General features: G+C 42.1%; 5 protein-coding genes across 6 annotated transcripts; 2 read left to right on the top strand and 3 right to left on the bottom strand.

Annotated features, from left to right (window-relative positions):
• Positions 1–8,171: 8,171 nt before the first annotated feature.
• prc1b (protein regulator of cytokinesis 1b) lies at positions 8,172–29,304 on the bottom strand. Of its 2 annotated transcripts, XM_060911649.1 has the most exons (15): positions 28,739–29,304; positions 28,270–28,402; positions 25,405–25,527; positions 23,564–23,797; positions 23,304–23,474; positions 22,047–22,196; positions 21,774–21,921; positions 21,548–21,684; positions 21,311–21,406; positions 21,061–21,207; positions 17,550–17,660; positions 17,289–17,402; positions 15,258–15,434; positions 11,234–11,265; positions 8,172–8,744 (listed from the first exon to the last, which is right to left on the bottom strand). In XM_060911649.1, exons 1-15 carry the CDS (start codon positions 28,747–28,749, stop codon positions 8,696–8,698), a joined length of 1,833 nt encoding a protein of 610 aa, XP_060767632.1. In that variant the 5' UTR covers positions 28,750–29,304; the 3' UTR covers positions 8,172–8,695. The 2 variants fall into 2 exon arrangements, with proteins under 2 accessions (XP_060767632.1, XP_060767633.1); XM_060911650.1 differs by lacking the exon at positions 11,234–11,265 and having other exon boundaries at positions 28,739–29,303.
• A 1,825-nt stretch (positions 29,305–31,129) lies between these two features.
• vps33b (VPS33B late endosome and lysosome associated) lies at positions 31,130–55,059 on the bottom strand. The gene is made up of 24 exons (XM_060911648.1): positions 54,797–55,059; positions 54,338–54,460; positions 54,162–54,242; positions 52,488–52,549; positions 52,346–52,395; positions 49,379–49,446; positions 48,630–48,675; positions 48,450–48,544; positions 42,375–42,479; positions 42,194–42,284; positions 41,989–42,066; positions 38,900–38,973; positions 38,731–38,817; positions 36,923–37,013; positions 36,771–36,845; positions 36,597–36,661; positions 36,439–36,493; positions 35,364–35,410; positions 35,094–35,226; positions 34,089–34,162; positions 33,898–33,999; positions 33,709–33,784; positions 31,560–31,682; positions 31,130–31,471 (listed from the first exon to the last, which is right to left on the bottom strand). Exons 2-24 carry the CDS (start codon positions 54,431–54,433, stop codon positions 31,392–31,394), a joined length of 1,854 nt encoding a protein of 617 aa, XP_060767631.1. The 5' UTR covers positions 54,434–54,460; positions 54,797–55,059; the 3' UTR covers positions 31,130–31,391.
• A 68-nt stretch (positions 55,060–55,127) lies between these two features.
• On the top strand, positions 55,128–63,084 carry hddc3 (HD domain containing 3). Its single transcript, XM_060911652.1, has 5 exons — positions 55,128–55,248; positions 55,338–55,456; positions 55,560–55,615; positions 61,339–61,579; positions 61,695–63,084. The coding sequence occupies exons 2-5, from the start codon at positions 55,345–55,347 to the stop codon at positions 61,829–61,831; spliced, it is 546 nt and encodes a 181-aa protein (XP_060767635.1). The 5' UTR covers positions 55,128–55,248; positions 55,338–55,344; the 3' UTR covers positions 61,832–63,084.
• Positions 63,085–63,267: 183 nt separating this feature from the next.
• On the top strand, positions 63,268–85,593 carry mfap1 (microfibril associated protein 1). Its single transcript, XM_060911651.1, has 8 exons — positions 63,268–63,471; positions 67,556–67,772; positions 67,871–68,006; positions 70,146–70,333; positions 73,309–73,578; positions 73,669–73,828; positions 73,912–74,001; positions 84,653–85,593. Exons 1-8 carry the CDS (start codon positions 63,390–63,392, stop codon positions 84,830–84,832), a joined length of 1,323 nt encoding a protein of 440 aa, XP_060767634.1. The 5' UTR covers positions 63,268–63,389; the 3' UTR covers positions 84,833–85,593.
• hypk (huntingtin interacting protein K) lies at positions 84,930–99,866 on the bottom strand. Its single transcript, XM_060911653.1, has 4 exons — positions 99,661–99,866; positions 85,599–85,654; positions 85,467–85,518; positions 84,930–85,384 (listed from the first exon to the last, which is right to left on the bottom strand). The coding sequence occupies exons 1-4, from the start codon at positions 99,832–99,834 to the stop codon at positions 85,289–85,291; spliced, it is 378 nt and encodes a 125-aa protein (XP_060767636.1). The 5' UTR covers positions 99,835–99,866; the 3' UTR covers positions 84,930–85,288.
• Positions 99,867–125,331: the final 25,465 nt, after the last annotated feature.

Here is a 125,331-nt window from a genome sequence, read left to right as displayed (position 1 = left end):
GATCAAAATAGTGCGGATTAAGGAAAATAAATTTATTATATATATATATATATATATATATATATATATATATATATATATGAGTGATTCCACGCTTATGGGTACTGAAATGGGGACATGAACTTATTTTTAAAAATTCACCTAAAACCATTTCTTTTTTTTTTACCATCAGGTCACAAAACATGTAATCTTTAATGAATGATATGTTAAAAGATAACTTTAATTTTCTGAGATGTAATAAAAACATATTTATATGCCAAAGTCAGAACGTAACAGAAGTGTTGTGGACATATATATTCTCAATTTTAACAATGTAGAATTACTTTTTGAAACATAGGAAGGTGATGTTTTAGCAAATATAATTAATAAACATGTGTAGTAGAATAAACATACACATTCTTTCAATAAGATTAACATGGTATAGAGCTAGATTGTAATTAATTTGTAACAGACGCGAGATGGACAATCGTAACAGAAGTAATGTAACAGACATCATTTTGGAACTCATAGGCTTGACTTTGGCATATAAATATGTTTTTATTACATCTCAGAAAATTAAAGTTATCTTTTAACATATCATTCATTAAAGATTACTTGTTTTGTGACCTGATGGTAAAAAAAAGAAATGGTTTTAGGTGAATTTTTAAAAATAAGTTCATGTCCCCATTTCAGTACCCATAAGCGTGGAATCACTCATATATATATATATATATATATATATATATATATATATATATATAGTTATATTATTATGGCCGACTCATCAGTCAGTAAGTTCAGAGAACTGTAAAGCGGCTGTAGTAAGTTCCAAAAGGAAGTTGAGTTTCCCTGCTACAGTCACGTGACCAACTACGGCAAACGAAGAAGGTTAAACTACAGTGAAAAAGGCGAAGTGAACCCGGTGCGCTTTTTGTTCACAATGCGCAGATTAGGCGAACCGTACCGTTGATTTTTAGCGAACCGTACTGAGACCACCTCCTGAGGTGTTCTCAGTTCAGTTCGCTTTAAAGGGGTCTGGGTACGGTTGGAGTGTTCACATATGCGCAAAAAATGCTGAGTCATCGATCTGAGTTCGGTTAGATGGCTGAAAGGGACCAAGTGTGAAAACACCCTAAATTGACCGTAGGTGTGAATGTGAGTATGAATGGTTGTCTGTGTCTATGTGTCAGCCCTGTGATGACCTGGCGACTTGTCCAGGGTGTACCCCGCCTTTCGCCCGTAGTCAGCTGGGATAGGCTCCAGCTTGCCTGCAACCCTGTAGAACAGGATAAAGCGGCTAGAGATCATGAGATGAGATGAGATGAGATGAGATGAGATGAGATGAGATGAGATGTTTGCGGATGATATTGTGATATGTGGTGAAAGTAGAAAGGAGGTTGAGTTGGGTTTGGAGAGATGGAGGTATGCATTGGAACGAAGCAAGAGCAAAACAGAATACATCAGTGAGAATGGGGATGAGAGTGTAGTGAAGATACGAGGAGTAGACGTAAAGAAAGTTGGTGAGTTCAAGTACCTGGGGTCAACTGTGCAGGAAAGTGGGGGCTGCGATAGTGAGGTGAGAAAGAGAGTGCAGGCGGGGTGGAGCAGTTGGAGAAGGATTTCGGGAGTCGTTTGTGATAGGAAAGTCCCAGCAAAAGTGAAAGGTAAGATGTATAAGACAGTAGTGAGACCAGCTGTGATGTACGGATTGGAGACCGTACGCTTAACGAAGAGACAGGAGGCAATATTGGAGGTGGCGGAGTTGAGGATGTTAAGGTTTGCGATGGGAGGTTGGACAGGATAAGGAGCGAGCACATCAGAGGGACAGCACATGTGGAGAGCTTGGGAGTCAAGTCAAGTCAACTTTATTGTCAAATATGCTATACATGCTCGACATACAGCACAGATGAGATTTCAGTCCTCTCTGACCCACGGTGCAAACAGGCAATGCAATAAATAAAAACAGAATAATTGAAAAAACAAACAAACAAACAAACAGTATGATCACTCTAGATAAGAACTAGACATAGACTAAACACTCATATATACATACATATATATATACACACACACACACGTAAATTGGTGCAAATAAACAAACAGTCAAGGGCACTTGAGGTATAGCAGGTAAACATGAAATAAGCAGTATAAACAAACTAGCAGCTGTTAAGGTGAGGTAGTGCGGAATAGTGCAAATGAGCGAGGTAAAGTGAGATGTGCGGTCCCTGAGTTCAGTGTGTGAATGAACGATGAGATGTGTGTGTGTGTGTGTGTGTGTGTGTTTGGGGGGGGGGGGGGGGGGACTGTGAGGATGACATGTCAGATGCTGAAGGGGGGGCGGGGGTGTGTGCGAGTAGAATCTGTGGCAGGGGGCAGAGGGGGGAGGAGGGGCAGAACAGGGAGGGAGTTGAGCCTCCTGACCGCCTGGTGAAAGAAACTTTTCTTGAGCCCGGAGACTTGTTTTGGCCCGGAGACTCCGCAGTCTCCTCCCCGACGGCAGCAGACTGAAGAGGCTGTGAGATGGGTGGGTGGGGTCACCTGCAATCCTGATGGCTTTGCGGGTGAGGCGGGAGTTATAAATATCCATCAGAGAAGGGAGAGAGACACCAATGATCCTCTCAGCTGCTCTCATGATGCGCTGCAGAGTCTTGCAGCAGGACACGGTGCAGGCGCCATACCACACAGTGATGCAGCTGGTCAGGATGTTCTCGATGGTGCCTCTGTAGAAATTGTGCATGATGGGGGCCAGGGCTCTTGCTCTCCTCAGTTTGCGGAGGAAGTACAGACGCTGTTGATGCGGTGTTGTTGCTCCAGGACAGGTCTTCAGAGCTTCAGAGATGTGCACACCCAGAAACTTGGTGCTGCTCACCCTCTCCACTGCAGCACCATCGATAGATAGTGGAGCATGCTGGGTGTGCTCTCTCCTGGAGTCCACAACAATCTCCTTCGTCTTCTCCACTTTCAGACGGAGATTGTTGTCCTTGCACCACATGGCCAAACGGCTCACCTCACTCCTGTAGATTGTCTCATCGCCATTGTTGATGAGACCCACCACAGTCGTGTCATCCGCAAACTTAATGAAGAGATTAGAGTTGGATGTTGGTGTGCAGTCGTGGGTCAGCAGAGTGAAGAGGAGGGGGCTTAGCACACATCCTTGGGGGGCCCCCGTGTTCAATGTGATGGTGCTGGAGGAGTTGCTGCCAACCCGTACAGCCTGTGGTCTCCCCGTCAGGAAGTCCAGCAGCCAGTTGCACAGGGAGGTGTTGAGTCCCAGCTGGTCCAGTTTATGAATGAGCTGCTGAGGAATGATTGTGTTGAATACTGAGCTAAAGTCTATGAACAGTATTCTGACATACGAGTCTTTTGTCTCCAGGTGGGTGAGGGCTGAGTGGAGGGCAGTGGAGATGGCGTCATCAGTCGAACGGTTGGACTGATATGCAAACTGGAAAGGGTCCAGGGCAGGGGGGAGGGCAGACTTGATATGCCGCATGATTAGTCGCTCAAAGCACTTCATGAGGATGGGAATGAGTGCGACAGGGCGGTAGTCATTGAAGCATGAAGCTAAGAGAGATGAGACCGAGATGGTATGGGCACATCCTGAGAAGAGATGCAGAGCATGTTGGAAGGAGAATGTTGAGGATGGAGCTGCCAGGCACACGAAAACGAGGAAGGCCAAAGAGGAGATACATGGATGTGGTGAGAGAGGACATGAAAGTGGCAGGTGTGGTAGAGAAGGATGCGGAAGACAGGGAGCGATGGAGACGAAAGATCCACTGTGGCGACCCCTAATCGGGAGCAGCCAAAAGAAGATGATGATATTTAATACAGTCCCAAAGGACAAATACAAGTTGGCAAATTTAAAGGGATATAATTTGGAAATGACGTGAAAGAATGCTTCAAAGACACGTACAAACATGCACATATGCTTGTGTGTAGAGTTGAGTTCAGAAGTTTACATACACTCACTATGGACACGAATAGCATATTTCAAAATAAAAGTTCAAGTAGGGCGGCACGGTGGTGTAGTGGTTAGCACTGTCACCTCACAGCAAGAAGGTCTGGGTTCGAGCCCCGTGGCCGGCAAGGGCCTTTCTGTGCGGAGTTTGCATGTTCTCCCTGCGTCCGTGTGGGTTTCCTCCGGTTTCCCCCACAGTCCAAAGACATGCAGGTTAGGTTAACTGGTGACTCTAAATTGACCGTAGGTGTGAATGTGAGTGTGAATGGTTGTCTGTGTCTATGTGTCAGCCCTGTGATGACCTGGCGACTTGTCCAGGGTGTACCCCGCCTTTCGCCCGTAGTCAGCTGGGATAGGCTCCAGCTTGCCTGCGACCCTGTAGAACAGGATAAAGCGGCTAGAGATAATGAGATGAGAAGTTCAAGTATATTTAAAACAGTCTCAAAGGATAAATACAAATATAAACTGGTATAATTTGGAAATGATGTGAAAGAATGCTTCAAAGATACGTACAAACATGCACATATATTTGTGTTTGTGTGTACAGTTGAGTTCAGAAGTTTACATACACTGACCATGGACACGAATAGCATATTTCAAAAATAAAAGTTCAAATATATTTAATACAGTCTCAAAGAACAAATATTATCCAAATTTAAACAGATATAATTTGGAAATGACGTGAAAGAATGCTTCAAAGATACGTACAAACATGCACATATATTTGTGTTTGAGTGTACAGTTGAGTTCAGAAGTTTACATACACTCACCATGGACACGAATGACATTTCAAAATAAAAGTTCGAGTATATTTAATACAGTCTCAAAGGACAAATACAAATTTAAACGGATATAATTTGGAGATTATGTGAAAGAACACTTCAAAGACATGTACAAACATGCACATATATTTGTGTGTACAGTTGAGTTCAGAAGTTTACATACACTCACCATGGACATGAATATCATGGCATGACTGGGCTTTCAATGATGTTCTTTTTCTGGAGTAAAATGATTCTACAACATACAGTACCAGTCAAAGGTCTGGACACATCTACTCAATTCATAGGTTCTTCTGTATTTTGACTATATTCTGCAGAAACTACACAATGACCAGGAGGTATGCTTGGAGGAGTAAAGGTGAGGCATTCAGCTTCAAGAGCACTGTACCATCCAAGATAAGATAAGATAGCATTTTATTATCCCACAAGGGGAAATTTACATTGTTTTATATATATACACACACGTGTTACAGCAGCAAATAATAAAAAAGATAAGCCAGTGAAGTAGTGCAAAAGTACCAAGTATACAAAAAGGATATATATATACAATTTCCAAAATGTTGACAAGACAAAGTTTAATATAACATCTGTTTAACTTATAACGTGAAAGTAAGGTTAATAATATAACTTGGATTACACATTTTTCAGTTTTACTCAAATTAGGGTGGTACAAAAATGAGTACACCCCACAACAAAAACTACTACATCTAGTACTTTTGTATGGCCTCCATGATTTTTAATGACAGCACCAAGTCTTCTAGGCATGGAATGAACAAGTTGGAGACATTTTGCAACATCAATCTTTTTCCATTCTTCAACAATGACCTCTTTTAGTGGCTGGATGCTGGATGGAGAGTGATGCTCAACTTGTCTTTTCAGAATTCCTCAAAGAAAATAATTTCTTTACACCGCAAAGGTGAAGGCTACAAGAAGATCAGCAAAGCTTTACTTATCAGTCAGAATACTGTAGCAAAAGTGGCACAAAAATTCAAGAAAGATGGAACTGCAACCATCTCACAGAGACGTCCAGGTCGTCCACGGAAGTTAACACCTCGACAGGAGCGTCTTCTGATGAGAAGGGTTGAAGAAAATCGGCATGCAAGTTCACTGCAGTTATCTAAAGAAGTAGAAAGCCAAACTGGGGTGACTATTTCCCATGAAACAATACGGCGTACGCTGCAGAGGAATGGCATGCATGGATGCCGTCCACGAAAGAAGCCTCTCCTAAAGCCCAGGCACAAAAAAGCCCACCTAGAGTTTGCCAGGGCCCATGCTGACAAAGATGAAGACTACTGGGACTCTATACTCTGGAGTGATGAGACCAAGATAAACGTTTTTGGAACTGATGGCTTCAAAACTGTATGGCGTCGCAAAGGTGAGGAATACAAAGAAAAATGCCTGGTGCCTACAGTGAAACATGGTGGTGGCAGTGTCCTTATGTGGGGCTGCATGAGTGCTGCTGGTGTCGGGGAGCTGCATTTCATTGATGGCATCATGAATTCACAGATGTATTGCTCTATACTGAAAGAGAAGATGCTACCATCACTCTGTGCCCTTGGTTATTATGCACTTTTCCAACATGACTAAACACACATCTAAGGGCACTGTTGGATTTCTGAAGAAGAACAGGGTGAAAGTGATTCAGTGGCCAAGTATGTCTCCTGATCTGAACCCAATCGAACACCTATGGGGAATTCTGAAGAGACAAGTTGAACATCACTCTCCATCCAGCATCCAGCCACTAAAAGAGGTCATTGTTGAAGAATAGAAAAAGATTGATGTTGCAAAATGTCTCCAACTTGTTCATTCCATGCCTAGAAGACTTGGTGCTGTCATTAAAAATCATGGAGGCCATACAAAGTACTAGATGTAGTAGTTTTTGTTGTGGGGTGTACTCATTTTTGCACCAGCCTAATTTGAGTAAAACTGAAAAATGTGTAATCCAAGTTATATTATTAACCTTACTTTCACGTTATAAGTTAAACAGATGCTATATTAAACTTTGTCTTGTCAACATTTTGGAAATTGTTTGTGTTCATTGAGATATTGTTTAAAATGTTACTTTTCAAAGGGGGTGTACTCATTTATGCTGAGCACTATATATATATATATATATATATATATATATATATATATATATATATATATAAATAAAGAAATAAACTCCAAATTTAGAGATTAAAAAATTTGCATAAATTAACAGATTTGCAGATATATAGTTAACCTAAGTGTATTACAAAGGTGGTATTGCATGTGTAAGTATTGCACAGGTATTATTATCAGTATTATTCAGACAGTATTGCACAAGTCAGTCGGTATATTGCACAAGAGCCATTTTAACCATGTGTAGCTAGGAGTTTGCTGTAAAGTACTGATGCTGATAGTCAGTGCACACAGTATACGTTCAGAGGGGTTTCTATGGATGTAGAAGTGATCTGGACAGTATTGTTCATTATTGTAAGGAGGAAGCATGATGGTGGTAGCATCACACTCTGAGGCTGGTTGCAGGCTAGAGCAGGCTAACATTAAGCTTTTGGAATGGCCTTCCCAAAGTCCTGACCTACATACACACACACTGTGCTTAAAAATAATGTCTGTGCCACGAAACCAACCGATTTAGCTGAACTCCACTCACCTTGGCAGAATTGGTAGTCAAATATCCACCCAGAATTCTACCAGAAGGTTACTGATGTCTATCAAAAGCATCAGGTCAAGGAGAAACTTGGAAAAAGGGCAAAGGGACATTTAACCATATGAGGTGTGCTGTATGAATAACTTTGACCCTGTGTTGATGTCAGAAAACCTAAAATATAATTAAAACTTGTGCACCAAATTCTTTTTTTAAAAGATATATAAAAGATATACATGTCCAGTGTTCCTGGGAAAGACTCTGGATCTACCAAGACCCTAATCAAGAGCAAGCACTTCCATCCATCCATTATCCATAACCACTTATCCTGTGCAGGGTCGTGGGCAAGCTGAAGTCTATCCCAGCTGATGATGGGCGAGAGGCGGGGTACACTCTGGACAAGTCGCCAGATGATTACAGGATTGACACATAGACACACAAACAACCATTCACGCTCACACCTACGGTCAATTTAGAGCCACCAATTAGCCTAACCTGCATGTCTCTGGACTGTGGGGGGAAACCAGAGCATGCAGAGGAAACCCACGCAGATACGGGGAGAACATGCAAACTCCGCACAGAAAGGCCCTCGCCGGCCACTGGGCTCAAACCCAGAACGCCGTGAGGCGACAGTGCTAACCACTACACCACTGTGCCACCAGAGTAAGCACTTAATGAAGATAAATTAACAAATTTCTTTCTCCTTTGTTTAATGAAAATCTGTGTACATGTTTGCGAGTGTAATAATTTAAATAAATAATTAAAAGAGAACAGTGTTGACCTGAACTAAATATCCAATTTAAAAACGAGATAAAAGACAAATATGTTCAATGAAGCCTATTTGTTTATTGTGTACATTGCTGAATAATGAGTGACGTGTTCAAGAATATTTTTAAGTAGTGAACAATAGAATAAAGGGAGAGGAAAAAAAAACGTGTAACAATATATTGTGCAAAACATTCATGATCGGCGTAGATTTCAGGTACATTTGCTAATACTGCTGGTAACAGCCTACGATAGATCATACACCCAATCACCATTTCCTTACGTTTAAAAATGTTAGAAGGTGAACGGATTACTTTTAACCTTAACATATGACTGGGGGGGGGTTCATTAGAAATAGTATTAATCACAAACATAAACATACTGATTCTTTAAGAAATATTAAATATACATTACCATCATTTACATATAAAAACAAATACAGACATTGAAAAGGTGAACATTAATGCTTTTGCAGAGTGATCAGGTCATGCAGGGTTTCCCTCTCCAGTCCTGACAGTATTTTGTGTATATATATATATATATTTTTTTTTTTAAAGTGTGTTCATAGGTGTGTGATGGTTGAGTTCAAGACGTCTGGTGTGTGTTTTGACTTTGAGGCCTTGGAGAGGTCTCTCTGTGGAAAGAATGAAAGATATCTACTTAGTACAAACTTACTACTAGTGTGACAGCAATATATTATAATTACACACACACACACACACACACACACACACACACACACACACACACGTAAACACACTGACAGGTGACGTGAATAACATTGATTATTCTATCCACATTCACTGGATATGAGCAATCATGTGCTCTGACTGGCTACTCTACTACTAGGATATCAGCTCATATAGTACCATGAGTAGAGAAAAACAAAATGGTAGCGCGTGTTGCTGAACTAACCGAGGACGAAATAAAAACTCTACTCGAAAACAAAACCCACAAAAATAAAAAAAAAAGCAACAAAATATAGAATGAAAGTATTTGATGGTAAGAACGTATGTTTTTTTAATTTTTCAAGAATTATTATCGCACTTTTCACAAATTGCTCCGGTCATTTCGCCGGTTTGTTAAACGGAAACGATTTTGTCGGACGTTTTGTATAAAGATTTTATTCATCGAATTTGCAAAAAATAAAAATGCCGTTTCTCAAAACCCACTGAATGTGGACAGAATAAAACAGTAATTCCATTCAATCTTGTCGTCCATGGCTTATAGCCGACTCTGCGCTATGCGCCTCCTCGGCTATCAGCTCAAGTAAGACTCGATTTTGTGGACTAACTGTTAAATATCTCATTACAATGGCACCTGTTAAGCAGTAGGATATATTCGGCAGCAAGAGAACAGTCAGGCCTCAATGTTGATGTGTTGGAAGCAGGAAAAATGGGTAAAACTGTGATGGCTAGATGACTCTGGAGATGCTCAGACCCAGTCATCTAGCCATCACAATTTGGCCTTTGTCAAAGTCGCCCAGATCCTTACGCTTGCCCATTTTTCCTGCTTCCAATACGTCAACTTCAAGAACTGACTGTTCTCTTGCTGCCTAATATATCCCACCCCTTGACAGGTGGCATTATAATGAGATAATCAACATTATTCATGTCACCAGTCAGTGTTTTTAATTTTGTGGCTGATATACTATACTGTGCAAAAGTCTTAGGCACATGTGAAGAAATGCTGTATACCAAAAAAAAAAAAAACCAACTCCGGTCCAGTGAGTGCAGTTTCATAAGGAAATGAGCTGTAGGTTTTACTGAGCATCTTACAGAACCAGCCGCAGTTCTTCTGGACCCTTTGACTGTCACACTCGCTTCTTAATTTTGCCCCCAAACCCAGCAGCCTTCATTATGTTTTCTTTTTTAATCTTAAAATGCTCTCTTATGTAATATGCCGCTCAGATACAAAAGATTTTTTTTCTGTAACATTTAATTTTGTGCTGGAAAACAAACGTTTGGACTCGAAAATGCTTTTGTACTGACTTGATAATGCAGAAGTCATAAAATAGAAATAAAGTTTGTATAAACTAGATAGAACTCGATGCCAACGGCGTCGATGGGGATGCCTCCACCCGGTAGACTACATGCCTTATTAAGCTGTGATTTGGGGATGGACATTTGACCTCACAGTAATCTTGACCTGGTGAAATTACTTGTATTAGCCTTGGAGATATTGTGTCCACAAGGTTTTCAGACAGACATTTGACCTCACAGTGACCTTGACCTTAGACCTTTTGATCTCAAAATCTAATCAGTTCATGTTTGTCCCAAAGCGCACAAATATTGAAAGTTTGGTGAAATTCCTTTCATTAGCCTTGGAGATATTGTGTTCACAAGGTTCTCGGACAGACACTTGACCTCACAGTGACCTTGACCTTAGACCTTTTGATCTCAAAATCTAATCAGTTCATGTTTGTCCCAAAGCGCACAAATATTGAAAGTTTGGTGAAATTCCTTTCATTAGCCTTTGAGATATCGTGTTCACAAGGTTTCGGGACGGACGCACGCACGGACGGACGGACAACCCGAAAACATAGTGCCTCCTGCACCTTACGGTGGCGGAGGCATAAAAATAGGGCGCCTAAGACTTTTGCACAGTACTGTACATTTTCTTAAATTTATAGTATTCTGACCAATTTTCTTGACAGATTGCAGGGGATATTTGATGGTGACAAAGTTAAAAACAGGTCGAAGATTTTATAAAATGAAAAGAAGGTTCAAGGTACATACAGTCTACACGGATTTAAAAAAAAAAAAAACACCAGGTGAGAGGTTACATGGAGTGAAAGAGGGCGGTCGCAACAGCTCAGCTACATGAGCAGACGGGGTTCAAAAAGTAGGATAAACAGCCAAAAGTCAAACAATACGCTTCAAGTGCACTTCAGAATAACGTTAAGATTAACATTTTCTTTCACTAATAAACTTCAAATTAAAATGTCAGGTAATTTATTTTAGCATTAATTTTATTTATAATTAACTCACCATTTTGTCATAAAATCTAACAATTTCACAGAAAGTTCATCTCGCAGGAAAATAAAGTAAAGTAGTCACTGAGCTGTAGCAAGTGTGTTAAAGTAAGCATGCATGTGTAATAAGAGCTCATATTTAAACAAACCTTGAGTGACTGGATTCAGTGTTGACTATTTCCTTTCAAAACAAATTTCAGAATTAACCACATACCAAGAAAGATTTTAAGCAAATAAAAATATTCATAAAATGAATCTGTTCATTACGGAAGCCGAGAGAGGCCCTTCATATAATCCTTTTTTTTTATTCACCTTGTTATCCCGAGATAACGGCATAATTAATTCAGGATCTCGAGAAAACAACACAACTAATTCGAGATCTCGAGAAAATAAAACCGTTATTTCGTGATCTCGAGTAAACAGGTGAGAAATGGTTCATTCAGGTGCGCCAAGAGACTCGTGATATGCTGACTTTGGGGCTATTTCTCATTCTGTATAGACGCAACTTTGGTCATTAGAATGTCTGGAATAATCGATCACCTAATAAGGCAATATTTTGATCAGGGGTTGACACAGGGAGAGATTGCATTAAGTCTTTTAATGAGGGATAATTTCAAAATTAGTCCGCGGCACCTCCGCAGAAGACTGGCCCCCCTCTCTCTCAAGGCATCGTAAAAAGCCATTTCTGCTCTGTTACATGCCCGCCAATTTCTAAGTCTTCGTTGTCTGACCCACAGGGGGCGCAGCTCTGCTAGAAATCTCAGCTGTTTTCTCGAGATCACGAAATAATTGTTTTGTTTTTTCGAGATCACGGAATAATTGTCTTGTTTTCTCGAGATCATGAAATAATTGTTGTTTTTTCGAGATCACGGAATAATTGTCTTGTTTTCTCGAGATCTCGAATTAGTTGTGTTGTTTTCTCGAGATCCTGAATTAATTATGTCGTTATCTCAGGATAACAAGGTGAATAAAAAAAAGATTATATGAAGGGCCTCTCGCGGCTTCCGTAGTTCATGGTTCACACTGATGGACGTTTTTTCTTGGTAAAATCACTTAGTAATTCTTGTCAAAGCAACTTTTATCAGTTTCTCCTTTGAGGACAGAATTGTATTCACCATGCACTATTAGAGCTGAAATGCACAATACCGAAACCTATTAATGCAACGAAAAGACCAAAATATTTCGCGTAATAATAGTTTTAGTAATTGAATGAGACACCTTTGAAAACAAAAGTACCATATTTTATGGACTACAAGTGCATGTTCAGATCACATGGCTTAGACAACCAAGTTTTTGCATTCAATTAACTATAACAGGGGCATGTGTTTGATAATAGGTGTGCTCCTGTGGAAGTAATGATACGTTTGTAGAACACGTCCCACCGTTAGCTTAGTGTGAACCTAACATGCTGAAAAAGAAAATCCCACAGCTGTACTTACAGATGTTAGTATTATGGCAACAGCAAAGAACTGCTTGTTTAAGTGCATTACAACATTTTGGAAATAATTACAGCGATGTAATGTCTTCTTTATATTTACTAGCATTGAGAAAAATAAAGACAGGCTTTGACTTCAGAAACAATACAGCAGCACTAAAGAGCTAATTATTAAACGGTGCCGATTCGGAGACAGTCTGAACATCATGTAAAATGAAAATGGCTGTGATTATTTTTATCATTGCAACATCAATAGTACGCTTATTAACACATTATTAAACACATTAATGATAAACATGCAACAGCAAATCATAAAACGCAACGACAAAACCAAACAAACACAACCGCAAATTTAGAAACACTTCAGAATGAACTCAGAGTAGAAAAGGGAGGTCAACATTGGATCCTACAAGTCAAGCAAGCAGAACTATCATATAAAGAAAGACTTATTCAATCAGATCGGTAATGTCTTACCTTTGACCGTGAAGTGAAGGACTTAAGTTTTTTTTTTTTTTTAAATAAGGCATTAATTACAGACATGCCGACACTGATACTGGTTTCTTAAAATATGTAAGTCATGGTCGCACATGACAAGCCCAGTCTAGTGAAATTAAGTACTGAGAAGCGCCGTTTTTGTAAAACCGCTACTTTTCAATCGCGGTGCTAAACTCTGGAACCTCGTATGCAAATTAGCTACACCTAGTCATTTCCTTAGTTTAAAGTCTTTCAAGGTTTTTGTTACTAATGTGTACAAGGATCAGTTAATGAATGTGTTTGATACTGACAGGCCTTGCTCGTGGAGCCTCTGTCGTAAGTGTGGTTGGCATTGGCAACAACAGATTTTACTTATGCCCAAGTCCTTCGGGATTTTTAACATTTTCGTCGGAAGGTGCCTTGCATGAGACTCTAGGTCCTGTTCGTGCACCCTTTTGGACCTTCCTTTTTTTTTTTTTGCTTTCTTTTGTTGTTTTCTTGCATTTACGTCTTGTAAATTTGCAGTTTGAAGGCCAATAAAGCTGTAAAAAAAAAAAAAAAAATATTATATATATATATATATATATATATATATATATATATATATATATATATATATATATATATATATATATATATATATAAAAACCTGTAGCTGATTGGACGCATTTCACTTATGAGTGATTCCACGCTTATGGGTACTGAAATGGGGACATGAACTTATTTTTAAAAATTCACCTAAAACCATTTCTTTTTTTACCATCAGGTCACAAAACATGTAATCTTTAATGAATGATATGTTAAAAGATAACTTTAATTTTCTGAGATGTAATAAAAACATATTTATATGCCAAAGTCAGAACGTAACAGAAGTGTTGTGGACATATATATTCTCAATTTTAACAATGTAGAATTACTTTTTGAAGCATAGGAAGGTGATGTTTTAGCAAATATAATTAATAAACATGTGTAGTAGAATAAACATACACATTCTTTCAATAAGATTAACATGGTATATAGCTAGATTGTAATTAATTTGTAACAGACGCGAAATGGACAATCGTAACAGAAGTAATGTAACAGACATCATTTTGGAACTCATAGGCTTGACTTTGGCATATAAATATGTTTTTATTACATCTCAGAAAATTAAAGTTATCTTTTAACATATCATTCATTAAAGATTACATGTTTTGTGACCTGATGGTAAAAAAAGAAATGGTTTTAGGTGAATAAGTTCATGTCCCCATTTCAGTACCCATAAGCGTGGAATCACTCTTATGTGTTTACTTGCAGCATATCTAAAAGAACATGATATGAATGCCCTTGATAAAAATAAAACAACATGAATAGGTCTAGCGCGGTACGGTGGTGTAGTGGTTAGCGATGTCGCCTCACGGCAAGAAGGTCCAGGTTTGAGCCCCGTGGCCGGCGAGGGCCTTTCTGTGCGGAGTTTGCATGTTCTCCCCGTGTCCGTGTGGGTTTCCTCCGGGTGCTCCGGTTTCCCCCACAGTCCAAAGACATGCAGGTTAGGTTAAGTGGTGACTCTAAATTGAGCGTAGGTGTGAATGTGAGTGTGAATGGTTGTCTGTGTCTATGTGTCAGCCCTGTGATGACCTGGCGACTTGTCCAGGGTGTACCCCGCCTTTCGCCCGTAGTCAGCTGGGATAGGCTCCAGCTTGCCTGCGACTCTGTAGAACAGGATAAAGCGGCTAGAGATAATGAGATGAGATGACTAGGTCTCCAAAGCGGCACAACAGACAAGTGTTAGGAGATTGCTGACGTTCAAATCTGGATGATGCCACATCCATCTGTGGCCAAGAGTCGAGGGAGCAATCTCAGCTGTGCTGTGAGTGAAAGGGATGGCATTCTCTCTTCCCTGTCAATTATGTGTGTGATGAAGCCAATCACACGTGTCTGCAAGCTCATGTGTGCGTTGTGATGTTCAGTAAGGACATACCCTTTCCGTCTAGAGCTAACGCTGAGGTGTTTCTGATTTTGCCGTTGTGGTTTTGGTTTGGCTTCCACCATACAGAAGTAACATATACAGCGATTATTCTCGAAGCAGAGTGCCTCTTCGGCTATCCAGAAAATAAAAGTACATTATAAAAGTAGGCCACACTAAAAATATATTCGGCATTTAAATTTAAAAACCAAACATGTATCTCTCTCAGTCTTCCACTGCCATTTTTGAACCCCTTCTGCCCTTTGAGTAGACTGTGTTGCTCATAGGAATAGAAATTACAAAATGAAAATCAAATTACCGCAAACTCAGAATAGGTGCTGGCGACCGAGTTAATGCTGAAGTTACGCTGCGGGCTCGCTGGGATCTTCAACACACCACCTGTGGCGTAGGTAAGATGACAGACATTCTCCTTATTACGTTCTGCCAGTCCTTGATGAGGAGGTTTTCCTCGACCAGGGGTCTTCAAGGAATTACCCTGTTTTAAAGAGTAAAGATAAAAAAGGTTCACATACCTTTGCCACTCACAGATATGTAATATTGGATCATTTTCCTCAATAAATAAACAGCCAAGTACAACCCCGATTCCAAAAAAGTTGGGACAAAGTACAAATTGTAAATAAAAACAGAATGCAATGATGTGGAAGTTTCAAAATTCCATATTTTATTCAGAATAGAACATAGATGACATATCAAATGTTTAAACTGAGAAAATGTATCATTTAAAGAGAAAAATTAGGTGATTTTAAATTTCATGACAACAACACATCTCAAAAAAGTTGGGACAAGGCCATGTTTACCACTGTGAGACATCCCCTTTTCTCTTTACAACAGTCTGTAAACGTCTGGGGACTGAGGAGACAAGTTGCTCAAGTTTAGGGAGAGGAATGTTAACCCATTCTTGTCTAATGTAGGATTCTAGTTGCTCAACTGTCTTAGGTCTTTTTTGTCGTATCTTCCGTTTTATGATGCGCCAAATGTTTTCTAAGGGTGAAAGATCTGGACTGCAGGCTGGCCAGTTCAGTACCCGGACCCTTCTTCTACACAGCCATGATGCTGTAATTGATGCGGTATGTGGTTTGGCATTGTCATGTTAGAAAATGCAAGGTCTTCCCTGAAAGAGACGTCGTCTGGATGGGAGCATATGTTGCTCTAGAACCTGGATATACCTTTCAGCATTGATGGTGTCTTTCCAGATGTGTAAGCTGCCCATGCCACACGCACTAATGCAACCCCATACCATCAGAGATGCAGGCTTCTGAACTGAGCGCTGATAACAACTTGGGTCGTCCTTCTCCTCTTTAGTCCGAATGACACGGCGTCCCTGATTTCCATAAAGAACTTCAAATTTTGATTCGTCTGACCACAGAACAGTTTTCCACTTTGCCACAGTCCATTTTAAGTGATCTTTGGCCCAGAGAAGACGTCTGCGCTTCTGGATCATGTTTGGATACGGCTTCTTCTTTGAACTATAGAGTTTTAGCTGGCAACGGCGGATGGCATGGTGAATTGTGTTCACAGATAATGTTCTCTGGAAATATTCCTGAGCCCATTTTGTGATTTCTAATACAGAAGCATGCCTGTATGTGATGCAGTGCCGTCTAAGGGCCCGAAGATCACGGGCACCCAGTATGGTTTTCCGGCCTTGACCCTTACGCACAGAGATTCTTCCAGATTCTCTGAATCTTTTGATGATATTATGCACTGTAGATGATGATATGTTCCAACTCTTTGCAATTTTACACTGTCGAACTCCTTTCTGATATTGCTCCACTATTTGTCAGCGCAGAATTAGGGGGATTGGTGATCCTCTTCCCATCTTTACTTCTGAGAGCCGCTGCCACTCCAAGATGCTCTTTTTATACCCAGTCATGTTAATGACCTATTGCCAATTGACCTAATGAGTTGCAATTTGGTCCTCCAGCTGTTCCTTTTTTGTACCTTTCATTTTTCCAGCCTCTTATTGCCCCGTCCCAACTTTTTTGAGATGTGTTGCTGTCGTGAAATTTCAAATGAGCCAATATTTGGCATGAAATTTAAAAATGTCTCACTTTTGACATTTGATATGTTGTCTATGTTCTATTGTGAATACAATATCAGTTTTTGAGATTTGTAAATTATTGCATTCCATTTTTATTTACAATTTGTACTTTGTCCCAACTTTTTTGGAATCGGGGTTGTATAATATTTTGTCTCATTTGTTTAACTGGGTCCTCTTTATCTACTTTTAGGACTTGTGTGGAAATCTGATAATGTTTTAGGTCATATTTATGCAGAAATATAGAAAATCCTAAAGGGTTCACAAACTTCCAAGCAGTGGCCCTGCACTGACCTTGCTGGCTGATATTGGAGGGCGGGACACAGGTGAGTGGCAGACAGTTCCACAAAACACAGAGCGCATCGTGCTGTTAGAGTTGCCAGCGGACGTGCTGGACGTAGCGTTTAGCTGAAGGAAACGCAAGGAGAGTTAGTATAATCCGTGCACTCATGTGAAAAGAAAGTTAATCAAGTTATGCTGTGATGGAATTGGCTAAAGCATTCAATTTCTAAGTATATTTGCAGGACACTTTTATTGATCGTTATTAATTTTTACCTTTCGTGCCTTGCACGGGGTCATACTGCCCAAAAATCTTCGCTTAGTTGGTGACCGTACAGCAGTGCCATACAGCATGTCTTCCTCTGTCTGTTTGCTCTTTTTTAATTGCTAACAAAGAAAGATCATATGGATTTCAATAACCTGAATAATAACATGGCGTAACAGCACTTCTTCTATTACATGACATGAAATCTCTCAAGGTAGTGGGATGGAAGGCAGGCAAATCTCAAAACATTTCTTGAGGTAAATATATGTAAACAAATCCAAAACATATAATGTTAATTGTTATGAACACATTTTCATCCTGCCTCCTAAACCAATCATAAAGTCTCACCGACAGCTCTGTACGACTGAACACTGGTGTATTACAGTATATTGTCCAGAAGAAAAGCCTTCTAACTAGAGACATTATCAGGATGATTCTCTGACATCTGTCGTTAAGCCATAAATGACAGTACATATGTGCGTTATTTCCCACTTCATCAGCCCGTCCTGATTCGGCACACATCGTACCGAAGCAAGTAACCACATTCAGCACATTACATTAAATGGCATTGAGCAGACGCTCTTATCCAGAGTGACATGCAACATACGCAGAGCAGCCTGGGGAGCAGTTTGGGGTTAGGTGCCTTGCTCAAGGGCACTTCAGCCATTCCTGCTGGTCCAGGGAATCAAACCAGTGACCTTTTGGTCCCGAAGCGACTTCCCCATATGCACTAAACTGTCTATTCTATTTCAGTGTTGTGAAATATATGCTAAACTTCATTTCATTCACACTTCACTGCTGGGTTTAAGTATGTAGTTATATTTTTCATTAATTTAGAGGTGGGACACGAGGACTTACACAATATACGGTATACCAAACATAGAAACTAGGAGCTGTACTCAGAGCAGGTATAAATGATGGCTGAGAGTTAAGTTCAAAGGATACTTAAATTTTAACACTAGGAAAAAAGTTCACCTATTTCTTGTTGGGTTACACAAGGTAATATAGTCTCTGTGCGGTTGTTCAGGTTATTAAATTACATGTGTGTAGTTCATACCTCCAACGACACGTGTCTGAGATGGGATTCTTCCAATAATGTCTAAACCATCTATTTTAAATACAAACACTAGCCTTTAAGCCCAAAATAAATCACAGATTTAAAATGCTATAAAAATATTATTTTTTATAAATATGATGGTTATAAAAATATTAAAAAAAACCAGTGTTTCCCCTACCATTACCCCCCCCCAACGGGACCCCACACACCCTCTGAAATCCCCCCCACCCACATTTTAAAGTGCATATTGCACACTATATAGCAATATCAGTCTTAACTCCCTAATATACAGTGGTGCTTGAAAGTTTGTGAACCCTTTAGAATTTTCTATATTTCTGCATAAATATGACCTAAAACATCATCAGATTTTCACACAAGTCCTAAAAGTAGATAAAGAGAACCCAGTTAAACAAATGAGACAAAAATATTATACTTGGTCATTTATTTATTGAGGAAAATCATCCAATATTACACATCTGTGAGTGGCAAAAGTATGTGAACCTTTGCTTTCAGTATCTGGTGTGCCCCCCTTCTGCAGCAATAACTGCAACTAAACGTTTGCGGTAACTGTTGATCAGTCCTGTACACTGGCTTGGAGGAATTTTATCCCATTCCTCCGTACAGAACAGCTTCAACTCTGGGATGTTGGTGGGTTTCCTCACATGAACTGCTCGCTTCAGGTCCTTCCACAACTTTTCCATTGGATTAAGGTCAGGACTTTGACTTGGCCATTCCAAAACATTAACTTTATCCCTCTTTAACCATTCTTTGGTAGAACGACTTGTGTGCTTAGGGTTGCTGTCTTGCTGCATGATCCACCTTCTCTTGAGATTCACTTCATGGACAGATGTCATGACATTTTCCTTTAGAATTCGCCGGTATAATTCAGAATTCATTGTTCCATCAATGATGGCAAGCCGTCCTGGCCCAGATGCAGTAAAACAGGCCCAAACCATGATACTGCCACCACCATGTTTCACAGATGGGATAAGGTTCTTATGCTGGAATGCAGTGCTTTCCTTTCTCCAAACATAACGCTTCTCATTTAAACCAAAAAGTTCTATTTTGGTCTCATCCGTCCACAAAACATTTTTCCAATAACCTTCTGGCTTGTCCACGTGATCTTTTGCAAACTGCAGATGAGCAGCAATGTTCTTTTTGGAGAGCAGTGGCTTTCCCCTTGCAACCCTGCCATGCACACCATTGTTGTTCGGTGTTCTCCTGATGGTGGACTCATGAACCTTAACATTAGCCAATGTGAGAGAGGCCTTCAGTTGCTTAGAAGTTACCCTGGGGTCTTTTGCGACCTCGATGACTATTACACACCTTGCTCTTGGAGTGATCTTTGCTGGTCGACCACTCCTGGGGAGGGTAACAATGGTCTTGAATTTCCTCCATTTGTACACAATCTGTCTGACTGTGGATTGGTGGAGTCCAAACTCTTTAGAGATGGTTCTGTAACCTTTTCCAGCCTGATGTGCATCAACAACGCTTTTTCTGAGGTCCTCAGAAATCTCCTTTGTTCGTGCCATGATACACTTCCACAAACATGTGTTGTGAAGATCAGACTTTGATAGATCCCTGTTCTTTAAATAAAACAGGGTGCCCACTCACACCCGATTGTCATCCCATTGATTGAAAACACCTGACTCTAATTTCACCTTTAAATTTACTGCTAATCCTAGAGGTTCACATACTTTTGCCACTCACAGATATGTAATATTGGATCATTTTCCTCAATAAATAAATGACCAAGTAGAATATTTTTGTCTCATTTGTTTAACTGGGTTCTCTTTATCTACTTTTAGGACTTGTATGAAAATCTGATGATGTTTTAGGTCATATTTATGCAGAAATATAGAAAATTCTAAAGGGTTCACAAACTTTCAAGCACCACTGTATAGATTTAGGCACTGCCTAAAAGCGGAGCTCCCATCTGTTTCTGGGTTGTAGAATTTTCTTAGATCAGAGCCAGCCTCTTTTGTTTTATATCGAGAATCGCCAAAAAAAAAAAAATTCAGGCATGACGCGTGCGCGTCGTGCATGGAGATTGTCCCGCCATGATTGGGCTGCCTGTGATGGCAGGCACGCGAGTGACATGGCGACAACAGCGACAAGTTACTCACTACTATACCGTCCCGACTACTACTCTACTTCACTCGTTGTTGGGTTTCTTGTGGTGGCAGGCACACACAGGACCGAAACCATCAGAAAACAACTCCATGGGTTTCTTTATGTATCCACACTCTATGCCTATGGGGTTCCGCTCGTGCGGGCCGAGCTCCGCTATTACATGTGCATATCCTGACTCATAAAACAGCCCAGGACGAGCTACAGCATATTAATATATTTACATTTGTTAAAAGAATGAAATAAAATGGTAAACATTTATTGACTTAACTTTTATTTCTTCATTTCCTGACAGATATACACAGTAAATATACATTATTTTAAAAAAGGCATACCCGTTCCTGTTTTTCCCGCTCCTTCTCCAGGCGATAGAGTTCCCACTGCTCAGAAACAAACTGCAGGAACTTCTGACCCTGGACCAGAAACTCTCTGCCTTGTTCTTGCTCCCACTGCTCGATCTGAACGGTCAGCTTCTTTTCAAGCTAAATGAGACAGATTGAGTTCCAGGAGCTTTGTCTATTCAGCCTTATATTAAATCATCTAGACCAAACAAGAGATGCTTTCAGGAAAAACAGCATTAATTACCTTCGGGAGGCCTTTGAGCAGGTCTGATCTTTGTTTCTCCTCCTTTAAAAGGTTTCCTCCTCTGTTGGTAAATCTGGATGGATCTGTGGCTTTTTTCTTCAAATTAAATTAGGTGATTAATAATAACAATCATCATCCAAAACTACCATCACGACTGCTACTGCTACTACTCATACGCCTCATCATCTGAAAACAAAATCTGACATCAGCTTTCTATCTCTGGTTGACCCGACTTACTTCAAGCTCCAAGAAAAGCCTCCAACTCTCCTCCCATTTGTGAACACCTTCAAAAAGTTCTTTATGATCTTCATAATGCTGTTTTAGGTGCTGAATCTCAGATTCATGCAAGTTCAGAAGCTCTTCGTTAAAATCATCTGAAAAGAAGAAGTGATTCAGCTCTTACTTTTACCAATTCGTACAAACAAAAAGCATTTGCTGTGTATAAATCAGAATATCTGTTTACCGTCATAGTAGGGCAGAAAAGCCTGGCGCTGATCGCTACTGTAAAAGCATTTATCCCAGAACACTGCAATTTCCTCTCGAATACCCTTCGTAAGATCCTGAATATTTCTCAGCTTCAGTTCCTCCAGGCGCTTGAGTTCAGCTTGCAGCTGGGAACAAACAGATGTTGCACATCAGCATTACTCGAAAGCAGCGAGCCTGTAGCCCGACAGAAGAGGAAGTAATAAAAATAGTGAGTATGAACCACAGTTTCCAAGCTGTAGTGTCTACATACAGCTTCCATGTTCCTCTTCTTCGACATGGTCATGTGCTCAGCAATCGCATCACGATCTTCCTGTGAGACGTGCAACCTGTCCCACAGCTCCTGGATCTTTCCTCGATATGACACGCACATACGCTCGTTCTCAGCTTTCCTGCTCTCCAGCTGAAACGTTTTAAAGTGCATATCATGGGTAAATTCAGGAGCAAGATCAATGTAGTTCGCCTATTTTATATTAAACTTTGATCAAATATCTGTCACATTTTGTGCAATTGCGCAATACCAGAAAAATTCAGTTGAAATCGAGCCATTTGAGGCGAATTGGTCCGCCTCTGAAAAAACTTGGCATCTGGATTTCCCGGCAAACATTGATTTTCGTGACGTCACGTGCGGGACTCCTCCATCTGAATCCTACGTCAGCGCTGGTTTGTTTATGAGAAAACGACCTGGTGGTTTTCTGCAAATTTCTTCAACGTTCTCACGTAATTATTAAAATGGTTAACAGATGTATCGTAGGAGGGTGTAGCAACACCAGTCTTGATGGGATTAGTACTCATTGTTTTCCAAAAGTCCGGACAACGAGAGAGAAATGGGAGTGCTTCGTGCGAAAAACTGGCAACATGCAACAGACCACAGCATCATATGCGGGGCTCACTTCATAAAACCCGACGACTTTGAGAACTATTTGCAGCGGGAAATGGGCTTCAAGAAGCAACTTGATGTGAAAAAAGACGCAGTTCCATCTGTTAAAATGCCCAAAGCAACACCGTCTCCATCTGTGTCAGCGTCACCAAAGGAGCCAGCCGTGTTCGTCTCCCCTGACAGAAGGCGAAGTGCCGCATCCACTGAGGCCCTCGAAGCCGAGGACCAAGCAGAGCCGAGAAAAAGACCAAGAAAATCAGCAATTCACAAGTTGACTGTTGCCGGGGTAAGAAATAAGAGAGACTATACTCTAAATTAGGTGTTCCTGTGTTTGTCTCTCAGCCTGCTGGCGGATCCGCACGTGACGTCACGAATCTGGATCAATCTGGCTCCAGACTCCCTTGGGATTTTTCCAGATGCGTTTTGTTATTTTATTTTTTTTCTGCTGTAGACAGATGGCCTTGTGCAAAATTACCCTTCTGGATGAGTGTGTAAAGGGACATATTTTCATATAAAAAACCCCCCAAAAAACACAAAATTGGTCCAGAATATATACTTTAATGTTAGGGCTTTCGCATCGTGTAGCATTTCAGTGTAGAGAATTGTTCAGGAAGACTGCAGTCCTCTTACCTGGTGAAGGAGGACCTTAAGGGAGTCAATGTTGTCTTTGGAAAGACAAAAAGCCTCTTCGTCCTCACAGACGATATCCTTTTCAAAACTAGTCTCGGGCAATTGATCCAGATCGTCCATACAAAGCATGATATTTTTCTTTAGTTCAACAAACTTGCTGTGTCTTTGTTCCTGAAGAGAAGACAGATGAAGATATAACTCAAAAATATACCTCTAAGACGTTACTATGATTAAACCCATGACAGAAAGAAACCCTCCACCTTTTCTGCTGTCAGTTGTGCAATGTGTTGTCGGAAGCTTTCCAGTTGCTCCACAGAAGGAACTGCGCTCGCAGAGATCGAGAACGGCTCTGAGCACAGAACGTCACAGAGATCCTGATCCTGCTCTATGAGGGTTTTAAGCGTCTGCATTCTCTGACCTTTCTGTTTCAACATCACCTCAAGACAGGTTCGTATATCTTTCTCCTGTTGGAGCATTGTGTTTACCTTCTCCTCCTACAAACAGGCAAACAGACAACTTTAAAATAAGGATGTTCACCTGGCACCTGACGCGAGCACGTTTTCTTTTTTCAGGCTATTGGGGGGAAAAAAAAATGATGAAAGCTATACATGTGTATATATGCGCATGCATCTGATCAGTTATGCGAATGGTGCTGGGTGGAGTCAGGTTTAGGGTCAATATTATCATATCATCTCATCATCTCTAGCCGCTTTATCCTGTTCTACAGGGTCGCAGGCAAGCTGGAGCCTATCCCAGCTGACTATGGGTGAAAGGCGGGGTACACCCTGGACAAGTCGCCAGGTCATCACAGGGCTGACACATAGACACAGACAATCATTCACACTCACATTCACACCTACGGTCAATTTAGAGTCACCAGTTAGCCTAACCTGCATGTCTTTGGACTGTGGGGGGAAACCGGAGCACCCGGAGGAAACCCACGCGGACACGGGGAGAACATGCAAACTCCGCACAGAAAGGCCCTCGCCGGCCACAGGGCTCGAACCCGGACCTTCTTACTGTGAGGCACCTGCTGCTCTCGTTTCGTGTGAACCCTTTACGGCGCGACGTGAATTTCCCGCTGTTTGCGTGTGAACGCCAGGGCAGCGCAAAACATTTTAGATTTTGCTTCATTTTCATCACAGAGAATTTAATCTAGGTTACGCAACGATGTTAGACTTTCTTTGGAAAATTAAGACCTCCGTGGAAAAAATTAAGACTTTCAAGATGAAATTTAATACTTTTAAGGCCTTAATTCTGGAAAATGAAATTCAATACTTTTTTAATACTTTTAAGACTCCGCGGGTACCCTGTTTGACAACGACAAGTATATTAATTTTGCGACCAAAGTCACCTACCCTTTTAATTTCCTCGCGTGATGTCATCGGCAGGTTCCCCTTCTTGTGTACCACGTGACGTGGCACATATCAGCAATGGCGGATAGAACGCGATAAAAATAATACCAATAGATCTAGCTAATACCAATAAATCTAGCTAACTGAAAGATTAACTCAAAATTTTTCGCAATTTTTTTGGCCCCCATATACGAGGAGAAATGACTCTCTCACTTTGGGGGTTTCCTGGTCTAAAAATAGACCGACACGTGGTACACAAGAAGGGGAACCTGCCGATGACATCACGTTTCACTACCGCGCGGAAATTAAAAGGGTAGGTGACTTTGGTCGCAAAATTAATATACTTGTCGTTGTCAAAAAATTATGTTTGATATATCATTTTGAAGCTAAAAGATTTCTCTGTCTAGTCATGTTGTCATAAAATATATTGTATTTTATGCCAAAGAATACATCCAATGGTGGAATGGCACTTTAAAAGGATTAACTCCGTCTTTCAATCAGATCGGTTCACATTACCCAACAGGGGTGTTTACACTTACACTTTTATTATTATTATTAATGGTTTACTAGACTGCATGTAAATGTAGTTATTTGCAAGAAAAAGAAATTGACATATGAGAAAGCAACAGTATTGATCACTGAGTGTACACCTTTCAACTGGTTCTGATGCTCAATGATCTTAATGGGCCTGAATGCTGACAAGAAAGTTTAACTGGTTAGGGTCTATGTGCAGTCCATTCACTCACCTGATATGGAGGAAGCTGCAGCTCCGTGCACAGTTTATTCAGCTCTTTACGACAGGTCTCGATACTGGTCATCAAACGCTTCCTTAGACTCTCTTCTTCTGCAATCATCATGTCCAGAAGACTCTAATATTTACATTTACATTGAGTCATTTGGAAGATTCCTTCATCCAAAGCAATTTTAACTCACACCCTTCATCAGTAGCCCAGAGCTGTAACTGCTGAGACAACATTGCCTTAATAGATAGCTGTGCTGCTAATTCACAGACCCGTTGCTGAGGTGTTTCTAGTTGGTTGCTAAAATGTTGCTATGTGGTTGCTAAGGTGTTGCATATTGGTTGCTATGTGGATGCCAGGGTGCTGCTCGTTAGTCGCTATGTGGATGCCAGGGTTTTTCTAAGGTGTTACTTGCTGGTTGCTAGGTGGATACTAGGGTTTTGCTCGTTAGTCGCTAGGTGGATGTCAGGGTTTTTCTAAGGTGTTACTCATTGGTTGCTAGGTGGGTGCCAGGGTTTTGCTCGTTAGTTGCTAGGTGGATGTCAGGGTTTTTCTAAAGTTGTTACTCATTGGTTGCTAGGTGGATACTAGGGCTTTGCTCGTTTCTGTGAAGATTCTCAGTCATCCAGGTCATGGTAAACTGTGGGTGGTAAAAGAGAGCAACTGGACTTGCTTGAAGATTCTTGAAGACGTTTCACCTCTCATCCGAAAGGCTTCTTCAGTTCTGTCTGACTAACAGGGAGTATCAGGTATTTATCCTCTCATGGATGAAAAGCTCATCTTATGCCGCTTTTCCACTACAAACGCGGCTGAGTTGGGCTGAGTCGAGCTGAGTGGGGCTGTTGGAGTTGCATTTCGACTACAACCGCGCTGAACCGTGCTGGCTGGAAGTGGGTGGACACATTGGGTGGAGTTAGTGAAAGTGGGTGGACGTCACGTGATGTCGTTAGGCGGCGCAAACAGTGACATCAGTGAGCTTTTAAGCGGTAGTCTCACGACCCGGATAGTAAACAATAAACATGGAGGACATGGAGTCGTTAGTGTTGCTGGTCTTGGTGCTGTGGCTTGTTGTCACCGACAACGCCAACAGATACTGGCAAGAGCGTATAGATGAGGCGAGGCGCACAAGGCTTCAGAAATTCTCGTAATTCTTCTTCTTCCGGGTTTACGGTGTTTACAGATCCCAGTGTGCTCGCGGGGCGTGTGTGGGCATGTGAGGACACGCCTCCTCACCAATCAGTGCACAGGGGAGTGTCTCCTCACGCCCCTAGCCCCACTTGGCTCGGTTTGGCTTGCTTCAGCCCCACTCCAAAACCGTGCGAGTTTTGGGTGCTAAGCAGGGCTGAAGCGAGCTGAGTCGTGCTGCTCTGAGATAGTCGAAACGCGAGCCGTGTCGGGCTGAAGTGAGCTGAAAAAGGGTAGTGGAAAAGGGCCATAAGGTGTTGTTGAGTCATCCTGTTGGTGTGGGTCACTGGGGGCTGGTTGTGAATGGCCTCGAGAGTCGTTAGCATTGCAATCCATTGATTGATTTTTTTCCATTGATCATCCTAACGACTCTCGAGGCCGTTCACAACCAGCCCCCAGTGACCCACACCAACAGGATGACTCAACGACACCTTAGATGAGCTTTTCATCAATTGAGAGGATAAATACCTGATGCTCCCTACCAGTCAGACAGAACTGAAGAAGCCTTTCGGATGAGAGGTGAAACGTCTTCAAGAATCTTCAAGCAAGTCCAGTTGCTCTCTTTTACCACCCACAGCTTTGCTCGTTAGTTGCTAGGTGGATGCCAGGGGTTTTCTAAGGTGTTACTTGTTGGTTGCTAGGTGGATGCCAGGGTTTTGCTCATTAGTTGCTAGGTGGATGCCAGGGTTTTTCTAAGGTGTTACTCGCTGGTTACTAGGTGGATACCAGGACTTTGCTCGTTAGTTGTGAGGTGGATGCCAAGGTTTTGCTAAGGTTTTGCTCGTTCGTTGCTAGGTGGATGCCAGGGTTTTGCTCGTTCGTTGCTAGGTGGATGCCAGGGTTTTGCTCGTTCGTTGCTAGGTGGATGCCAGGGTTTTGCTCGTTCGTTGCTAGGTGGATGCCAGGGTTTTGCTCGTTCGTTGCTAGGTGGATGCCAGGGTTTTGCTCGTTCGTTGCTAGGTGGATGCCAGGGTTTTGCTCGTTCGTTGCTAGGTGGATGCCAGGGTTTTGCTCGTTCGTTGCTAGGTGGATGCCAGGGTTTTGCTCGTTCGTTGCTAGGTGGATGCCAGGGTTTTGCTCGTTCGTTGCTAGGTGGATGCCAGGGTTTTGCTCGTTAGTTGCTAGGTGGATGCCAGGGTTTTGCTCGTTAGTTGCTAGGTGGACGCCAGGGGTTTGCTCGTTAGTTGCTAGGTGGACGCCAGGGGTTTGCTCGTTAGTTGCTAGGTGGACGCCAGGGTTTTGCTCATTAGTTGTGAGGTGGATGCCAGGGTTTTTCTCATTAGTTGTGAGGTGGATGCCAGGGTTTTTCTCATTAGTTGTGAGGTGGATGCCAGGGTTTTTCTCATTAGTTGTGAGGTGGATGCCAGGGTTTTGCTCGTTAGTTGCTAGGTGGATGCCAGGGGTTTTCTAAGGTGTTACTCGTCGGTTGCGAGGTGGATACCAGGGCTTTGCTCATTATGTTGTGAGGTGGATGCCAGGGTTTTGCTAGATGGTTGCTAAGATATTACAATTCTTTCTTGTAAATATGTTTTACAATTGTTTACTATAAATTTTACAGTACTTTATTGGTAACCCAGGTTGCCAGTCAGTTAATGTAAAATCTACAGTATTTTTTTTTTACAGTGAATGCCATAGCTAAAATTCACAGACCCTTTCTATTAGTGCTCATATCCACTTCATACTCACTCTGATGTGAGTTTTGACCACATTTGTTCTCTCCAGTCTCTGTTCCTCTGGGATGCCGATCTCCTCCCAGATGTCCTTCAGGTGGCACAGAGCTTTATTTAGGCAGGACACTGCCTCTGCAGCGAGCACCTCACTAAACACATCAACAAAACCATGGACATCATGTTAGCAGGGCCTCGGGTAATGACAGGAGTCCGAGTCAGCCCTAAACATGCTCAACACGCTCAGTATGAAAAGTCTAACTGGATCTAGAGGCACTCACTAGCACGGATACTTTAATGCTTTCTCATTCATACTCTTAAATATTAGCCGGTTATTATGGTTTATTACACATTAATTAATGTGGTCGATTAGCCAAGCAGTTACAGAGTCAAGTAACCTGTCAGAAGCTAACCGTTAGCCACTTTTAGCTAACAAACAAACATTATTATTATTATTGAATAAACTCAAATAGATGGCAATTACTGACCTCTTCCTCATCGTCGGGTGCGAACAGTGCGGGTTTTAATGGTTTGTTTATCGGGCAGAAGACGTGTCGGAACCGAACCAGGTCTCGCGCAGCCGTTTCTCTGTAGATTCAAAATACGCGTCAAACTAGCGCTTCGGATTTCATTGGCCAGCGGCGGTGCGAAGTGCGCATGCGTAAGGGCGGGTCACAGCTCTTGACTGTTTTCTTCATGACGTCAGAAACGGTCAGTCGTCTCGTCTCGCGCTCGCCCTGGTGTCCTTCATCCCAGTGCTGGCTGATGAATGGAAACAACTCATTCCTGCAGAATGCAGCTGCAGCAGAGTTATGCAAACTAATTCAAATTATGAAGAATCAGTAGCCTAATGGGTCGCTCCAGGGTCAGATTTTTATATGAAAATTATTTTATACATGTTAAAAAAAGGGTGGCACGGTGGTGTAGTGGTTAGCGCTGTCGCCTCACAGCAAGAAGGTCCTGGGTTCGAGCCCCGGGGCCGGCGAGGGCCCTTCTGTGTGGAGTTTGCATGTTCTCCCCGTGTCCGCGTGGGTTTCCTCCGGGTGCTCCGGTTTCCCCCACAGTCCAAAGACATGCAGGTTAGGTTAACTGGTGACTCTAAATTGACCGTAGGTGTGAATGTGAGTGTGAATGGTTGTCTATGTGTCAGCCCTGTGATGACCTGGCGACTTGTCCAGGGTGTACCCCGCCTTTCGCCCATAGTCAGCTGGGATAGGCTCCAGCTTGCCTGCGACCCTGTAGAAGGATAAAGCGGCTAGAGATAATGAGACGAGATGTTAAAAAAAAAGCTTTCTGAATAGTACTAGCCTGAACCTGAATATTATGATTCAGTCCTGAGCCAGAATCAAACTTTATCACTTTCTCTACACATTACAGCACAGGGAATTTTGTTTTTTTTCTATAAATACTGTGCCCTTGGACCAGTTAAGAGCCTTGCTCAACAGCAATAGTTTGAAAAAATGGTTTGGCTTGAACCTATAACCTTCTGATCAGTAACCCAGCACCTTAACCATCGAACCACCTCTGCCGTTAGTCAAGTGGCTTTCCACATGGGTTTCCTTCCATCACCCAAAAACATGCCAATGGGTTGATTGGCGACACCAAATTACCACAGATGTGAAAGAGGGGTTTTTGTATGTTTGTGTGCACACATGCACATGCTTGCATGGTGCATCCAAGGTGTATTCTTGCCTCACACCCAAGTATTCCCACACTCTCAGAAAATAAAAATACATTACTGTACCTTTAGGGGTACAATGGCTTATCACTGGGGCAGTACCCTCTAGTACATATTTGTACTCTTGATATACTGCTACGGAACATATATGTACCTGTTTGGCCCTAAAAAGGTACACCTTGAGGTCCAATAATGAGCCCTAGAGGGTACATTAATGTAGATTGTACCTTGGGGTATTTTCCACCGGCACCCTGTTAACCAACAGTACCGGAGGCGGCTGTTGTTAACCCGGGCCCCGACCGATCTGGTATGGTATTCTTTTCAATCCGCATGTTAGATTTGGCACAGTTTTACGCCGGATGCCCTTCCTGATGCAACCCTCTCCAATTTATCCAGGCTTGGGACCGGCGCCAAGAGTACGCTTATGCACCCTCAGTGACTGGATGCAGCGAAGATGCAAGGAGTAGACGTAAAGAAAGTTGGTGAATTCAAGTACCTGGGGTCAACTGTACAGGAAAATAGGGGCTGCGATAGTGAGGTGAGAAAGAGAGTGCAGGCAGGGTGGAGCAGTTGGAGAAGGATTTTGGGAGTCATTTGTGAAAGGAAAGTCCCAGCAAAAGTGAAAGGTAAGATGTACAAGACAGTAGTGAGACCAGCTGTGATGTACGGATTGGAGACCGTACGCTTAACGAAGAAACAGGAGGCAAAAGTTGAGGATGTTAAGGTTTGCGATGGGAGGTTGGACAGGATAAGGAACGAGCACATCAGAGGGACAGCACATGTGGAGAGCTTGGGAATGAAGCTAAGAGAGATGAGACTGAGATAGTATGGGCACATCCTGAGAAGAGATGCAGAGCATGTTGGAAGGAGAATGTTGAGGATGGAGCTGCCAGGCACACGAAAACAAGCAAGGCCAAAGAGGAGATACATGGATCTGGTGAGAGAGGATATGAAAGTGGCAGGTATGGTAGAGAAGGATGCGGAAGACAGGGAGCGATGGAGATGAAAGATCCGCTGTGGCGACCCCATAATCGGGAGCAGCCTAAAGAAGAAGTACCACCTTGGGGTACAGAAATGGAAATGGACTCCTACTCTACCCGTATTTCTGACAGCTCTTCCTGGAAGTGCTCCTAACCAAGATGAAGCAGTTACTGAAGGAGAATTAATGAATAAACATTTCAGATACATGATAAAACCCACATTAAAAAACAAACACACGTTTATTGCCCACAGTGGAGCTCTTGGTGTTATCTGGACACAATATGAAAAACTCCCAAGTGGCATTTTGTTCCTGCTGCTTCACTGTGTCACAAAACAAAACATGACATAATGTAGTGCTTTTGTTTTTACTGACGGCCTTCATGTCCATTTGTAATTGAGAGTAAAACGTCCTCTACAATGCTCTGCTCAGCTCAGCTCCATCCTGTACACAGGCCACCATGAGGACAGCACTTTCTGAGGATTCAGGCTGGATATTCCAACAGAGCCTCCAGCAGTCTGGCACTGTTTGTGATCGCTGTTGTTACCACAATAAACTTATAGCCTATGATAAAGAAGAATTATTAAAAATATTAAAATGCATCAGAGCTGCACATTCAATTATAAAATCTTTTGCTCGCAAACATCCTCACCTTTCTCTCTCCCTATAAAGCGCAAGGCTGACATCTCAGAGTAGGTACATCCTCCCAGGAACATCACAAGAATAATTCTTTGAGGGTCTGTTTTTATTCGTGCTTCAGTCCCACTGGTACCTCCTATAAAGGCGGGGAAAAGGTTATGGAAACACTTTACAGAAACACTAAAACAATAAAATAAGGTTTTGTTTCAAAGACTTCACTGCGAAAAAATGTTCAATAAGGTGCATCTAACAGTGGGGTAATTTTGGGAAGATTTAAGCCTCTAAAACAGAACACATCAATAAACTAGTCATTTCAATTATATTTTGCATTTGGCTGCTTTTAGTGGAAAGCTAACTCAGAAGAGTGAAGGTTGTTATAGCAGCAAAGGGGGAACCAGGTCCATATTAATCCCCATGGATTTGGGATGAGATGTTCAACAAGGACATAAGGGTCTGCTGGTCAGGAGTCCACATATGTTTGGCTATAAAGTGTAGCTAACAGACTACAGTACTAGGTGACTAGTAGCAGTACTGGTCTTTCCTTTTTGATCCAAACAGAAACGATAGTTGACTATTAATTGAAACCATAGTGTTAAGATAACATAAAATGCAATGGTTTTTTTCACCAAATTTGTCAAACAAGAGCAATCAAACCAGGATTCATCCATTCGTTATCTGTAACCGCTTATCCTGTGCAGGGTCACAGGCAAGCTGGAGCGTATCCCAGCGGACTATGGCAAGAGGTGGGGTACACTGTGGACAAATCACCAGATCATCACAGGGCTGACACACAACCGTTCACACTCACATTCACACCTACGGTCAATTTAGAGTCACCAGTTAACCTAACCTGCATGTCTTTGGACTGTGGGGGAAACCGGAGCACCCGGAGGAAACCCACGCTGACACGGGGAGAACATGCAAACTCCACACAGAAAGGCCCTCACCGGCTGCTGGGCTCGAACCCAGAACCTTCTTGCTGTGAGGTGACAGTGCTAACCACTACACTACTGTACCGCCCATCAAAACAGGATAAAAAGTGGTACATGTTGAGCACTTGTAACTGAAGCAACAATTTACTCCTGTCGAAACGCCTATGCTATGCAAGTCAAATGTCTATTTAAACACACACACACACACACACACACACACACACACACACACACACACACGTCTCACTACCTTTGTAAGGACCTTCCATTGACATCTCATCTCATTATCTCTAGCCGCTTTATCCTTCTACAGGGTCGCAGGCAAGCTGGAGCCTATCCCAGCTGACTACGGGCGAAAGGCGGGGTACACCCTGGACAAGTCGCCAGGTCATCACAGGGCTGACACATAGACACAGACAACCATTCACATTCACACCTACGGTCAATTTAGAGTCACCAGTTAACCTAACCTGCATGTCTTTGGACTGTGGGGGAAACCGGAGCACCCGGAGAAAACCCACGCGGACACGGGGAGAACATGCAAACTCCGCACAGAAAGGCTCTCACCGGCTGCTGGGCTCGAACCCAGAACCTTCTTGCTGTGAGGTGACACTGCTAACCACTACACTACTGTACCGCCCTGTCTATTTAAACACACACACACACACACACACACACACACACACACACACACACGTCTCACTACCCTTGTAAGGACCTTCCATTGACATAATCATTATTATTGCAGCTAATTAATGCTGTGCCTGCACTTAAACCTAGTAATGAAAAGGAAATTTTTGGCTCTTTTATTTTTAAAATTTTTGTTAAACACACACACACACACACACACACACACACACACACACACACACACACACACACACACACACAATTTCCTTGTGGGGACCATCCAAATGTCCCCACAAGGTCAAAATTGTCACATTTTACTATCTTTGTGGGACATTTGCTCCTCAGTAGTATATAAAAACATATGTGCACGCACACACACACACACACACCTTGTCTTGGATATGGTACACACCATTTGTGCACTCACCTATGCTGATTTGTTAAACCAGCAAGGTAAATATAAAACATTAAAGACTCAAAACATATTTTCTACAATGTAATATCATTGCTTTTTTTCTGAAAATATTAAAATATAGCTTGAAGTCTCATCATGTCTCATCAACCACCATGACTTGTTTAAAGACTGAAGAGTTCCAGGACCTGTGACTGCAAACTCATGTCCATTTAACAGTCGTGTGACTTCCTCAAGTCCTGTCCAGCCATCTCGCTCCAATACCTGCATCAACAACAGATAAATATGTGTATCCAAGATATCCAATGGAAATATCTATTTATTACAAAAGCAATACATCCATTCTTTATAGTTGAACTTGTTTTGGGAACGCCAACCTGTTCAATCAGTTTGCAGCTCAAAGGGATGTAAGCTCCACTGAAGATATAAGCCATGTCCCGTGGGACTCGGAGGTCATACTCCTCCCCTGTTTTAGGTATCTGTGTCGACGATCACAGAACAGAGATACTGTGTTTATTCCACTGTTGGATAATATACACAATATGTGAGGATGCATGACGTTACATACAAGCATCAGCTTTTTACTCAGCGCTCGGAAATTGCTTTTCTTGGCCAGTGAGGAGAATGCATCAGTCAGCTTTCCTAAAAAAAAGTAAATGTATGAAATGCATTTAGTTTTAACTGCTTTGTGCAAGCGTATATTGGCTTGCATAAGTATTCACTCCCTCTTTGAACCTTTCCACATTTTTGTAGTTTTACAACCTGGAAGGACTTAACCTGGATTATAGGTCATGAATCTATACAAATTGTGCTAATAACATTGAAGTGGGGAGAAAAATCTTTTTTTTATATTTTTTTATTTAAGATTTATTTGACATGGACAGTGCACATTAATAGACAAAATGGAAATGTGCCAGAATTAGCCAAAATGGCTATTTTACATCTGTTGACCATGGACCGATGTCAAAAAGTCATCTGTCTTTATATCATCACACACACAGAGATCCATAATTATTGGGACAATGATGCAATTTTCAGAATTTTGTGTCATGTCCATGGGCTCCAGATTTCAGGCAGTCATTGATTGCAAAGGATTTCCATCCAACAATTTCAAAAATTATGCTTATAATAATAATAATAATAATAATAATAATAATAATGTCCAATTCCCTTTGAGCCTGTGAAAATGGAGGGACTATGAAAAAAAAAGGCTTTACTTGCTAAACGGTTAATGCGATATTTTTGTTAAATGCCTTGAAGTAAAGCTGAAAGTTGACACATCAATCACATCATGACTTTCATTTCAGAGCCACTGCGGTGATGTACAGCGGCAAAATGACGAAACGTGCATCGCTGTCCAAATACTTCTGGACCTGACTCTTCTTCATCATCCCATGTAAGAGGAGGAGTCGGGTCCGTAAGTATTTGGACAGCGACACAATTTTTGTGATTTTGCCGCTGTACAAATGGACCTGACTCTCTGAGTGTGTAATATAAAGTATGCATAGCATGAAGAAAGGGAATGGGAGACTTGGAGATATTGTAGATTTAGTGAACTGGTCCCACATCTCACCAGCTGTCTTGTCATTGACCAGTTTGCCCACTTTGCTTTCCACCGCTGTTAGGGCTTCTCCAGGCTGTTGCTCCACCAACAGTCCAATCTGCCTCAGGTTCGCAAAGGTCAGTAGGTGCTCTATGCCATAACTCTACAGCATATAACCAGGACGAACCACAGTTGAGTTAATCAAACATCAGTTGGATACATAAATATTCTGCATTTTATGGATTCAAGCCAAAAGGTGTGTTCAAGTTACATGTATACTGTATTATGGTTCTGACTGACCTGGAGGTACTGAGCTTTTAGAGCACGATAGTCTTTTGGTAGGAGTCCTGTTGCAGAAGAAAATACAATAACTGTGAGAAGTCTAATCTGGCTCCTAAGCTCAGCAAATTAAATAATTAATAACGTTTATTATTAATCCTTAGTATCTAATAACCTGTAACAATTAGATGACTCTGCAATTACCCGCCAGGCTTTCTGAACACATGATAATGTGTCTTGTGTTTTACTGCTGATGTTGTAGATTACACCAAAAAGGACTAATTCATGTTTAGAGCTATTCAAAGATATGATTGAGATTTTTGAGTTGTCTTACAGCACATGATTTTAAACATTGCTTAACAAGCAAATAATTTAAATCTCAACCTCTGGGATTAATTCAGATTATCCACTATCTGGCATTTGGAAATAACTAATTAAACAGTGATAATGCTATTCAAGATATAAACAAACATTCTTAATTAAATGCATTATTATAACTAAAAAATAAGTCTAAATAAAAACAAATAAGTTTAGTTGAAATGAATGGAGCAACAGGAAAGGGATTACCTGATTTAATCCAACTTGAAGCTTAATTTTTTTAAGAGTAAACTAGAATTTAAATTATTAGAACAGGAGTTAATCAGGAAAATGTGAAACAAAATATTCCACTAAAGACTTAAATTTATGGATTTAATAAAAGGCAAACCCCAGATCTTAACGGGACACTAACCTTTAAAAAGTGCCATATTAAAAGGGTAAACAAGTTAATCCTAAAACTCAAATTGAACGCGAATGCACGAGTTGTACAAGTGCTGATTTAGACCGATGAAGACCTACTGTACGTCTTTTCCAGTTTGAGCTATGTCCCGGCTCGCCAGTATTATCCTGCAGAATATCATTTGAAGCAAATATGATTTGTTAATCTTTTTAGATCTTGGTTTAATACACTTTTTTGGGTTGGATCTAAAAGTGCAGGTTCTTTGCAGAAAAAAGTGTCAAAAATTTCACTTATACATGTTCCTTACTTTGATTTCAATCTAGTTTTAGTTTAAATATGAGCCAAAATTGCTAAAACATAGATTAAAATAAGACTCGCCATTTTCAGTAAGAGACAACAGACAAAGGAGCCTCAGGCTTTCGATCATAGACACCTGAAGGATAGAGGAACAGAATGGTGTTGGTTAAGATTGTACGCTACAAGCTTCTGGTACTGATTAAATAAATGTACATAGCTTTCCTTTTGTGTTAACGCACCTGTCTGTTAATGTGTTCTTCGATGAAGCCAATACATTCTCGAACCTCAAAATCTTCAAGTAAAGCTAAAGAAAGAAAGTGATTTATAGGCAACATTGTGCCATCCTTAAAACCATCACTCAATAAATAAATAAATAAATTCAGAATTATTTCACACGAATCAGCTTTTCTTACAATGTTCAGTCTTTAGCAATTCCTGGAAGTCTTGCTTGGTTTTCTTCTTCATTATAGATTCACTTGCACCAATATCTAAATATGAAGTTGTTTGTTAGTCAATTAGCAGCTTATGAAAGTGAATGCAATAACTGAAAGTTTAGGCCACTCACGCAGGCTGAGAAGACGGTGCTCCTGTTTCAGACCTTTAAGCTCCTCTGAAACAAACGTCTTCATTTGCTGAATATCCATTCCACGCCGTTTCTATCACAAGTACAGATACAATGAAAAATGACATACAGTGGTGCTTGAAAGTTTGTGAACCCTTTAGAATTTTCTATATTTCTGCATAAATATGACTAAAACATCATCAGATTTTCACACAAGTCCTAAGTAGATAAAGAGAACCCAGTTAAACAAATGAGACAAAATTATTATACTTGGTCATTTATTTATTGAGGAAAATGATCCAATATTACATATCTGTGAGTGGCAAAAGTATGTGAACCTCTCGGATTAGCAGTTAATTTGAAGGTGAAATTAGAGTCAGGTGTTTTCAATCAATGGGATGACAAGCAGGTGTGAGTGGGCACCCTGTTTTATTTAAAGAACAGGGAGCTATCAAAGTCTGATCTTCACAACACATGTTTGTGGAAGTGCATCATGGCACGAACAAAGGAGATTTCTGAGGACCTCAGAAAAAGCGTTGTTGATGCTCATCAGGCTGGAAAAGGTTACAAAACCATCTCTAAAGAGTTTGGACTCCACCAATCCACAGTCAGAGAGATTGTGGACAAATGGAGGAAATTAAAGACCATTGTTACCCTCCCCAGGAGTGGTCGACCAACAAAGATCACTCCAAAAGCAAAGCATGTAATAGTCAGCGAGGTCACAAAGGACCCCAGGGTAACTTCTAAGCAACTGAAGGCCTCTCTCACATTGGCTAATGTAAATCTTCATGAGTCCACCATCAACACACTGAACAACAATGGTGTGCATGGCAGGGTTGCAAGGAGAAAGCCACTGCTCTCCAAAAAGAACATTGCTGCTCATCTGCAGTTTGCTAAAGAGCACGTGGACAAGCCAGAAGGCTATTGAAAAAATGTTTTGTGGACGGATGAAACCAAAATAGAACTTTTTGGTTTAAATGAGAAGCGTTATGTTTGGAGAAAGGAAAACACTGCATTCCAGCATAAGAACCTTATCCCATCTGTGAAACATGGTGGGGGTAGTATCATGGTTTGGGCCTGTTTTGCTGCATCTGGGCCAGGACGGCTTGCCACCATTGATGGAACAATGAATTCTGAATTATACCAGTGAATTCTAAAGGAAAATGTCAGGACATCTGTCCATGAACTGAATCTCAAGAGAAGGTGGGTCATGCAGCAAGACAATGACCCTAAGAACACAAGTCGTTCTACCAAAGAATGGTTAAAGAAGAATAAAGTGAATGTTTTGGAATGGCCAAGTCAAAGTCCTGACCTTAATCCAATGGAAATGTTGTGGAAGGACCTAAAGCGAGCAGTTCATGTGAGGAAACCCACCAACATCCCAGAGTTGAAGCTGTTCTGTACGGAGGAATGGGCTAAAATTCCTCCAAGCCGGTGTGCAGGACTGATCAACAGTTACCAGAGACGTTTAGTTGCAGTTATTGCTGCAGAAGGGGGTCACACCAGATACTGAAAGCAAAGGTTCACATACTTTTGCCATTCACAGATATGTAAAATTGGATCATTTTCCTCAATAAATAAATGACCAAGTATAATATTTTTGTCTCATTTGTTTAACTGGATTCTCTTTATCTACTTTTAGGACTTGTGTGAAAATCTGATTTTGTTTTTGGTCATATGCAGAAATATAGAAAATTCTAAAGTGTTCACAAACTTTCAAGCCCCACTGTAAGTGACTATTTCTGTATGATTAGGTCATTCAGAAATTTTAGGTTTTTTTGCCCGAGTGCATAAAGTGAAGAGAGGCTCACATCATATGCTGTTTGAAGACTTCTGGCTTTTTGACTCAAAAAGCCGAATACATTGGAGAAGTGCTCGTTTCTGATTTCGCTGAACACCTGACGAAATAGAACATGGAGTCATATATTAGTATTCAGAAATGAGCAACTGTGTCTCTGCAAATTTCTTTCTACAGTGTACCTTATCTTGAAAGTTAAGCATCACTTTTACACTCTTGTCAGAGGAGGTGACCTCAGGACCAAACTCCACACTACCTAATAAGCAAAGTGTGATGATTATTCAGCTTCAGAACATGTCAAATTAGCAACCAAGCAAATAAATAAATGAAAAGTGATCTCTGTTGCTGGTATAACAAGACTGTTATACAGTACATAGCTACTATTACATAGTAGGATTTGAAACACTGCTACAGTCTCAATATGTTTGACACACAGCTCTGTTTATTACTAGCGTACTACTCAGGGCTTTCCCCAAAGAGTGGATATGTGGCGTTCCACCACACTGTGCAACGTCAGCGCCGCGCTGTCACTTGCACCCCCCCCCACACACACACCACCATAATTTGAACAATGCAGAGTATTTTCCACACCTAAATACCTCCTATTCCCCTCTGAAAATGAGTAATAACTATAGAAATAGGAAGAGATTGTAATATATATATATATATATATATATATATATATATATATATATATATATATATATATAGGTCTAGACTATCCTGGTACTCAACCCAGACGTGAAAATAAAGGGTTTCACTGCGTGCACTGCCTGCCATTCGTAACCACACATAAAACCACGTTCTAGGTGCTGGTTGCTAGATGGCACTGTTGCATGATTTGACCTCGATTCTGTGCCTGGCATCCTGGAGTTGGAAAATGAAGAGACGTGCTATGAAGTGTTTTCATTTCAAAGCTAATTTTGCCCCTTGCATATTTGTCAAGGTAAAAAAAAACCCAGCAAATTTAATAATGTTGAATTCTGCCTAAATCAGCCCTAGATGCCATCAGAATGCACCATTTGAAGTCTCTAATTTCAAAATTTTCCAAGGGACCATGCCCCCAGGTCCCCCAGCGGCCTTCAGGGCACCGCTCTGATATTTTTTCCTGGGGAAAGCCCTGCTATTAGTAATATAAATATATTGTTATCTATCCTTTGGTACTGGGGGTCTCTCTTTCACTCTCATTTTCTTCTAAGTGCCTGTCAGTCATCAGTGAAGAAGGTGTGGCCTCTGTATTTGTCAGTTTACAGTGAAAGAGGTGTGGCCTCTATACCTGGTAGTTCGGATCAAAGCGGTGTGGCCTCTATACCTAGAGGTCCAAATAAAAGAGGCGTGGCGTCTACTGCTGGTAGTCCGAATAAAAGAGGTGTGGCCTCTCTGCCTGGTAGTCTGAATAAAAGAGGTGTGGCCTCTCTGCCTAGTAATCAGAATGAAAGTGGTGTGGCCTCTACTGCTGGAAGTCTGAATAAAAGAGACGTGGCCTCTCTGCCTGGTAATCAGAATAAAAGAGGCGTGGCCTCTACTGCTGGAAGTCTGAATAAAAGAGACGTGGCCTCTCTGCCTGGTAATCAGAATAAAAGAGGCGTGGCCTCTCTGCCTGGCAGTCCGAATAAAAGAGGCGTGGCCTATCTGCCTGGCAGTCCGAATAAAAGAGGCGTGGCCTCTCTGCCTGGCAGTCCGAATAAAAGAGGCGTGGCCTCTCTGCCTGGCAGTCCGAATAAAAGAGGCGTGGCCTCTCTACCTGGTAATCCGAATAAAAGTGGCGTGGCCTCTACTGCTGGAAGTCTGAATAAAAGAGACGTGGCCTCTCTGCCTGGTAATCAGAATAAAAGAGGCGTGGCCTCTCTGCCTGGCAGTCCGAATAAAAGAGGCGTGGCCTATCTGCCTGGCAGTCCGAATAAAAGAGGCGTGGCCTCTCTGCCTGGCAGTCCGAATAAAAGAGGCGTGGCCTCTCTGCCTGGCAGTCCGAATAAAAGAGGCGTGGCCTCTCTGCCTGGCAGTCCGAATAAAAGAGGCGTGGCCTCTCTGCCTGGCAGTCCGTATAAAAGAGGCGTGGCCTCTCTGCCTGGCAGTCCGTATAAAAGAGGCGTGGCCTCTCTGCCTGGCAGTCCGTATAAAAGAGGCGTGGCCTCTCTGCCTGGCAGTCCGTATAAAAGAGGCGTGGCCTCTCTGCCTGGCAGTCCGTATAAAAGAGGCGTGGCCTCTCTGCCTGGCAGTCCGTATAAAAGAGGCGTGGCCTCTCTGCCTGGCAGTCCGTATAAAAGAGGCGTGGCCTCTCTGCCTGGCAGTCCGTATAAAAGAGGCGTGGCCTCTCTGCCTGGCAGTCCGTATAAAAGGCGTGGCCTCTCTGCCTGGCAGTCCGTATAAAAGAGGCGTGGCCTCTCTGCCTGGCAGTCCGTATAAAAGAGGCGTGGCCTCTCTGCCTGGCAGTCCGAATAAAAGAGGCGTGGCCTCTCTGCCTGGCAGTCCGAATAAAAGAGGCGTGGCCTCTCTGCCTGGCAGTCCGAATAAAAGAGGCGTGGCCTCTCTGCCTGGCAGTCCGAATAAAAGAGGCGTGGCCTCTCTGCCTGGCAGTCCGAATAAAAGAGGTGTGGCCTCTCTGCCTGGCAGTCAGAATAAAAGAGGTGTGGCCTCTCTGCCTAGAGATCCGAATAAAAGAGGTGTGGCCTCTCTGCCTAGAGATCCGAATAAAAGAGGTGTGGCCTCTCTGCCTGGCAGTCAGAATAAAAGAGGTGTGGCCTCTCTGCCTGGCAGTCAGAATAAAAGAGGTGTGGCCTCTCTGCCTGGTAGTCAGAATAAAAGAGGTGTGGCCTCTCTGCCTAGAGATCCGAATAAAAGAGGTGTGGCCTCTATACCTGGTAGTCCGAATAAAAGAGGTGTGGCCTCTATACCTGGTAGTCCGAATAAAAGAGGTGTGGCCTCTATACCTGGTAGTCCGAATAAAAGAGGTGTGGCCTCTATACCTGGTAATCCGAATAAAAGAGGTGTGGCCTCTATACCTGGTAGTCCGAATAAAAGAGGTGTGGCCTCTATACCTGGTAGTCTGAATAAAAGAGGTGTGGCCTCTATGCCTATCACTCAGCAGTGAAGGAGGCGTGGCCTATGTGCCTGGCAGTCCCAGTGAAGGAGGCGTGGCTTTCCACTCTTAAAGTTAACAGTGAATTGTTCCACATTGACTAACTGTTTAAATGCATCTTTCACACAGTGAATCACACACTGAGAGGCACAACAAGATCATACAAGTGCATCAGAAAAGTGCTCCACTTACCACATTTAATCCTGAAAATGTCATCCACTAGTCCCTCATAGACCACCTGAGAGCAGAGAGGAGTAACAAAGTCCACGTCTATCAAATAAAAAACAGAAACCTGTATTACAGTCATCACATTCTGTATTACAAACAATACAATAGCATACATCACATGCTTTATTAGTGCAAAACCTTTGCAAGAATCTTTGGTAAATTAACAAACCCCTATCGATGAGGAAAACATTGCCAATCTCAGGTTGCTGTGCTTTCTGCTCCCCGTCCTCCACCTGCTCCCTCCATGACTCGTACACCATCTACAGCAAGCCAAAAAATACTTTCAATGTTCAATCGTTGGGCTCAAACGTACTTTATTTTTCACATTTGTGTTCCTTCTGAGATCTCACCTTGGCACATCGTCCAATCCCATAGACCTTTGAGAAGGGACCATAGAGGGAGTGTAACAGATGTAAGGCACTTCCTGCAGTCGTCACCCAGCGTTGATCTCCCTCCTGTAATTTTACAGCCACAGTGAGGTTGCAATGAAAATACAATCAAATTAAAATGTCAATAATACATTAATTTTTTTCTGTAAACATTTTTTTTCTAATCTCTAATCTAAAACTTCATGATTTACTATGTACATTATATAGGAGTATTGATATAGGAGTATTGTAGTCGAGTACTAAATCTCGAGTCCGAGTCCAGTCTCAAGTCCCCAGTGCTCAAGTCCAAGTCATTAAAAAAAAAAATTTTTTATATATATATATATATATATATATATATATATATATATATATATATATATATATATATGGGCGGCACGGTGGTGTAGTGGTTAGCGCTGTCGCCTCACAGCAAGAAGGTCCTGGGTTCGAGCCCCGGGGCCGGCGAGGGCCTTTCTGTGTGGAGTTTGCATGTTCTCCCCGTGTCCGCATGGGTTTCCTCCGGGTGCTCCGGTTTCCCCCACAGTCCAAAGACATGCAGGTTAGGTTAACTGGTGACTCTAAATTGACCGTAGGTGTGAATGTGAGTGTGAATGGTTGTCTGTGTCTATGTGTCAGCCCTGTGATGACCTGGCGACTTGTCCAGGGTGTACCCCGCCTTTCGCCCGTAGTCAGCTGGGATAGGCTCCAGCTTGCCTGCGACCCTGTAGAAGGATAAAGCAGCTAGAGATAATGAGATGAGATATATATATATATATATATATATATATATATACACAGTGGGGCAAAAAAGTATTTAGTCAGTCACCAATTGTGCAAGTTCTCCCACTTAAAAAGATGAGAGAGGCCTGTAATTTTCATCATAGGTATACCTCAGCTATGAGAGACAAAATGAGAAAAAAAAATCCAGAAAATCACATTGTCTGATTTTTAAAGAATTTACTTGCAAATTATGGTGGAAAATAAGTATTTGGTCAATAACAAAAGTTCATCTCAATACTTTGTTATATACCCTTTGTTCGCAATGACAGAGGCCAAACGTTTTCTGTAAGTCTTCACAAGGTTTTCACACACTGTTGCTGGTATTTTGGCCCATTCCTCCATGCAGATCTCCTCTAGAGCACTGATGTTTTGGGGCTGTCGCTGGGCAACATGGACTTTCAACTCCCTCCAAAGATTTTCTGTGGGGTTGAGATCTGGAGACTGGCTAGGCCACTCCAGGACCTTGAAATGCTTCTTACGAAGCCACTCCTTCGTTGCCCGGGTAGTGTGTTTGGGATCATTGTCATGCTGAAAGACCCAGCCATGTTTCATCTTCAATGCCCTTGCTGATGGAAGGAGGTTTTCACTCAAAATCTCACGATACATGGCCCCATTCATTCTTTCCTTTACACGGGTCAGTCGTCCTGGTCCCTTTGCAGAAAAACAGCCCCAAAGCATGATGTTTCCACCCCCATACTTCAGAGTAGGTATGGTGTTCTTTGGATGCAACTCAGCATTCTTTCTCCTCCAAACACAACAAGTTGAGTTTTTACCAAAAAGTTCTATTTTGGTTTCATCTGACCATATGACATTCTCCCAATCCTCTTCTAGATCATCCAAATGCTCTCTAGCAAACTTCAGACGGGCCTGGACATGTACTGGCTTAAGCAGGGGGACACGTCTGGCACTGCAGGATTTGAGTCCCTGGCGGCGTAGTGTGTTACTGATGGTAGCCTTTGTTACTTTGGTCCCAGCTCTCTGCAGGTCATTCACTAGGTCCCCCTGTGTGGTTCTGGGATTTTTGCTCACCGTTCTTGTGATCATTTTGACCCCATGGGGTGAGATCTTGCGTGGAGCCCCAGATCGAGGGAGATTATCAGTGGTCTTGTATGTCTTCCATTTTCTAATAATTGCTCCCACAGTTGATTTCTTCACACCAAGCTGCTTACCTATTGCAGATTCAGTCTTCCCAGCCTGGTGCAGGTCTACAATTTTGTTTCTGGTGTCCTTTGACAGCTCTTTGGTCTTGGCCATAGTGGAGTTTGGAGTGTGACTGTTTGAGGTTGTGGACAGGTGTCTTTCATACTGATAACGAGTTCAAACAGGTGCCATTAATACAGGTAACGAGTAGAGGACAGAGGAGCCTCTTAAAGAAGAAGTTACAGGTCTGTGAGAGCCAGAAATCTTGCTTGTTTGTAGGTGACCAAATACTTATTTTACCAAGGAATTTACCAATTAATTCATTAAAAATCCTACAATGTGATTTCCTGGATTCTTTTCCCCCATTCTGTCTCTCATAGTTGAAGTGTACCTATGATGAAAATTACAGGCCTCTCTCATCTTTTTAAGTGGGAGAACTTGCACAATTGGTGGCTGACTAAATACTTTTTTGCCCCACTGTGTGTGTGTGTGTATATATATATATATATATATATATATATATATACACACACACACATATATATATACACACACATATATATATACACACACATATATATATACACATACATATACATATATATATATATATATATATATATATATATATATATATATTCGAGTCGAGTCCACTATTGATCTGAGTCGAGTCCGAGAACAAGACTACAATCGCACCATTAACGTTAGTTTGTTCCTGAACATGATGTATGAACAGGTGAATGTGCTTCTCTTTATCAGGGAGTGTGAAGTATTCTGTCAGAGATGGTTGGGAGACGGATGTAAGTGCAGAAGGTGTGTTTATTAATACAAGTGAAGACGGTAAACAATCCAGAACGGCAGGCAAAATCGTAAAACGGTGAAACAGGCAATAGGTCGAGCAAGACACAAACAGGCTATCGTAGACTCGGCAGAATCAAAGACGAGAAACAGGAAACTAAACAAAGAAATAAGGCTCGGTAATGTATCAGCAACGCAACTCAATACTTCGCAAAGTAAGTGTGTTTTTACAGTTTTTATAAAGGCGCGCTGATTGTGGCTTAATCCTGTGCAGGTGCGAGTCGTTTACGGTGCACGTGTGCAAGAGTCCGCTTAGTGCGCGCTGTCCGGAGCGCACCCGAGGGTCTATCTGATGCACGAGTTAAGGTGTGCAGGTGTGACACTCTTGCATGAAATTAGTACAAAAATTAATGTAGATATGAATATCTTAAGCCAAATTATTATGGCATGTTACAAAAAATAAAGAAAAAATCCGAGTCCTCATTTCCAATTTATGAGTCCGAATGCAGTTAACGCACGAGTCTGAGTCCAAGTCATCAATGCTCAAGTCCAAGATGAGTCACGAGTCCTTAAAATTAAGGCACGAGTTGGACTCGAGTCTGAGTCCTGGACTTGAGTACTAAAAGCTTGACTTGTATACAAGCAGACGTGAAACACACATTTACACAATTACTTTTTTTCAAATTTATTAAACTACACATACTTCTTATCTTTTTATAGTGATGCTTAATGTAATAAAATGTCTGCAAAACAGGTAACGCTCCTCATGTTATAGCAGCTATAAACAAACATTTTCCTTGACTTTCTTTTCAAGTTAAAAGAAAAACTGCAAAACTCAGTGAGCTTGAAGAGAAAGCTTTACCTTTGTCTGTTAAAAAGCTCAGACACTGGAGAATTCGTCCAAATGTTACATAAAACATCTCCTTACACAAAGCTTCACCAGATCAACGATCATACACTTTTGACTCAGCCTTTGGCTGAAGCCTATAGAAGTGCCTGTCTGTATGTGTGTTCTGTGGTTGGTAGAAGAGAGCAACTGGACTTGCTTGAAAAGTCTTGAAGACGTTTCGCCTCTCGTCCAAAAGGCATCCTCAGTTCTGTCTGTCTAATAGGGAGTATCAAGTATTTATCCTCTCATGGATCATCATAGAATCCGAATCAGAATGCTGATGGCTGCATTTTAGGTGGCTGATAGATGTCATAGACACCCACCTCTGTTCAATGATGGTCGTTCCAGGTTGACAAAAATGAACAATCCTCTCTGGCTAAGATGTCTGCCAGTTTTCTGGAAGTCCTCTCACACTCCTGCACTAGTCGAAGGGAACTCATCCCAAAGTGTGTAGAAACATATCTGTGAAGATACTCAGTCATCCAGGTACATAGTAATCTGTGGTTGGTAGAAGAGAGCAACTGGACTTGCAAGTGACATCTACCACTGAGTATCTTCACAGATATGTTTCTACGCACTTTGGGATGAGTTCCCTTCGACTGGTGTGGGAGTATGAGAGGACTTCCAGAAAACTGGCAGACATCTTAGCCAGAGAGGATCGTTCATTTTTGTCAACCTGGAACGACCATTACTGAACAGAGGTGGGTGTCTATGACATCTTTTATCAGCCACCTACAATGCAGCCATCAGCATTCTGATTCGGATTCTAATGATGATCCATGAGAGGATAAATACTGGATACTCCCTATTAGTCAGACAGAACTGAGGAAGCCTTTCGGACGAGAGGCGAAACGTCTTCAAGACTTTTCAAGCGAGTCCAGTTGCTCTTCTACCAACCACAGATTACTATGTACCTGGATGACTGACTATCTTCACAGATATCTGTATATGTGTGTTTAACAGAGTTCGAGCGTGTTTAAGAATGTAATTGGCGTGCCAGCCTCAAGTAGCGATTCCACAGTCGCAGTGTGGCGCCACTGCGTACTATGTGGCTGAGCCGTCTAAAGCGCCAGCTGGGAAAGGAGCAGATTTTGCCATGTTGGTTCGAATCCTGGCGTCGACGCATTTCTGAGCGGCCTATTTTTTCTATTTATGTACCGTAGCTTCTATCTCCCAATCAGACAAAGGCTGAGCTCAGACCTGCACAGGTCTCTAGTTTGTTAAATAACAGCACATGTTTAAAACTTTTATTATTAGACTTCTAATATTGTCTTTATGAATTTGCCATTACTATAGAAACAATAAGACAATATAAGCACTACTGCTGCAGGAACAAACCCATTTCCCATCAGGCTTGAACAAACCCTGTGTCCGAAATCGCTCCCTACTCACTATCTCATCTCATCTCATCTCTAGCCGCTTTATCCTGTTCTACAGGGTCGCAGGCAAGCTGGAGCCTATCCCAGCTGACTACGGGCGAAAGGCGGGGTACACCCTGGACAAGTCGCCAGGCCATCACAGGGCTTACACATAGACACAGACAACCATTCACACTCACATTCACACCTACGGTCAATTTAGAGTCACCAGTTAACCTAACCTGCATGTCTTTGGACTGTGGGGGAAACCGGAGCACCCGGAGGAAACCCATGCGGACACGGGGAGAACATGCAAACTCCGCACAGAAAGGCCCTCGCCAGCCACGGAGCTCGAACCCGGACCTTCTTGCTGTGAGGCGACAGCGCTAACCACTACACCACCGTGCCGCCCCCTACTCACTATATAGGGCACTATATAGTGACGACGCCATTTTGTAGTGCTGTCCGAAACCTTAGTGAGGATTATTTGCACCCTATATAGTGCACTCAAAGTATCCCACAATGCATCACGAAAAGTAGTGTACAACCAATAGTCACTAACCAAGCAATATATCCCATCATGCATTGCGGTCGCACTGAAAGAAATCAAATTAAAAAGTCTCAAATTTGATTTAATAAAAGGCAGCAGCAAAGAAGAAAGGATTCAGCCTTGATTTAAAAGAACTGAAAGATGCAGGGACTTTGTATTGATTAATGTGGGAAATACGCTCAGTATAATATGGAATTATCACAAAAATACATGCATGTATTTATTATTTTGAAAACCTACCAGCCAACTGATCTGGCACGTTTTAATTGTGCGACAGTAATGACGTAAATACCAGCGCGACGGACTAGTGTCCGAAAGTGGGTTTTTTTTCCGTTTTACCAATGAGCTCACTATACAGTCCTCTATATAGTAATTCCCTATACAGGGAGTAGGAAGTAGTGAACGAGTGAGCGATTTCGGACACAGGGAAAGTGTTATTTTATCATTTGACACATAGCCAGAACATCTTCACTTGAAAACACACACACACACACACACACACACACACACACACACACACACACACACCAGAACATTACCAGAAAATAATCTCTGAAGAATTCAGGCAGTTCCAGACTGATAATATCATCATCAAGGGGAAGGAGGTAGAAAGCCCATTCGTCAGATGTTACATCTGCAAAAAATAAAAATTTCACGTGTGTGCTGGGAATCACTGGAGCTCAGCAGTTGAAGTTTGCATGAAAACATAGAGCACCTACCACCATAGACACCCTGTTCCTCTAAAACTGTGTCACAGGCATAGAACTGCAACAAACACAAATAAAAACAAGAAATTTTTATTCCAGATTTTAGTAGCATTACACGGACACTGATATTCTTATATAATAATCCACTCCGTGTGTACAACTTCCTGTTCCTGTTAGGGCTTGCCACAGCAGATAATGTCCCTCCATCTCTTCCTGTCCTCCATCTCTTTTTCTGTAGCACCACCAACCATCCTCATGTCTTCCTTCACCACATCCATAGTCTTCCTCTTTCCGTTCTACCTGGCAACTCCATCTCCAGCATGCTTTTCCTAATATACCCTGGATCTCTCCTGTGTATGTGTCCAAACCATTTTAATCTCGCCTCTTTCACTTTGTCTCCAAGCCGTCCTACATGTCCTGTTCCTCTAATATTCTCATTTCTAATCCTGTCCAACTTCGTCACTCCCAATATCTTCAACTCTGCTACCTCCAGTTCAGCCTCCTGTCTTTTCGTCAGTGCCACTGTCTCCAAACCATACATCATCACTGCTCTTACGACTGTCTTGTACACTTTTCCTTTCACTCTTTCTGGCAACCTTCTGTCACAAATCACTCCTGACATCCTCCTCTCCGCCATCCATTCCAACCTGTTTGCGGTCTCTTCTTCACTTCTCTTCCACACTCACCATTACTTTGTACAGTTGACTCCAGATGTACAACAAGATACAGAAAAATGCATTAGAACGCTAGAAACAGCTTACCTTTTGAGGTGTAAAGATAATTTTATATCTTCTGAACCTTCCCATTGCCTTGTCGGAGTTTACTATTTCTGTAAACATACACATAGACACTCACTGACATCACTGTATTTCATGTGAAATCAGTTCACAGGTGTTATTCAGCGTGTGTTTGATTTATATATCATTCTAGAATTCAGGGTACATTTTACGTCTCCGAGATAAACCTTTGGTTATTTTCCACAAAAGAAACCTTTACTGGGCGGCACGGTGGTGTAGTGGTTAGCGCTGTCGCCTCACAGCAAGAAGGTCTGGGTTCGAGCCCCGGGGCCGGCGAGGGCCTTTCTGTGTGGTGTTTGCATGTTCTCCCCGTGTCCGCGTGGGTTTCCTCCGGGTGCTCCGGTTTCCCCCACAGTCCAAAGACATGCAGGTTAGGTTAACTGGTGACTCTAAATTGACCGTAGGCGTGAATGTGAGTGTGAATGGTTGTCTGTGTCTATGTGTCAGCCCTGTGATGACCTGGCGACTTGTCCAGGGTGTACCCCGCCTTTCGCCCGTAGTCAGCTGGGATAGGCTCCAGCTTGCCTGCGACCCTGTAGAAGGATAAAGCGGCTAGAGATAATGAGATGAGATGTTTCCGTGTAACTACCTGGTTTTTGGGGCTTATTCTATTAACCGTTACAAAATCAATCGCATAGAAAGTCTATTTTGTGTATTATGTGAAATTTCAGGGCGGCACAGTGGTGTAGTGGTTAGCACTGTCGCCTCACAGCAAGAAGGTCCGGGTTTGAGCGCCGTGGCCGGCGAGGGCCTTTCTGTGCGGAGTTTGCATGTTCTCCCCGTGTCCGCGTGGGTTTCCTCCGGGTGCTCCGGTTTCCCCCACAGTCCAAAGACATGCAGGTTAGGTTAACTGGTGACTCTAAAATTGACCGTAGGTGTGAATGCGAGTGTGAATGGTTGTCTGTGTCTATGTGTCAGCCCTGTGATGACCTGGCGACTTGTCCAGGGTGTACCCCGCCTTTCGCCCGTAGTCAGCTGGGATAGGCTCCAGCTTGCCTGCAACCCTGTAGAACAGGATAAAGAGGCTAGAGATAATGAGATGAGATGTGAAATTTCAGTAATAAAATGTATACTTTTTATCCATCCCAATGTTCTTGCCAACTCCGTTAACGCTGTTATAAACCCGCATAAAATCCACAAAGACTTTTAATAATACACATGCCACCTGCACCTAGTGATGTCACTTCCTCTGGCGGGAAACTTCACAAAGGCAGTGAGGTATGTTACGTTTCTTCTGTCATTAATTTGAACAAAATGTTGAGGGTACACCAACAGGAGATTAATTATTCGTCAAACCTGTTACTGTGATGTTGGAGTGAATCTCTCACTCTTTTTAAAAAACAATATGATTAAAATCCATAAAATTCTGTTTTTATGCACACCATGTTATAGCAAGTTTGAAGTTAGCGTGTGGAGTCAAGACACAAAATGGTGGGAAACGTCAACTCTGTTGTCCTCCATTGTGTTAACGGATCGCTCAGGTGGTGTTTACATTAGACCGTATCCGTCTCGTTTTTGTCGCGGATGCACTGTCCGTGCACATTAAAACGCCGGGAAACGACTCCACAGGCGGAACAACTTGAATCCGCCAGGGCCCACGTATTCAACCCAGTTCGTATCTGATCCGGTGCTGTGTAAACATTGAGGAACGAGGAAACGCAGTGCTGAGCTCTAGCTGACGTCGTCATTGGACAACGTCACCATGACATCCACCTTCCTGATTCGCTGGCGTTGGAATCACACACACAGCGGCTCAGTCCCGAATCACTGCTCGTGCGCTTCACTCGCGCGCTCTGTGAGCTGCGCAGGGCCGGAGTGCGCACCCTCCAGAGGGCACTCGCTGTTCAGGGCGGAGTGATTCGGAGCGCAGGAGGAAGCGCTGAGCCGCACTGAGGTTTATTTACACATTTCAACTTATTTACCTCCTTCAGGCACTTAAACTCAGTGAGAACATGAACATCACAGCCAGGTGTGGTTATCTGCTGGAGAAGGTGTTCGCTTGCCATCCTTCCACTTGCAAGTGGTGAGTGACTTGCGCATGCCCGATATGCACTGGGATCATGTGACGTGCCGTCTAATTAGTCATGTGATTAGCGTATCCGTGTATTGGCATTGCTGTGTGCACGCGAATCGTGTATTGGCGTTGCTGTGTGCACGCGAATCGTGTATTGGCGTTGCTGTGTGCACGCGAATCGTGTATTGGCGTTGCTGTGTGCACGCGAATCGTTTTAAAAACGTTAATCTGATGATCCGCTGATACGGTCTAATGTAAACACCACCTCAGTTCAGCGATAACAGAGTCGACGACGCCTAACAGAGTCAACACCTGAAATGCACATAAAGTTCTGTGCAAAAGTCTTAGGCACATGTAAAGAAATGCTGGAGACCAAAAACGGCTTAAAAATAATGAAATGAAATGTTTCAACATTAAAAAAAAATACTGTAAAAACAGTAGCAGTAAGCCATAATAAATGAAACAAAGTCAATATTTGGTGTGAAACGACCCTTTGCTTTAAAAAAACAAAACAAAAAAAAAGTAATCTCAGGTACAGTGAGTGCAGTTTTATAAGGAAATGATCTGTAGGTTTTACTGAGCATCTTACAGAACCAGCCACAGTTCTTCTGGACACTTTGTCACACTCGCTTCATCATTTTTGCACCGAAACCCAGCAGCCTTCATTACGTTTTCTTTTTTAATCTGAAAAGTGCTCTCTTATGTAATATGCTGCTCAGATACAAACTTTTTTTCTGTAACATTCAATTTTGTGCTGGAAAATGAACGTCTGGAACTCTAAAATGTTTTTGTACTGATTCGATAATGCAGAAGTCATAAAATAGAAATCTATAACAGAGTTTGTATGAAAAAAAATAGGGTGCCTAAGACTTTTGCACAGTACACAAATACAGCACAGAGAATTACACAGCTCTAACCTGCAATCCACTTCACTGTCTGGATTCGAGGGCGTATCAGGAAGCAGAGTCTACAAAAGAGAAAGTGTTGCAGAGTCCACAATGCTGTTAACATTTATTTTTTTTTTTATATGGAGTGGAAGAGGATCTGGATCATACTTACTGGTCTGAAACGCTGACGATTGGTTTGCGCTCAACTTTATAGAGTTTGTCCACTTCATGTTGCTACAGACAGCGCAAAGAGAAAACATGGTGACCAGTTCTTCATCACAGAACAACTCTATGAATGTTAAAATGTGGCTGTCTTTAACTCCATCTCAGCAAAAATCACTTCTTGAGTACAGGAAAAAACTGACATCTGTGATATAAACAGACATCACCAAGCCTCATTTATCATATCAAGCTGGATCTGGATGAATTTATTCATTAATAGTTTGCAGGAGGGGTGGCACGGTGGTGTAGTGGTTAGCGCTGTCGCCTCACAGCAAGAAGGTCCGGGTTCGAGCCCCGTGGCTGGTGAGGGCCTTTCTGTGCGGAGTTTGCATGTTCTCCCCATGGGTTTCCTCCGGGTGCTCCGGTTTCCCCCACAGTCCAAAGACATGCAGGTTAGGTTAACTGGTGACTCTAAATTGACCGTAGGTGTGAATGTGAGTGTGAATGGTTGTCTGTGTCTATGTGTCAGCCCTGTGATGACCTGGCGACTTGTCCAGGGTGTACCCCGCCTTTCGCCTGTAGTCAGCTGGGATAGGCTCCAGCTTGCCTGCGACCCTGTAGAACAGGATAAAGCGGCTAGAGATAATGAGATGAGATGAGTTTGCAGGAGCATTTACACAAGAAATGTGGTATTCATGAAAATCCAGTTTGTATTATCTCTGGTTTGAAATCCTGAATTTATGTATAAAATCTAACAAAGTCCGGTCAGTGAAACGAAATGAAAACGTCAGGGCTGAGCAATGCATTATATCATGAAGTTTCATCAATGACATAATAACAGTGATGTGAAGAAAACTATTACATATGAACTGACCGACAGATTTCTGTTTTTACTCCAACAAAAGTCCAGAATAATCCGTTTAAAGACTCTTATTAACAGCAAGTTCAAAAAGTGTTTATTGTCATATGCACAGTAAGGACATGTCCACTTGCACAATGAAATTTTTAGTTTGCTGTCCACCGTGAATGCCAATTACAAATAAATAAATAGGTGGAAGAAGTAAAGGCAATATAGTGCAAAAATAAAAGCAAAAGCAACAAAAACACTCAGTATAGTACAAAATAAAGGTAAATCTAGTGCAAAATACGTAGTGTAATACAAAAATAAGGCAATGATCAGCAAATCATCTGATACAGAGGTCAACAACGAAACATAATATTGATTTTATTATTATCTCATCTCATCTCATTATCTCTAGCCACTTTATCCTGTTCTACAGGGTCGCAGGCGAGCTGGAGCCTATCCCAGCTGACTACGGGCGAAAGGCGGGGTACACCCTGGACAAGTCGCCAGGTCATCACAGGGCTGACACATAGACACAGACAACCATTCACACTCACATTCACACCTACAGTCAATTTAGAGTCACCAGTTAACCTAACCTGCATGTCTTTGGACTGTGGGGGAAACCGGAGCACCCGGAGAACATGCAAACTCCACACAGAAAGGCCCTCGCCGGCCACGGGGCTCGAACCCGGACCTTCTTGCTGTGAGGCACTACACCACCGTGCCGCCCAATTTTATTTTTTTGTGAACGACAGATGCATTCGCCCATTTATAAGCCACCTTGGATTATTTTGAATAAAAGTATCAGCCAGATGGATAAATGTAAATCCACTCTACCTTAAGTGTGGTCACATTGGCTATTCGGTCAAGTGGGCTCATCAAATCTGCATCAATAAACAAGTCCTTTCTCCCTGGGAGCTGACGGATTAAAAGACACAACGATCACATTTTTCACACAGTCCAACCCCTGCAGTAACCTGAGAGCTGCACTCTGAATGCACACAGCCTTGTACCTGTTCCAGGAGATAGATGAGCTGATCCTTGGCCAATCTTTTAAGCAGAGCAAAGTCTGGAAGTTCAGGAGCATCTTTCCTGCCAGTGTGTGCCATATGAGACCCTGCTGTGTTTCAGTTGATCTGATAAACAACAGCATTAAGAAGGCACTCAATTCAGACATGTCACTGCTTTAACTGCTCCTCAACAGAATCACTGCACCACATGATCTTTTCTATAACGGCACTGTACTGTTATTTTTATTTCTTATTATTTTTCATCAGGATGTGAATCTGAATCAGGTGGCTCTGATCTGATCTGAATGGATAACAGCATCAGTTAGATTGTATCCTGATGTTAATTACATGACAGCCCTGAATTGAGAAATGTTATAAACACAAATGATCTAGAGCTAGATCAACGCATGTTATCGAATATTTGAGGAAGAAGAAAAACAATTCATCACATATGCCACATACCTGTCTTCCTTGCTTGCGGAAGTATTGGGAATAAAAATGACGTGTGTTTCTACACGGACAGATTATATCGATGCACACAAGAGCAGGAGCAGTTTCTCGACGTATTCTGATAAAAGTCGCTAAACTGACAAGTCAAGAAATGTCTAAAATCAACCTCAAGAGATAATAAAAGCGCTAAAAACCTTTTGAAACATGTTATGCCTGTGCTAACGTTCTGAAATGTTCGTACCGTTCACCTGTCGCTTGGTTGACGTGAACGAATTCCGAACTGACCAATCGGCGTATTAGTGTAAGTATCAGTTAACCAATCATAGCGTAGGAGGCGGGACTTGTTGTCAAAAAGTGGGTGGGTACAAAGAGTTAGCTTCAGGAAGGAACAATAACAGCATTGTTGTTCTTTGTGTTATTATAATTCAGAGCGGATTCTCGTCTCGGAGGAGTATTTCAGACAGGTTGGTCATTACAGAACATTATGATTGAGCTTGTGGTGGTAGTGTTAAAGTGCATTTCTAAATGCCGTCCATGTGTGTCCTTTGTACAGAGCAGAGATGAGCTCAGAGCTGCCAATTCTGCTGGAGACCATCAACTTCTCTGCAGAGAAACACCGAAATCAACGCCGCAAAGATCCTGATGCGACCCCATACATCAACCATCCCATAGGTACCAAACACACCGACACTGAGCCACTGTTTCGACACCAATCTCACATATGGTGACTTCTGAGATTGAGATGATCTGTAAAAACCCTGATACACTTTCACAGGAGTGGCAAGGATCCTCAGTCATGAAGGTGGAATCACAGATATTGAAGTTTTGCAGGTGAGTCCATAATGTCCCAAAACACCAAAATATGGATTTCAGATTGGGGCCCCGTGGGGTATTGGGGCCCCGTGGGGTATTGTATTCGGCCCCATGGGGATATTCTGCTCCACTACAGGGCAACTCCACGGGTAACTGACGCAACATTCAGAGGGTTTAAAATGGGACTCCCTAAAGTGAATGACGCATGAAATGGAATGACAGCTAGTGATTTGAACAATAAATGGTCCCTTGTCATTCAGATTCTTATAAATGGAATAACGATTGAAATGTAGGTGGAATGACATGCTTTCAGCTCATGAAATGGAATGACATTGTTTCTAAGTGGAATGACATACTTTTAGGTTATGTTATCAGTGATATCACCTTTTACAAATGGAATGACAGCGTTTCCAGGTGGAATGACATACTTTAAGCTAATGTTATCAGTGATATCCCCTTGTACAAATGGAATGACAGTGTTTTTAGGTGGAATGACATACTTTGAGGCAATGTTATCAGTGATATCACCTATAACCTAACCCTAGAAACAATGTCATTCCATTTGTTAATTTGATATCACTGATAACATTGCCTCAAAGTATGTCATTCCACCTAGAAACCTCATCTCATCTCATTATCTCTAGCCGCTTTATCCTTCTACAGGGTCGCAGGCAAGCTGGAGCCTATCCCAGCTGACTACGGGCGAAAGGCGGGGTACACCCTGGACAAGTCGCCAGGTCATCACAGGACACATAGACACAGACAACCATTCACACTCACATTCACACCTACGGTCAATTTAGAGTCACCAGTTAACCTAACCTGCATGTCTTTGGACTGTGGGGGAAACCGGAGCACCCGGAGAAAACCCACGCGGACACGGGGAGAACATGCAAACTCCACACAGAAAGGCCCTCACCGGCCCCGGGGCTCGAACCCAGGACCTTCTTGTTGTGAGGCGACAGCACTAACCACTACACCACCGTGCCGCCCCTAGAAACCTTATCATTCCATTTGTAAAAGGTGATCTCACTGACAACATTAGCTCAAAGTAAGTCAATACATATAGAAACCCTGTCATTCCATTTGTAAAAGCTGATATCCCACCAAGCACCCACTTATCTTATCCTAGGGAGGTCTAAAACTAAAGATTTCAATCGTTATTCCATTTGTAAGAATCTGAATGACAAGGGACCATTTATTGTTCAAATTTACTACCTGTCATTCGTCATTCCATTTCATGCGTCATTCACTTTAGGGAGTCATTTTAAACTGTGTGGCTATTATAGAAAGAGCAAACTCAAACAAATGCATGATAACCCAAGGCCCAAAGGCTATCTTGGACAACACAGAGTTTTTCCCAGATATAAATAATTTTAGTGGCATGCAGATAACATTAGTAACCGACACAACTTTGAGAATTCAACAACTGTGAACACACAAGTACAAACGGCAATTTCTGTGAAACTTGTTGCAATTTTATTAACATTTTTTTTCCAACTTTGCTTTTAGCATGCCATAGTATACAATGAAAGAAGTAAACTATTTCGAACTGACCATTGAGATCATCGGCGGCATGGTGGTGTAGTGGTTAGCGCTGTCGCCTCACAGCAAGAAGGTCCGGGTTCGAGCCCCGTAGCCGGCGAGGGCCTTTCTGTATGGAGTTTGCATGTTCTCCCCGTGTCCGCGTGGGTTTCCTCCGGGTGCTCCGGTTTCCCCCACAGTCCAAAGACATGCAGGTTAGGTTAACTGGTGACTCTAAATTGACCGTAGGTGTGAATGGTTGTCTGTGTCTATGTGTCAGCCCTGTGATGACCTGGCGACTTGTCCAGGGTGTACCCCGCCTTTCACCCATAGTCAGCTGGGATAGGCTCCAGCTTGCCTGCGACCCTGTAGAACAGGATAAAGCGGCTAGAGATAATGAGATGAGTTGAGATAATGGAATGTACAGTAACTCACGCAACATTCTTGGTAACTGACGCAACACTTACAAATTTACATATATGATTTGATGTACAGAGAGAGAGAGATGAAATGTGGTAATTTTCTCTTTCTTAGTCATAATATCAGTCAGTGAATAAAGCTACTTGTTAGATCTAAAAGACCCCAAAGCTGTGATAATTACTCAGTGGAATCAGTTTTTTCATGGAAATGTAAAGAATAAGGTCCATTTGATATAAAACACAGTTTAACTTACCTGGTGAGGACTTTTGACAGTAGTTTGAGTGCTTCTTTGCGTCTGTTAGTTTTGGGTTTAAAGTATGTGCTTGGATCTGCTAATTTCAAAATGGCCACCAGTCATGTGACGAGTTCAGCACAAAAATATTGACTGCAGTGAATGAACCAATCATTCCTAATAATAACCCAATCAAATTTAACACCATATATACAAAATGAATTTTCACCCAAAGGTATGTTGGCCATTTCGTGGAATTGCCCTACAATGAAAATGCATGGAAGTTATCACCAGCATGTCAGACGTTGTTACATAACTGAACCCAGTAAAATGGAACAGAAATTGAAAGTTGGACTCTTCTCCTAGGGATTATTGCCCCACACCTGTGTGGAGTCGGTTCCGCTATAAAAACATTGACTTGTTGGAGAATTCTTGTACTTTTTATCTGGATTTGATGCCAGCTAATTTGTAATTGGGGCAGCATAGTGGTTAGCAAGAAGGTTCTGGGTTTGAGCCCAGTGGCTGAAGGGGGCCTTTCTGTCTGCATTTCTGCTGCGATTCTGGCCAAGTCAACCAAACATGGTTCACCTGAAGCCCAGATTGGGTTCAGCAGCGACAACGATGACGAATTCGTAATTATGTTGGTTTGTTTTACAACCCCGATTCCAAAAAAGTTGGGACAAAGTACAAATTGTAAATAAAAATGGAATGCAATAATTTACAAATCTCAAAAACTGATATTGTATTCGCTATAGAACATAGACAACATATCAAATGTCGAAAGTGAGACATTTTGAAATTGCATGCAAAAATATTGGCTCATTTGAAATTTCATGACAGCAACACATCTCAAAAAAGTTGGGACAGGGGCAATAAGAGGCTGGAAAAGTTAAAGGTACAAAAAAGGAACAGCTGGAGGACCAAATTGCAACTCATTAGTTCAATTGGCAATAGGTCATTAACATGACTGGGTATAAAAAGAGCATCTTGGAGTGGCAGCGGCTCTCAGAAGTAAAGATGGGAAGAGGATCACCAATCCCCCTAATTCTGCGCCGACAAATAGTGGAGCAATATCAGAAAGGAGTTCGACAGTGTAAAATTGCAAAGAGTTTGAACATATCATCATCTACAGTGCATAAGATCATCAAAAGGTTCAGAGAATCTGGAAGAATCTCTGTGCGTAAGGGTCAAGGCCGGAAAACCATACTGGGTGCCCGTGATCTTCGGGCCCTTAGACGGCACTGCATCACATACAGGCATGCTTCTGTATTGGAAATCACAAAATGGGCTCAGGAATATTTCCAGAGAACATTATCTGTGAACACAATTCACCGTGCCATCCGCCGTTGCCAGCTAAAACTCCTATAGTTCAAAGAAGAAGCCGTATCTAAACACGATCCAGAAGCGCAGACGTCTTCTCTGGGCCAAGGCTCATTTAAAATGGACTGTGGCAAAGTGGAAAACTGTTCTGTGGTCAGACAAATCAAAATTTGAAGTTCTTTATGGAAATCAGGGATGCCGTGTCATTCGGACTAAAGAGGAGAAGGACGACCCGAGTTGTTATCAGCGCTCAGTTCAGAAGCCTGCGTCTCTGATGGTATGGGGTTGCATTAGTGCGTGTGGCATGGGCAGCTTGCACATCTGGAAAGACACCATCAATGCTGAAAGGTATATCCAGGTTCTAGAGCAACATATGCTCCCATCCAGACGACGTCTCTTTCAGGGAAGACCTTGCATTTTCCAACATGACAATGCCAAACCACATACTGCATCAATTACAGCATCATGGCTGCGTAGAAGAAGGGTCCGGGTACTGAACTGGCCAGACTGCAGTCCAGATCTTTCACCCATAGAAAACATTTGGTGCATCATAAAACGGAAGATACGACAAAAAAGACCTAAGACAGTTGAGCAGCTAGAATCCTACGTTAGACAAGAATGGGTTAACATTCCTATCCCTAAACTTGAGCAACTTGTCTCCTCAGTCCCCAGACGTTTACAGACTGTTGTAAAGAGAAAAGGGGATGTCTCACAGTGGTAAACATGGCCTTGTCCCAACTTTTTTGAGATGTTGTTGTCATGAAATTTAAAATCACCTAATTTTTCTCTTTAAATGATACATTTTCTCAGTTTAAACATTTGATATGTCATCTATGTTCTATTCTGAATAAAATATGGAATTTTGAAACTTCCACATCATTGCATTCCGTTTTTATTTACAATTTGTTCTTTGTCCCAACTTTTTTGGAATCGGGGTTGTATTACACTGTTAATAAAGTTCTTCTTTATACCATACAATTAAAAAAAAAAAAAAAAAGTTATACCCTCCTTTGCCCGATACAGTATTGTGGCAATTTATACAACAGTGCTATTGAATTCTTGATTCTGATTGGTCAGAAGGTGTGGATTAATTTCCTGTAACAGCAGCTCTGTTAAAAGGCAAATCGCAGGTTTCTATTAATGCCATTCTATAGTAACAGCTAATACTGGGACTTGTATTGCAGACATGCTATGTAAACATATAAGTGTGTGCAGTCATTTGATATAGTGCCATTTTCTGTGAGGAGACTTTTTTTTTCGCATTGTTGAAAGGAGTCTCCAGTGTCAGCGCTTTGTAACAATTTTATTTTATTTTTAAACAGTTAGAGGTTTCTTTTATGCTGGGCTCAGACCACACAAGTTCAGATAAATCTTGACACTATTTTTTCATCGCCTGCAAATTTCCAGCATCAGGTGACTTAATCGAAGAACAGTGTTGTGGTGTCTGGGACACCCGACGAAAAGTCTAGCGTGTCTGAATTATTATTATTATTTTTTTTTTTGTATTTTCTCACCAAGTTTGACAATTCCTACAGCGTGTTCATTGACGTTCCTTCTGTGGCCATGATTAACAATTTCTTGACCTTCTTTCCCAACAACACGCAAAGATGTGCATGATGGTTGGTCAGGGTCAACCGTGTAGTGTTGCCAGTCTCCCGATCAAGACACGGCAAGAATTTGTGACACTATGATCACCTAATCTGACATGGTGACCATCGTTAAAGACAAAAATATTGTGTAGTTTGATTCCAGCTTTCAATAGAGGGCTTTACACTTCCTGGTAACATGATTTATTTTTTTTTTCACCCTTTTACTTCAAGAGAGAAAAAAAAAGAGACTGGTTCAGGAATGATTGTTTATAGCTGATATAAAAGATAACAGTGAAGTCATTTGTTCAGACATTCCACAGCATTAAACATGTCTATAAACTGATTAAGTGTGACACAGTACTGTCATTCATTATAATTAAGTTTAATTTTTTAATAATGTTGTTATTCCTTGCTTGATGGAGATTAGTGTGCAAATTAATTTTCACCAAAGTCATGTGAGATACATTGAAGTAAAATGATGATCATCTCTCGTCTGGCAAAAACCTGATATTATTTTACACAAAGGTGGTGGAAAAGAAATTCTTGAAAAATCTGTACAAATATCCCATCCATCATACCCGTGATTAGTGTTATTGATGTTAATGTCTCTGATAAAATTGTCTAATTGCAGCGAGCTCCTTTCTTCCGTAATTCAGGCAGCGCTGCTTCATGACACTGTCGAAGACACAGACACGACTTTTGAAGAACTGGAAGCTGTGTTTGGAAATAAAGTGGCTAGGATTGTCAGGGAAGTGACTGATGACAAAACACTACCTAAACAGGAAAGAAAACTGCAGCAGGTAAATCACGCACCCCACTGCAGCCACCAAGCCAAACTTGTCAAACTGGCTGACAAGCTGTACAACCTACGCGACCTCAACCGCTGCACTCCTGTAGGTGTGTTATGTTCTGCTGTTTAGACTTTTATTTATTTTTTTCTCATGATGAGGAACAGAGGCCCAGTCTGTGTGTTTATTTCATGCAAATATGTCACCTTGTGTTTTACTGACAGGCTGGACAATGGAGCGTGTTCAGGAGTATTTTGTGTGGGCAGCTCAGGTAGTGAAAGGGCTTCGTGGAACCAACGCTGCACTTGAGGAAAAGCTGCTACAGCTCTTCAAGGAGAGAGCTGTGGACATGTGGTGGTGATGATGATGATCAATAACCTTTTCACCTGGGGCAGCTTTTCTATTGCTGTAAACACTCAAGGATTAAGTGTCTCTCTCTGGGTTTTTGTTTTTGGGGTTTTTTTGGTAAATATTCTTTCCATAATATTTATGGATCAGACATTGCATTTTTATGGATTATAGATGATTATTCTTTTTTTTTTAAATTAAATTAATACACTCATCAGATGAATGCATTATTATCTGACACAGAGAAAAATAATAAAGTGTATATCTTCCTCTAGTAATGTACGAACACAGACTGGATACATGTATAAGCAAAATTTTTGAATAATGGTTATTTTAGGCCCAGTAGAGTTATACCTAAAGTACTGATGACTGGAAAGAATGAAGACTACTAAAATGATTTGTGCCATTTTATTAAAGTGATGTTCATATTGGGGCGGCACAGTGGTGTAGTGGTTAGCGCTGTCGCCTCACAGCAAGAAGGTCCGGGTTCGAGTCCCGTGGCCGGCGAGGGCCTTTCTGTGTGGAGTTTGCATGTTCTCCCCGTGTCCGCGTGGGTTTCCTCCGGGTGCTCCGGTTTCCCCCACAGTCCAAAGACATGCAGGTTAGGTTAACTGGTGGCTCTAAATTGACCGTAGGTGTGAATGTGAGTGTGAATGGTTGTCTGTGTCTATGTGTCGGCCCTGTGATGACCTGGCGACTTGTCCAGGGTGTACCCCGCCTTTCGCCCGTAGTCAGCTGGGATAGGCTCCAGCTTGCCTGCGACCCTGTAGAACAGGATAAAGCGGCTAGAGATGATGAGATGATCATACTGGGTGGCATGGTACCACATTGGGTAGTGTTGCCTCATGGCTTGAGGAGTCTCCAAGTTGATCTTGAGCTTACTGAGTGTGTGAAGTTTATCATATTCTCACCACGTCTGTGTGGGTTTTCTCCTACATCCTAAAAATGGCAGAAAGTGACAAATAATACTCTAAATTTCCCCAGTGTATGTGTGTGTGTGTACACATGGTGCACCCTGGACTGTGATGGACTGACATGCTCTTAAAGCTGTACTCTCGCCTCGTGCCCGGTGCTCCTGGGATATTGCTCCGGCTCCACCACAGCCCTGACTTGGATAAAGCAGTCACTGAAGATGAATTAATAAATAATTTGCTCTCAATTACATGAATGAAGTGTAAAAATATCATTAGGTGTTTTTCACAAGCTGTAAAATGGAATACAAATTTTAAATCACTTGAGTTTCCTGAATAAAAAGTTGACAACCCAGTCTACAATGAGGAACTTTATGGATGCAAAGTTTTCTAGCGGTGTATTTATAAGAACGGACGCGTGTTTGTGATTCTGATTGGTGAACTGCTTATAACCGTAAACTAACCACCAATAGTAGTTGAGGACAGGAGATCTTAGCCAATCCTAGTTCAGGAGGCGGGAATTGTTGGTATACCGGAAGGGAAGTGAAACAAATGGGTTTTGACACAGGTACTTCCTGTCTTGTACGTCGGACAGTAAACAAAACGGTCAGATAAACTCTGAATAATTAATCAGTTAAGAAAACATTTTAACTGTCCAACATGTCTGGACAAAACCTCCTAAATGTCAAACAGCCGCCGATTCAGTCTACGGCAGGAGCTGTACCTGTGCGAAATGACAAAGGTAAGTGCTAAATCAGGAAGCTAAGGTTAGCATCGAGCTAAGCTAACGCTAATCGCTTTACGGTGGTTTAGTCCCATCTTCTGAAATGTGACACGATTGAACACAATAAAGACAAGAGGAATTCAAAATCGCTCTAAATTCCTACCGGCGATTAATTATTCACATCAAATGGTACTGAAGATGAGAACTCGATATCGCACCGAATTGGAAAGTGTTTCTGATGTATTTTTATGTCACATCTTCAGAAGGTCCTGTCAGTCTGCTCTGTTGATTTGCAGAGATTTAAACGTACAAACCCTTGATCTGATTCAGCTCGTCAGAGTTTCTTCGACTACTTTTAAGTTAGTTTACAGAAGTCAAATGGGAAATCTAGTCAAAATCTTCAAGTTCAAACTTTCCTTAAAAAAAATCTGTGTTCTCTTTAAATCTAGAGTGATCAAATCATAGACACGTTTGATCAACTTTATTCGCATTTAAACATGGGGCTAAACACCAGGTACCTCAGTGAGACATTGTTGTTGTTGTCACTGCTGAGGTGAACCATGCTTGGTTGATTTGGCCAGAAATGCAGCAGGAGGGTGGCCGGTTCCTTTCTGTGTATACACACACACACACACACACCCCTACCTATGGACAGTTTAGAGCAGGGGTCACCAAACTTTTTTTCTCTGGGGGCCACATTGTCGTTCCTGACTGTGATGTGGGGCTGGAGTCGGGTCAGCTATATAACATAGAATTGTATGACCCAGACAAATATGACCACCAGCAGGCCTCATTGTGTAATAGAGATTACTAGCCTGGCACAGCCATCCCTACTACTATATCCCCCACTACTATATCCCCACCACTATATCCACGGCTACTATATCCCCCGCTACTATATCCCCCGCTACTATATCCACACTACTATATCCCCCGCTACTATATCCCCCGCTACTATATCCCCCGCTACTATAGCCCCCGCTACTATAGCCCCCGCTACTATATCCACACTACTATATCCCCCGCTACTATATCCCCCGCTACTATATCCCCAACTACTATATCCCCAACTACTATATCCCCCGCTACTATATCCCCCGCTACTATATCCCCAACTACTATATCCCCAACTACTATATCCCCAACTACTATATCCCCAACTACTATATCCCCAACTACTATATCCCCAACTACTATATCCCCAGCTACTATATCCCCCGCTACTATATCCCCCGCTACTATATCCCCAACTACTATATCCCCCGCTACTATATCCCCCGCTACTATATCCCCAACTACTATATCCCCAACTACTATATCCCCAACTACTATATCCCCACTACTATATCCCCCGCTACTATATCCCCAACTACTATAGCCCCCGCTACTATATCCACACTACTATATCCCCCGCTACTATATCCCCAACTACTATATCCCCGCTACTATATCCCCACACTACTATATCTCCCACTACTATATCCACACTTGATTCCTGGCACATATTTGTTTATCTTTACTAGTGGTTTGCAAAAGTAGTAATCGAGTCTTCACACTTTTTTTTTTTTTATTTGAAATACGACAGATATTCCATTTATTTATTTTCTAATAAAAATAACATCAAAGCTGTCAAGGTAAGAAACATCTGCCTAGTTGAGGTGATTGACACTGGCAAAGGTGAGTGGAAAATTATAAATTGTAGGTAGGCCTGTTGATATTATTAATAATATTAATAATAATTGTGTGCAGCACTTAATAAAGGTCAAATAAATAGGCTTATAAAATAAATACATTTTAAAAAAACCCAGTGAAATTATAATAATATGAGCAATAGATCACAGCAGTTGTGCTGTGTCCTGCACGTCATTGCTCTCATCCATGGCCAAAGCAAAAAACTTGAATTCTGATGCTTTCTCATTCAGCTGGTCATACACGTTGTCCCCCAAATCTTCGGTTCGCCTGGTCATAGTAGGTGCGGAGAGACTCACCGCGTTGAGCGCATCCTTCTTGTTGGGACACACCTCCTCGGCCACAGCAAGCATGCATACTTTAACAAAGTCCCCATCAGTAAACGGCTTTCCATGGGTAGCTAGTAGGTGAGCTACCTTATAGCTAGCTCGGACAGCAGCCTGGTTGATCTGGGTTTGGCGAAGGAATACATTCTGTTGTGCAGCCAGTCCGCATTTTATCCTTCGAATCCTGTCTTCTCTTGTTTGCCCTCGCAAACTAGCATACTCTTTGTGGCGGGTTTCGTAGTGACGACGCAGATTATATTCTTTGAAAACCGACGCACTTTCTTTACATACAAGACAAACTGCACGGTCCTTACACTGAACGAAAAAATAATCGGTGGTCCACTGTTCTTTAAAAACTCTGTACTCTCTGTCAGCTTTTTGCTGACCGCTAGCCATTTTGCTGTCCTGAACACTGACAGTTCTCTGCGCGTGCGCTGCCTGTCACTGCTTGATCGTGAGCATATGACGAAAATTCGGAAAATATGAATAGTTCATTTTATAACTAAATATCAATTTTAATTGATAAAATCAACAAAATACAAGATGCAGACATGTTATTTGCCAAAAAGCAATTTAAAAAAATAGGCCATGACCACTTTTGGGGATTGCCTCATAGGGCCGGTTCAAGTGGTGGGGGGCTGGGGGGCCGGAGTCGGCCCGCAGGCCGTAGTTTGATGACCCCGGTTTAGAGTAACCAGTTAGTCTAACTGCATGTCTTTGGACTGTAGGGGAAACCGGAACACCCAGAGGAAGCCCACACAGACATGGGGAGAACATTTAAACTCCACACAGAAAGGTCCCCATCGGCCACTGGGCTTGAACCCAGAACCTTCTTGCTGTGAGGTGACCATGCAAACCACTGTACCTCCCAGTGAGAGACCAATGTAGCCTAAAGGCTGACATTTATTGTTTTCCACAGGTGTAGTGAACACTATGCAGTGAGCCATTTAGGACTGAGTCATTGAAAAGTCAGGGTTTACCTCTGTTCGTCCGAAACACCCGTTTTCTCATCAACCACAAACCATAGCTACTTAGTACCAAACTTCAGCTTGGGGTTCTATACCATGTTTACCGTTTTCAGGTCTGTCGCACATCAACTTCATGTTTACCGGCTGAATGTGTTTACAAAACATATAGCGTGGATTTATAAAATTTTCATAACACTTCTCTCAGCAACTACAGATCACAACTGCTTGATATTTGGTACCGAGCTTCAGCTTGGGGTTCTCATCTCATTATCTCTAGCCGCTTTATCCTGTTCTACAGGGTCGCAGGCAAGCTGGAGCCTATCCCAGCTGACTACAGGCGAAAGGCGGGGTACACCCTGGACAAGTCGCCAGGTCATCACAGGGCTGACACACAAACACAGACAACCATTCACACTCACATTCACACCTACGGTCAATTTAGAGTCACCAGTTAACCTAACCTGCATGTCTTTGGACTGTGGGGGAAACCGGAGCACCCGGAGGAAACCCACGCGGACACGGGGAGAACATGCAACCTCCGCACAGAAAGGCCCTCGCCGGCGATGGGGCTCGAACCCGGACCTTCTTGCTGTGAGGTGACAGCGCTAACCACTACACCACCGTGCCGCCACTTGGGGTTCTATACCGTGTATACCGTTTTCAGGTCTGTCGCACATCGACTTCCTGTTTACCGACTGAATGTATTTCCGAAACACACACGGTGGATTTTGACGCTATTTCAAGGATCAAAATGCTGTCTCAAAATGACAGTTTACCAGGATGCTATTTGAAATCCCTGGGGAGAACGCTGCGTTTTACTTACTTATTTCAGAGTTAATTATTTGTTGAAGTCAACATTCATAATAAGTGTCCTATTCCTTCGATTGCTTGCATTCTGATATAAGTGAGAGCGGGGGGGGGGGGGGGGGGGATACGTAACTGAGCAGTAGCTCACAGTTGAGCTTGTTCAGTCTGTGGTGTAATCATACATTTGTACAAATTGATCTCCTGTGGCTAATTTAACACCCAGACCTGAGGAAGTAAGAATTCACCACAGTTATTTTTATGTTAGTTACCGAGCTTCTGTGTAACTCCAGTACTCCTCCACACCTTTTCTAGGTGAGCTTTCTATGGAAAAGGTGAAGGTGAAGCGATATGTGTCAGGAAAGCGGCCAGATTACGCACCGATGGAGTCTTCCGATGAAGAAGAGGAAGATTTCCAGTTTGTTAAGAAAGGCAAGGAGGCCGAACCGGAGATGGAAATGGAAGAAGAGGATGTATCGGACCCTCGCCTTCGCCGTCTCATGAACCGCGTGTCAGAAGATGTTGAAGAAAGGTACGTTTATTATCCAGTTTTGTGTTGTGTAAATGCAGTTTATTAACACGTTGGAATAAATGCGGTTTCTTAACACATTGGCTTTCTTTTCTTGTCAGACTCGCACGACACAGACAAATTGCTGAACCAGAGCTGATTGCTGAGAGCAGTGAGGATTCAGATGAGGGAGCCTGGCACCCAGAGCGAGAGGAGAGCAGCGAAGAGGAGGAAGAAGAGGAGGAAGTGGATGATGAGGTGAGCAGTTTGAAAATAAGCCTTTTCAAATTGGGTGCTCGCTGTCGGAAAATAAGACAACATTCGCATTAAGAGACTGGCAGCGTGTTGTGTTCTGTCCAGTCATCAGTCTGATGCCTCATCTCATCTCATTATCTGTAGCTGCTTTATCCTGTTCTACAGGGTCGCAGGCAAGCTGGAGCCTATCCCAGCTGACTACGGGCGAAAGGCGGGGTACACCCTGGACAAGTCGCCAGGTCATCACAGGGCTGACACATAGACACAGACAACCATTCACACTCACATTCACACCTACGGTCAATTTAGAGTCACCAGTTAACCTAACCTGCATGTCTTTGGACTGTGGGGGAAACCGGAGCACCCGGAGGAAACCCACGTGGACACGGGGAGAACATGCAAACTCCACACAGAAAGGCCCTTGCCGCAGCGCTCGAAACTAACGGTGTCCCGATGTCCCGGGGACCATAAAAAATGTCATCGGGACACAAAATTATCATATCTGGGACAATCCCGGGACAATGGAAAAAAATAGATCTAGAAAAAAAGTTCTACATTAATGTTATTTACAAAGCCGTAACACATACGTAGACATTCACCTAATTTGTCATTTTTAAAACGTTAACAGCGAAAAATACATAGTAGCTACACTTTCGATGCACCTGCATCCGTAGGCTACAGAGCAGCGCATTCTGTTCTAGAATCTTCGGCCGGTGTCCGCATTATATGGACTTGGAATGGAATTGCTACCGAACACGCCGCGCCGACTCTTGCCAGAACAAAAATGCTGAAGTGGTTGAAGCGGACCGACCGCGGGGAAGAAACTGAAAGCCCAGACATAACGTCTCCGGGACCTTCAGGATCCAAAGTGTCCTCGCCTGGTCTGCAGGCAACGCTAGCAACTGAATGAACTTAATGAACTCTGTTAGACACGTTATAAAATACAACAGGAATGATGTGGATGATATTGACGGAAGATACCGTTCAACAGAATAAGTGAGTTTTCTTGGTGTCTTTCTAGTTCAGAAAGTTTAGTCAGTCAGCAGCACAACTAGGCTCGGACCTGCCACTATGTTGATGTTGCTAACATTTGCACCCGGCAGCAAAAGTTCATAAAATGGATAACGGAAAGTTCATAAAAATGGATAACGGTAATGGATAACGGAACGTTCATAAAAATGGATAACGGTAATGGATAACGGAACGTTCATAAAAATGGATAACGGTCTCATCTCATTATCTCTAGCCGCTTTATCCTGTTCTACAGGGTCGCAGGCAAGCTGGAGCCTATCCCAGCTGACTACGGGCGAAAGGCGGGGTACACCCTGGACAAGTCGCCAGGTCATCACAGGGCTATGGATAACGGTAATGGTGAAAATTATAAGTTGGCCTTATAAGTGCCAACAGATATTCAAGGTATAAGTAGATGAAATGAACATAAAAGGGGTCTTATTTTCAACTAAAGTGTACTGCAGATGTAGGGAGTTGAAACATTTTCTGAATGAGCTAGTTGGCCCCTTTAAATAAACGGGTATCTATTCATACAGTGAGATCGCCAAAGTTTAATAAACTGAAAATGCAATAACTGTAATTTTGAAGTAGATGATGTATAGGACATGTGTCGCTTGTGTCTTATTGTAAAAATGATATAAAGGGTTCAAAATCGCATAGTTACAAATATAGTAACTTCATATGATAATATTAACCACTGGTTATTTCAGAGAGGAAAAAAATGGGGACACTATTGCTTCCATTCGGGACAATACAACACAGAATTTGGGACCACTGGGGGACACAAAGAAAAAAAGTTAATTTCGAGCCCTGCCTTGCCAGCCACGGGGCTTGAACCCAGGACCTTCTTGCTGTGAGGCGACAGCGCTAACCACTACACCACCGTGCCGCCCAGTTTGATACCTATAATCAATATTAATAGACCAGTGCATGTCTTTGTACAAGAGGCAGAATCTTTTTTTTTTTGTTAGTATCTTACGTCTTATGAGATTCTTAAACTCCACACAACCCACGAATGACCTCATCAGTTTATTGTCACCTTCTGAGTTGGTCACAGGATGATGTGTGTTTAGAACTGTCCGTTTCGTTCCGCATGTTGCTACAATTGCGTATTCGGAACCATTGTTGTAGGAAATCGAGAGGCGGCGAGCGATGATGAGGCAGCGAGCCCAGGAGAGGAAGAACGAAGAGATGGAGGTCATGGAGGTGGAGGAAGAAGGGAAGTCTGGCGAAGACTCGGAGTCTGAGTCGGAGTATGAGGAGTACACGGACAGCGAGGATGAAGCTGAACCGCGGGTAAAACCTGTCTTCGTCCGCAAGTGAGTAGTGTTTCTATCAGTATTATCTGAACACCCAGCGTTTTGTCAGTACAAGTCTAAAGCTATAGGAATTACTCAGTAAAATGATCATCCAGGCCAAAGTCATGGTGTCTGTTTTACAGCAGGACATTAAAGGTGCTCACTGCAAAGTTGAATTCTGAGCAGAAATGTTCTGTTTCTGTTGCTGTTGGAGTTTCAAGTTGAATTGAGTTGACGTTGAGCGGTTGCGATGCTGCACACACCGTGTATCCTGCGTGTAAATTTTTTGCCGAGATAAAAAGCGTCCCGCATTTTACGATTCCGGAGATTGCCGAAGCAAGTGAGTAACAATGTGACGTGACCACCGTGGGGCGTGTCTGACCTACTTTTAATCAAACCAAGTCGGCGTGTGCAAACATGGCGGACTCTGCTGTCCCGCCAGTGGAAAAGAAAAGCAAACCGGCCTAGTGAGTGCAACTGCAAGATAGGGCAAGGTTAGATGATGTCATTTTTCTGAACAGATAACTAAATCATTCTAGCTAGCACTTAGCTATCTTAGCCTGAGAATGCACGGGCTCGACTCCACGGTAGCGAGTATGGAGTTACATGCCTAATGTTTTGATCTTACAGAGAAGGAAACGAGAAGACAAAAGCAGTAACAGAGAAAAGATATATTCATCTTTTGTTTCACGGATCTGTTCGCGAATGTCAACCACAAATTACATGCCTGCGACTTTAAACTCTCCGTGGTCGATGCAGAGTCATGATGTTTTCTGTGTCGCCATCTTGGTGTGACACGGGGAGCTACTGCAGAATAACGGACCCAAGTAAGAGCTCGTTTTTCCAGTCGCCATTTTGAACGAGACTGTCTGAGATCTCGCCCAACATCTCGCGTCACATGACCAGAAAAATCAGTTTCTAACCCCCTAACTTGGTATATTCGTGTACTTCACCCATTTCTAATTTGGCCTTAGCAATGGAGCCTGTCTGAAATCTCGCCCGACATCTCGCGTCACATGACCCGGAAAAACCTGGATGTTTTGGGTCTGCTATTCTACATTCTATCATGAATTCCATTTTTGTGTGTGTGTGGGGGGATCCCCCCGTCCCCATCAACCCCCTTGCTCAAATAAAGAGGTACAGGACAAAATGGGGCTTCATAAGGCTTGTTCACTTTGGGGGAGGACCCCCAAACTTCCCACAATTGAAAGGTAAAAATGAAAAAATGGAGGAGGAGGACTCGGTATATTCGTGTACTTCACCCATTTCTAATTCAGCCTTGGCAGTGGAGCCTGTCTGAGATCTCGCCCGACATCTCTGCCTTGGCAGCGGAGCCTGTCTGAGATCTCGCCCGACATCTCGGCCTTGGCAGCAGAGCCTGTCTGAGGTCTTGCCCGACATCTCGGCCTTGGCAGCGGAGCCTGTCTGAGATCTCGCCTGACATCTCGGCCTTGGTAGCGGAGCCTGTCTGAGGTCTTGCCCGAAATCCCGGCCTTGGCAGCGGAGCCTGTCTGAGGTCTCACCCGAAATCCGGGCCTTGGCAGCGGAGCCTGTCTGAGATCTCGCCCGACATCTCGGCCTTGGTAGCGGAACCTGTCTGAGGTCTCGCCCGACATCCGGGCCTTGGCAGCGGAGCCTGTCTGAGGTCTCGCCCAACATCTGGGCCTTGGCAGCGGAACCTGTCTGAGGTCTCGCCCGACATCCGGGCCTTGGCAGCGGAGCCTGTCTGTGGTCTCGCCCGACATCCGGGCCTGGGCAGCGGAGCCGGTCTGAGGTCTTGCCCGACATCCCGGCCTTGGCAGCGGAGCCTGTCTGAGATCTCGCCTGACATCTCGGCCTTGGCAGCGGAGCCTGTCTGAGGTCTCACCCGAAATCCGGGCCTTGACAGCGGAGCCTGTCTGAGGTCTTGCCCGACATCCCGCCCTTGGTAGTGGAGCCTGTCTGAGATCTTGCCTGAAATCCCGGCCTTGGCAGCGGAGCCTGTCTGAGATCTCGCCTGACATCTCGGCCTCAGCAGCGGAGCCTGTCTGTGGTCCCACCCGACATCCGGGCCTAGGCAGCGGAGCCTGTTTGAGGTCTTGCCCGAAATCCCGGCCTTGACAGTGGAGCCTGTCTGAGGTCTCGCCCAACATCTTGCATCACATGACCGGAAAAACCCGGGTGTTTTGGGTTCGCCATTCTGCATTCTAGCCTGACACAATTCCATAATCATGCTAATTAATTAAAGCTCCTCCTCTTCGGTTGCTTCCATAGGGCCATACTGTTTACCTCAAGAGGAAGGAAAACGGTCCCAAAATGGAGAAAAGCGACCCTCGGAACATCAAAATGATCGCATCTCATCCGCATGATATTGTTCTTGCGAAACATAGGGAAATGGCATGCACAATTAAAAAAATATATATTTAATTTCAGATGAATTTGCAGTCTGCACCTTTTAAGTGACCGACATGCAGCAATGGTCCAGGTATTAAAACCAATGTTGATGGTCTTGTTCAATTTTGCCAGATGTAGTCATGAAACGAGTTCAAATCCTGTCACCGAAATAGACATTCTCTCTCACACACACATTTTTGCAAACTCCATCATAAATCCTGGTGTGCATTCAGATCAGCTGGAATGTCGTCATGCGTATACGTAGTGTTTAGTGAATAATAACTCGCCCTACTGTGAATTGTATGGATTTTTATGAATTGCAAATTCTGTAAGGGATGAAAAAGTTTGTTTTTTCAGTTTGTTTCTGATCACTTAGTTTTACCAGAGGATGTCTGGTGGTGATGTTTATCAAGGTTTTGACCAGCCAATTTCGCAAAATGTGTGTAATTTGTACAAATTCCCATAGACGGCCTGGATGTACGTCAGCACAGCACTCCGACAATAACAGTAGGATGCAGCATGTACTGGATGAAATTGCGAATCGTTTTAGTCCCCAGTTTGAAGTAACCTGCTCGAATACAACATAACCCACACTGGTGTGTGTGTGTGTGTGTGCCTTTCAGGAGGGAGAGAGTGACTGTGATTAAACGTGAGGCTGAAGAACAGAAGCAGAAGGAGCTGGAAATCGAGGCCAAGAAGCAGGCAGAGGAAAGGCGTCGCTACACCCTGAAGATCGTCGAGGAGGAAGCCAAGAAGGAGTTTGAAGAGAACAAACGCAGTCTTGCTGCTCTGGATGCCCTGGACACAGACGGAGAAAATGAAGAAGAGGAGTACGAGGCCTGGAAGGTCAGAGAGCTCAAACGAATCAAGAGGGACAGAGAGGCTCGAGAACTGTAAGTTCTGTTTTTGTCCAGTGAGTAAAGTATTTCATTGCGTGGTTCTCCGTTTCAAACGCGCGTCTCCACGTCCCGTGTGATTTCTAGAATCGAGAAGGAAAAAGCCGAGATCGAGCGATTCCACAATCTCACAGAGGAGGAGCGTAGAGCTGAACTCCGCGTCAACGGGAAAGTCGTCACCAACAAAGCAACCAAGGGCAAATACAAGTTCCTGCAGAAGTACTACCACAGAGGAGCTTTCTTCATGGTGAGTGAAGCTCAAGGATGAATGGATGGATTGATCGCACTCCAAACCTTTCTTACGAAACCGTTTCTGTGCTTCTGTGTTAGGATGAAGAGCAAGAAGTGTTCAAGAGAGATTTCAGCGCACCAACACTGGAGGATCATTTCAACAAAACAATTCTGCCTAAAGTTATGCAGGTTGGTTCAGTTTTTAGATTTTGTTTCTCTGTAATTTGGCCAGCGTGTGCCGTTGGCCAGCTGTATTCAGCGACATAAACGCTTGTTATAGTGGAATCTCCAAAATATCATCATCCTAAACTGAACACAGGTTCATATGAGCAGCATTTTTGGCAAAACTTGGTGAAACAAGATAAAATCGTGTCCCATTCGAGTGACCACAGAAGAGTCAGGTTCCTGTAAGGTTCCTTTTTGGATTCTTTCAGACCCGTTAGTGTGTTGTTGTTGTTTTTTTTTTTTTTTCTCAATCATTAGGCCAAAAAAAAAAAAAAGATAGTGTTTCAGGTAACATGAAATACTAAAATAAGGTCGGTAGGTAGGAAAAAGTTTTTTTTTTTCTTAATTTTTTTTATTTTGTTCGGAAAAATTAACACAAGTAAACATCTTACAAAATAGTATTTTGGCACAGAATCCTTTATACCATACATCATAATAAAATAAGTGTTTTAAATCTTTAAACGAATAAAAAAAATATCGCGAGAGTTCGAGTTATGATCTACGGAAGCGTATTGCTGCCACACTCAAAAAAAAAAAAAATTGGCTTAGAATCAAGTAATTACGTGAAAAGATATTGTTAAAGTTATCACGTTTTTACAATATATTTATCATGTAATAACATCACGTAATTTCATGAATCACGTTATTTCATGATATTTTCATGTAATATCGTGAAAACACCTTATCAAGAAATAACGTGAAAATAACATCCTAGGCTACTTCCATTAAAAGCAGACGGCCTAGCCTAGCCTACTGTAGAACTTGGGTCAAGCAAAAACACCGAGCAAAAACATGGCTGAATCCTGAATGACTCCTATTTGTATAAATAGGGGACTACATAGGCGGCAAAATGTAGTGTTTTTCCCTGCCATGGAAGTGCACTTGTATACTGAAGAGGAAGCGATTTGCATTACAGCCTTGAATGAGGATTCAAAATGGCGGCTCGGCTCAGTTTTCCCTTCCTCCTTCAGTATACAAGTGCGCTTCCATGTTTATGCAGGAGGGCTGATAGAAGTGGCGAAACATTTTACTTTTTATCGTTTCTTTCACAACTTGAATGCGTTGAAACACAAAATTATGACAAACTAACGCCGCTTACACTAAAATATCGAGGGAAATTTGTAATAAAAACTTTACGGTTGGCAATTTCGACGCGGAAATTCTCGATCGGTCGGGTTACCGGAAACACACTTTTTTTTTTTTTTGGCCTTAGTGAAATTTATGCTTTGGATTCATTTGCTGTTTGGATTCACACTGAACATAATTAAAGTGACTGTAAAGCCTCTAAACCCCACTTTTTTCCTTGTACAAAGCAAGAATCGTTATGTTGATTGACCATGTGTTTTCGAACCATGGCTGATCTAAAAGGCCATAAATTAATGGAAAATCAATAAGATCAGCCAGTTTTCACGGAATCTGCCGAGACTCATCCGGAAGATCCCGAAGGGGTGCGTGACGTCATGCGTGTAACACTTCAGGTATCGATTTCGTTCATGTGTGCAGCAGTGGTTAGACCAGTCTCGATACCCAATCACGTTTAGGAGAGAATTCTGATAGTGATTGGGATTCTTATATGACCGATGAAGGAGCAGATGATTATTAAGGATATTCCGGAGTAAATGGTTATCTTTTCAAGACCCCAAGACGAGAAACCGCCAGTTCATGACAGTCTTCTGTAGCGCGTGATAGATAGAGAGATGTGCAGAAAGGGGTGGTTACCTTTTATCGTGTTTTCCTGAACAAAACTAAAAACAAATCGAGTCTTGCAATATTGCAACTTGAGAGCATTTAACACACTTCAGTTAATAACGAATGATGATGATGATATGCGCGAGAAAAACGCGTGTGTAATGATAAGATCGGATGTCTCGAGCGTGTAAATGTTGCTCATAATCCTGCATCTGGTGCACAGTGTGTGTGTGTGTGTGTGTGTGAGAGAGAGAGATAATAGAGGAATCGACGAATTGTCCAAATGTCAGATCAAATGCCATTTATTAAATAAATGGGTTTGTTTTTGCTCCAGTAATTCCCGTATGGTCGTTCTGGTGGTGATGAACACTTAACGAATCAGATTTATTATTAGTAGGCGACACGAAATCTACCCGCTTCGTTTGCACAAACTTCACCCACTGTCGCTTTAGATTAGTGTCATTTCTCAGAAATTCGTGAACTGAATGTCCTGTTGTATATGGATTTGAACATCCAAACACAACTCGGCGCTTTCACATCGTTATTTTTGTTAAATTCCAACAACAATATCCAATTTCAGCGAGTAAACAAGCATGGAGTCAGATGACCCAGATAACCAGGGTTCCATGTGTGATGTCATATGAAATAAGCCCTGGGGCACGGCTGCCTTTTCCTGGGATCTGGAAGCCGTGATTTATCGATTTAGTTTTGTGCTTGATAATAAAATAACTATTTTTCCCCCTGCTTTATTAATTCATTTTGGTTGTTATGAATGATGTATATTCATTTTAAAACATTACAATAAGGCATTACATACACTTTCAACAAACTCAAAAGCAAAAAAAGAAAAGTTTGCTGAGGGGAGTGTAGGAATGTCCTCTTAAAACTTTTATTTCATTCACTGGTCAGAAATCTAGCGAGAGACAGGAGTAAGCCAACGTTTGTATGTAGAAATCAGAAAAATCACCCAAGGACAGAGGTTCGATAAGAAGTGAAGGTTCAAAATAACAAAGCTTAAAGTGTTGTGTGACGCATGTAGTGTGTTTTTGTTTTTTTTTTTGGTTCAAATATTCTGAACACATCACCCCAGTGCGATAGCTGTCCTTGGGGCCAGTTTGCATCCTGCAGCTTCTTTTAGCAGCTTACACAAAATCCCCGGCATGTTTGGTTCCCTTACTGCAGTTACAGTGGCATGCAAAAGTTTGGGCACCCTTACTGAAAATGTCTGTTATTGTGAATAGTTAAGTGAGCAGAAGATGAACTGATCGCCAAAAGGCATAAAGGTAAAGACAAGACATTTCTTTTCAGCGTTTTCTGCAGGATGTGCGTATTATTTTTGTTTTGTACAACCCCGATTCCAAAAAAGTTGGGACAAAGTACAAATTGTAAATAAAAACGGAATGCAATAATTTACAAATCTCAAAAACTGATATTGTATTCACAGTAGAACATAGACAACATATCAAATGTCGAAAGTGAGACATTTTGAAATTTCATGCCAAATATTGGCTCATTTGAAATTTCATGACAGCAACACATCTCAAAAAAGTTGGGACAGGGGCAATAAGAGGCTGGAAAAGTTAAAGGTACAAAAAAGGAACAGCTGGAGGACCAAATTGCAACTCATTAGGTCAATTGGCAATAGGTCATTAACATGACTGGGTATAAAAAGAGCATCTTGGAGTGGCAGCGGCTCTCAGAAGTAAAGATGGGAAGAGGATCACCAATCCCCCTAATTCTGCGCCGACAAATAGTGGAGCAATATCAGAAAGGAGTTCGACAGTGTAAAATTGCAAAGAGTTTGAACATATCATCATCTACAGTGCATAATATCATCAAAAGATTCAGAGAATCTGGAAGAATCTCTGTGCGTAAGGGTCAAGGCCGGAAAACCATACTGGGTGCCCGTGATCTTCGGGCCCTTAGACAGCACTGCATCACATACAGGCATGCTTCTGTATTGGAAATCACAAAATGGGCTCAGGAATATTTCCAGAGAACATTATCTGTGAACACAATTCACCGTGCCATCCGCCGTTGCCAGCTAAAACTCTACAGTTCAAAGAAGAAGCCGTATCTAAACACGATCCAGAAGCGCAGACGTCTTCTCTGGGCCAAGGCTCATTTAAAATGGACTGTGGCAAAGTGGAAAACTGTTCTGTGGTCAAACGAATCAAAATTTGAAGTTCTTTATGGAAATCAGGGACGCCGTGTCATTCGGACTAAAGAGGAGAAGGACGACCCAAGTTGTTATCAGCGCTCAGTTCAGAAGCCTGCATCTCTGATGGTATGGGGTTGCATTAGTGCGTGTGGCATGGGCAGCTTACACATCTGGAAAGACACCATCAATGCTGAAAGGTATATCCAGGTTCTAGAGCAACATATGCTCCCATCCAGACGACGTCTCTTTCAGGGAAGACCTTGCATTTTCCAACATGACAATGCCAAACCACATACTGCATCAATTACAGCATCATGGCTGCGTAGAAGAAGGGTCCGGGTACTGAACTGGCCAGCCTGCAGTCCAGATCTTTCACCCATAGAAAACATTTGGCGCATCATAAAACGGAAGATACGACAAAAAAGACCTAAGACAGCTGAGCAACTAGAATCCTACATTAGACAAGAATGGGTTAACATTCCTATCCCTAAACTTGAGCAACTTGTCTCCTCAGTCCCCAGACGTTTACAGACTGTTGTAAAGAGAAAAGGGGATGTCTCACAGTGGTAAACATGGCCTTGTCCCAACTTTTTTGAGATGTGTTGTTGTCATGAAATTTAAAATCACCTAATTTTTCTCTTTAAATGATACATTTTCTCAGTTTAAACATTTGATATGTCATCTATGTTCTATTCTGAATAAAATATGGAGTTTTGAAACTTCCACATCATTGCATTCCGTTTTTATTTACAATTTGTACTTTGTCCCAACTTTTTTGGAATCGGGGTTGTACAATTGGAGAGGGCGGCATGGTGGTGTAGTGGTTAGCGCTGTCGTCTCACAGCAAGAAGGTCCGGGTTCGAGCCCTGTGGCCGGCGAGGGCCTTTCTGTGCGGAGTTTGCATGTTCTCCCTGTGTCCTCCGGTTTCCCCCACAGTCCAAAGACATGCAGATTAGGTTAACTGGTGACTCTAAAGTGGTGTTTACATTAGACCGTATCAGCGGATTATCAGATTAAAGTTTTTAAAACGATTCGCGTGCACACAGCAACGCCAATACACGGATACGCTAATCACATGACTAATTAGACAGCACGTAAGTTGAAATGTGTAAATAAACCTCAGTGCAGCTCAGCGCTTCCTCCTCCGCACTCAGGCATCCTGCGCTCCAAATCACTCCGCCCTGAACAGCGAGTGCCCTCTGGAGGGTGTGCACTCCGGCCCTGCGCAGCTCAGAGTGCGCAAGTGAAGCGCATGAGCAGTGATTCGGGACTGAGCCGTCCGCGCCGTTTTTCAGCAGTCGCGTCACATGACCAACGTGGCATGACCAACGCCAGTGAATCAGGAAGGTGGATGTCACAGTGACGTTGTCCAATGACGACGTCAGCTAGAGCTCAGCACTGCGTATCCTCGTTCCTCAATGTTTACACAGCACCGGATCAGATACGTACTGGGTTGAATACGTGGGCCCTGGCGGATTCAAACTGTTCCGCCTGTGGAGTCGTTTCCCGGCGTTTTAATGTGCACGGACAGTGCATCCGTGATAAAAACGATGCGGATACGGTCTAATGTAAACACCACCTAAATTGACCGTAGGTGTGAATGTGAGTGTGAATGGTTGTCTGTGTCTATGTGTCAGCCCTGTGATGACCTGGCGACTTGTCCAGGGTGTACCCCGCCTTTCGCCCGTAGTCAGCTGGGATAGGCTCCAGCTTGCCTGCGACCCTGTAGAACAGGATAAAGCGGCTACAGATAATGAGATGAGACAATTGGAGCGTGAAAAAAGAAAAGGAACACCATGCGAAACTTTGGGTACCCCAATACATTTGAGTTCTCAGGTAACTTTTACCAAGGTTCCAGACCTTAATTAGCTTATTGAGCTGTGGCTTGTTCAAATTCTTCATTAGGAAAGGTCAGATGATGCAGATTTCAAAGCTGTATAAATTCTCTGACTCCTCAAACTTGTCCCTAAAATCAACAGCCATGGGCTCCTCTAAGCAACTCCCTCGCATTCTGAATAATAAAATAATTGATGCTCACAAAGCAGGAGAAGGCTACAAGAACGTAGCAAAGTGTTTTCAGGTAGCTGTTTCTTCAGACTATAATGTCCTTAAGAAACGGCAGTTAACAGAAACAGTGGAGATCAAGGTGAAGTCTGGAAGATGAAGAAAACTTTCTGAAAGAACTGCTCGTTGGATTGCTAGAAAGGCAAATAAAAACCCTGTTTGACTGCAAAAGACCTTCAGAAAGATTTAGCAGACCCTGGAGTGGTGGTGCACTGTTCTACTATGCAGCGACACCCTGAACGAATATGACCTTCATGGAAGAGTCGTCATCAGAAGAAAACCTTTCCTGCATCCTAGCCACAAAATTCAGCGTCTGAAGTTTGCAAATGAACATCTAAATAAGCCTGATGCATTTTGGAAACAAGTCCTGTGGACTGATGAAATCAAAATAGAACTTTTTGGCCACAATGTGCAAAGGAATGTTTGGAGAAAAAAGGGTGCCAAATTCCAGGAAAAGAACACCTCTCCAACTCTGAAGCATGGGTGTGGATCGATCATGCTTTGGGGTTGTGTTGCAGCCAGTGGCACAGGGCACATTTCATTGGTCGAGGGAAGCATGGATTTGAATAAATTCCAGCAAATTCTGGAAGCAAACATCACACCATCTGTAAAAAAGTTGAAGTTAAAAAGAGGATGGGTCCTACAATAAGACGATGATCCAAAACACACCTCAAAATCTACAATGGAATACCTCAAGAGGCACAAGCTGAAGGTTTTGCCCTGGCCCTCACAGTCCCCTGACCTAAACATCATTGAAAATCTGTGGATAGATCTCAGAAGAGCAGTGCATGCAAGACAGCCCAAGAAACTTGTAGAACTGGAAGCCTTTTGCAAGGACGAATGTGTGAAAATCCCCCAGGTAAGAACTGAAAGATTATTAGCTGGCTACAAAAAGCGTTTACAAGCTGTGATACTTGCCAAAGGGGGTGTTACTAGCTACTAACCATGCAGGGTGCCCAAACTTTTGCTTCAGGCCCTTTTCCGTTTTTGTCATTTTCAAAATGTAAAAGATGAAAAATAAAAATTGTTTTTGCTTAAAATATAAAGGGAATGAGTCATCTTTAACTTGCTTAACTGTTCACAGTAACAGCAATTTTGACTAGGGGTGCCCAAACTTTTGCATACCACTGTAGGTTGATTTGAGAGTAGAATCTTTTTCTTATTGCAAACTCAACACTATAGAGTTCATTTGGAGCTGTACCAAGCCTCACTCACTCACGCTCTCATACCCCTTTACCAGGAACGGGTTCTGTTCTGGTCCTCGCATCAAATTTTGAACTGTTTGGAGCATTTTGACCAAAAATCAATTGGTTCAGAACCTGAAAAGTTGGTTCCCAGGTGGAACCTTCACATACATAATTTTTTTTTGTTACATTTTTACCAATCAATCAAATTTTATTTATATAGCCCTTTACAATAACCAAAAGGTACCCAAAATGCTTTACATCAAAGCCATAAAACAGAACACCAAAACACACAAAAACACAGGTTTTAACTGCGGAAGGTGCCACCGTGCTGCAGATTACCAAAAGCCTTTCAGAAGTACATGAAATAAAACGGACGAAACGAAGCACCCCTCAAAAACAAGACTCCCCTAGTCAGGATTGTATGCTAATCTAAAAAAATAGGTCTTCAACTTGGATTTAAAAAGGCCGGGATCGGGGCGCCGTGCCGTGGGTCCGGGGACCCGGGTTCAGTTCCGGCCCGGGGTCGTTTCCCGGTCCCTCCCCATCTCTCTCTCCTGCTCGTTTCCTGTCTCTACACTGTCCTATCCAATAATTAAAAAGGTGAAAAAAGCCCAAAAAATATCTTTAAAAAGGCCAGGATCAATAGTGGTGCGAATGTCAGGGGGCAGATTGTTCCACAGTCTGGGAGCAGTGACAGCAAAAGAACGATCACCCCACTGTTTATATCTCGACCTTGGAACTTCTAACAGAAGCTGACCCGAAGAACTCAGGGCCCTACCATGATCACGAATAGTTAAAATCTCAGACAAGTAAGAGGGAGCCAGGCCATTGATGGCATTAAAAACAAACAAAAAAGTTTAAAATCAATTCTAAAACAGACTGGAAGCCAATGGAGTGATGACAACACAGGAGTAATGTGTTCACGTCTAGACGTGCTTGTTAAAAATCGGGCCGCAGCGTTCTGTACAAGTTGAAGACGTAAAATTGAAGACTGTCTGAGGCCAACATACAGGATATTACAATAGTCCAGTCTCGAACTGATAAATGCATGAATTGCCTTCTCGAGATCCTGCCGACTGAGAAACGGCTTCGCTTTGGCTAAGAGACGAAGATGAAAAAAGTTCATTTTTACTTTTATAATGTATAGTTGGCTTATTCTTGGGTTTTTTGTTTTTCCTTTCTTTTCCCCTCCCCGTCTGATAGCTTACTGCTGTGATGATTTCCCAGCTTGGGATCAATAAAGTAAATCTAAAAAGATATCTAAAAGAGAGCTGGTTTTTCAGTGCAAACTGACCTCATCAACGGGCGTGTCATTAGTTTCGAGAGTTTCAATATCTTATCATTAGTAGTTGGTCTCTGCTTGTGTTATTGGATGAAAAATATTTGCAATAACGAAACAAAAGCTCGCAGATAATCAATGTGATCCATCAGCTTCCTAGTACTGTCTACTTCTGTTGTGCAACGCCCTCTATTGATAATGCGTCCTTGATTACAATGGTTCCAGTCAAAACTGGTACACGCAGAGACTGGTTCACTAGCTGGCACCAAGGTTTAAAGAATCCTGTATGAAACCAGTTCAAGAACCTGCTCCTCTTTGGTCAAAAAGTGACACTGGACAGTTGTTTTGCTTTACAGACACATGCCAAGTGTGGTTGCTGCATTCACTCCTGCTTAAACAAAAAGCAGGAATAGTGCACTTGGGTTTGATGCAAACAGACTAAACACTGCACCTCTGAAAGCATAATGAGAACAAAATTTAAAGACCTTGTCACACTAACCAAGTCATTTGTGAGTTTAAGTGTGCAGCTGCCCTGTAATGGTAGCATCAACAGCTGTTTGAAAAGATGGTCCAAGTTCCCCTCACTGCAGAAGAAAAAGTCCAGGGGGTGGAGTCGAATGTTGTAGCTCCTCCCACCCAGGCAGAGTCTAGACAAAAGTCTCAGGGATGTGAGGGGTCAGGCTTGTTGATGATTCAGATTCAGCTCCACCCCCTGGACCTTCTTAGCCTGGGAAATCCCACGCTGCTTTGCACAATCGTTCCGATCTGAAAAGACAGCATGGAAACTATGGTCTAAAGGCTCGCCTGAGTTAGGGAGCCAATCAGAGAGTGGGGAGGGGTGGAAAGACGGTGACGCGTACTACTCGACAAACGGAAGCTTGTAGTTTATTTGGGACTGTTTACGGATCACATTTAACATGGCGGTGAGCGATACGAACCAAACTTTCGATCAAGCTTTAGACACTGTTCTGAATAGTTTAGAGCGAAAGTTTGTTTTAAAAAAAGAACAGCGTTTGGCGTTAGTCTTTCGCCTCTTCGTCGCTCTAACTACGTCACCGGGTACAAGTGCCATGATTGGCCATGGGCTACGTATACTCCAAATGATAGACATTCACAACGTCCAATAAACGGCCGTTGACAATCGTAAACCACACCTCCCCTACGAGAAATTCAATAGGCGGATTCCAGACCATATTTCACTTGTGATATGGTCTGGTGTTAACCAGACTAGGACCTTCTGGTTCTGCAGTAAGGACCAGCTCAGCTTTCAACTAGCTTGAGTTCTGGAGGAAGTACGTTTGCTTTCATCCTATCTTGCTGGTAGCTGTCCTGGGAGGTGCAGAACGTTAGTGGGTGGGAATCAGTGTTGGAGTCGAGTCACTCAACCTCAAGTCCGAGTCCAGTTTCAAGTCCCCGGTGTTCAAGTCAGTCATTTAAAAAAAAAATTTTTTTTTAAAGTCCACTATTGATCCAAGTGAGTCCAAGACTCCAACTGCCCCATTTGACGGTGGCTGTTTCAGCGCCATTAACATTAGTTTGTTCCTGATCTTGACGTATGAACAGGTGAATGTGCTTCTCTTTATCAGGGAGTGTGAAGTATTCTGTCAGAGCTGGTTGGGAGACGGATGTAAAGTGCAGAAGGTGTGTTTATTAATACAAGTGAAGACGGTAAACAATCCAGAATGGCAGGCAAAATCGTAAAATGGGCAATAGGTCGAGCGAAGCACACACAGGCTATCGTAGGCTCGGCAGAATCAAGACGAAAAACAGGGATCAGGAAACCAAACAAGGCTCAGTAATATGTCAGCAATGCAACTCAATACTTCGCAAAGTAAATGTTTCACAGTTTTTATATGGCATGCTGATTACACCTTAATCCTGTGCGAGTGGTTTACGGCGTGCACAGGTGTGACACTCTTGCATGAAATTCTTACAAAAAAATAAAGAAAAAAAAATCCAAGTCCGAATGCAGTTAGTTAATGTACGAGGTCAAGTCATAAGTCCTTAAAATTGGGCCACGAGTTGGACTCGAGTCTTACAAGCCTAGTGGCAGTAACACTTGGAGGAAATGAGAATATTAACACAGCATAGCTGCTGAAATGTGGAGGAGTTTGTGTTTACTGCCAATCGAGTATGAGGAGTCTCAAATCGGACTGCTGGAGCTGATCCCAGTCAGTTCCTTTTTACAGAGATGGAATTAACTTTTTTTTTTTTTCCTTCTCCTCACTATTTCAGGTCAAGAACTTTGGTCGTTCAGGACGCACCAAGTACACACATCTGGTGGATCAGGACACCACCTCATTTGATTCGGCTTGGGCTCAGGAGAGCGCCCAGAACAGCAAATTCTTCAAACAGAAGGCAGGGGGTGTGAGAGACGTGTTTGACCGGCCATCAGTGCAGAAGAGGAAGACATGAGTTAGGTTCTGGATGAATACAAGTTCAGATGCACCTGAAATAATGTCTGTTTTGCACCACACCCCTTTGTGTTTTATGTAACAATGAAAATGAAAAGTTCTAGTGTGGCAACAAATCATAGTTTATTGCATTTTAATTTTGTACATTTGATGGATTCCTTTACAGAATTTTTGTTCTACTCAGACCTTTGTAAAAATCTTGGTTTTCAGTGTGAATAAATTACTATAACAGGAACATTTGGTTCTAAAACATACCTTGGTCTTTCACCCACTGAGTATTTTGTACAAAAAAAAAAAAAAATTTACTAAAAATTAAGGAAGTCTTTACAAAAGCCGAGAAGTGAACCTGGCTGAACTGGATTAGTAACGGGTAAGATGTTTGATTACAGATGAGATTTCAGCGTGAAGCAGAGTCACTCCGCTGCCCATGCTACCGTCACAGCTGGGTCTTAACAGTTCAGTTGGTCAGTGCAATCAAAGCCTCTACAACATTCCCCATGTGTTCCCTCAAGCTGCGCTCGGCCATGCCACGTGGAATCTCCATCTCCGCCATCTGTGGAACAAAAACAGGATCGGGTTTCAGCAGGTTCTGATCATACAGCAGCTTTCTGTACATATACATTCATTATACTTACAATGAGCTCGACATCCTCCTTCTTAATCGTAACTTTGGCCAATTCTTTTTCTCTGTAGAGAACATGCAAATAATGCATTGTCATGTCTATATAATATTAAAAATAAATAAAATAGCATGCAACTCTCCTGACCTTTCCTGTTTTGCTTTCTGTTCTCTGGATCTCCTGTCGCCAATCACAGACATGGCCTTCAAACACAAAAGCAGATCAAATATACAGTGAGGAAAGTAAGCAGAAAACGACAACAGATTAGACACTGGGCATCAAATACAGCTGCTTTAGGTGAATTTTGCATTAGTTGCAAATTAGCACAGTGAGTTTCTCATTTTCCTATTTGTTGAGACGAGAAAAGAAGTGATTAATATTTCAGGTAGTTTTATGCCAATTTGAAACTAAAAACAAGTCTTAACTGACCTTTTTTTTTTTTTAAAAAAGGTGCCCTTCCACCAAAAACGTTTAAAGGAACAGTCCACCGTACTTCCATAATGAAATATGCTCTTATCTGAATTGAGACGAGCTTCTCCGAGCTTTGCGCGACCTCCCAGTCAGTCAGACGCAGTCAGACGCGCTGTCACTCCTGTTAGCAATGTAGCTAGGCTCAGTATGGCCAATGGTATTTTTTGGGGCTGTAGTTAGATGCGACCAAACTCTTCCGCGTTTTTCCTGTTTACATAGGTTTATATGGCCAGTGATATGAAACAAGTTCAGTTACACAAATTGAAACGTGGCGATTTTCTATGCTATGGAAAGTCCGCACTATAATGACAGGCGTACTAACACCTTCTGCGCGCTTCGGCAGCGCATTGATACGGAGCTCAGATATCGATGCGCTGCCGAAGCGCAGAAGGTGTTAGTACGCCTGTCATTATAGTGTGGACTTCCCATAGCATGGAAAATCGCTACGTTTCAATTTGTGTAACTGAACTTGTTTCATATCACTGGTCATATAAACCTATGTAAACAGGAAAAACGCGGAAGAGTTTGGTCGCATCTAACTACAGCCCCAAAAAATACCATTGGCCATACTGAGCCTAGCTACATTGCTAACAGGAGTGACAGCGCGTCTGACTGACTGGGAGGTCGCGCAAAGCTCAGAGAGGTACAGAGCAGCTCGTCTCAATTCAGATAAGAGCATATTTCATTATGGAAGTACGGTGGACTGTTCCTTTAATACTGGCTCTTTTTGAAATACCATAGTTCACTCCGAGTTGCATATGCAGCCGAAAACGTAATTCTACTCCCATTCCCTGTATTAGCTTATGAAAGAAAATAGTCGGAAAAACGAGCAAATCTGAAAAAGCCCTACGAACTTGTGTCACTTCGAAAATTAGTATTCATGGCCTCGCCCACGGGAAGAAAGTTCGGATTTAAGCGCGAGGAGAGATAGCAGAGCCCATCTCGTCAGTAGCTAACGAAGAGGACCTAACAGCAAGTTGAAAACATGGCTGAACAAGTTCGTGCCTGTGTTATTTGTAGCAGTAACACATCAACGTTGCATTTCTTGCCCAAGATAGAAGAGGTGAAGAAGAAATGGTTGGAATTGATCTTTGGAACACCACCAGCGAAGTATAATGCAGCGTTAGTACTGTGTTCTGATCATTTCAACCACAGTGACTTTTCAAACTTCGGTGCCTTCAGTCGTGGTTTTGCTTCGAGGTTGTTTTTAATCCCTGGATCTGTATCGTCAAGACGATCGACCGCCAGCTCACAAGCTGGAAGTAAAACATGAACTTTTTGTTCGAAGGTTTTTGTTACAAAATAGCATGTTCATATTCTCCACGTTAGCATGCATGACATGGTCACAAGCAAGGCAGGGATGAGAGTTTTCCGCTTTTTCTAAGTAAAAAAACAACCTTTTTATATTATGCCAAATCCGTTGAGAATTTTTTATTAATTTCGCGGGGTTGGGGTATGTTCCTTCACGCTGTTCAAACTTTAACTCCAATGATGTTTACACATTATTTGTAAGTCGCCATCTTTAGTCTCGTTTAAATCTCGTTGAATGTGATGTAAAATTCGTGTTATCTACATTGTTATTGGTCAAAACATCGATGTCGAGACCATAATAGCCAATCAAAACAGTTTTTACAAAGACGCCCACATCCGCTTGTTCTGACTCACTGGAGGTAGCGTCACAGTGCTGTTAGCCAATCAGAGGTAACACGTTTACATGTCATGAATATTAATGCGTAAGAGCTGAAATCCTGTTGTTCTCCCGCCACCCACTCCTCCACCAAACTAGAACAGCCTGAAACAGGAGAACCACAGCATTTTTTTTTTTTTCACCAAAACCAGCTCACAGGGCATTCATTCATACTAGAGACCACCGCACAATTAATGAAAAAACGATGCAATGAGACCTTTAAACACGAACATGTTTCAGTTCACAGTAAAAAACGCTGAATACGTTCAGTATGAAGTGGCTCCGCCCACAAGCAAAGTTAACTGACAGGTGGTTACATGACTTTACCACTGCATATTAAAGAACATGACACTAGTGATACATAGATCAGGGGTTCTCAACCTTTTCTGCTTTAAGGCCCACATATTCATACTTGTAATGAGTCACGGCCCATTAAAAAAGATCCCCAATTATTTTGGCTCATCTATTCTATTAGAATCTAATAATCTATTGTAAAGTGTATTAATGGGATGCGACATCACTCCCTGTTACAGATGAAGTCCAGGAATTAAATAAATGCAACAAAAACAGTTTTTAATTGTTGGTATTGGATTTAAAAAAACAAACAAACAAACAAACAAACAAAAAAAAAAAAAACAAAAAAAAACTGTATGGACGTGCCAGAAGCCAAACCATGCACGCAGGGCATTCTCACGCAAAAGGGATTCATGATCCAAAAGTGGAGTCTGGTCCATTAACACAAGAACTTATTGCCATGTTTGTGTTCAGCAAATGAGCAAGTTATTAAAACCAAGAAGTCCACTCAAAAGAAGTGGATATAGAAACCACTCAATGGGATTAGATCCTTACACACTAACAAAGAAGGATTTTTCCTACGAGTTGGAAAATTATCCATCCGTTGAGTTCCCTGACATCTCAAACTACCTGGTGCTGCAGACCTCGTTCTACACGGACACAGATGAAAACTAGGGATGTTAACCGATGACCGTTTGACCGGTGGTTGACTGAATCAACGTCAACTGGTTAAATTTTTTTTGGTTGTCGGTTAAAAAAAAAAAAAAGTCGTTTTGAAGCTGCCGATTTTGGAGCAGAGAACCTGGAATTCTGTGTTGTAAATGCTTGGGGCATGCCATGCGGTGTAAGGACGACAGCTGACAAATCAGAAACACCCATTCAGTCATGTCCCGCCCTACCGCTGCCACTCGGCGAAAGAAAAAAAAGTGTAGACACAGGCTTTTTAGCTTAGAAATTACTATTCTGTCTTTTTAATTATTATTAGAAGGCACATCGAGTTTAGTCCTGCCTTGGCCAGTGCATTCTGAAAGTATGTTTCGGTCTGTAGCCAACAATGCATGTTATTGCAGATCAAATCTCTCCACACAAACTAAAGGCGCAGATGCCGACTTTTTCACGGCTGAATCGTGCAGATCCGATTTTTTTTTTTAGGGGGGGCATTGGAGTGCCTGAGTAATTTCATCAGAGTAAATTCTGTATTAAAATTGGGGGTGTCGTGGCTCAGGTGGCTAAGGCGCCACACCATAAATCCGGGGACCCGGGTTCGATTCCGACCCAAGGTCATTTCCCGATCCCTCCCCGTCTCTCTCCCGCTCATTTCCTGTCTCTACACTGTCCTATCCAATAAAAAAGGTGAAAAAAGCCCAAAAAATAAAAAAATAAATTCTGTATTAAAATTACTAAAATGAGCAAATGCCGTTACAGTCCATGAAACAGGAAGTATGAGAACGTGTGCAGCTTTCTGATTTACTGTTTTCTTCTCATACTTCCTGTTTCATGGACTGTAACGGCATTTGCTCATTTAGTAATTTTAATACAGAATTTACTCTGATGAAATTCAGACACTCCAATGCCCCCCCTAAGAAAAAATCGGATCTGCACGACTCAGCCGTGAAAAAGGCGGCATCCGCCAAAAGGCGTGCCAGTTAACCGACTTTAACCGGCTAATGAGGCTTGGTGGTCAGTCAAGTTTTTTTAGTTTTCGCCATCCCTAATGAAAACCTGGAAGAGCTCAACTTTTTACATGTGGCTGGGTTAAAGATCTGGTGATCAGGACACTACAAGACAGACGGCGGTAGACGGATCTAGGCGCAGGAAGAGAGTGTTTATTAGCAGGTGTGATGTTTACAAAAATGAAAGCAGAATCATTAAGCAGGAATTTTTAAACAGCGTCATCACCATGACTAGAAACAAACGTCACAGTGATGATCATACTTTGCAAAGCCTCTGTGAAAACAGTGTCCGTATCTGTGTGCGCTAATTGCACTCAGGTGTTTCCCATAACAACCAGGTTCCAAGCACACGTACAACGTGTGGCCGCTCGAGCTTCACCAGGCTCCAGCGCGTGAAGGCGTGACAGTCAAGTGTTCACCTGCTGTGTGACCACAACTTTTAGCTCACGTGTATATTGCCACCAAAATGCCTCGTTTTCATCGATAACATACACTGGCAAAGCATCATGAGCTGTAGTGTGACCGTAGCTTAATGAGACAGATGTGACGTCGGATCCAACCCAGTAATTGTACTCTACTACGAGTGGAAAAAAAAATAATAATTCACAAGCCACGAGATGGCACTTCGCGGCCCAGCAGTTGAGAAACATTGATGGATGCTCTATCACACACACAAATCTTACACATTTCATTATGGATGAAATGTGTAAGATACACATTCTATTAAAAAGACTGTAATAGACCTGGAGTTTATTTAATGGCGGCATTAGAGAGGATATTACAGAGATGAATATACAACCCCGATTCCAAAAAAGTTGGGACAAAGTACAAATTGTAAATAAAAACAGAATGCAATAATTTACAAATCTCAAAAACTGATATTGTATTCACAATAGAACATAGACAACATATCAAATGTCGAAAGTGAGACATTTTTAAATTTCATACCAAATATTGGCTCATTTGAAATTTCATGACAGCAACACATCTCAAAAAAGTTGGGACAGGGGCAATAAGAGGCTGGAAAAGTTAAAGGTACAAAAAAGGAACAGCTGGAGGACCAAATTGCAACTCATTAGGTCAATTGGCAATAGGTCATTAACATGACTGGGTATAAAAAAAAAAAGAGCATCTTGGAGTGGCAGCGGCTCTCAGAAGTAAAGATGGGAAGAGGATCACCAATCCCCCTAATTCTGCGCCGACAAATAGTGGCAATATCAGAAAGGAGTTCAACAGTGTAAAATTGCAAAGAGTTTGAACATATCATCTACAGTGCATAATATCATCAAAAGATTCAGAGAATCTGGAAGAATCTCTGTGCGTAAGGGTCAAGGCCGGAAAACCATACTGGGTGCCCGTGATCTTCGGGCCCTTAGACGGCACTGCATCACATACAGGCATGCTTCTGTATTGGAAATCACAAAATGGGCTCAGGAATATTTCCAGAGAACATTATCTGTGAACACAATTCACCGTGCCATCCACCGTTGCCAGCTAAAACTCTATAGTTCAAAGAAGAAGCCGTATCTAAACATGATCCAGAAGCGCAGACGTCTTCTCTGGGCCAAGGCTCATTTAAAATGGACTGTGGCAAAGTGGAAAACTGTTCTGTGGTCAGACGAATCAAAATTTGAAGTTCTGTATGGAAATCAGGGACGCCGTGTCATTCAGACTAAAGAGGAGAAGGACGACCCAAGTTATCATCAGTGCTCAGTTCAGAAGCCTGCATCTCTGATGGTATGGGGTTGCATTAATGTGTGTGGCATAGGGCTGGGCGATATGGAGAAAAAAAAAAAAAAAATCTCTCGATATCTATGCAGGAAAAACAACCCCCAAAAAACAGACACACCAAATTCAGCAAGGTGTTTTTTTTTTATTGAAATGCAAACAGGTAGGCAGCCAAGTGCCTAGAGGTAGACAGGTACTAGTAACAAAGTGCTTGTGCACCATTTTTAACATGAATTATCAAACCAAGGAAGTAGTATACTGCCTTATTTTAATTACAAACATAAAACCTGAGGGTAGGCAGTTCTTATAAAGTGCGTCTTAAACATTTAAGATAACAAAAAAAAAAACCCTCATTTCAATTTCATAAATAATAATTTGTCTTATAGAAATAATACAAATTGCCTTCCTTTTCCTTAAAAACAAAACTCAAACTCATCTCACTGCATTAACTCTCAGCCTGGCACACTCCTCGTACAAAAGTTTGTGGCGTACCTGTAAATGGTTGAACAGGTTCGTGGTGCTCGATGCTTTGGTTGCCACCAATTTCTTGCATTCCCGGCAGTAGACCTCTTTCTGTTGTTCGTCCGACGGTTTAAAACCAAAATATCTCCATATAATGGAGCCATTTGTCCTTTTTTTTGGTACGAGTTCTGCCGCCTCCGGGCTTTCTGTGGGCGCCGCCATGTTGAATGAGTTAACACGCCGCCTACACGCGAGGGGAGGGGGTACAAACACAAGAAGGAGGCGGGGCGGGCAGCACCATAGCACAGTGAAGGAAATTAAGCACAGTGGCGAAATCATATTAATTTAGAGCATTATCTCGATATATACGATATGCCAAAATCTTTTTCGTGTTCATAAAACATATCGATATATCGCAAATCTCGATATATTGCCCACCCCTAGTGTGGCATGAGCAGCTTACACATCTGGAAAGACACCATCAATGCTGAAAGGTATATCCAGGTTCTAGAGCAACATATGCTCCCATCCAGACGACGTCTCTTTCAGGGAAGACCTTGCATTTTCCAACATGACAATGCCAAACCACATACTGCATCAATTACAGCATCATGGCTGCGTAGAAGAAGGGTCCGGGTACTGAACTGGCCAGCCTGCAGTCCAGATCTTTCACCCATAGAAAATATTTGGCGCATCATAAAACGGAAGATACGACAAAAAAGACCTAAGACAGTTGAGCAACTAGAATCCTACATTAGACAAGAATGGGTTAACATTCCTCTCCCTAAACTTGAGCAACTTGTCTCCTCAGTCCCCAGACGTTTACAGACTGTTGTAAAGAGAAAAGGGGATGTCTCACAGTGGGAAACATGGCCTTGTCCTAACTTTTTTGAGATGTGTTGTCATGAAATTTAAAAATCACCTAATTTTTCTCTTTAAATGATACGTTTTCTCAGTTTAAACATTTGATATGTCATCTATGTTCTATTCTGAATAAAATATGCAATTTTGAAACTTCCACATCATTGCATTCCGTTTTTATTTACAATTGGTACTTTGTCCCAACTTTTTTGGAATCGGGGTTGTATAAAATACTCCAACAGGTAAAAAATAATCATCATGTAAAAGATGACATGCTGTTCTTTAATGTCATTAAAACATGGAAAATGCCTTTCGCTTCTCTTGACATTGAAACATACACAAAAATGTATTATATCAGCCATTATTACAAATCATGCATTCCTTTAACTTTTACTCAAGTCATTTCCCTGTACATCATCATCATCTTTTCTTCTTTCGCGTTCTGCCTGATGGCAGGTCCATGGGATCCATTCTCTCCATCCTTTTCATTTCACTGTAGCAGCTTTCCTCAATCACATCCAGCATTCCAAGTCTTTTCCATCCTCTGGGTCTTTTACCCGTCAATCACTTCTTTCAGTCGTCCGTTTCCTCTCAGGATACATCCCACCCGGTTTTTCTTTCTACTTACCATCACACTCATCATAGATCCATTTTCATCAACCGTATGTAGCACGTCCTCATTGGTCTTCCTTTCTGTCTGATTTTCCCCATTCGTCTCCAAACCCACATTTCAAAAGCCTCCAGCCTTTTTGTGCCTGCTTTCCTCAAGGTCCAAGTCTCTACATGATACAGTAACACACTCCACACTAGCGTTTTCACCATTCCTTTCTTTATCTTCATGGTTTTCCCCAAAGCGTTTTAGCGTATTGGGCCCGATACGCTTGCTCTGCCTGCTGATACGCTTAGTCGCTTTAGTTAAAATCCAATACGCTTAGATTTATACCGATACGTTAAATTTCCTACCCACAAGTAACTAGATACATAGGAGAGCAAATAACAGATCCATTTACATATTGATTGATATGTGTTAAACAGGCGGCCTTTCCCCCCCACAACGTTTGTGTTGATTTTGTCAAGGTAATATGTCCGCGTGGTATGATGTAAACAAACTAATCTGTTGGCTATGTCAAGATCACGTGTTCAACCGTCCAATAAAAATATCAAAAGAAAACTTCAGACATCCCGGAATTTTCCGATTCATTATAAGCGATCTCATTGGCTGCCGATGTTGTCCCCCACCAGACGGACAAAGCCGACTGATTTTAATCACAAAAGTTTGACCTCGTCTATTATCATTATGGCTTCGATCGAAGATTGGTTGACTAAAGGCCAATTTATGCTGACAACCCAGTCCTCGCAGATAGCGTCGCAGATAGTGTCTGCGTAGCCCCCCCACCTTCGCAGACGCTCTGCGCGCACCTCCCAAAAATTGTGACCACCGCAGAAGCCTCGCAGACAAGAGGGCTCTGATTGGTCCACTCTACATCCGCTGTACACGCACTTCCGCTTCCCTACTTTCCCGGTTTGGTTTGTTTTCACGACCGGCATTTTTAAAAACACGAGCGAAGATGGAGCAGCATGAAGAGCGGTTGATTGAGGAAGTACGTACATCTATACGACTCCAGTTCTAGTCATTATAAAAAAAAGTTCTAGTCATTATAAGTAACCGGAGGATAAACACTCCACTAACCACACCCACCAACTACTTCTAGCGACTTCGCGCCCCCTTGCGTTGTGCCGGTGAATAACATCGCGCACGCCTATTACTCCCCGCTCAACGATAAATTACAACTATCTGCGAAAAGCTATCTGTGAAAGCCTTGTCGCAAGAGCATGCAGAGGCCTTAAATGTCAACAAACCCACGTGAGTGACGGCGCACAAAACTAGACAACTGTCACGACAACGAAAACGTCGTCAATTTTGATCACAGCGACTGGCTGAAAAAGCACTCGCTGGACAATCTGATCCACATCAGCATGGATGACAGCGAGATGGACTATGAGAGGGCTGCCCAACATTGGGCCGAGCAAAAGCCAAGGAGAATTAATCTGCTTAGCATAATTTCAAATAATAAATCATAAGCATATTTGGCAGTGTGATGTCACTGGGATCCATTTAACAAAAGAAGGCTCCGGATTATTCTTTTATTAAAGGCTCACAGTGACATCACACTGCCAAATATGCTTATCGTTATTATTCGAAATTATGCTACATCTGACGCTTAAATTCTCTTCATGAATGTGTTTATAAGTACATAATCTTTCTGCAAACTTAAAATGTATGAATTAAGTTTTCTTTTCCTTTAAATATGTTTTAATCTTAATCTAGTCCATTTAATAAAGTGCCAAAATTTAAACTTTATGGAGCACTTGCATGTGACGTCACAGCCGATCCAGATTGTGACAGACGCCATCTTGTCGGTCAAACGCCATATTCCGCCTTCTACTTCTAGTTCTACTTCTGCTTTTACTTCTACCTTTTCTTCTGGAAAACCCTACTATACACAATTCTACTACAACGGCTGCAGCTACAAGCTCTCCCTACCTGTGCACGTTTATGTTTTTTGTGTGTATTTTTGCGTGTTGTTCGTCTGTACCGGACTTCAATATCCACTACAACCGTATGGACTTACTGGACATTGGTTTCCAGCAGAAAATGACGGTTTGTAGCGATTTCCATCGCATGCACAACATTCCGGACGAGAAAAAAAAAATTCCGGACGAGATAGCGAGACCAGCGGGGTCTCCGTGGATTGTTATCGGAAGCAAAGCGAAGGAGGCGGCGCCGGGAGCGGAAGCAAAAGCGAGGCTGCAGAGCTGGCCTGTTGACTAAGCTCAGAAAACAGTCACTCAAACCTCCACTGCTAAGCCTCTCTCTCTCCAACGCCAGATCCATGTAAACAAGACGGACGATTTGGAATTACAGCTGGAATTACCTTATTCAATAATTGGCTGGTCAATGCATCAGTACTAGTAATACTTAAGTGACTTACCCATCCAATGAGGATTCTTGTTTACAAGATGCCACATCTGAGTCGCTGACAAATCCTGAATTTCTGTAAAGATAACTGTCCAGAGATTTATAAGCACGCAGTGCTTCACCACTGAACAGCGAGGGAAAGTTAATGAGGTAATTATACACGTCCGGGTATTCCGCTGGCAGTTCAAAATCAGGTCGTGAAAACTCCGTCCGGTAAGCCATAAGGGTCACTAATCTGTAGGTCGTTTATTTTAGACATATATCTAGTTATCTGTTCATTAGAAAAATGAGCCGTGTAGTCCGTCGGTTGAAATTGATCCATTCTGTACACGAGTGCAGCAGTATTCAGCGGTGTTTTTTACTGACAAGATGGCGGTTGTGTACTTTCCGGTCACGTGACTGCAAGATCTCTATAATATGCAGTTGCCTTACTTTTCTTTTCAGTGTATATTAGTTATACACATTATGGTAACTGCATCCGAAACATTCTAAATCATTACAGTTATAGTAATACAGCGACTTATTTTAAGGCGGCAGTTCTGAGGTTCAGATCCCTTTGTGATCAACAGGAGGTCAGGATGATCGAGTCTCTTCACATGCGCATTTTTGTTACAACACTACTTGATCAGAGATAATTAAGGGATCCCCGTAGATTTTCAATCTATAACAAAAACAGTTGAACTTGCATGTTGAACTTTAAGGAGGAAATTTCAAGTGTGTATACATTAATACTATTTAGGTCAGAAATCACTGAAACACTGGTAAAATCTATCCTATAATCATGTATCGAAAACCTCTCAGAGACCCTGAAAATGCACCGGAGAGCATCAGGTGGTGTAGTGGTTAGCGCTGTCGCCTCACAGCAAGAAGGTTCCAGGTTCGAGCCCAGCGGCCGGCGAGGGCCTTTCTGTGCGGAGTTTGCATGTTCTCCCCGTGTCCGTGTGGGTTTCCTCCGGGTGCTCCGGTTTCCCCCACAGTCCAAAGACATGCAGGTTAGGTTAACTTGGGACGGCCTTGAACTGAAGTGCCCTTGAACAAAGTACTTAACCCCTGACTGCTCCCTGGGCGCTCTAGTGTGGCTGCTCTGGGTGTGTGTCAGAAATTCATCATGTGTATATTTGTGAGGGATTTTCCTCACTTTATTAAACAATCAAAAATTCAATTTAACAGATACATAGGTAAACATGTACACATGTAAACACATAGTGGATATAAAAAGTATGCACACCCCGTTAAAATAATAGGGTTTTCTGTCTGCCCACTGCTCTGGGTGTGTGCGCATGTGTTCACTGCTTCAGACGAGTTAAATGCGGAGGATGAATTTCACTGTGCTTGAAGTGTATATGTGACAAATAAAGGTTTCTTCTTCTTCTTTCAAAAAGTTTTCCGGTGAGGCATGCCTCCGGACCCCCCTAGTTTCACTTCACACCATTGGCGCTCAATTGTGTGTGTATTATCATGCCAGAATTTAGAGCTTTACATTTTTTTTCTGGGGAAAACACTGATCTTCATACTCGGATCTTTAGTTAGAAGTGTTCCTTTCTCTTTGTAAATGCATTCTTTGCCATGGCGATTCTTGCTCTCATTTCTTCTTCACATTTTCCATCATCTGTAATTAGTGCTCCTAAGTATTTAAACTTGCTTGCTTGTTCCACTTTCTCTCTCTCTTTATGCAGATGTTCAGTGGGCCACCATTGTATCTGGACACCTCTGTTTTCTTGATGTTAAAGTGCATATCACGGGTATATTTAGGAGCAAGATCAATGTAATTCTCCTATTTTATATTAAACTTTGGTCAAATATCTGTCACAATTTGCATTTTGTGCAATTTTTTTACCTTGCGCAATACCAGTTGAAATCAAGCCATTTGAAGCGAATTGGTCCGCCTTTGAAAAAACTTGGCATTTGGATTTCCCGGCAAACATTGATTTTCGTGACGTCGCGTGTGGGACTCCTCCCTCTGAATACTACGTCAGCGCTGGTTTGTTTATGAGAAAACGACCTGGTGGTTTTCTGCAAATTTCTTCAACGTTATCACATTATTAAAATGGTTAACAGATGTATCGTAGGAGGGTGTAGCAACACCGATCTTGATGGGATTAGTACTCATCGTTTCCCAAAAGACCGGACAGTGAGAGAGAAATGGGAGCGCTTGGTCTACACAGGCTGTGCACTGAAACTGTGCAAGCTAACGCAGCCTGCTGGCGCTTCCGCAGGTAACGTCACGATTCTGGCTCCAGACTCCCTTGGGATTTTTCCAGACGTGTTTTGTTATTTTATTTTTTTCTGCTGTAGACAGATGGCCTTGTGCAAAATTACCCTTCTGGATGAGTGTGTAAAGGGATGTACTTTTATATAAATAATAATAATAATAATAATAATAAAATTGGTCCAGGATATGCACTTTAATCTTCATGCCCCATCACTAAGTGTTTTCATGATTCTTTGTAACCCCTGTTCTGATGTTTCTCTTCTCCCCCCAAATCTGTCCCTCTGAGTTACATGTCAATCCTGGGATCGAGATGCTGACCTCTGTTGCCCCTTTTCCACCAAAGCAGTTCCAGGGCTGGTTCGGGGCCAGTGCTTAGTTTGGAACCGGGTTTTCTGTTTCCACTGACAAAGAACTGGCTCTGGGGCCAGAAAAACCGGTTCCAGGCTAGCACCAACTCTCTGCTGGGCCAGAGGAAAGAACCACTTACGTCAGCAGGGGGGGCGGAGTTGTTAAGACCGACAACAATAACAAGACCGCGAAAGATCGCCATTTTTAAGCGACGAGAAGCAGCAGCTGTACAAACGCGAAGTCATCCATTATTATTATTGTTGCTGCTGCTGCTTCTTCTGCATTGTTTTTGCTTCGATATTCGCGCCAAGGTTTATGCAAACGTAGCGACGTAACTGCCATATACAGCGACGTAATGATGTGTCTTCTCTTAGCACCGCGAGCGATGGAAAAGCAAGCTGGTTCTCAGCTGGCTCGCAAGTTGAACGAGTTGTGAACCAGCACCAGCCCCGACTCAGCCCTGGAACTGATTTGGTGGAAAAGGGGTATTCTACTCCTCGGACCTGCCTGATCCATCCTGATGCCCTACGTCTGGTTGGAGTCTCATCACATCGCTCCTGTGGAGGACGGCCCCATATGGACAGTTGAAAGTCATACTTGGAAGACGCTCTGGACACGTACAGTAACGCTTTTATGGCTGAGGACTACAGTTGGCTTGCTAACTCTGGGACTGCAGTTGTCATGAACAGTTTTGCACTCAAGTTTCCATCAATGAAGAGTTTATAACCAACAAAACAGACTTCATGTTAAAACTGTTAATGTTATAGTCATGTTGTCTGCTGTTGTCCAGGTGAGGATGGGTTCCCTTTTGAGTCTGGTTCCTCTCGAGGTTTCTTCCTCGTGTTGTCTGAGGGAGTTTTTCCTCGCCACCGTTGCCACGGGCTTGCTCATTGGGGATAGATTAGGGATAAAATTAGCTCATGTCTTGGGTCATTCAGATTCTGTGAAGCTGCTTTGGGACAATGTTTATTGTTAAGAGCGCTATACAAACAAACTTGACTTGACTGATGTTGTTAACATTGCCTGGTCATCAGCAAACCTCACATCTGTTAATGCTCATCCCAAGCATCTCATTCATCAGTTTTTTCAGCATAAATTGAAAACACTCTTCTCCTCCCACTCACTCCCTACAGAAATGCACTACACAGGGTAAAAAGTAATCCAACACATTTGTAATCCAAGTCCATGAGGAGTGACTGAGGTTCCAGCCCTTTACTGACTGAGAGCAGGGGTGCGATTACAGTGTGACACAGGCTCTCAGTCCAGAGAACATGTTCCACACTTCCTCCACAAGACCCACAGCTAATAATAGGAAGCACAAGGCACACTTAACTCGCATATTCTCTTCCAATGTAAATAACCGAGCCTAAATAAAATCCTTTATCCCGTTCAGTGATTAAACCACACAGGAAACAGTGCGTTTCTTCAGCACATGGTTAGCTAACACGGCTAACTCAGCACTCTTTGTTAGCTTCTACTGAAACTCAACTCACCGTTTCCAAGTCAGAACTCGAGATTTCTTTCTCTTCTGCATAATCAGTGACTCTTTCTAAATCAGCAGCCCCGCTGTCGTGTTTGCGTGGTTTTTCTGTTGGTTTCCCGGTGCAATTCTCCTCCGCCTCCAGGTCCAAATCCACATCTCCCTCAGCCGCCATGTTCGCGTCCATCCGCGTAGCCGGAACTAACGGAAGAGAACATAGGAAAGACCCGAGAACAAATAAAGGTAACACATGCGAGGCGAGGGCACGTCCCCGTTGTCGAGACAAGTGAACCCATCTGGTCGCCATCTTACCACTCCTATCGCGTTTTTTTAACCTCAGGGATTTCTGATGTTAAAAAATAAAACCACGATAAATAATTTCAAAACTTTTCCCAATTTTAATGTGACCTGTACAAGTCTAAAAAACAAACAAATCTTTTAGGGGGAAAACATAAAAAATAAAAACCAAGCAACCACAATTCCTCGCTGTAGAGTGAAACAAGTGAAGCCATCTGGCCGCCATCTTACCACTCCCACCACGTGTATTTGGCTGTGTTAAACCGTCATATCTAATCAAATTTGCCTCAAGAAAAGTATCTCCTGACTCCCCCCCCCCATTACGTCCTCTTATTTTCACAACTTTACCCCCATTCCTTACATATCTTTATAGCGCTCCTTTTCACTGTTATTGTTTTTTTCCCTTTTCCAGTTCAGTCTCTGATCATTTCTTGAACAGCTTTTTTACTACTATAATTACTTCAACGGAGATCATTTCAGTTTTTCTCTTATACAGTGTATCTTTCTCTTTCATATAGTTTTTCCTTTTATATCTATCTATCTATCTATCTATCTATCTATCTATCTATCTATCTATCTATCTATCTATCTATCTATCTACAGTGCTCAGCGTAAATGAGTACATCCCCTTTGAAAAGTAACATTTTAAACAATATCTCAATGAACACAGTGTGTTCGGTCTTTTGTCACGCACTCCCGCCACACATTGTATTTCTCACGCTGAAAAAAAAAATCATAATATAAATTTCTCTGGCGCGCCGCTATCGCTATGGAAACGGCAGGAAACAAACGCGTCTCCCATGAGTCGAGCCTGCCACTTACCAGCCAATCAAAAAAGGAAAAGGGCGGGGCTACACAATAGCCAATCAGAAGCACTGTTGTATCTGGGTCGATAACGCAACAACCAATGAAAAAAGCATTGTTATCCCGGGACTTGTTCACGTGATTCTGCTACAACCATCTTCTGAAAGTTTTGTTCAGTGGACAGCATGAGGATGAGCTCAGAGCAGCACAGAGACCAGAGGAAGTTATATCCTGTTTTAATGTTACAACAAATTCACAACTTGTTTGACACAAGAAATGACAACTTGCCTGCTGTGAAAGAATGCTGCCCAGATAATTATGGAATCAATTTTGTGCCAAAATGTTCATACAATACTTTTGAAATATCAAACAAAAACGACAAATCAAAATACAAAAAAAGTCAATTTTTTTAGACTGGCAAGCAAATTATTCGTGTAATCGTGCAAAATATCAGTCTATTACTCTTCAGAAATCTTTTATTTTTGTTCCGCGTCTTTCTCAGTTTTGTTTGACGTAATTTATTTTGGTTGCGATTCCAGCTTTCTCGTTTGCGCTCCCTGACTTTTTGCTTGCAGTTTTGGCACAAACTTCACGTGTGGGTGGGCTGTCCAGGAACGCATTCCCATTGGCTAACTTGTGTTTGACTGACAGCTACGCTCAGCCATTCCCTATTCGGATTCTGGCGGACTGTTTACCGAGTGACCGATCCACTGACGGTAAACAAGGATCGAGTGGACTTCAGTGGCGACTATGATATTGAATTAATTCAACAAAGTGTAAGTGCGGGACAAATGTGTTGTATGTGTTGCAGTAGTGCACATTATGCAGGTGTTTTGTGGCAAGTCAAATGTTAGCCTTAGCTCCACTACCCAATATAATAGCTGTCTTGCTAACGTTAAACACACCTGCATAATGTGCACTACTGCAACACATACAACACATTTGTCCCATACTTACACTTTGTTGAATTAATTCAATATCATAGTCGCCACTGAAGTCCACTCGATCCTTGTTTACCGTCAATGGATCGGTCACTCGTCAAACAGTCCGCCAGAATCCGAGTAGGGAATGGCTGAGCGTAGCTGTCAGTCAAACACAAGTCAGCCAATGGGAATGCGTTCCTGGACAGCCCACCCACACGGGAAGTTTGTGCCAAAACTGCAAGCAAAAAGTCAGGGAGCGCAAACGAGAAAGCTGGAATCACAACCAAAATAAATTACGTCAAACAAAACTGAGAAAGACGCGGAACAAAAATAAAAGGTTTCTGAAGAGTAATAGACTGATATTTTGCACGATTACACGAATAATTTGTTTGCCAGTCTAAAAAAATTGACTTTTTTTGTATTTTGATTTGTCGTTTTTGTTTGATATTTCAAAAGTATTGTATGAACATTTTGGCACAAAATTGATTCCATAGATAATTAGCATGGACATGGTCAGGTTTTACAGGAGCTGAGCTGTATTGCACCTGTTTAAATGATCCCCTGGCGAGCAGCTCCACTTGTTCACAGGCAATAACAGACGCTGGTCAGTAATAATAACAGCGACACTAACGTGTGTTTAAAGCAGCATGTGAATACCAGTGAGAGTGAAGATTTTTTTTTAATTTGTCAGCAGTTATGAAAGACCCGTTTGTGAAAGATTAAGTTTTTATTGTTCATCCTTTGACGTTGAGGAGTTTTGGGGAAGAATGTCCTAAAAAAAAAGAACAAAGTAAGAAATTTTTTGCACACAACATGACTTGCTCATTATTAAGATAAAAGCAAAACATTTAAGTAATAGAGGCCCTCGGTTCCTTTTTCAAAGGCGACTGGCTTGAACCAATTTGGGAGGTTATCAAAGATCGCAACCTTGGTTTTGGTGCTTCCTCATTCAAATGCTGATGCCGAGAGGGTTTTTCAATGGCCAGTCTGAACAAAACCTCAACCCGAAACAGCTTGTCTCTGGACAGGACATTGGCCTCTATCATCTCATCTCACCTCATCTCATTATCTCTAGCCGCTTCATCCTTCTACAGGGTCGCAGGCAAGCTGGAGTCTATCCCAGCTGGCTATGGGCGAAAGGCGGGGTACACCCTGGACAAGTCGCCAGGTCATCACAGGGCTGACACATAGACACAGACAACCATTCACACTCACATTCACACCTACGCTCAATTTAGAGTCACCAGTTAACCTAACCTGCATGTCTTTGGACTGTGGGGGAAACCGGAGCACCCGGAGGAAACCCATGCGGACACGGGGAGAACATGCAAACTCCACACAGAAAGGCCCTCACCGGCCACGGGGCTCGAACCCGGACCTTCTTGCTGTGAGGCGACAGCGCTACCCACTACACCACCGTGCCGCCCCTGGCCTCTATCATGACCCTGAAAATGGCTGGACTTGAGCCGAACTGTTTTAAGTGGGAGCCAACAACACAAATGATGAAGGACTCCAAAAAGGCAACAAACACTTACAATAAACAACACCAGTCATAATCTCTCTCTCTGCTCTCTCACACACACACATACAGTTATTTCAATACATGGAAATTGAATAAAGACTTTGTATTTGGTTGAATTGTCAGTGCTGTGTGTTATCCTTTCTTCTGCAAGTCTGAGCAGTTATTAATAACAGCAACACTAATAATAATATTATTAATGAAAGACCCACATTCCTGCGACCAGTCCAACCAGCGCCCCCAATTGGGGGGGGGGGGGGGGGGGGGTCACTCTTGCCTGCATTCAAAACTTGAGAGCCCTGCACAAACAATTTCCAAAATGTTGACAAGACAAAGTTTAATATAACATCTGTTTAACTTATAACATGAAAGTAAGGTTAATAATATAACTTAGATTACACATTTTTCAGTTTTACTCAAATTAGGATAAGGAACGAGCACATCAGAGGGACAGCACATGTGGAGAGCTTGGGAATGAAGCTAAGAGAGACGAGACTGAGATGGTATGGGCACATCCTGAGAAGAGATGCATAGCATGTTGGAAGGAGAATGTTGAGGATGGAGCTGCCAGGCACACGCAAACGAGGAAGGCCAAAGAGGAGATACATGGATGTGGTGAGAGAGGACATGAAAGTGGCAGGTGTGGTAGAGAAGGATGCGGAAGACAGGGAGCGATGGAGACGAAAGATCCGCTGTGGCGACCCCTAATCGGGAGCAGCCAGAAGAAGAAGGGTGGTGCAAAAATGAGTACACCCCACTGAAAATCTCTGGAGCAAAGCTAAATTGTCGACTACAAATGTCTAATTTAACAAGAATGCAATCACAGGTGAGTCTATTTAGTCATTACACAGGTGTCCAGCAGACAGTTGACTATAAAAGGGTGTTACTTAAAGAAAACCCCTTCCCATTTCATGCTGTCAGCAATGGCACCACATGGAAGAGAAATGACACAAGACCTGAGACAGAAAACAATTTCTTTACACCACAAAGGTGAAGGCTACAAGAAGATCAGCAAAGCTTTACTTATCAGTCAGAATACTGTAGCAAAAGTGGTACAAAAATTTAAGAAAGATGGAACTGCAACCGTCTCACAGAGACGTCCAGGTCGTCCACGGAAGTTAACACCTCGACAGGAGTGTCTTCTGATGAGAAGGGTTGAAGAAAATCGGCATGCAAGTTCACTGCAGTTATCTAAAGAAGTAGAAAGCCAAACTGGGGTGACTATTTCCCGTGACACAATATGGCGTACACTGCAGAGGAATGGCATGCATGGATGCCGTCCACGAAAGAAGCCTCTCCTAAAGCCCAGGCACAAAAAAGCCCGCCTAGAGTTTGCCAGGGCCCATGCTGACAAAGATGAAGACTACTGGGACTCTATACTCTGGAGTGATGAGACCAAGATAAATGTTTTTGGAACTGATGGCTTCAAAACTGTATGGCGTCGCAAAGGTGAGGAATACAAAGAAAAATGCATGGTGCCTCCAGTGAAACATGGTGGTGGCAGTGTCCTTATGTGGGGCTGCATGAGTGCTGCTGGTGTCGGGGAGCTGCATTTCATTGATGGCATCATGAATTCACAGATGTATTGCTCTATACTGAAAGAGAAGATGCTACCATCACTCCGTGCCCTTGGTGGTCGTGCACTTTTCCAACATGACAATGATCCTAAACACAAATCTAAGGCCACTGTTGGATTTCTGAAGAAGAACAGGGTGAAAGTGATTAGTGGCCAAGTACGTCTCCTGATCTGAACCCAGTCGAACACCTATGGGGAATTCTGAAGAGACAAGTTGAGCATCACTCTCCATCCAGCATCCAGTCACTAAAAGAGGTCATTGTTGAAGAATGGAAAAAGATTGATGTTGCAAAATGTCGCCAACTTGTTCATTCCATGCCTAGAAGACTTGGTGCTGCCATTAAAAATCATGGAGGCCATACAAAGTACTAGATGTAGTAGTTTTTGTTGTGGGGTGTACTCATTTTTGCACCACCCTAATTTGAGTAAAACTGAAAAATGTGTAATCTAAGTTTATATTATTAACCTTACTTTCACGTTATGAGTTAAACAGATGTTATATTAAACTTGGTCTTGTCAAGATTTTGGAAATTGTTTGTGTTCATTGAGATATTGTTTAAAATGTTACTTTTCAAAGGGGGCGTACTCATTTATGCTGAGCACTCTATCTATCTATCTATCTATCTATCTATCTATCTATCTATCTATCTATCTATCTATCTATCTATCTATCTATCTATCTATCTATCTATCTATCTATTATTCCAACACAAAGATTGTACAATACTTCATTTCCCTTTAGGACAGTTGTTGAAACAGGATTATTTTCTCATGTTATTTGCCATTTTCACTTCATTCTCACAGTCATGTCTGAACAGTATTTATTGCTCATACTGGTCGCAAGCTGCATGAATATTGTGACAGTGTGATTTATTTATGGAAGCCTAAGGAGCTGACTATACAAACAAAGATCAGGATCTTCAACGCAAATGTCAAGTCGGTACTGTTGTATGGAGGATAACAGTGGCTGCGATGAAGAAAGTGCAGACTTTTATCAACTTGTGTCTACAGAGGATCCTACGGATCCACTGGCTGAACACCATCAGCAACCAGGACCATTGGTATAGAACCAACCAGCTCCCTGCAGAAGAGGAGATCCTAAGAAGACACCGGAAATGGATCGGTCACACACTCCGCAAGTCAGCCTCCAACATAACCAAGCAAGCGCTGATCTGGGACCCCCAAGGCAAGAGAAACAGAGGATGGCCCAGAAACACGTGGCGTCGAGACCTCGATGTTGACACCAAAAGAATGGGGTACACCTGGAGCCAGCTGGAGCGAAAAGCCCAAGACCGGGATGCCTGGAGATCTCTTGCTGGCGGCCTATGCCCCAGGAGGGGTAGTAGGCTTAAGTAAATAAGTAAGAATTATGCGATCAATAAATATTGTTCAGACATGACTGTGAGAATGAAGTGAAAATGGCAAATAACATGAGAAAATAATCCTGTTTCGACAACTGTCCTAAATAGAAAGGAAGTACTGTCCAGTCTTTGTGTTGGAATAATAGATAGATAGATAGATAGATAGATAGATAGATAGATAGATAGATAGATAGATAGATAGATAGATAGAAGAGAAATACAAAAGAGAAAGATACACTGTACAAGAAAAAAAACCCTGAAATAATTATAGTCGTAAAAGAGCCGTTCAAAAAAATGATCAGACTGGATTGGAAAAGAAGAAAACAATAACAATAAAGGAGAGCATTATAAAGATATGTATGTAGATATGTACATATGTAAAGTGGGGAAAATAAGAGGGAGGTAATGAAAGGGGAAAAAGTCATGAGATACTTTTCTTGGGGCAAATTTGATCGGATACGACGGTTTTACACAAATACACGTGGTGGGAATGGTAAGATGGCGGCCAGATGGCTTCACTTGTTTCTACAGCGAGGACTAGGATATGAGCTCTCCAGATTTTATATAGAGCTCAGTGACTTCCCTGCTTGGTTGTGGTTGCTTGGTTTTTATTTTTTATGTTTTTCCCCCTAAAAGATTTGTTTGTTTTTCAATTGACTTGTACAGGTCACATTAAAGTTGGGAAAAGTTTTGAAATTATTTATCGTGGTCTCATTTTTTAACATCAGAAAACCCTATTATTTTAATGGGGTGCATATACTTTTTATATCCACTATATGTATGTACTTATGTTTACCTATGTATCTGTTAAATTGAATTTTTGATTGTTTAATAAAGTGAGGAAAATCCCTCACAAATATACACATTTCTGACACAATGTGATAAAAATAACACAATAATGAAAAATTAAATCTACAGAGATCTTTGTAAAGATGTAGTTTCGGACATCATACAGTATTAAGCAATGTATAATTTGTTTTATTTCAAATATTAATTTAAACTCAGCAACTTTTTATTTAGGTTATTAATTTGTTTAATATGAAGGTAACTTGTAGATTAATTTCAGTCAATAGCACAGACATTATTTAGAAAATGTTTATGTTGGGTTTTGATCTGTCTGTAGCGAAGGAGGTTGAATTGACAAAGTATGATGTCGGAATGTAGACCACTCCTGCTTAAGAGATCCTGCCTCAGAGCAAACAGTCAGTAACACAGACACAGCTGCTCAGAGATGTTTCTCAGTTTATTGTAGGACAAACATGAGTCTCATCTCATCTCATCTCATCTCATCTCATCTCATTATCTGTAGCCGCTTTATCCTGTTCTTCAGGGTCGCAGGCAAGCTGGAGCCTATCCCAGCTGACTACAGGCGAAAGGCGGGGTACACCCTGGACAAGTCGCCAGGTCATCACAGGGCTGACACATAGACACAGACAACCATTCACACTCACATTCACACCTACGGTCAATTTAGGGTCACCAGTTAACCTAACCTGCATGTCTTTGGACTGTGGGGGAAACCGGAGCACCCGGAGGAAACCCACGCAGACAACATGCAAACTCCGCACAGAAAGGCCCTCGCCGGCCACGGGGCTCGAACCCAGAACCTTCTTGCTGTGAGGCGACAGCACTAACCACTACACCACCGTGCTGCCACAAACATGAGTATATATTCATATTCAAGAGTGTGTTGTAGCTCTGTGATTGGATGATGGTGATTTAATTGACGAAGCTAAGTTATGTATGTATAATGTAAGCTGGTGATGAAGCATTACATCACTGGTTTAGACTACACTACTGTATGAAAGAAGAGAGACATTATGTACTGTACCATTACATCACCCGTCAGGATCATAGTCTTATGAAAAGAAGAAAGACATTACTAGTCAACATCACTTTCATGAAGCAGAGAGCAGAATGTGCGAACGAAGATAAATCTCAAGGATTTAACGAACCAAAGCAAGTAGCAATCAGGACCGCCTATATCAGTTTCAAGAACAAACAGCAATCAGGACCGCCTGTATCAGTTTCAAGCATGTCAGACAAATATTTTTTATATTTGTCTGGCATGCTTGAAACTGCCAGATATTTTTAAGGACCCCAGGGTAATTTTTTATATTGAACTTCTTTCTATTTCATTATTATTGCCAACTCACTACAACAAATTATTTCTAAATTATTTGCTATTTAGTTACTATTGACTGAAAGTAGTCTATGAGTTTAAATTAAAATGCTAACTAAATTAATAACCTATCGAAACAGTAGCCGTTGTGTTTAAATTAGTAATATACATCTGGCACACATGCAGTACCAGTCAAAAGCTTGGACACACTCATTACTGTGAATGTGTAAGTGTGTCCAAGCGTGTAACTGGTACTGTTTATGCTGTCTGTTGAAATACATTGGATACTATACTAGAGCAAATAATAGCCCCATTACCTGATGTCTCACAAGTTACTCATCTCATCTCATTATCTCTAGCCGCTTTATCCTGTCCTACAGGGTCGCAGGCAAGCTGGAGCCTATCCCAGCTGACTACGGGCGAAAGGCAGGGTACACCCTGGACAAGTCGCCAGGTCATCACAGGGCTGACACATAGACACAGACAACCATTCACACTCACATTCACGCCTACAGTCAATTTAGAGTCACCAGTTAACCTAACCTGCATGTCTTTGGACTGTGGGGGAAACCGGAGCACCCGGAGGAAACCCACGCGGACACGGGGAGAACATGCAAACTCCGCACAGAAAGGCCCTCGCCGGCCACGGGGCTCGAACCCGGACCTTCTTGCTGTGAGGCGACAGCGCTACCCACTACACCACCGTGCTGCCCTCACAAGTTACAGTTTTTTACATTTTGTTTGTTACTGCTTTTTTGTCATGTTTTATCCCGTCATGTGTCACTAGATTAAGAATGGAATTTTTTCATGTATCACTGAGATAGGCTAAAGATTGCATTTACTGAAGACAGTTTATGCCCAAGTCTCCTCCAGTATTCAGTTGATAACTTAACTTGGATACAGTTGATTTAAAGCTAAAACCTCAATGAAATAAAATAAAAAAGACTGATGCTCATATTGAAGAGCCTTTCAACACATTCAGTACTGACTAACTTTACAGTATAAAGCTGTGGAAGAGTAATAACTTATAATCACTCTATCAGGTGTCACCCAGAAGAGGATGGGTTCCCTGTTGGGTCTTGGTCATGACTTGTTCATAAGAGATCTAAATCTATTTCTGTATCTGGATTTCTGTAAAGCTGCTTTGTGACAACGTCGACTGCTAAAAGCGCCATATAAATAAAATAAAATTTTATTGAATTTTCTGACATTGAATTTTCGGATTTTCTGATGAACAAAAACATCACCTGTTCATCACCTGTTCCCTCCTCCTGCCTGCCAACCCAATCCGTCAACTTAACCATAATCAGCTTAACAAAAAGGAAAGCTTTCCAACTTTAAAGACAACATCTACTATCCAGTCTAAGCGTTTATCCTGACTCGTGGTACTTGAGGAATGATTCAGGAGTTTGACAGGTGCCGATACACCATCATCACCAACATCTTCATCTTACTGTATGATTGATCTGGTCCTGGAGCTCCTCCTGGCAGATTGATTACTGAAAATGAAGTGTTGGCGCTGTTGCTGGGCCCAAGTAAGATAATAATGCAGATTGGAAATGATTTAGACTTGTGCATACGTAGTTGATTTTTCAAGATTCAAGTGTAACTTGGATCTTTAAATATAGTCTAAATATAGACCTGAATGTGTTCTCATAGCATTTTTTCTGTCTTTAGATACCATTATCAGGATGCAGATTTTTGAAAACATCGGGCTGATTTTGAGTTTTTTAGATGCATAGATTTATAAATTCCTCATTGATGAAAACCTGTCCCATCATACATGGATCTTTTATCATTGATCAGTGTCTTTTTAGCACATTTGCAATTCAGATTTGCTGTAATCTAGCTCAAGAAGAAATTGTAAATGAAATATTTACTGCAGTGCATCGAGCTGTATGCTCAAAAACGTGCTCTTCACAGGCTGGTTAGTTGCCCCTTCTCTCACGAGGCCCCCAATTATCAGGAGGACCGTTGGCCATCTGATGTTTTCAGTGTCTGTGAGAGAATGGGGGCCTGTTGTGTGTATGACCCGTTTACTTTAATATACACTAATTGATTTCGAGAAATTACTTGCACCCTGATGTATCCCACTATGGATTAGTGGCCTTCAGTTCAACAGGATTTATTTGCTGCTATTTAGAAGGGAAGTTACAGTTTGGTGCTTTAGACATTAACGTCTACAAATTAAGCCATGGAAAGTAGAACGATTTCTCATCATTCTCATTATCTCTAGCCGCTTTATCCTGTTCTACAGGGTCGCAGGCAAGCTGGAGCCTATCCCAGCTGACTATGGGCGAGAGGCGGGGTACACCCTGGACAAGTCGCCAGGTCATCACAGGGCTGACACATAGACACAGACAACCATTCACACTCACATTCACACCGACGGTCAATTTAGAGTCACCAGTTAACCTAACCTGCATGTCTTTGGACTGTGGGGGAAACCGGAGCACCCGGAAGAAACCCACGCGGACACGGGGAGAACATGCAAACTCCACACAGAAAGGCCCTCGCCGGCCACGGGGCTCGAACCCGGACCTTCTTGCTGTGAGGCGACAGCGCTAACCACTACACCACCGTGCCGCCCCAGTAGAACGATTTCTGAGTTATAATTCAGTCAAATTGACAGTGAAGTGAAACGTGTTCCTGTGCTGGAATGAGTTGCAAAGCAGCGGCATCTCACATGATATCACACTAATCAGTGTTTGAGACAGGACTTGCTAAAACTGCCAGTGTTTTGGTTCCTTAATAAATCCTTATAACCAATACTTCATAAGATACGAAATGCAGGGTTAGTCAAAATTATGTTAACACTAATGGATTATTACACCCATTTCCAGGTCGATGGATAGGTCATGGTGGGCCATTGCCGTGGCTTCCACACTCCCCTGATTTGACGCCCTGTAATTTCTGGTTATGGGGTATGGTGAAGGAACGTGCGTATAGCAGGAAAGTTCATGATATCAATGACCTCAAGGACAGAATAAGGACTGTGGTATCATCTATTCCCCACGAAATGTGTGTCCAGGCTTTAAATGATACTGTTGCTTGCTGTTTTTTGTGTGTTGAACACGATGGTGAACAGACTGAGATCATCCTGTAAAAACATACATCATCTTGCACATATGATGTATGCTTTGTGAATACAACCCTGATTCCAAAAAAGTTGGGACAAAGTACAAATTGTAAATAAAAACGGAATACAATAATTTACAAATCTCAAAAACTGATATTGTATTCACAATAGAACATAGACAACATATCAAATGTCGAAAGTGAGACATTTTGAAATTTCATGCCAAATATTGGCTCATTTGAAATTTCATGACAGCAACACATCTCAAAAAAGTTGGGACAGGGGCAATAAGAGGCTGGAAAAGTTAAAGGTACAAAAAAGGAACAGCTGGAGGACCAAATTGCAACTCATTAGGTCAATTGGCAATAGGTCATTAACATGACTGGGTATAAAAAGAGCATCTTGGAGTGGCAGCGGCTCTCAGAAGTAAAGATGGGAAGAGGATCACCAATCCCCCTAATTCTGCGCCGACAAATAGTGGAGCAATATCAGAAAGGAGTTCGACAGTGTAAAATTGCAAAGAGTTTGAACATATCATCATCTACAGTGCATAATATCATCAAAAGATTCAGAGAATCTGGAAGAATCTCTGTGCGTAAGGGTCAAGGCCGGAAAACCATACTGGGTGCCCGTGATCTTCGGGCCCTTAGACGGCACTGCATCACATACAGGCATGCTTCTGTATTGGAAATCACAAAATGGGCTCAGGAATATTTCCAGAGAACATTATCTGTGAACACAATTCACCATGCCATCCGCTGTTGCCAGCTAAAACTCTATAGTTCAAAGAAGAAGCCGTATCTAAACACGATCCAGAAGCGCAGACGTCTTCTCTGGGCCAAGGCTCATTTAAAATGGACTGTGGCAAAGTGGAAAACTGTTCTGTGGTCAGACGAATCAAAATTTGAAGTTCTTTATGGAAATCAGGGACGCCGTGTCATTCGGACTAAAGAGGAGAAGGACGACCCAAGTTGTTATCAGCGCTCAGTTCAGAAGCCTGCATTTCTGATGGTATGGGGTTGCATTAGTGCGTGTGGCATGGGCAGCTTACACATCTGGAAAGACACCATCAATGCTGAAAGGTATATCCAGGTTCTAGAGCAGGGGTCACCAAACTTTTTTTCTCTGGGGGCCACATTGTCGTTCCTGACTGTGATGGGGGGCCGGGGTCGGGTCAGCTATATAACATAGAATTGTATGACCCAGACAAATATGACCACCAGCAGGCCTCATTGTGTAGTAGAGATTACTAGCCTGGCACAGCCATCCCCACTACTGTATCCCCACCACTACCGTATATCCACACTACTATATCCCCACTACTATATCCCCACTACTGTATCAACACTTGATTCCTGGCACATATTACTAGTGGTTTGCAAAAGTAGTACTCGAGTCTTCACACTTTGTTTTAATTTGAAATACCACAGATATTCCATTTATTTATTTTCTAATAAAAATAACATCAAAGCTGTCAAGGTAAGAAACATCTGCCTAGTTGAGGTGATTGACACTGGCAAAGGTGAGTGGAAAATTATAAATTGTAGGTAGGCCTGTTGATATTATTAATAATAATTGTGTGCAGCACTTAATAAAGGTCAAATAAATAGGCCTATAAAATAAATACACTTAAAAAAACAGTGAAATTATAATATGAGCAATAGATCACAGCAGTTGTGCTGTGTCCTGCACGTCATTGCTCTCATCCATGGCCAAAGCAAAAAACTTGAATTCTGACGCTTTCTCATTCAGCTGGTCATGCACATTGTCCCCCAAATCTTCGGTTCGCCTGGTCATAGCAGGTGCGGAGAGACTCACTGCGTTGAGTGCATCCTTCTTGTCGGAACACACCTCCTCGGCCACAGCAAGCATGCGTACTTTGAAAACCGACACACTTTCTTTATATATAAGACAAACTGCACGGTCCTTACACTGAACGAAAAAATAATCGGTGGTCCACTGTTCTTTAAAAACTCTGCACTCTCTGTCAGCTTTTCGCTGACCGCTAGCCATTTTGCTGTCCTGAACACTGACAGTTCTCTGCGCGTGCGCTGCCTGTCACTGCTTGATCGCGAGCATATGACGAAAATTCGGAAAATATGAATAGTTCATTTTATAACTAAATATCAATTTTAATTGATAAAATCAACAAAATACAAGATGCAGACATGTTATTTGCCAAAAAGCAATTTTAAAAAAATAGGCCATGACCACTTTTGGGGATTGTCTCATAGGGCTGGTTCAAGTGGTGGGGGGCTGGGGGGCCGGTCTAAGGGGGATGGCGGGCCGTAGTTGGCCCGCGGGCCGTAGTTTGGTGACCCCTGTTCTAGAGCAACATATGCTCCCATCCAGACGACGTCTCTTTCAGGGAAGACCTTGTATTTTCCAACATGACAATGCCAAACCACATACTGCATCAATTACAGCATCATGGCTGCGTAGAAGAAGGGTCTGGGTACTGAACTGGCCAGCCTGCAGTCCAGATCTTTCACCCATAGAAAACATTTGGCGCATTATAAAACGGAAGATACGACAAAAAAGACCTAAGACAGTTGAGCAACTATAATCCTACATTAGACAAGAATGGGTTAATATTCCTATCCCTAAACTTGAGCAACTTGTCTCCTCAGTCCCCAGACGTTTACAGACTGTTGTAAAGAGAAAAGGGGATGTCTCACAATGGTAATCATGGCCTTCTCCCAACTTTTTTGAGATGTGTTGTTGTAATGAAATTTAAAATCACCTAATTTTTCTCTTTAAATGATACATTTTCTCAGTTTAAACATTTGATATGTCATCTATGTTCTATTCTGAATAAAACATGGAATTTTGAAACTTCCACATCATTGCATTCCGTTTTAATTTACAATTTGTACTTTGTCCCAACTTTTTTGGAATCGGGGTTGTAAATGGTTTCTACCATTTAAGTGTTAACATAATTTTGAATAACCCTGTATATGTTACAGGTCAAAAAAATTTCAACCGAGGTCATGTTTTTTGGCCTGGGTTAAAATTTTTAACCTAGTTCATAATTTCCAACCTAGGTAAAATTTTGGATTATCTAACATTCTTAAAAGGGACTTTCTATCACTTCTTTTGTCTCTCATTCTGCTATCCACTTCCTCTTGTCTGTCTGTTCCTATCTATCATTTTATATCTTTTCTCATGTTTAACCAGGATTTGGACTCAGAACCTTCTGATTCTTAACCCAACACCTTAACCACTAGACCAGCAACAATTACAACAGAGAGAGTGGCATACTGTATATTTCGAATTTATTAATGAGTCCAGTCTTATTACGCCATCAGGTAATTTAAAATACAAAGTCTTCCCAAATCCTAACCCTAGATATAGTAAGTCTTCCTTGTAGCAAATTATGAACTGGGTTAAAAATTTTTAACCTAGATTGAAAAATTCCACCTGATCTACAATTCCGACCTGTAACATATACAAGAAATATAAAGCATTTGATTATCTTCTGCATAAGAATCATGCACTAATTATAGATTTCATTATGTTTTTCAGTGCCTTACTGTCGAATCCTATCGTACATTTTTCATGAAGCTTATTTAGACAGATTGTAGGAATGTGATTTTTCTCTTCCTCTCTGAGTCTCTCTTCCTCTCTGCCTTTCTGGGTCAAGGTCTAATGATTGGATTATGTATGTAGCTTCCATCTCAGCTCACGGAATAAGGAAGCTCTGGGTGTCTTACCTGGGAAAAGGAACTCTAAAGGCGTCTCCAAGACCACACTACAATTACAGAACTGCACTTAATTGCATTATTTGCCACAAACCGATTTAAGCTTCTGGACAATCAGATTTTTTTTTTTTTGCACCCATGCTCTGGCGCTGCCTGGGGGAAGGGTGAGACAGATGGACTAACCCATGGAATAGTCCCCCCTCCTCTCTAATCTCTCTGGGTCAAGAGAAAGCAGGCTACCAGCCATCCAGCTTCGATCACTCGCTCTACTGGCACTGTTCATTTTGGGTTTACTACACTTAGAAAGATGATTGTGTGCACAGCAGGGGATCTTCTGTGTCCTGAGAACCACTGCTGACTCTTGGGAGAAAGCTAACAGGATCACAGGTCTTAAGGAGAAATCTGCAGAATCTTCTAGACCTCTAAGTACTGACGTAAATGATCATATTTTCAAATGCCATCAGCTGGGCTTTGGAATTCTTTCATTAGATTTTGGTAGAGTTGATCATATACTGTAAGTAGCCATGTCGACTGCTCAGGTGATCACCCGCAAAGGTTTCTACAACTACTTCCTCAACATGGTGGCCTACCAGGTGAGAGAGATTTGAATGCAAAGCTGATGAAATAGCTAGAAGGCTGTTGTCAGAGAAGTTATTTGAGGCTTCTTTGAGACAGACACCTGAATAAACTTTTCTTTCTACATCACAATGCACAAATGCGTAGAAAGCCTAATCAAGCCGCTAGTCCTGAATTCCTGAGTAGTTCTTCACGGGTAGTTTTGACTTGTTAGTTTTTGGAGATTTTGCCGTGTTTAAAACAATGCTATAAACAAAAGAAGACAAATAGCATATATGTAGCTTAGTAACTGTTTTCATTTGTTAATAGTCATTTTGATGTACATTCTCTTTCGAATCTGGACTTTTTAGGGACATTTTGCTGTTCACAATGTAGGAGTTGGATGAACAACCAAAGTAGCAATTGGATTTAATTTAACATGTTAATATGTTCATGTTAATATCATCCACCATGCAAAAGTGGTAAACCTTTGACCATTGTACAACTCGTACACACACATCAAACCTTGGGCTGTAACAGCAGAAGACCATGTCAGGTTCCACTCCTGTCAGCTAAGAACAGGAATCTGAAGCTACAGTATACACAGACTCACCCAAACTGATAATTTGTAGATTGGGGGGAAAATTATCTGGTCTTTTCCCAATTATTAACTGTCCAGTTTCAGATTGAGAGGACTGGAATACAATGTGGTTTTCTGCTGTTGAACCTCCTACACTTCATTCACTTTTCTGTACACCACAGTTGTAAAGAGTGGTTAAAAGTTACAGTAGACTTCCTGTTGGCTCAAACCAGTCTGGGGTGGGTTTCCCAAAAGCCTCTTAACACTAAGAGCATCTTAACTAGGAGAGAGGGTGTTCATTGTGATACTCACTCTACCATTTAACGATGACCTTTGTGCTACGATGCTTTTGGGAAACCCACCCCCGGCCATTCTTCTCTGAACTCTCTAATCAACAAGGCCACTCACTCACTGGATTTTTTTTTTTTTTGGCACCATTCCGTGTAAATTCTGGGGTGGCATGGTGGTGCAGTGGTTAGCACTGTCACCTCACAGCAAGAAGGTTCTGGGTTTGAGCCCAGTAGCCGGCGGGGGCCTTTCTGTGTGGAGTTTGCGTATTCTCTCCGTGTCTGTGTGGGTTTCCTCCAGGTGCTCTGGTTTCCCCCAAAGACATGCACTTATAATGGCTACTCTACATTGTCCATAAGTGTGAATGGTTATTTCCCAAGCCTGGAAATGGAAGGGTTGTGGCAGGAAGGTCATCCGGTATAAAACTATGCACCAATTAATATGACATGTGGATCAATAGGGTCCACATGGCAGCAACCCCACACACATAAGTGGGACAAGCTGGAAGAAATGAGAAATGAAGTGACCATTCCATTGTAAAGTCTAGACACTGTCGTGTATAAAATTCCCAGGATATCAGCAGTTTTTGAAATATTCAGACTGGCCTGGCTGACAGCAACAACCGTGTCAGAGTCACTGAGATTTTTTTCCCCGTTCTGATGTGAAAAGTAACTGAAACTCTTGTCTTGTATCTGTATGGTTTTATACACGGTGCTGCTGCCACATGATTGGTTGATTAGATAACAGCATAAATATACAGCTGTCCAGGTGTTCCTATTGAAGTGGTCAGTGAGTGTATATCTTCTCCAGTGCATTTCAGAATAATGGCATTGCAAATACAAAAGTTTGCATGCCCTTTATTTTTACAAATGTATGGACAAAAATATACGTTAAAATGAAACAAGGATTCTGCAATAAGACAACAATCCAAAACATACTGCACAATTCAAAAGGCAAAAAAAGGAAAAAAATAATTAATTAATGACCGTCTGATTCTAGACCTTTTTAAAAGGCAGAGAATGGATGATAACTGATATGTTAAAAAGACTGAATAAATATTGGTCAAGGAATATGGTCGTTTTTATTGTTTTCGGCAAATAACATGCAGACTTTTTACACTCAGCTGTAGGTGCGGATTTCCATCCATTATCTGTAGCCACTTATCCTGTCCTACAGGGTCGCAGGCAAGCTGGAGCCTATCCCAGCTGACTATGGGCGAGAGGCGGGGTACACTCTGGACAAGTCGCCAGGCCATCGCAGGGCTAACACATAGAGGCTGTCCACACGGCAACGGATTCAGGTGAATCTGATAAAATTGTTTATCGTTTCGGCCTGGCGTCCACACGGCACCGGCGTTTTGGGTGCCCCAAAACGAGAACGGGTTCCAGAGTGGAAAAATCTGGCAACGGCGCCGTTGCGAAGTCGTCTGGATGAGTAGAACGGATTTGTTTACGATGACGTCACAACCACATGACTAGAACAAGCAGCACTCTCGCTGTTTTGTATGAACCACTGCATTGCATTCACTTTTGTATACAGCTTTTCTTTTAAATAAACAAGTAACTGAACCATTTCTTGAATTTCTTTTTTTTATTGGATAAGACTGCTTTTCAAAATGTTCACACACAATATAAAAAGTTATATAAATTATATAAAAATGCTTTTCAAAATGTTCACACACAATAAGAAAATTAAGTTATATAAAACTATGCACACTAATAAAACTGATTTGTACACACAGAAGGCACGATTTCCTCGCGTAGTCGCAGCCATCTACTTGTTGTTGTTGTGTGTTTGTTCCTGTGAGTGCTTCACGCCGGGTAGAAGAAGGGGTTTATGCGCATGCGTCCTACTTCTTCTATTGTTCTGGTGTCTCCGATGGGACCGTCTTACAGCGCATGTAGAGGTGTGGCATGTGTATTGCATCGTTTTCAGCAAGCGTTGCGTTGCCATATGTGCCTGATATTTTACTGATCCGTTGCCCATGTGGACGCGATATTTTTTTTTTAATAAAATCTAGTTGCCGTTGTCGTGTAGACACAGACAACCATTCACGCTCACACCTACGGTCAATTTAGAGCCACCAATTAGCCTAACCTACATGCCTTTGGAGGAAACCCACGCGGACAGCATGCAAACTCCACACAGAAAGGCTCTCACCGGCCACTGGGCTCGAACCCAGGACCTTCTTGCTGTAAGGCAACAGTGCTAACCACTACACCACCATACTGCCCTGGTACAGTAAATGAGATACTTCAGATATCATGAATATCAAAAAGTCATGCCACAAAAAAGCTCACATCTTTCACTGGAAACACACATTGACACCATCTCTGTTTAAGGTCAAACTACTTGCTTAAAGGAACAGTCCACCGTACTTCCATAATGAAATATGCTCTTATCTGAATTGAGACGAGCTGCTCCGTACCTCTCCGAGCTTTGCGCGACCTCCCAGTCAGTCAGACGCAGTCAGACTCGCTGTCACTCCTGTTAGCAATGTAGCTAGGCTCAGTATGGCCAATGGTATTTTTTGGGGCTGTAGTTAGATGCGACCAAACTCTTCCGCGTTTTTCCTGTTTACATAGGTTTATATGACCAGTGATATGAAACAAGTTCAGTTACACAAATTGAAACGTAGCGATTTTCTATGCTATGGAAAGTCTGCACTATAATGACAGGCGTACTAACATCTTCTGCGCGCTTCGGCAGTGCATTGATACGGAGCTCAGATATCAATGCGCTGCCGAAGCGCGCAGAAGGTGTTAGTACGCCTGTCATTATAGTGCGGACTTTCCATAGCATAGAAAATCGCCACGTTTCAATTTGTGTAACTGAACTTGTTTCATATCACTGGTCATATAAACCTATGTAAACAGGAAAAACGCGGAAGAGTTTGGTCGCATCTAACTACAGCCCCAAAAAATACCATTGGCCATACTGAGCCTAGCTGCATTGCTAACAGGAGTGACAGCACGTCTGACTGCGTCTGACTGACTGGGAGGTCGCGCAAAGCTCGGAGAGGTATGGAGCAGCTCGTCTCAATTCAGATAAGAGCATATTTCATTATGGAAGTACGGTGGACTGTTCCTTTAAATGGTTTAGCATTCAAAATGGGGTCACGACAAGGGTTTAATGGGATGATGTGAAAGCATTTGTTGTGCAGTAACTGTACTCACATAACTTGATGTTCAGTTGTATCTCTTCCTGTAGACTCTATAGTTTTTCCATTACAGTCTGAACCTATTAACCTCACATGGTTGCTTTTTTGACTGGAAAAGCTCAATACTTGCTCAGCAGTTCAGGAAGACAGTAAATCCATATTTTCCATTACAGTGTGCACAGTTATTAATCACCCAATATATCAGATGAAGCCATATTGTAAGTCAGACCTGGACAATTTGGTGGAAAAATGAACTTTGGGCCATGGAAGAAGTCATGGCCTGAAGGTTAGAGAAGCAGCTTTGGGATCAAAAGGTTGCTGGTTTGAGTTCCTGATCCAGCTGAAGTGTCCTTGAGCAAGGCACTTAAAGGAGATACGCAGAACCTTTATTTTTAAATACATTTCTGGGTGGATAGTGTCTCCCTCCTTGACTCTTGTATGCTGCCTGAATGGGAATAAAAATGTATATTTTTGAGAGTTAAAATTGACCGCAAAGTTGGCATTCGAGCTGCCCTGCTGAGCCAGCCAGCCCTGATTGCGTGATGTCACAGCGGTAACCGGTTTTAAGGCCAAGGCCTTTGACGGCTATGGACCAAAGCCAGACTCGGCGGGCAAGAGTGGTTGCAATGGCCTCTTCGGTCGGATTTATTGGAGAGTCTTCGGAATTCCTCAGATAGTAATACATCTGACTGTGATAGTCCTAAAATTGGAGTGTGTATACATGCTACTGCTATACATGTAGAACCATATCAGTTCAAACCATCAGAAAGTGAATCTGATAGTAACACGTCGGCTACGGAGGCCCCCACCTTACGAAATAAAGCCAGAGAACAAAGCCGTTTAGAGAATTGGATGGAATTGAACTGACATTCTCATGTGACTCTCATTAAAACAGGATAGGCTTTATAACTTATGCAATGTACATGCATGCATTTTCACTGATAAAACGTAAAAGGCTAATTAAATAATCAGATGAACCGAGACAATCACATTCTGAAGCAAATTAAATAATCTTATACCGGTAACTTAAATACACAATACAAGTTACATGTATTAATCTAAATGCAGGTAAACAAATGAGAGTCGCATCTTACCCGTCTGTGTTCTCACTTCTTGAAGGCCGATCCTGTGGCCGATGGTTTTGAAACAATCTGACTTTCAGTTTTTCGTTCAGTTCTTCGTTCACTTGCTTCTTCCATGTAAGGGTGAGATATTGCTGCTGAGGCAAACATATCCAGCAGAAAAAAAAGCATATCCAGTGGAGAAATCTGACAACTGGTCCACTCATTCTCCGTTTTCTCCATACTGAGTACTCCGCTATTACTGCTCGGCTCACACTCCGGGAGAACTGGTGCAACTGAACTTACTTTCCTTTTCTTGTAGTTTTCTTTTCCTTTAATTGTTGGTACTGCACCCTCTTTCAATACGGGCTTATAGCCAGCGCTCCTCAACAGATCAGAGGTCTCGTACGAGTCTTCAGTAAAATGTACAGAGCAGAGGAGAGACCACTTCATAGGCGCCCAATGTGTCCGTGAACTTCTCGCAAAACGCATCCAAATCTTTGCAGTTTAAACATTCTTGGGCAATGTAAATCTACCTTCTGTTATGTTGCTGCACCCGCCAGCAACACATCTATGTGGCATGGTGATAAATTAACTCAAACTGGAAGCTCGAAGTTGCAGTTAGCTCTGCGTTTTAGTATAGCGGAAATGGCGATGAGACCGATAGCCTTCCTGCTGTGACGTCACAGATGTTAAGGTCATTCACTCAGACCTCTATCTATATCAATCATTTTAATCGTAAAACTTACTATATTAGATTAATTGTTCATGATTAAAACTATTCCTGTGCCATTCTTGAGGCCTCAAGGCGTTTATAAACAAAATGTGAGGCCATGGTATCTCCTTTAACCCCCAACTGCTCCCCAGGCTGCCCACTGCTGTGGATATGTCAGGGTCCTGTTGTATGTCACTCTGATGTAATGTGCTTGTCGATGAAACAAAGGTGCTTTGTAGAAAAATTCAGCGCGAGTTAAGATGAAGAGGAGCTTCTTATCAGCCTTGGATGTCCCTTTCCTTTCTGTCAGTGGTAGCTCTGTGTAATGATTCAAAGCATGTACGTATGCTGATAAAGCAAGTTTATACCGTAATATACATCTTAAATGTCAAAAAATATTGGCAACAGTTTGGACAGTTTGCATGCAATGAAGGTTTGGTACAGATTTCAGGCAATATTAAAATAAGACTGGTGAAAGCATACGGTGACATCTGTAAATATTAGCAAAATGAGGACTTTTATTATTGATGTTCATTTATGCACGATGGATTAATGGTTTGAAGGTTAAATAATAATAAAGGAAAATTGCAGAGTGAGAGTATTTGTCTGTTATTTGTGGGTATTGTTAGTTATTTATGGACTAAACTTGGTAAGAAATGTAGTGTTGTGGAAATACAGGATGCTTTGTGTCTACAGCCGTCATAGTGGAGATGATGTTTAGTACCACCCTAGCTTGAAGCATGGCCACTCCAGTAAGACATTATCACTGCAGCTACCAGTTTTATATTTTGCAAAACTGCGACTGTGAATGTTTGAATAATAACAGAATGACCACAAGAACATGATAATGAACAATGTCCAACAGGGAGGACTATCAATGAGTGTAATGTCACTCCAGTAAGTTTAGCTACCTAACACAGAAGGAAACTATTTCCTGCCCTGACCAACTACATTATTTAAAGCTATAGCCATTATTTGAAGGCGTAGCATTAGATTTATTCAATTCCTTATTAGCTACTGTTTGCTAATGATATTGACTCCATAACATAAATGTCTTACTTCATAAGATGTAGTCACTGTTATGTTAGCTATGACTTATTTGTAGCTTAAAGGAGGACTTTCATGTGACGTCATCGAAACTGCGGATTTGTTTACGCAGCCATATTGCCTGGTGAGCTTTGTGTTTGGCAATGACCGGCACAAGTGTACGCGAGTGAGTGTAAGCCCAATTCAGTAAACATCTACAGATAAACTTGTAAAAGTTCCATCTGAAAGAACAATGCCAGAGACCTGTAGTGCTTTTGGATGTAATAACAGACATGGAGATAGGCCTTGTTTAACTTTTCACCATTTCCCGGCGAACCCAGAAAGACGAGATAAATGGTGAGCTGCAGTTAAACAGGAAGACTGAATGCCAACAAAGTATTCCTGTGTGTGTGGAGAACGTTTTATATCAGGTTAGTGTGTGAAAGCTCTGTGCAACATTAAAATGTATATCTGGATGTGGGCTTTGGACGCGATATATTTTATTAGACCTCATGCTTGGCTAGACTAGCAGCATGTTTGTTATGTACGGATAATGTAGACGAGGCTATACACCATAAAATATGCTAGATCTCGGCCCTGGATTGTTTATTACTATTAGAAGTCCGTGTTTGAGCTTATCTTTTTCATAATAAGGTATTTTTCTTGATCAGGAATTTCCCATAACATTCTGGCACAAAACCTGCCTCGAAATATTGGTAGGCATCTGTACTTTTGTAAGCCTTGAGCATCTCCGGTGTATTTAGAAGTCCAAATACTAAATAGTTCAGGATGTCAGAATTGGTAGTTGGTTTGCTGTACACTTTTCAAGTGGAATAAATACATTTGTGGGTAAATTAGGAAGAAGAAGACTCTATTTTTGTCAGATTCATTCTCTGCATTTAAACTGCGCGCGTGCACACACACACACACACACAGAGAGAGAGAGAGAGAGAGAGAGAGAGTGTAATGTGTATAATAAATAAATAAATAAATAAATACATTTGTGGGTAAATTATATGGATCTGTGATGCCTGCATGTTTCAGCTTTTGGATGTAATGCGTTCTGTTGGTATAAAATAATTTTTATTTATCTTTTCAGAGAGATTGTGTTGACTGCAGTCCTCTCGATTTTCTTCATTACCTGTCACGGCTATGGTCCTTTGTTTGCTTAGCAATATGTTGGACACTGCGTGAAAAACAAAAATCCATGACATCAGTGAAAGTCCTCTATAAACAGCAAATGGTTGTTGACAAAAGCTTGGTTGTGCGTCTTGTATGTCCAGTGGGGGTCCTACTGTGGAGGTCATACACAGACTGAGGCAACCATATTCAGTCATTTCTGTGGATGTGGATTAGTATTTTGAACCGCCATAGATTGCCACCCCAATAAAGTCATTGGATCTAATCATGCTACTCCAGTGTAAAAAGTCTGGCTATACTTCTAGATACAAGATAATAGAAGTAAATTCAAATCAAATAAAAAAATTTGCTTTGCATTCAAAAATGAACTGGTTTCTCAAAATCCCTCATCTTTCCATCTGCTACTATCTATTTCTGCAGACATTTACCTCACTGTTTAGTGCTCAGTGCTTAAAAAACAATTAAACGTGTTGCGTGAGAAACCCCTCATGCTTTTGTTCATCTGAAGTGGGGATTGATATTCAAATTCATCCTTCACACATTAATCAAGATTTTTGAGCAAATATTAAAGTTTTTTAATGCATGAGATTTTGATATGTTCACTTTAAGCAACATTGCATGAAGGTTTTAGGGGTAAAAGTTATGATCAAATATCAGTGAGATGAAACAAACCTCTTGGCCGTAACATATATCAACAGCGTCGTTCATACTCAAGTACCTCAGAAACTCCTAAGGATCATACAGAGCTGCACATGACCGCCTCAGTTAAATCTGTAACGTTGGCTTAGTGGCACAAATAGAACAAACTCAAATTTGCATTCTGAGCTTTTAATCACATTTAATTGATTCTACTGATTTTTTTTTTCTTTGTGATGTTTAATGAAACACAATGTCAGTGAACATGATTGAGTTCAGGATGAAATCAGTCTGACCTCTGTGCAACCTACCCGTCTAGATCCATTAGAAAAATCTAGATGTCGTGAGCGATATGGATTTAATCTCCATCTGAGCAGCCCTACCCTCACTGTAAACTCACACATAGACACGCACACAGCTAAAGGTAGGCTTTAATCTGTAGATCTGATAATATTCAACATTCATCATCCCAAATACAGTACTGTGCAAAAGTCTTAGGCACCCTAATTTTTTTCCCATACAAACTTTGTTATAGATCTCTATTTTATGACTACATTATCGAGTCAGTACAAAAAACATTTTAGAGTCCAAATGTTCATTTTCCAGCCAAAATTAAATGTTACAGAAAAAAAAATCTTTGGATTTGAGTGGCGTATTACATAAGGGAGGACTTTTCAGATTAAAAAAGAAAACGTAATGAAGGCTGCTGTGTTTTGGTGCAAAATGAAGAAGTGAGTGCAACAGTCAAAGTGTCCAGAAGAACTGTGTCTGGTTCTGTAAGATGCTCAGTAAAACCTACAGCTCATTTCCGCATAAAACTGCACTTGTTGTACCTGAGACTACTATTTTTTTTTAAAGCAAAGGGTCGTCTCACACCAAATATTGACTGTTTTATTTATTCTGGCTTACTGCTGTTTATAATGTTAACATTTAATTTCATTATTTTTAAGCCATTTTTGGTCTCCAGCATTTCTTTACATGTGCCAAAGACTTTTGCACAATACTGTAAGTGTAGCAAGTTTCTCTCAGATGTCTCTCTCTTTATACAATAAACTAACATGGGAATGGGGGGGGGGACCCCACAATTCTCTTCAAATCTGTAAAAAAACTCCAGGGTTGTTAAGTATGTGACCATACTGTA

Source organism: Neoarius graeffei, chromosome 27 (genome assembly GCF_027579695.1).
Source record: "Neoarius graeffei isolate fNeoGra1 chromosome 27, fNeoGra1.pri, whole genome shotgun sequence".
Lineage (NCBI taxonomy): Eukaryota > Metazoa > Chordata > Actinopteri > Siluriformes > Ariidae > Neoarius > Neoarius graeffei.
The sequence above is the reverse complement of the archived record's forward strand: the minus strand, read 5'-3'. Positions and strand labels throughout refer to the sequence as shown.

What these genes read in the sequence shown, in the direction of transcription:
- prc1b (XM_060911649.1), bottom strand. An exon ending in CACAACTGACAGCAGAAAAG is followed by an intron (nt 23,475 to 23,563) that starts GTGGAGGGTTTC and finishes TCTTCTCTTCAG; the next exon opens with GAACAAAGACACAGCAAGTT. An exon ending in AGCGGGAAAAACAGGAACGG is followed by an intron (nt 17,661 to 21,060) that starts GTATGCCTTTTT and finishes TTTCTTTGTTAG; the next exon opens with CAATTAAAAAAGAGCAAACA.
- vps33b (XM_060911648.1), bottom strand. Translation starts at nt 54,433, where the DNA reads ATGGCACACACTGGCAGGAAAGATGCTCCTGAACTTCCAGACTTTGCT. An exon ending in TTATCTTTACACCTCAAAAG is followed by an intron (nt 48,676 to 49,378) that starts GTAAGCTGTTTC and finishes TGTTTGTTGCAG; the next exon opens with TTCTATGCCTGTGACACAGT. An exon ending in TGCTTAACTTTCAAGATAAG is followed by an intron (nt 38,818 to 38,899) that starts GTACACTGTAGA and finishes CTATTTCGTCAG; the next exon opens with GTGTTCAGCGAAATCAGAAA.
- hddc3 (XM_060911652.1), top strand. Translation starts at nt 55,345, where the DNA reads ATGAGCTCAGAGCTGCCAATTCTGCTGGAGACCATCAACTTCTCTGCA. An exon ending in ATACATCAACCATCCCATAG is followed by an intron (nt 55,457 to 55,559) that starts GTACCAAACACA and finishes ACACTTTCACAG; the next exon opens with GAGTGGCAAGGATCCTCAGT. An exon ending in CAGATATTGAAGTTTTGCAG is followed by an intron (nt 55,616 to 61,338) that starts GTGAGTCCATAA and finishes TCCGTAATTCAG; the next exon opens with GCAGCGCTGCTTCATGACAC.
- mfap1 (XM_060911651.1), top strand. Translation starts at nt 63,390, where the DNA reads ATGTCTGGACAAAACCTCCTAAATGTCAAACAGCCGCCGATTCAGTCT. An exon ending in AGGAGGAAGTGGATGATGAG is followed by an intron (nt 68,007 to 70,145) that starts GTGAGCAGTTTG and finishes CCATTGTTGTAG; the next exon opens with GAAATCGAGAGGCGGCGAGC. An exon ending in TTCTGCCTAAAGTTATGCAG is followed by an intron (nt 74,002 to 84,652) that starts GTTGGTTCAGTT and finishes TCACTATTTCAG; the next exon opens with GTCAAGAACTTTGGTCGTTC.
- hypk (XM_060911653.1), bottom strand. Translation starts at nt 99,834, where the DNA reads ATGGACGCGAACATGGCGGCTGAGGGAGATGTGGATTTGGACCTGGAG. An exon ending in CAGAAAGCAAAACAGGAAAG is followed by an intron (nt 85,519 to 85,598) that starts GTCAGGAGAGTT and finishes TGTTCTCTACAG; the next exon opens with AGAAAAAGAATTGGCCAAAG. An exon ending in AGGAGGATGTCGAGCTCATT is followed by an intron (nt 85,385 to 85,466) that starts GTAAGTATAATG and finishes TTTGTTCCACAG; the next exon opens with ATGGCGGAGATGGAGATTCC.